Source organism: Thalassophryne amazonica, chromosome 8 (genome assembly GCF_902500255.1).
Source record: "Thalassophryne amazonica chromosome 8, fThaAma1.1, whole genome shotgun sequence".
In the NCBI taxonomy this organism is placed as follows: domain Eukaryota; kingdom Metazoa; phylum Chordata; class Actinopteri; order Batrachoidiformes; family Batrachoididae; genus Thalassophryne; species Thalassophryne amazonica.
In genome coordinates this window covers 111,423,865-111,568,043 of record NC_047110.1, presented here as the reverse complement: position 1 = coordinate 111,568,043, position 144,179 = coordinate 111,423,865, and the positions used below count along the sequence as shown (strand labels likewise).

Here is a 144,179-nt window from a genome sequence, read left to right as displayed (position 1 = left end):
GTTAACCAGTGAGTGATGTCAACTGAATATTTTAAACGTTTGGTTGTAATATTCGAGCTTTATGCATGATGATTAGCTTCACACTAAGAATGCATCAGGTCAGGTCTGGGAGCGTGTGCTGGTGCCGTGCATCGTCACATGCACCACACCGCAGAACCGTCCCAGGTCCTTGTTGGTCCAGTTGTTCTTCACCTCTCCAAAGGAACCATCTTTGTGCTGCAGCCAGTAGAATATGGGCGTGTCCTTGACCTTCTCCAGCCTCTGAGGCCCTCAAGGCTGAGGTACCTGTCTAGAGAACCGCACCACATGGACAAAACGTCATCGCTGCCATTCGCTCACAATGCCTCAGTCGAGTCTCCCAAACATTCACCGTTTGTTTAGAATTACTCAAGGATCCTCCTCAGACACCTGATACCAAGACATCCAGTCACCTTAGGTCACTGCTGAGAGTCCACGTCTCACAACCGTACAGTAAGACAGGAAGCACCAGGACCCTGAAGACTTGGACCTTCATTCTCCTACGAAGATATCAACATGTGACCTTTGACCTCACGAGTGAATAAGCTCCTCCCAGGCATCTTTAGATTTGAGCAGTCGAGGATCCAGAAATATGAACGCCACAATGACGGATCAAAAACCAGAAGATGTGTCTACATCACTAAGCTTTCCGCTTCTTCAAAACCACACAGATTAAATTAGCACTGCTGATCAATAACACGTCAACGGGCCCTCTCACACCTTGACTATTTAGCCAGCGTATGCTGACAGCCCCATTTCCACCGAGTGGTTTGGGTCAGTACTGCTTGGTGTGGTACGTCTTGGAACAGTTAGTCTGGCTTGGTTTGTGTTTCCACTGCCAGCACCCTTTTGTTTGGCAGGTGGAACACTTAAATACTGACGAGCATGCATATGCTGTCACATGGCCCTGCCCCCTCCACACGGAGGCAAAACAGAGTAATTTAACATTATTTTGTTTTTGTGTTGGTGGATCATGGGATTTCTTTTCATCGTGTGCAGAATGATGAAGAGTCATCTGATGTCTGTGATAAATGATGACATGAATGAATGAGGCGCTGTGACTCTTTCAACTTTTAAAAGAAATTAATTTCCTTGTTGTGGCACAAAGCACCGGTGTTCTCTGGTTCTGGCTGAGAAACACACAAAACACAGAGGGACTTCTTTTAAAACGGTACATTTCTTCAGCCACGACAAGGAATTAAAGTATTTTCAGACGTTGTTTTGTAAAATGAGGACGCTTTACGTGGATAAGTTTTCGTCAGGCTGTGATGATGAATCCAACTGAAAAGAATAAGTCAGATTAAGACTTTATATACGGAACGTATGAGTAACATGCTGGCATGTCGAAAATACTGTGCATGCATACTGTGCATGCTCAAAATTTTTTTGAGGTACTCGCCGTACTACGCTGTGTATCCGCGTGCTTCAATGTGCTCTTATACAAAACTCACCCATAACTTCTTAGACCTACGCCAGTGTTTTTAATACGTTCAGCATACGCTGGCTAAATCGTCATGGTGTGACAGGGGCGTACCATTCTGTAGTTTAAGTTCGCTCTGACAGAATTGTTGGTGTTGTTCTGGAATTTATACATCCAAATGGGCGACGCCCACGTGTGTTGGTGATACCAGCAATTTAAACCCATCTGAGGCTGAATCTCAGCAGTAACACAGATTCTGTACCGCTGTTGTTGCTGTATTTTACCGTTTCTCAGACATCTTGATGCACATCAAACAGCGCCACCTGGTGTTGCAATAAAAGTCTCATATTTGACTGTTGTCTTGCTGCTGGAGCGACAGAATGACCCTGATGTTTGGTTCAGGATTCTCTGCAGAGACTGCGTCCTCTCAGAAAGCATTTTGTCCTCTGAGTCCTTCTGAGGAGGTGACGCCTGAAACCACACAAAATGAGCAAACAAAAAACCAAAAACTTCCACATTTCATCCTCAGAAAAATGGCAATTTTTAAATGTTAATATTTCACATTTTTTGGGGGGGGGGGGGGGGGGGGGGCTGCCCTTGTCTGTACAAAATATCTTCTTTAACATTTTTACAATTAAATTACTGTCAAATCGAGGTTAAAAACACGATAATTACCAGCAGGAATTTGATCAGTTCAAATGATTTTTATTTGGAGGCTGTAGGATTTTTCCATTTAATTTTGTTGTCACTTACAAAAAACTAAACTCGATCACAGACTCTGTAATTTATAAGTTTAATTTACATTTTCTCCTTAAAACAATAACTAATATGGTTGACTTGAAATCTGTGCCATTAATTGTTATTATTATTGTGGACCAAGATAGTGGAATATATATATATATATATATATCTTGTCTAAACATGTTACTACTGAACCTTATTTACAGTGACCCTGAGATGCAAAACACAACATCTCAGATCAATTTAAAAAATAAATGCAGAAGCAGAAAACAACATTTTGGAAAATATTTGAACATTTCATAACATTTATGAAATCTTTCAAAAAACACAACAAACAGTTCTGTGTTTTATTGGTGTGCTGTTGCATACAGTATATTGTACATGTTTTTACCTGTTTTACTGATTTTCACCAAGTAGTGCAAAATGTAATGCAGCCTCAATTAAAACCGTGTTTTGTTATGGATCTGCACAAAAAGGGGAACCATAAGACATTTAAAGTTTTTTGTTTGTTTGTTTGTTTGTTTGTTTTTTAACTGTCTGAGCTGTAAACTTTGTTCTCTGAAGTATTTACTTTTCCCCCTTAACTCTACACACCATTCTAAAATTTGGTCTATCTTCTGGGCCGGCTCTGACTGGCTCCTCTTCCGCAGCCAACGATACGAGCGCTGTTGTCATAGCTGTAATTACAACAGCAACTGGTTGCAACAAACCATATAAAAAAAGAAAGGAGAAATTAAAAAAAAAAAATCGGGCCCCAATCTTTGAATTCTGCACCATCCTGCTACATGTTGATTTTTTTTTTTTCCATTTCAATTTATTTGTTGCTTCCCACATGTTGCTTTAAATTAATGTTTGCATATTTGAACTGTGTATAACACACTCCCCTCACTGTCATTAACTATTGTGGCTCACAGCATCTCATTACTTTTGCTAAAAACAACAACAACAACAAAAAAGATTAAAAAATAATTTAACCACATTAAGCATTGTTGGATTTAAAAAAAAATAATTTTTCAGTAAATAACGGGTTTAAATTAGTTTATTTTGTTTTAAAAATACACCATCAATGAGTTCATCACACTCTTTAACATAGTAAACATTATTAGACATAAAATTAATATTCCACCTCTTATATTAGCGGAGTAGTTTAATTTAGTTTTAAAAAAATAATTAGTTAAAAAAAAAAAACTTTGACAAAATGTACTGTAAGAAGACAAACTCAAATTAATTTTAAATTAATAATATAATGCTGATGTACCACAGTTCAAAGTATTTATTTGTTGAAATTATTAAATATGCTTCAAACTATTTTCACAGAAATGCTAATGTACTTAAACGTTAATTTTTTTTAATTTTTTTAATTTTTTGTAAAATATTGATTTTACGGTTGTTGTTTTTTTTTGTTTTTTTTTTACAATTTAACAGTTTGTTCTGTGCAGCGGCGGCTCTAATACTCCGCTGACATTTTGATAAAACACCTTGCAGAATGTGACGCGAGAACTTTGTTGAGTCGAACAAACGCTCAGGGTGCTTGTTGAACATGTTTGACTTGCTGTGCTGTCAGCGACCCCCCAAAGCCACATCACGCTCTGGGGACAGAGTTTATTTTCTACCGTCATGTCTGTCTTTGCCTTGCACGCACAGAATATGTACAAAAATCACTTAAAATAAATCAAAAGTTATGAACAGAGTGTAAATCCAAACCTATACTTGTTTGTTCATTATTAAAATGTTGAGTTGTCATGTTCTCCTCACTGGCTTTTATTTCCTGGAAACCTGACATGCATGTAGTTTTTTCACAACTGACCCCATTACAATATTATAGTTACTGGAGAGCTGAAACCATTATTGTGTTATCATGTCAAACTTCCTGATCTACAGGTGAGTCTGTTTTGATGGTGAATCAGGTCTCATTTGTATCCTGCTTTGGATTGGACGTTATAGCAAACTGTTGAAATGGTTTTGTTCCCTACAAGTTGTGATCAACACCAAATGGCCACCATACTGACTTACTGGATAATCTTCAGATATTGCCAGGAATATTGGCGCAAAGGTATAAAAACAACAATTACACTTTAATATTGTAAATAAATTTACTCCATCAATGAAAGCAAAACAAAAACTACTTGTAATTTAAACGTATTATTCAAATGTATGTGTGGATTTCCTTACAAGGAGTTGATGGAGAACACATCATTACATTTCAGTTTTATTACATGAAAAAAAAATTAATAATTGGCACTTAATTGATCATTAATACATTTGAACCATGGATTCAAATTATTTAAAAAAAAAAAAAAAAAAGCTCTTCCAGATCCATTACAGCAGACATTCCTACATTACTCTGACATTTGCAGTTTTTATTTTTTTGTATGGTCCTTGTTAGTGTGGTTAAAGGGGAAAGCCACGATTTTTCAACCCTCGCTGTGTTTTTTAGATTGTTTAAGTCAGGAAAAAAAAATGGTTTTAATGAGTCCAGAATTAATTTGGACCATAAACGGCATCATGGGCTAAACAACACATTGTAATGCTATGGGGCAAGCTAACAGGATTGCGAGTGAACAGGTGAAAATGTCATTAGAAGCATCTGCTAGCACAGAGTGGACCATTATGGAGGTAAACATCTACATGTTTACCTTACAAAACATAAACTTTTTAAAATGACAGATAAGACCAAGGGTGGGCAATTGCGCCACGAAGGGCCGAGACAACGCTGGTTTTGTTTACTACCAGTCACCTCAGCAGGTGACTTCATTAATGATCAGGTGTTTATCTTCAGGGAAGAAGCTCATCAGCAACCCACCTGCTGAGGTGATTGGTTTCAAAGAAAACCTGCAGTGTCTCGGCCCTCGTTGGCCATCCCTGGATTAGTTAGCCGCTTACCTAAGCCTCCTGACCATTAGGTGGCGATACTCTTTACTGCCGATTGTTAATGAGGGGGTCAAACAGGAAACAGCCCGTCAATGACAGGTGACTAGCAATGACTTAGTGGAGGGCAGTAAAGCCAAACTCCCTGGCAGTTAAGGTAAGAGGCAAACTGTCATCAAGTTTCTTTAGAATTGCCGAGGTAAACATGCACGTGTTTACCTCCAGAGATTTTAGCCACACTAACAAACTTATAACAACATTTTGACCTCTTCAGTGACGAAGGAAGTGGTTGACTGGTTTAACTTATGTAGCTATTTAACCCATGACATAGGTACACGCGTATGACCTAAATATGGCGTCCACTGCTTGGATGTATCAGGTGCTTCTGGCTTGCGACACTTTCCAGGCAGTAGTGCTGAGTTTGCACTTTGAGGAATGCATTTACTTTCTGACAATGGGGGATCTCTCTATTTAATACCATAGATGAAATCCCCTGCCGGCAACCTCGTTTTCAAACGGTATTCCTGTGATGAGTAGAAGTCATCAGAGCGCTGCAGCTTCTGGGACTTGTAGTCCTGATGTGACGACAGCTGTTTCTGACACTCTCTGGGTGCTGGATGGAAAACGTGGAGTGGATTTTAAGCTACTCAGGCCTATTCAAATATATCAGTCTGTCAAACCGACAGAAGTCTTCAGTTTGGGTCTCATTAGCATCAGATTACAGTCCTCAAAATCCCTGTTGATCAACGATCTAATTATGGATCATCACTTGGACATGATTGGGTTATGTGAAACCTGGCTCAAACCCACAGCTGTTCTTCCTCTGAATGAGGCCTGCCCACCAGGGTACACATTTAGTCACATGTCTCGTGGTGTGAAGCAAGGCGGGGGTGTTGCTTTTATTTATAAATCCAAGTTTACCTTATTGACTGTTGGGGGTCATAAATATAATTCGTTTGAGCATCTGACTCTCTGCTCTGCTCATGATGCTACATGTCAGGGTCAGAAGTATGGAAATCAGTCATGTTATTTTGTCATCGTTTATAGGCCTCCTAGCCAATATTCTGAATTCTTAGATGAATTTGGTGCATTCATCTCGAGCCTGTCAACTAGTGCGGACATTTCGATTATTGGTGACTTTAACATTCATATAAATAAACCCTCTGATCCCCTTTGCAAGTCATTTATGGAACTTGTGGATGCGTTGGGATTTCAGCAATGCATTCAGAATTCAACGCACATTCCCATGATGCACTGAGTGTTTCTTTCTCTTTTTGCTCTGTATGCACCACTCTGCATTTAATCATTAGTGATTGATCTCTGCTCTCTTCCACAGCTTGTCTTTTTCCTGGTTCTCTCCCTCAGCCCCAATCAGTCCCAGCAGAAGACTGCCCCTCCCTGAGCCTGGTTCTGCTGAAGGTTTCTTCCTGTTAAAAGGGAGTTTTTCCTTCCCACTGTCGCCAAGTGCTTGCTCATAGGGGGTCATTTTGACCGTTGGGGTTTTTCTGTAGTTATTGTATGGCCTTGCCTTACAATATAAAGCGCCTTGGGGCAACTGTTTGTTGTGATTTGGCGCTATATAAATAAACTTGATTTGATTTGATTTGGTCACTCATTTATTAGGTGTGCATTTATGTTGCCGCTTTTAGTGGACTGAAAGCCTTGTCTGTCTCTGCGGCGATGCATTAATCCCTCAACTATGACTGAACTCGAAGCTAGACTGCCTGAAATTTTGGCTTCAGGTTTGGAGAATGTTCAATCAGTGGATAGTCTTGCGGATGGCTTGAATTCAGCGCTCAAGGCTACACTGGATAAGGTTGCACCTCCTCTTTCAAGGCCATGCCTTCCCAAGGCGCAGTCGCCTTGGTTCAATGGTTACTTGCGTGACCTTAGGGAGAAGGCTCGAGGTTTGGAACGGAAATGGCGTAGTTCTAAATTAGAGGTGTTCCACCTTGCATGGCGTGATGCTGTCTTAGATTATAAGCAAGCACTACTGGCTACAAGGCGTGCCTATTATTCTGATTTGATCAATAAAAACAAGCATAACTCAAAGTTTTTGTTTGAAACTGTAGCATTTCTCATTCATGGACAGCCACCTGTTATTCACTCTCCCTTTTCAGCACAGGACTTCTTGGACTATTTCGAGAAGAAAATTGAGGATATTAGGTTGAGCATATCTCAGCAGGCTTTAGTCCAGCCACCGCATACTGCTATGGAGGTGGATGCGCCCGCTGAGGTGTTACCCAGACTTACAGATTTTGATTGTATCTCACTAGGTGCGATGACGAAGCTCATGCTGCTTATGTCATGTTATGCTTATGTGCTCACGAAGCACAACCTGTTTATTTGATCCTATACCAACAGAACTGTTTAAGGACCTGTGGCCCACTCTTGGACCAACTGTGCTGGAAATTATAAATCTCTCATTAACTTCTGGATCTGTTCTTAAATGTTTCAAGTCTGCAGTAATTAAACCATTACTTAAGAAATCCAATCTCGACCCTAGTGTATTGAAAAATTATAGACCGATATCAAATCTATCATTTTATTCTAAAATCCGGGGAAAAGTGGTTTCACGACAGCTCGTGGACTACCTCACTGAGAATAATATTTTTGAGCCACTGCAGTCTGCTTTTAGAAAATATCACTCCACAGAGACAGCACTTACTAAAGTAGTGAATGACCTTTTGCGAGCAATGGACTCAGATACCACTACAGTCTTGGTGCTGCTGGATCTTAGTGCTGCGTTTGATACTGTGGATCATCATATTTTACTCAGTAGGCTGGAGAATCACTTTGGGATTACTGGAACTGCTCTTGCATGGTTGACATCATACCTGTTCAGTCGTTCTTACTGTGTATTGTGTAATGGCACCTCCTCTGATCGTAGGGACATGAAGTTTGGGGTTCTGCAGGGATCCGTTTTTTGGCCCCCTGCTTTTTTCCCTTTATGTAGCACCCCTTGGGAATATACTGCGGCGCTTTGGGATTCCCTTTCATCGTTATGCTGATGACACTCAATTGTACATGCCAATGACTGCTGGTGATCTCATTGACATAAAATCTTTGGAAGATTGCCTTGCATCAGTAAGAAGTTGGATGTCTAGTAACTTCCTACTTTTAAATTCTGATAAGACTGAACTTATGGTTCTTGGTCCAGCGAGGTATCGGCATCAATTTGATCAGCTAGCGCTTAGCTTAGGTTTGTGTGTTATACATCATACGGATAAAGTGAGGAACCTTGGAGTAATTTTTGATCCTACGTTGTCCTTTGGCCTCCACATTAGACACATTACGAGGACTGCTTTCTTCCACTTGCGAAATATAGCGAAGATTTGTCCCATCCTGTCTATGGCTGATGCTGAGACTTTGATTCATGCATTTGTCTCTTCTAGATTGGACTATTGTAATGCTCTATTTTCTGGTTTACCGCAGTCCAGGATTAGGGGTCTTCAGCTGGTTCAAAACGCTGCTGCCAGACTTTTGACACAAAGCAGAAAGTTTGACCACATTATGCCCGTTTTGGCGTCCCTGCACTGGCTTCCAGTTGCTGAAAGATTGGATTTTAAAGTTCTGTTATTAGTTTATAAAATTGTTCATGGACTTGCACCTCCCTATCTGGCTGACCTGGTAAGCCCCTATGTACCAGCTCGGGCCCTGCGTTCTCAGGGTGCAGGACTTGTGTGTGTTCCCAGGGTGAGTAAAAATTCTGCTGGTCACAGAGCTTTCTCCTACCGTGCCCCAGCTCTGTGGAACAATCTCCCGGCACACATTCAGCAGTCGGATACTGTGGAGACTTTTAAGTCACGTTTAAAGACTCATTTGTTTTCCCTGTTTTATCATTAGTGTTATGATGTGCTTTTATTCTTGTATTCTTTTATGGTTTTGTTTTTTTATTGTTTTAAATTTTTAATTGTTTTTTTTTATGTTGTGTGAAGCGCCTTGAGATGATTTCATCGTAAAAGTGAGTAAGATCAGTTTCAAATAATATAGAACATTTAATTAATGTGATTATGTATTTTGCTGTGATGTTTGGTGACTGAAGCATTTGCGTGCATATTTTTATGATCTGCAACACCGATGTCAAGACGGCGGACATGGCGAAATAGCCCGGGTTTTTTTTTAGCTTGGCAACTACTGTCAGAAAAGTGTTTATATGGTGGGTCGTTGAAAATCACCTACTTAAATAAGATAATTAGGTTTGATGCAGTACCATCATTTTGAAACATAAACAATGAGACACCCGTCACAGCTTTTCCCTTAAGCACACAGATGAAAAATACCAAGATCTTCCAACCTTCAAATGCTCATACCTTTCATCATGTGACATAGAACAAATAAACACCATTGTGAAGGTCTCTATAGGCTCTTTCCAACCACACCATTTCTACTACAATTCCTTTAATTTTTTTTTATCACGTACCTATATGACACTTAGTTCTAAATTAGTAATGCACTAATTAAAACTGTTTTTGTCTGACTTAAAAGAACCAAAAAGCACTGAAAAAATAAGAGACTGAAAATACATTTCTGCCTTAAAACAAGGTTTATAACTTTGTAGAACAAAGTATCATCCGTCAAAAGTCAATTTGTTGTAATTATGTTAATTTGCCATACAAAGAATCCAAGATCGAATAGAACCACCACCCGAGAAAGTCAGTTATGAGGATAAGTGGAAAATCAGAAACTGACAAGTCTGAATAAAAAAAAAAAAAAAAAAAAAAACTTCAAAATGACAATTAGCCTATTAGCTCTAAATTACCACGTGAGCTCACAGTACAGCAAAAAGGAGTTAAACATTTTTTTTAAGAATGAAAAGAACCAGCTGAAGAAGGAAAACACATGCAGACATTCAATAATGCAGAAAACAAATAAATCCTCTTAAATCTCCAGTGCAATAAAACAAAAGCTCCAGTTTAAACTCAACAAATACGAGTGTAAGATTTCACTTTAAAGAAAGCTCAAAAGTTCTAAGCACTACTTTAAAAAAAAAAAAAAAAATCAGACCAAAAATGCAGTCATCACCCATCATCATGATAGCTGTTTTAGCTAAATGGTTTTAGCAATTAAAAGGGGGGGTGACCAATTTTATCTCAGAATTTAATATTTACTTCAATTTTTTTTTCATTTTTTCATGTTCAAGCTTTTTAGTTACACTCCACCAGGCAATTTCCACACAACTACTTAAAAATAAATAAATATCCTAGTTAGAGGTGTTGGTAAAATACAAGACTGAGGATGTTAAGATTTATCCAAATTTAACAATGCTAAATCAACTATAAACATTTGGGATGCTGATGTCAAATGTTTTTACTGATCAATTCAAGATTCATTTTTATCATACTTGATTAGAATTTATCATTTTTTTCCAAGCACCATAATCTTAATGTTGAACGAATCATGTAGACGTGAGCAGAATTACACACATCACAGTTCTCAGCAATTACTTTAATATAAAACTGGAAAAACAAACCATAAACACTGAAGCGTCATCAAATATTCCATATTTTAACAATCAACAGTGGCCAGTGAACATTTGAAATAATAAAAGAAGATACCAAGAAGTGAAGAATTTTAACATTTGGTGATTCAGTTAATAAATTACAGGGGTGGGGGTGTGGGAGAGGAGAAATATTTTACATTCTTATGCACATTTAATCTCAAAAACTAAAGATTTTATTTGGTCTGAACAATTATAAAGCTTCAAAGACCAGAAAATAATTTAGAATATATACAAATAAGTACACTTCCACACAAAACTGTATCAGTGACACAGTATTACACACCTCTGAAAAATTTAACATGAAAAAAATACTGTGATTCACAGTAAATGTAATAACAGAGAATAAAGACAGTGGATGTATAAGAGAAAGTCATGTGCAAAATGAGATTTTGAGTTTATAACACCAATAATATTCTTTAAATTATATTAGTCACAAAATACACTTTTTAAAAATTAAAATATAGCTTTTGTTAGAAGTTGATTTCTTCATCAGAAAACTCCCAAAATCTTCCTCAAAAAATTAATTTATCATAACCAAACCATAATGCTTTATGTAATCATTAGAAATGTTTTAATTTGAGAACTGTGATTATCACAAAAAATATTTTTTTTCTTAACAGAAATATGTAATGGTTGTAATAAACCCACATTTGACTCAATCAAAATGTAAAATTCTACAACACACAGAAGATCATATTTAAACAACTGTTTATAACCAGAAAAACAAGAAAAAGAAATGCCAAAATGTAACACTTACTATTTTATTTGATACTTTAAAGAAGTTTAATTCTGTAGGAACATGAGATCAATGAGGTACACTTGTAATTGTGCAAAAAAAACAAAAAAAAACAAAAACAAAAACACATTTTAAAGAGAATCATTACACTTAAAAATGTGATTCTCATAATAACAGACAGCTCTGTAAAATTTGAGGTGTTCAAATTTTGATTCTTGTGACTTTTTGGCTTATTTCCAATTATTTTAACACTTGACTCCTGTAAAAAAATATTTAAAATTCTTGCAGAATTGTTATATATATATATATATATATATATATATATATATACTGATCGGAAAAATGAGGAAAGGAAGCATGAGTGATGATGTGTTAAATAAGTCAGCCCTGAAGAATTAAATCCCACTTTGGATGTGACAAAATATAAAGTAAGGCCTCAATGGGAGGGAGGGGAAAAACTTGCATATGCGCATCATATCCTGTGCGAGTGCGATGACTGTATTTTTTTTTTTTTTGTGCAGTCTGTGTTTTGTTTTTTGAGACGAACACAGAACCCTGAGAAAAGTTCAAACCTGCTGCTTGACGTCACACAAAGAAAACAACAAAAAAAAAAAACCCGCTTTAAACACTTTCCCAGAGATCACGGCCTGATGACGTCACGCACATTTTCTGTCCTGAGTGGCGATCGTCTCTAGACTTTCTCTCAGGATTGCAGTGATTTATTTATTTTGTCCAGAGATCATGTTTCTTCGCACGGGGTGAAGCTTTCAGCTATCACCGCAGAGATGTCATGAGCTTCATACCGACGTGGAAGCTTGGGGGTGTCAGATCTAAGCGCTGCTAAAGCGTGGCGAGTATCCTGAGGAAGGAGATGATGAGGACACAGAAGGATTGTCCTACACCGAAAACCAGTGCCTCCAAGGAGATCATCCTTTTCCCTGCTGCCATGTAGACACCAGCTACGGCCGCACCTTCAACAAACAGGAAAACACGGAGCGACACAAAAAATGCTCTGTTCACATTTAAGCGACATCCAACAGAATTAGATTTTAAAAGATCTTGAATGAGTCCAGCGTCCGAGCAGCTCAGCCAAACCCTGGTTTAAGTGACAGCCTAGAAAAGACACTGATGCTCTATAACAGCTCGCCAAAGGTGGGCTGATAATGACAGACAGGCCGATAACATCATGATCCACCCACTACTTTTGTCAACTAATATTTTGTTAAACTTAGCCAGAAATGAACTCTCAAATCTAAAAAGCTCTGTTTTGTAACCAGATCACACTTCATGACCTCTTACAGAGACGTTAGCATGCTAACTAGCGGCACAGGAAGATCACTGAGATAAATCAATCAATCAATCAATCAATTTTTATAAATCAATCAAACTTTGGTTCTGTTAGTTGGTGAACACTGTCAGCTACATGCTAATATTACGCCAGTGTTTTTGAGCATCAGTCGTCTCTGTCACCTGTCCCTTAGTCCGTGAGTTTTTGCTGGAGTCAGTTGTCCATCGTCAGTCTACAAAATCTTGGTTTAAACAGTGTGGTTTGGTTGTTTTTCCATTCATTTAATCCACTTTAATTCTGTTTGGTGCATTTTTACCTTTAACTTTGAGGACAAGGATTTCTAACACTGAAGCTGAGAAGTCGGACACACACACACACACTTACTGGTGAGGACGCCTCCACACACTGGTCCCACTATTCCCATGAGGAGGATGGCGAGGGGCATAAAGCGTGCTATCTTGTGTTGTCGCAGGGTCGTGAGGGCGAGCAGCGCTGCAGGCAGGTGGAAGACCAGAGAGGAAACCGCCGCCCACATAAAGACTCCATACCACATCTCTGCACACACGTCAAGAACACACGTCTCACACACAGTGACGGACATACACAGTGTTCACGTTCAGCATACGCTGAGCCAACACCGACTGGCAAGACGTGTGGAAAACTCAAGAAGCTCATCATGCTGTGCAACATATTCAGCACGCGTTCGATTTTACGGCAGTGAGTATAAATCCAGCTCGATGCAAAAGAGCAAAATTTTGTCTGAGGTGAATGTAATGTAGTACTCACTCTTATAAAACATGTTTGTTGCTGGAGATGTGGTGTGCGACTGGTAAATCACAATATGTTTGTGAACGTGTGATGAATCTGACGACAGCCGCAGGGCACACGTACAGCAACCGACAACTAGTTAGTCTGGGTGGAATGATACATGGTGCATCACAATCATCTTATCGTGGAGCCTGGATCAAATCATCATCTCTTGGAGAAGAATCATACGATAGTAAAATATACAAATAGGAAACATAAAAATCAAGGATTAGCATTTAGCAGTAAATTAACTAGGGTTCCACATTTCTCTTCCACAAGACTGTTCATATGGCATCCAATAAGAAACTGCTGTGATTATCTCGAGATAAAGAGAGACATCATGATGTCAAAGCTATACAGGAGGCAACTGATGAATTTCAAGCTCAAAATTTCAGGTTAAAGTTAGTGTGTACTCACACCGACAACAGAATGAAATTATTTTCTGGTGGCAAATATCACTTAGCCCGTCGGTATCCGGTGGATTTGGGGCTCTGATGGATGGACAACATCACATCTTCACTGGCAACACAAAGAGCTGCATTCAGCCGTTGTATTTAATCCTCTGTAAGGTTTCTGTGTAACTTTTTGTCTCATTAAATAAAAAAAAAAAAAGTTGAATGTTGAACACTTCCTGGATCAACACTTCCTGGTTTGACAATGAAGGCCCCTTCACACATAGTGTAAGTATGTACAGCTCCAGGACAACACCCACTGGAGCAGCTGGTATGAACGCACCATGAAACATCGCGCCAACGGGCAGGCGTGCACGATGCTGGTGCATCGGTTCGTGCACGTGGGAACACAGCAGCTTTTCCCAAGCAGCTGCGCGATGTGGTTACTGCTGAAGAAAAAAATGTCACCCACGGGATTCGAACCCGCGCCTTCCAAAAGCTCTAATTGCCAGTCAGAAACTTTACCAAGTGAGCTACCATCGCCGTCCTGTAAAAGGTGCTGAACACTGCCTCATATCAGGAAGCACATGGACGTATTAAAAAAATAAAATAAAAATGACGCACCATATAAAAACATTGCATTGTATTAAATCCCTCTTATCAAGTGGGCAATACAAATATGATCCGCCTGTTCCTCTGTAGATGACCCGTGGTCACTGATGTACAGTCATGAAATGACACGAATAAGGTTCGGGCATCTGGTAAGGCTGCCTCCTGGGCACCTCCCAAGGGAGGTGTTCCAGGCATGTCCATCTGGGAGGAGACCCCGGGGAAGACCCAGGACTAGGTGGAGAGATTATATCTCCACACTGGCCTGGGAACGCCTCGGGATCCCCCAGTCAGAGGTAGTCAATGCGGCACGGGAAAGGGAAGTCTGGAGTCCCCTGCTGGAGCCATTGCCCCCGCGACCTGAACCCGGAAAAGCGGTTGAAGATGAGAGATGAGTGAAGCAGTTTGCTTGTCTCATTCATGTCCACATCTGCTGGCTCATCTCTAGCCGGCCCGCATGCGTGTCCTGCTGACACGCGTATCTTGTGGATGGCGCATCACAGGACACTGCGTCATGTGGAACAGAGCTCATGTGGGTGACGTGACAGTAAGATCACCTGCTGCGTGTTATGATGTGATGGTTCGTTTCAACCTGGGGCAGCCTGTCCATGTGCATGCTGTGCGCACATGCTCGCTTGCTGCAGCCCATCGCCACAGTGATATGTTTATATTTATGTCCACTTGATGACAGCAAACAGACACACGTTGTTAGTCCATGTCTGTTCAAACACAGTATTGTGCAGCTGAGATGTCCAGAATGACAGATCCCCACAGCCAATTCTGTCATAGCCACGCCTCCTGTCAGTTCAGCGCACACACCAAAGCCACACACGTGGGGCACTTTTCACTGCGAGTACGACAGTGATTGTCTGCAGTCTGTTGTCATGCTAAGAGTGCAAATGGCCATATATTTTCTAAGTGCCATGCGAGCGGTGTTAGATGTTCTGCATGTCACCTGGAATTTGGCCGACACCTGCCACGACAGAGATCAATGGGCTCACACAGCGCACACTCTGTCTTTCAGCCGCTGGTGTGTGCAAATAGTTGCAGCAACAGGTGTACGAGGCATTGGAACCAGCTACGAAATTACTCGGTTTGCATACGATTCCTGCTTCATGCGCACTTAATGCACAATTTGACAAAATTTGCACTATGTGTGAAGCGGCCCTAAACGAGATCTCATGGGATGTGACGGGAATCCAATGACAAGTTGAGACTGATACAGGAAGTGTTAAATTTTGAGTCCACAGTGAATCAGGAAATGTCAAATGTTGAACACTTCCTGGCATGGGTATAGCTGGGTTGCACTGGACTCCCCTGAAATGTGATTGGACACCCAGATGATTGACATGTCACGGCACCACACGTCTGGTTGAAAAGAGCCATTTTGAAATCAATGACACATATTGACTGCTAGATCCCTCCTGTACAGTTGCTGGCGCCGTGTTCCACAAAAAAGTTCTAATCCACCTCAGTAGAAGAAGAAAATCTTTAAGCCAGATTTGAACCTGAACACGTTGTCTGAACCACAGACTCCTAATGGCACCAAAGTTATATTGGTGAGTAAACGGCCGTATTTTATGCCAGAAATGAGGTCCAGGTTGTTAAAAGCAGCCCTTCTCCTTTACACCTGTTTGTCTGGTGATTTTAGATTAATAAAGTGAGCAAGCAGCAGCTGATTCATACTCTGTTTGCTTATTTGAGATGTAAGATGCTGCCCGAGTGTTTCTCAATTGCCCTCAAATGTATTGGACACTTGATATTTCACACAGTTTAATTTGTTGCCATTTAAAAAAAAAAAAAAAATCTAAAATTGTCTTCCTTAAACTCAGACTGAGAGGAAATCTCTACAACTTGGTATAAATTTAATGAAAATGATAAAATACAGCTTCCTGATGGAGTGGCACAAAGGAGGATTTTCATAAAACGATCTGAAAGTTCAGCTACTTTGACCATATTGTGCAGCCCTACTGTCAACAAGCTCAGAAGTTTGAATATGAATTTACATCTGCATTTAAAAAAAAAATGCTTAAAGTGGCAGGGAGTTAAGAGAGGTGTAGTTAGGTGCCCCCCCCCCCCCCCCCCCCCCCCCCCAAGAAGCTGAAGGTTTTAGCCATGGTAATGCTCCACAAAAGCATTTACTGAAAATAAAGTGTGAAGGACCTAAATGGCATGGTGAGGACTTTTTCCAGGCATGTGAGATGCAAATAAAGAAAATGCTTAAAATGGCGGGGGTTAAGAGGACCATAGTTGGGCGTGCGAGGGGGGAGCAAGACCCCCCAGAAGTTGAAGGCTTTTAGCCATGCTAATGCTCCACAAAGCATTTACTGAAAAAAGTCTGAAGGACCTAAATGACATGGTGAGATGCTGAAGAGCTTCTCTCGTTCATGTCCGCGACATATACATGTTAATAAACATTCATATTTATTTACAGTGTCTCTTTTCCTGGTTAAAATGCAGATATGAATAATCCACCAGACTTAAAAATATACACATTAATTTCCATGCTGTTTTATTTGTCTAAAAATAAATGTCCAAGGTTCCTTATAATGTTAATCAAGAAATCATCTCATTTGAAACAACAGGTAAGATGTGGTTTTAATTTACAGATGAAGTAAGGTTTCTAAAGAATATTTGATTTTTATTTTTTACTATTTTAATTACAAGTATTGTAATGCAAGAAAATTTTTATTACAGTAATCAGAATTAATTTTGAGGTTAAAAAAAATTTGCAAGGATTTTCTTAAAACTGCTGTGTATACACGAGAAGATCTGTGATATGTTTCTGCACTGTAGTTGTCCATGTTTTGGCCTGATGCCTCATTTCTGGTGGACAACGCGAAGCGATGTCACAGCGCACAGCTGCGAAAGTTGGACTGGGTTGAACTTTGACCACGGCAACTTGACGATAAGCAGAGCTGGACGATGGAAAAATGATCCTAAAATGATCGCGTGAAGTGTCTCACTGAAAATAATGTTTTTTTTAGTGATCCACGACGTGTCTAACACCCTCAATGCATGCAGTGTGAAAGTCCCTTAAGGCTAAGCTTAAAACTAGCAAACAACTAGCAAAACATCTAGGCATTGATCTGAATATAATACTGGATACCTCATTGGCCCACACACTCTGTACAAACCGTTGAAGCAAACTGGCGGCCATCTTACCACTCGCAACTTATGGAGACTGCACACAGAAGACTTATTAGAGCATCAACAGTTTGGAGTAATAACTGGGCTGATTCTCATTTATTTTTGTTCTCCAGATAATGTAAAATTCATGCCTCCTAATCTGTATCTGCCATGATTAGCTGTTTCATTTATTTCCTTTCTTTCTCTTAGTACTTTGACACATTCTCACCTTCTATTCTCAATTACTGAAATCCCACTGGAACAAATACTCCAGTCTAAAAATTATGATTCTTTAATCAAAGTTTATACAAGTCTTGTGTAATCATTATCAAGCTTATCGATATATGTACCATATCATGAACAAAAGTGGATGGATAATAAAAGTCATAATGGGTAACATAGCAATAGTGGATTTTTTTTTTTAAATACTTGCGCTGAAAGAATAAAACACCACTTAACTAACTACAGCAGAGTTAGTTTTCCCTGCAATGACAATATTTATTACACACAGCTGAGTTTCAGTCTAATATTAGTAATAAAGCTCACAGGAACAACACCTAAAGCTCCAAAACTATGCGCAAGTAATAAAGGTCTTAAAATAGTTCGTCCAACACAAAACTCTACATGTGGCTACACACAAGCCACCTATGATTATTATTATTACAACCCCTGGCAAAAATTATGGAATCACCGGCCTCGGAGGATGTTCATTCAGTTGTTTAATTTTGTAGAAAAAAAGCAGATCACAGACATGACACAAAACTAAAGTCATTTCAAATGGCAACTTTATGGCTTTAAGAAACACTATAAGAAATCAGGAAAAAAAATTGTGGCAGTCAGTAACGGTTACTTTTTTAGACCAAGCAGAGGAAAAAAATATGGAATCACTCAATTCTGAGGAAAAAAATTATGGAATCATGAAAAACAAAAGAACACTCCAACACATCACTAGTATTTTGCTGCACCACCTCTGGCTTTTATAACAGCTTGCAGTCTCTGAGGCATGGACTTAATGAGTGACAAACAGTACTCTTCATCAATCTGGCTCCAACTTTCTCTGATTGCTGTTACCAGATCAGCTTTGCTGACCATTTTCTTCAACTTCCACCAAAGATTTTCAATTGGATTAAGATCCGGACTATTTGCAGGCCATGACATTGACCCTATGTGTCTTTTTGCAAGGAATGTTTTCACAGTTTTTGCTCTATAGCAAGATGCATTATCATCTTGAGAAATCATTTCATCGTCCCAAAATATCCTTTCAATTGATGGGATAAGTGTCCAAAATATCAACATAAACTTGTGCATTTATTGATGATGTAATGACAGCCATCTCCCCAGTGCCTTTACCTGACATGCAGCCCCATATCAATGACTGTGGAAATTTACATGTTCTCTTCAGGCAGTCATCTTTATAAATCTCATTGGAACGGCACCAAACAAAAGTTCCAGCATCATCACCTTGCCCAATGCAGATTTGAGATTCATCACTGAATATGACTTTCATCCAGTCATCCACAGTCCACGATTGCTTTTCCTTAGCCCATTGTAACCTTGTTTTTTTCTGTTTAGGTGTTAGTGATGGCTTTCGTTTAACTTTTCTGTATGTAAATCCCATTTCCTTTAGGCGGTTTCTTACAGTTCGGTCACAGACGTTGACTCCAGTTTCCTCCCATTCGTTCATTTGTTTTGTTGTGCATTTTTGATTTTTGAGACATATTGCTTTAAGTTTTCTGTCTTGACGCTTTGATGTCTTCCTTGGTCTACCAGTATGTTTGCCTTTAACAACCTTCCCATGTTGTTTGTATTTGGTCCAGAGTTTAGACACAGCTGACTGTGAACAACCAACATCTTTTGCAACATTGTGTGATGATTTACCCTCTTTTAAGAGTTTGATAATCCTCTCCTTTGTTTCAATTGACATCTCTCGTGTTGGAGCCATGATTCATGTCAGTCCACTTGGTGCAACAGCTCTCCAAGGTGTGATCACTCCTTTTTAGAGGCAGACTAATGAGCAGGTCTGATTTGATGCAGGTTTTAGTTTTGGAGATGAAAATTTACAGGGTGATTCCATAATTTATTCCTCAGAATTGAGCGAGTCCATATTTTTTTCCCTCTGCTTGGTCTAAAAAAGTAACAGTTACTGACTGCCACAATTTTTTTTCTTGATTTCTTATAGTGTTTCCTAAAGCCAGAAAGTTGCCATTTGAAATGACTTTAGTTTTGTGTCATGTCTGTGATCTGCGTTTTTCTACAAAATTAAACAACTGAATGAACATCCTCCGAGGCCGGTGATTCCATCATTTTTCCCAGGGGTTGTATTATGCTGGAATAAGGGAGAGAACTCTTCAAATTATTGTTCATAACTTTCCATTTCAATCATACTTACAGGTGAAATGTTTGATCTGGCGATTTGCGCAGTTGATAGCTGTACATTACGGGGTTTTTTTTTTTTTTTTTTAAGTAAATCACAAAGAATAAAGCTGCGTGCGCCTCATTAAAAATAGAAAAGAGCGTTCAGGAGCGGAACATGGGAGTGGTAATATGGCGGCCGGTTTGCTTCAAAACCAATCAAGCGACCAGTCCAGCTACCTAGCGAGCTAACAGTGACAAAAGGTGAGAAAAACAAAGAAGATTTTGCACACACTAACACTTTATTTCTCGCCCGTGTTGTCCGAAAACGTCTCACACGGATATCGGTCCCGTTCTGTGACATGTCGGCTGACCTGAGAAGTCGCTGAGGTACGTGTCGTTTCCGCGGTGGGTTCCATTTTTCCTCGGCACGAAATTAAAATCGAGCATTTGTTTGACGAAGCCGGTCTCGCTGTAGTTTTCCTGCATGACTCACAGCGACAGCAGACCACACGTGGCGAGAATACGTAAATAAAACCTGGAAGGACTCGGAAAAACTCCGTTTAGGATGCAGCACGGCAGCTAGCATCAGGCTAGCAGACGTTAGCTGTCAACACAACTTGCTGTGACGTCACAGACGCGCTGTGCCCTGAGCGTGGACTGTCAGGTTGCAGATTTTTAATATAGCTCGCTCGGCGATGTGAGCAGGTTTCTTCACATCGATCTGAAGTTGCACCTTGAAGGGCATCCGGTGTAAATCTTGTGCCACATGCACTCCTGCATCCTTCTAACTGACTGACTCTGTTTAAGTCATCCCACACAGCATCCTTTTGATTGCATGCTGACAGATTTTTCCCTCAGAATGAACATTAAATCTGACCAGAGAAGGTACAACGTGTTCCCTGTGGTTTTAGGAAATGAAAGAGCTTTATTTTTAACCTTTAACAGAAAATCACCAACACATAAGCACAAATAATTGTGTTACTATAAAGAACTTGACACTGAGTGGAAGCTGTCTTATTTTACGAGCTTTTCTTGAAGGGGTCATATAATAAATTTTGTCTTAAATGATCATTTTGTGCAAAATAAACAAAATGGTAAATGGACTGCATTTATATATAGCACTTTCTCATCTGAAGCTCAAAGTGCTTTACAATGATGACTCACATTCACACACCAATGTCAGGGTGCTGCCATCCAAGGTGCTCACGACACACCGGGAGCAACTTGGGGATTAAGGACCTTGCCCGAGGGCCTTTTCTGATTTTTCTGGTCAGGCTGGGGTTTGAACAGACGATCCTCTGGTCTCAAGCCCAGCGCTTAACCACTAGACCATCACCTCCCTGAAACAAGAAAGGTGTAATAGTCAAATGTGACGACAATTTCATGTGAATCTTCTTCAAAGTTCCACATGTTTGTGTCTATGTGTAGATAATCATCATAATCAAAATACAGGCAAAAAAAAAAAAAAAACGTTTTAATGTCCATGTGGCAGAAGTGGACTCCTGCTCGATCTATTTGTCCACAGGGAGTGGGTGTGGCCAGCTCCTTCTCATTTAAAGCCATAGGAACAGAAACAAACAAGTAAATTCTGGGAGACTTGAAAAATTGGTTTCTTTTTATTGAGCATTGTGTCAGTTTCTGTGAAGTATTTTTGGAAACAAACTTTTAAAATGTGTTAGAAAAAGTCTCAGTCATCTTTAAATCTAAAAATGTTTGATATAAAAGTGAATTTACACAGTGACTCCTTTAGGATTTCAAATATGGACTCAAAGATCTAAAACATGCTTCATGGAGATTTATTGTTATTTATTAACATTATTGTCCATTTCAGCGCTTCTTTTGTCCACCTGCTTGAGAATTCTGATGCTCAGCTTTGTTTTTTCCTCAGGAGAGTCTGGAACATCTGAATAAACCTCCTGAAACCTTTGGGCTGCTCTCGATCTTTGGTCTTTTCACTCTTGTTCTGCTCCGGACCTCCCAGAAGCCTCCTGAGCTCTGAGGACACACTTTGGTCCAGGTAGTGGTGGGCCTTCTTGCCATTGTTGTCCCTCTGGTTGATGTCAGCGTCGTAATCTTGTACAAGCGCGACCATGACGTCAGCGTGACCGTGCATCGCTGCCACATGCAGGGGGGTGTGGCCTCCATGTGACCTGCTGCTGATGCTTTTTCTGCACGTGTCCATCAGCTTGTGGACCGCGGTGCAGTTGCCGTGCTTGGCCGCCCAGTGCAGCGCCGTGAAACCTGATGTAAAGTCTTTTCTCTGGACCAGGTCTTTGTCCTGCAGCAGCAAAGTGAAGACCTCCTCCCACTGTCCAGCAGCACATTTCACCAGCCACTCATGACCCAAGGGCCCCAGCGGCATCTTGGAACCTTCTCCTTGTCTCCTGGTTGTCTTACGTTTTAAACGGTAATGATCTACAGTGGACAGCCTGGACATTTTCAGTCCCTCAGTGATCAGTTCTTCTGGATGCTGGGTTGATGATGATGTGATAGCAAAAATTACATCCTGACCATCAAAGGTGTCATTTTGGATTTTGGTCACCATCGAGTCCTGCAGCCGATCCAAGTACACAATCTGTTCACAGCTTCTTAAACAGGTCTCTGTTGTCCTGCAGCTGATTCAAGTCCAGAATCTGTTCAGCGGCTCAGAGTTCTTCACTTTACCTCTGTGCTCCAGGAAAAAGACAGAATCTCTCCTTATGTCAGATAATTCTGCTTTGCTGTTCAGCCTGTGTTCTTTGGAGTCATCTGCAGCATGAAAACGACACAGTTCCATCACTTTGTGACGTTTGCGCAAAGCAGTTGTGACGTCACTCCTACCAGCGCTTTGCTGCGCTAAGTGACGCAGGTGCGGGAGGGGCACTTCAGTGACTCAAAGATCCACAACTCAACCCCACACAGGTCTCATAAGGTTACTGCAGCGCCATCTGGTGGAAGTGGTAATAAATCAAAACAACAATTCACAACCGGATCCTGCACACTTCTGGTGGTTTTTTGGTGTAACAGGAAGCACGTTTCTTTGTTTACGTTGTGTGAGAGGAGAAAAAAGCAGCAGTGACGAACTTTGGCCAGAAGTGAAACTGTGCAGTGGAGGTGACGTCACCAGAAGTGTAAACATTTTAAGGGGATCAAACATGAATCTGACACAGTGCAGTGTGTGTGTGTGCGCTTATTTTCTGTTGGTCAAAATTACAAAATTAAAGAAAGCATGACCGTCAGAGCAGCGCTCCCTCCTGACACCTAGTGGTTACTGAAAGTTACTGCACTAAATGATAAATTGAGCAACACACACACACGCACGCACGCCAACTTCGGTTTCCGGGACTGCTGCTGCGATACGAAACACCTTCTGCAGCACGTTCACAGTTTAAATCCAGATTGAACCACTTTACCATCAGATGTGTTCAGACTCAGAAGAGTTGTGTTTTGTGTTTCAAACAGTGAACCCGTCTAACAGGTCCAACTGGACTTTTGACCTGTGGAACTTGAGCGAGTTCACGCTGCTCGTTTGGAAAGCTGCAAACCTTCAGATAGTTTGAGGCTTCTTTGTGCTGAGTGGAAATCTGTCAATCATCACGTGACGTTCACATCGAGAGGTCAAGAAGGAAGTGAAAGAGGTCAGAGTGGCTCCAAAACAATCAGTATTGATCAGAATGAAATCAGTGACTGTTTGTGATCACAGCAGGAAAAGAGGCTGATTTTGTTCTCACTTCTGTTTGTGGAGAAAAAAGATACAAATTTATGGATAATGATCAGCAGATCAATTATGAGACTGTTTGTTTCTGACTGACTGATTGATTGATGGACAGCATTCTGTGTTCTAAAGTGTCAGCGTGGTGAGTGAATGATGTAAACGTTGTTTGTGTGAAGTTGTGAACTCTGCGGTGAACACGGACCCTCTGTCAGGACCAGGACTTCCAGACCAAAGGTCAAAGGTGAGATGAGGATCTTTAACTGTTGGTGACTGATGTCCATGTCAGAGTTCAGCTCTCACATCACTGCTCCGTGTGTGTGTGTGTGTGTGTGTGTGTGTGTGTGTGTGTGTGTGTGTGTGTGTGTGTGTGTGTGTGTGTGTGTTTTCAAGGTCACAGAACGACACAGCATGTGGGACCTGGACCTGGACCTGAGCCCAGCTATGTGTTGGTGAAGAGTGATGGTTCAAAACGAAGTCTCACTGATGTCAAACGCCGGTATTTGTGTGACAGTTATTGGGAGTAACTTTGGATAGAAGTGTCTCAAATATGTGAAATATTTTCAAATTCTCTCTGTCTGTCTGTCTGTCAGGATCCATCAGGAACCAGAATCCTCAGACCCTGAACCCAGCTGTGTGTCCAGGAGGACTGACCGGCCAAATGAATGTTTCACTGACAGGAAGAAGTGAGCGCTCACTGACTCTAAAATGTTCATGTTTTCTTCATCCTCTGAATGTTTCAGCATTAATGCTGAACAGGAAGTCCACATGATCATATTCATAAAAACACACCCATATTTACACATTGTTGTGTTTTCTGTCATGTCGTCTTGTTGGAGGTCAAAGTTCAGTTCAGCTAAAACAAAATCGGAGTAACCACAAGTCTCAGCTGACTGAAGCAGCTTGAGGTTCAAATGGATCATTTTCAGCAGATGCATGATGCTCCACATCCTTGTGGTAAAGGTGGAGGGACTTGAGTATATCTGGATTCTCTGTGGTGTCCAAATGGCTCTCACATTTTAGTCCTTGCAAAATCACCCTGTGCTTTGGGGAAACACTGAGCAGGGTATGTTTTCACTTCGGTTGTATAATGGACTTAATCGGAGACTCAAGCTTACTTGAGCAGGAAGTACTGATGCAAAGTTGGATGCTGAACACCAGAGGGCTGAGTTTACAGTACCACACTGTCAGAGCAGGTGTAAGTAGGATTTCTGGGTTATTAACGGATTAAGTTCACTCTGTCAGAGCAGTCAGCGGTCACCATTTTCAGTTCATTACGCGGGACAAAACCACCTCTGTGTTGGTCTCACAGGACGCCTTAAAGGTGAATTTCAGACGGCTGTCGGTTGCTTTTCAGTCGTGTGATTATCTGATTGTGATTGTGCATGAGGTGGACATGCCCCAACATGTCCTGGAAAGGCTTCATCACGGCGTTGCTTTGCGCCATGCACGGTGGAGCCGCTCCTCTTTCCATGACAAAAAATCCTGTAACAGTGGAATGTGCCGTTCATTTCTAAACTGGACGCTGTCTTGATCTGGTATGTCGTCTGACTAGCACAGGAATTGTGAAAAGATGTGGACATCAGCATTTTTTCGGCACATTGAGACAGACGTGCGGTGGAGCTGCATGGCGCAAAGCAACGCCGTGATGAAGCCTCACAGGACATGTTGGGGCATGTCCAGCTCATCCACAATCGCAATCGGATAATCACACGACTGAAAAGCAACCGGAATCCATCTGAAAGCCATCTCAAAGCCGTCCTGTGAGACCAACACGGAGGTGGTTTTGTCCCGCGTAATGAACAGCTCCGTGGCGCGTCCCTTCGCTTTTCTTTCCATGAAAAAAAGTCAGACGAGGTCCCGGATCAACAAAGCCTTCACGTTGGAAATGATCTGGTTGTTCCAGCGGGGTTGGAGCCTGTCGATGGGGGCTGGGAGCATGCTGCACTCTCAGCAGTTGTGGGCGGTCTTTAAACCGTCTGGATCACTCCTTAATGTGTGTAATCCCCATAAAATCGTCCCTGAAAGCCATATTAATTTTCCGAATGGTGTCCACCTGGAGGTCTCTCACAGTTTCTGGAAAAAAAATTGATGCAGCAAAGCTCCAAATCGTTCAGACATTTATTCGCAATAAAAAATGACGAGGGGGTGGACCAGTGCTCACACAAACCCTGCTCATAGGCGAATGATGCAACCGACAGGCGTGAAAAAACTCACGCATGCGCATGAAGGTTCAAGCTTGGCTGATGCAATCACACGTGATTCAAATCCATATGATTTTTGAAAAAATAAAAAGGTCGGATACTTTACTAACAGACCTCGTATATATTTTTTGTATATGATGATATGAGGGCGGGGTATGGTGGTGGGAGCATGAATTTTTGCTGTGGTGGTTGTAATATGCTGTCATATTACATTATTGGAGGTGATTGTTGATATGTGCAGGCAAAGTGTACGTGTGATGTAAAGCTCCTTGAATGTGAGGTGTGTCTGGCCTTTGTAATCTTGCATAATGCTGCACTTTGAACCTGGTTTTTGGTGGTCTGTGAAATCACTTTCAGGTGGTGATAACTGATGAATCAGTTCTGTGCCTGACCACACCTCCTTTTTAGACCAAGATGCTCACAGTAGCGCAAGTGTTTTGTTTTTTTTATTGCGTGGAGACGGGTGCTGGGAATACAAATGATGATCGCCTCAGTAGGAAACTCAAAATTACACTTAAAGTGTGGTTTGCATTACGTAACACGTAGTGTAAATTATTGCACGCCGTCCTAAAACCAGCTGTTGTCTGCTTCTGGGTTGCTCAGGCATCCTGATCATCATGTATTCATTACCTGTGTTGCTAAAGGAAATCTAGCTGCTCTGATTTTATTGTGGTATACTAAAGGGTGTCCATCCGGATGTACTTTTATTTCTTGGGATTTTTATTCAGTTTGTTGTATTGTAGGGAGTGTGCATTTTTTTCACTGTGGCTTTAAAGGACATAATTGTGGAAAATTTTATGTTTCATATTTTTTCACTTCTTAAAAAAAAATCTTGGGGCTGAGTCTAACAACGGGATTGGGTGTAGCACATATGTACACCACAGTGTGTGCTGTTACTTAACAGAAGGTCTGTTAAATTCCAAAAATAAACAAGATGCACAAATAAACATGTGTTGGACAACTTCTATGATGTTCTTTGGACAATAGAAAACATCAGACATAGATGTGAAGAGTGGATTTTTGCAGGAAGCCCTCAGCTTGTGGTGTGTGCCATAAGGACTGTAAAATTCTGAAAATAAACAAGCTGGACAAATAAAGGTGTCAGACAACATGTTTGATGGTACTTGATGCGGATGAACATGGATTGCTGACCAACGGTGTTAGAAACACTACAATAAAAACCTGAGTTCATCTGACCCCCCCCCCCCCCCCCCCCCCCCCCGGCTATTAAATTTGGGTTTTTGTGTGTGTGTTGTGCACATTTATTACTGCAGTTTCTTTTGTTTAGTGTGTTGATTACTGGCAACTCACCCCACACTTCTCTATCCTCGGCCAAGTCCTCTAACTCTGCCTGGACGATCCCAAGTCACCTCAGGATCCCTGATGATGATGATGATGATGATTGTTATTATTATTAATGACAATTTTTTTTTTTTTCTTTCGGTGTGTGTGTGTGTGTGTGTGTACACACACACACACCCACACACACACACACGTGTCCAGTGTGTGTAGAGAAAATTTGTGACAGAATATCAGTTGCAGGACCTCCAGACTAATAATAATAGTAATAAAAACCTGGATCTTATACGCTATCAAATCCAGGACATAACTCTGAATCCTTTTTTATGAAATTTAATTTCATTATAAAACTGACATGTGCAACCATGCAAGTTCCCAGAATTCCCAAATCTTCAAGCTTTATTAAATATTTTTAAACAAGATTACAAAGGTTCTGTGTTTATGTGACACGGCCGTGAAAGGATGAAGTACTGGTTGCTATGACAACTGCAGACTCTGTACTCTGAAATAAGAAACTTAAACTCGTGTCCAAATGGTGCCTTTAATGTGGTGCTTTGAATTAAAATGGCAAAATGACACGTTCTTCTCGGTGTGTTTCTATTGTTTCTCCTAAATAAATGGTAAATGGACTGCATTAATATAGCACTTTTCCATCTGCATCATACGCTCAAAGTGCTTTACAATAATGCCTCACATTCACCCCGATGTGAGGGTGCTGCCATACAAGGTGCTCACTAAACACTGGGAGCAACTAGGGGATTAAAGATCTTGCCCAAGGGTCCTTAGTGATTTTCAAGTCAGGCTGGGATTTGAACCGAGGATCTTCTGGTCTCAAGCCCAACACTTAACCACTAGACCATCACCTCCCCAAAACAAAATAGTGTTTTTAAAAATGTAAACATTTCCAGGGTATTTTTTAAAATTAAATACTTCAGATTCAAAATGTGGTTCTATTGCACTGAGTTTGTGAATCCTGGGGCTTCGGTGTGGTTATAACGGTTACAGCTGATAGCGCTCACGCAGCCGCGGTACACAGATGGTTTCTCTGGCAGCCTCACAACTCCAGATTCTCTTAAAGCTTTGATAATTGGCAGCAGCAGACAATCCTGGTCTGCACGTCCTGTGTTTAATTTAGAATTTGGCCGCTGCTGCTACATTCACACGCACGTCGTGTTGGTAAATAACGGCTGGCATTGTTCGCCATGCACTGCACCACTCACCGTGCACGAAACTTATGCATTGTCTTTGTAGAACATTCAACAATCATCTTGTAGCTTTTTGGAACTGGTCTCCTGAGGAATGAGAGAGAGACGGGGAGACAACAAAGACGACCGGACACTGGAAGATTTCCTGTAGAATAAACCTCAAACTCCGTTCATCTGTTTTTCCAGTAGTTTTCCAGGGCTGGGTCACAGTGGCAGCCGGTTCAGTCAGACAATGAAGGCACCTAAACCATATTCTCCACGGTTGTAGTCAAGTCCACCTCCCCCGAGGCAAAGTCCAAGTCACAACAACTCCCATTCCCATGGACTCATGCGCCATTTCAACCCACAGCTAAGTGAGTCGGACGCGGCCTTATACAATCTTTACTATTGTGACACAATATGTTGGAATCACAGACATTAATACGTTACCCCGCGAAGGAACATAATACTGCTCGGGTCGTGACCAGGCTGTTTTTACGTTTGTACTTACAGATGTAGCGTAGCAAGTGTGTGTGTAGTACTGTGGTGACTAGAAAACAATGCATTCAAGAGAATAGACTGTTGTATGCGTAAAGGCATTGTGACGGGCAAAAAATACATAAAAATGAGCAGCCTCGAACCAGCCGGACAATGCCGAAGCCAGACTGAGTTATTACATATAGTGCGGCAGAGGCATCAAAAATTGGGGCAGAGACCTCCAACACCAACATCATCAGTCTGTTTCTGGAAGATCCTGATCACAGGCCAGATAGACCACATAGTCCTTCAAATATGTTCTGAATTTCCTCGAGTCTCTTCTTGGGAAGCATGGGGAGAAAATTCTACAACCATGTCAGCAGGCTTCTTTATGGAAAACAAGCAGTTTTACTTTGAGCTCAATACAGATGCCAGAAGGTAAGTCTAACCACCCTGTTTCCTCTTCCATCCTGCTGATGTCTGCCTGTCAGTCTCCCTCTCAAATCTTCAATCACTTGAGAACAAGACCTCCAACACGGATGATCTCCTCAACTTGGGGCAGGAACTCAAGCCAGATGGCATTAAGGCATTCATTCTACTACTATAGTTTCCAGCAGAGGACCACGACATCATGAGTTGTTGAGTCCACAGACTGTCTGCTGCACTGTTATATGAAATTCACCCAGATGACCAATGGAGGTCATGGTCTGAAGAAGCCACCAACACTATCTCACCTGCAGAAAGCTGCCTTGAAATGAGACTTTAAATGCTCCTCAAACATCACATTTCAGAGAAATGTTGCTGCTTCCATGTTCTCTCTGGAACCATGGATCAAACCCTTGCTAAGATCCTGGAGGGATGGTTGGAGTTCATCCATTCATGTGCTTTGATGGCTTGGAGATGGTCTGTGATCTAGGTCTCTAGGTGTTTCTTCTGGCAGGTTGTGTGCTCGGGCTGCTTTCTGACAAGCTCATTAACATGTCAACATGAACGTTTCTTCCATTATTTCCCACCAAAGTGATGCATGTTTGAAAATGTAACAAACTGAGTCCTTCGGGATGTGAACCTTTCTGAATGATTGGTCGTCAGCAGATTGATATTAAGAAGTATTAAATATTACATTGATGTGGTGGTCTTTTGGCAGATCGAGTGGCGATATGCATTGGCATTTTTTTTCCACAAGTATCACACCAGATGTTCTTCCAGTTCTATAAGGACAAATGCCCACACCCAGCCCTGGCTATCCCAAACAGTCTCCCATCTCAGAACTAACGGGGACTGACCGCTTCACACCTGAGGTCTGATGGGATCTGCTGCGCGCACACACACACACACACACACACACACACACACACACACACACACACACACACACACACACACACACACACACACACACACGGAAGAAGGTGGTGCAAGTATGGCTCTTTGTATAATGGATTGTATAAGTTCTTCCTGGACCTTCTCACAGTTGTTTTGGTCAATGATTCCCAGTGTTTTCCTTTGAAACCTTCAGCTTATATCTGGGAGACTCATTGCCCCCCCTCGAAGTGTGCATGCACACCCCCACCCCCTAAAGAATAGTGTTTCTGACTTATCTTGGTCTCTAAAGGCCCCATGCGGCCTGCTCACTCTCTCAGTGGGCTGAAGTGAGTTTTGTTCTGTTTGGCCGTGGAGCAGATTGATTGCTGAAGGACCTTCTGCATGTGCTTGGCGACAGGCTGAGTGTAAAGCTCTAATCTGCTCCCAGATGGCAGCAGAAGGCCCCACTTAGAGCCTGCTCTCGGAGATTGGAGATGCTTCTCGCCTTCTGTGGTGCTTCTTCTGTCGGACAGATGTCCACACAGGTTCAGTCTCAGCTCGGTCACGTGGAGCTGAGGCTTCTTTTGTTTTAGATGATTAACGCCATCAAAAGCCTCTCGGATAGCTGCAGTTGTTCAGTCTCTCACATCCTGCATCTTCAGCAGAACAATTTAATTAGAAGTGCCTCCTCGCTGCGACCTCGCTGCTGATTTATTTTTTTGTTATATAATGGTGTGTTGAATGAAATTCTTCTCCCACAGCAGCACGTGCTTCCATCAGGGGTTTTGCAAGGTGCTGTCCACCATTTGAGAACATGATGACAACAGCTGAGTCATCTCCGGGCTGCTGAGCACTAATTAAATGTCTTCTTATGTCAGTCATCTGGCAGGGTGGTCTCCCCTGGACCTGGATCTGCCTCCACACTTTACCCTTTAACTGCATGATCAGCTCCAGCAGCTTCATTGTGGAGGACAACTGAGAAGACCTTCAACAAAACTCATCAAATCCAGGCTCGAGTCTCCCATGTGCCTTCTGGCAAACTGCAGTTGAAATGTAAAACCTCCTCTGTTCCAGCTGGATAACTGCTGATGCAGCATAGAAAAGTTGCATTTTGTACAATTTCTCCAACTACAGCCACAGAAGCCTGTAACCCCTTTGGAGATGTCTTGGTGGCTTCCCTCACTAGTCTCCCTCTTGTCTTCATTTTTTGTTTTTCAATGTGTCTCCTGCAGAGTTGGAAATGTTCCTGTATCCATCCTAAACTCCTCTCCTGTCCCTCCAGTTCTCCTCCAGAGACTTCGGGTCTCTGGTATTTATCGTCTGATGGTACCCAACACTTTGTGTCTAGTCCACGTGTTTGTGATATCCTTGGTTACCTGTTTTTACGTGCATGTGTTTTTTGGATTTTTGTCTTTGTTTATCTTGTTTCCTGATTTTGTACTAAACTGGTTCTGACTTGACTTCTGTTTTTGTTTTTTGATAACGAGATTACTGGATTTTGCAGTTTAGTGGAATAAGGAGGCCTGGGTTCAGTTCTTGGTCTTACTTCCTGTCTGTGTATTTGGACAAGATGCTTCATCTGCATCATCCAAGTCAAACCCAGCTCTCATGGCTGGGAAAGAAACCTGTGGCGGACTGGTGTCCCGTCCAGGGGGAGTTGTAAACTCTCATGAGATCCATCAGAGGACCTTAAAGAACTTGATTTAGAGCTTGTGGTCCATCAATAGGATTCACTCGCATGTACCAGAGCTGGATCTGCTGTGGTGACCCCGAGAAAAAACGGGACAAGCTAAAGTAGTTTTTTTTTCTTTCGTTTTTTTAATCTCTTGGAGTCCTTCCTCATTAAATTATTATGCAGCAAAATTTGCCATTGTTAAATTAACACTACAGTAGAAAGTGTTTAGATATGGCCACTCTTTTAAGTGCTAAATTAACACTTTTTCAAGTGTTAACCTTAACATGAACACCATTAACTTAACACTCAGTGTTAACACTAATTAACACTCATAGTGTCACATTCATACTTTTCTAACTTTACTTTTAACACTGACATTATTAATTTAACACTTAGTGGCAACCACTTTTCTGGAGTTACATTGAACAATGAAACATTAATTTAACACTTAGTGTGAAACACCTTTCTAGAGTTACATTGAACACTGACACATTAATTTAACACTCATAGTGTCAAACATTTTTCTGGAGTTACATTGAACACTGACACATTAACAGTGTTAGTGGCAAACACTTTTCTAGTGTTACCTTTAATGCTGACACATTAACACCCGTAGTGTTAATTTAACACTGACAACTTTGCAGTATACAGTTTTGGTCGTGTGCACTCTTCTTTTGCGGTGATGCATGTTTTATAAATATTGAATGTTGGTGATTAATTGATGTGGTTCTGCAGCAGCTGTGCCATCAGACGGAAGTCGTCTGCGAGTTGTGTTATTAAGGCGGGTTTAACAGCATGTCAACTCCATTCCAAACATTTTATATCACATCCTGTGGTTTGTTGTCTCATGAGGAGCAGGAACACGGAAAGCATCCTTCTTCCTTTTTCCTTTCTTCAGGATACAGCTGAAAACCACTGTATTTTGTTTCTGTATTGTCAGTTGAAAATAATGCAGTCAGGCTGAAAAGTAAAAGTTGCATTCACTATTTTACACTTAATTACAAAATGCACCTTTCATTACTTTCAGATAATTAGAGTGGATTTATTCACTGGGATTAGTCACTCCATGAACCAGTAGACAACGTGGATGTAATCAGCTGCAATCCAGCCTCTGTGTACTATGACCTACACTAAATGTATGGTGGCCATCCAGGGCGGTAACTGTAGGAAGGTAGGGGTCAGTGAAGAATTACACAGGGGTCAAAATAGAAAAATGCTCCAATGATATTGAAACGTATACCACATTATTTGTCTGATCATAGAGACTCCAGAATGGTATAGTTTGAGCTATCTGGCTAAATGTAAAAAGTTAAAGTTGCTGCAATACGGTAAAAAGTGGTGCAAATTATTGGTTAACTCATAGGATTAATAAACAGAATACTTCTGACTGTGTTGAATGTTTTGTTTCCAAAATAAGGGTCAAACAAGGTCGATGTACATTGGATTCTATGATATTACCCTGTAATTTGATAACTAAGCATAACAGATGGTCAAACTATGCATTTTTAGAACCCTATTAACTCAACCAGTAATTTGTATCACTTTTTACCAAAATTGGAGCACCTTTATTGATCCTCCACAAACTGAAATTAACTGTCACCATTTTTTGCTGTTTTTATCCCTTATTTCCATAGCATTTAGTCATAGATTGTTCAAACTATGTCTTTTTGGAATCTTTATGATCACACAAATCATGTAGTATATGTTTCAATATGCTTGGCATATTTTTAAATGTTGACCCCTGGGATGGCCACCATACATTTTGTGTTGTCCATGTTGTACTGAGGCTGGATTGTAAATGTTTCATCAAACCTACTTGGCTCATGAACTAACCCATGACAGATTGGGGATGACAGTTTTGGATAGAAAGAAGAGCTAAACTCCAACATTCTTATAAATTGAACTAAATGAATAGAAATTTCCTTTGACTTTTTCTGCTTATCTGCTTCAGATTGTTGGGAATAACTGAAGTATTTGTTAATTTCTTCATGATGTGACAAATTATAACTCAGGCTGGTGTTGGCTTCATCTTTTTTCTAAAGATGCATCAGTTCATTTGGGATGGAGAGAACTACAGTTGTTCTGCCTCATTTCATTCATCTTATCCAGAAACTCAGTTTGCATCAACGTGCAGAATCAGCAGCATCGCTCATTTCATTTTGCTGCTTTCAAAGCTGCAGAAGACTTCAACATAATTGCTATTTGTCAGTACAACAGACAGTCTTCGTTCCAGGACACCAGAAGGAAAAAGTGCAAGACTGTGAAAACTGTTTTTACTACTTTTTTAAATGTCAGTTGATTATTTTCCTGTAGCTGTGACATTTTCTAAAATTGCATTTTGTGTTTACTGACATTTTGCAGGTGCAGGAAATGTTAACAGAAGAAAATCTTTGATGGTTTAGTCCCAGTCACAATGCAAACTGTCTGCATATAAACAAGAAGTTGGAAGTGCAGCGTTCCGGGAACGAGGCCACGCTGCACCATTCTGACGCGCAGAATATTATCAGACCGCAAACACTCTGTCCAGACAGTAAAAGGACTCATTGAGACGCGGCCACTAGCGGCTAATGAAAATCACATTCATGCAATATGAGGATTTTATTTTAAGATGTTTTATTAATATTTTAATTGATAGTATCAGCCAAAAACAAACATTGTAAATCAAATGGTTTCATGGCAATGCTGCAGACATTTAGTGGAACAAGAAGGAAGCACAAATAGAGATAGAAAAACCAAGAATATCTGTTCCATCAGTCATTAAATTAGATACGTTTAACACAGTTACCTGCACTTCTGTTTGACTATATATATGTATAATATAGTAGCTAATGTGAAATTTACAGAGAGAAGGGATGGATTAAGGTCAAAGGTTGGGTGCTATCATTGCTTTGAAATGAGGGTTTTGGGTTTTTGAGCGGCAGGGACTGGGATCATAGATTTTTCTATAAATTAGAGGCACCAAGTCGGCAAATTGGCACGTGAACTGTGCCACCATCTTGTGAGGGACAAACCGCAGCAACAAACCATAGAATTGTGCAACAGTGTGTTGAACAAAACCCACCGAAATAATGGAAATTAAGTGTTAAAAGGTGTTGGATGGCCTGTGGCCTATTTATGAGTAGGTTTTGCTTTAGAGTAGATTAAGCTTTTAAATATTTAAACATATCTATTTGTATCTTTGGTAGATCAATAATTATTTTCATCCTCTGCAAACTTATTTTTTTGTGTTTGCTGATGTAACCTGTTTACCAAAAGTACAAACTGCACATAAAGTCAATTTTCAAAACAGATTTCTTAAATTTTCTATGCATTTCAAATGGGGGAAGATACAGGGGGTTTTGTTATTGTTGTTTTTTTGGAAAATTCTAACTGTGAATGACACATTGGAATGTAATTTAATCAAATGCACTTATGAATAAACTATTTAATTAAATTCAGTTGTGAATTGTTTTGAAATGACATTTTTGTTAGTTTTCTCTATTCTTTGTCTTAATTTGTAACACAAAGAAGTCCCTTGCAATATGGCCGCCAACGATTTGCGCATTAGCCAACATGGTGGGTGTAGATTTCGGGGGTGTGACCTATGGATTTGATCAGAAGGCTGGAGGTCTCAGGTGGATGATCAGGGTTGCGGTTGAGATGCCAGTTTTGTAAAAACTAGATGCTGAAAGCAGACGAGTGTTTTTGTGCTGATGGTGCACGTATTGTTCGTTCTGATGTGCTAACATTAAAGGGGGACACATGCACCTGGTATATTTTGCCAGGCAGCTGGCATTCATGGACTTGGGGTGGGTGGGGAGTTGTGGATCAGCAGGTCAGGACAAGCAGATAAAATCAGGATATGTAGCAAGACAGGAAGTAGAATCACGCCACCTGCTCCCTGCACAGGACCATCTTCAGCTCGCTGCTGTAGAGCTTCCCGCCGTCGGACAGCGCCATGATGCTCTGCATGTACGCTGTCAGCTTCTCCTGGTCCATGTCCTGAGCATGACAATGAGAAACCAGAATCCAGGAGACAAGAATCAATTTTAAAATCAATAAAAAGAGGTGGGCTCCTCCATTCTGCTGAATGTTTCACAATAAAATACCTTTATTTTGAAAGGGTAACATCAATAAATCATCCCAGTGTTCACAAAATGTATCTGTTATTCTAGTTAATTGTACAGACGATTATTATTTTTATCTCCACGGTGCAGCCAGGAAGTTAGATGTCACTGCGTGCACGAGTCAGTAGATCACTCGGTCAGTCAGTCATGTGACATTTCACTTGGGAGCAAAGTAACTTCAGTCGTACTGGTCCGATTGTCACCAAACTTGGTATATGAACTGCATATAGTAACTCCAAGAAGGCTATTGATCAAAAAGTCAAAGGTCAAGCTCTCCGGAGTGTACTTTTCAAAAATCTTGTGAGTGCAATAACTTCGTTCCTAGCTGTCTGGTTGGCACTGAACGTGGTATGTGTGTTAGACACGGCGATCCCAGCCAGCCTACTGATTTTGAGAGAGGTCAAAGTCACGATCACTGTACTGTACTGCAAAAATGTGCCATTTCTGAATGGAAACCTTATCAACGTTTGTCCAGAGCACTGTGGGTTCGTGCAGACAACAGAGTTGTTTCTGTCAGAAATGTGCCCAAGCCTCTTAATGCGCTACGATTCAATGTACATATGTTTGAAAGAAAGAAAGAAACATGGTTTTGACTGACTCTAAGACTGATACAGACATCATCTCACCTTCTTGTTTGTTTGATAAAGTTCTTGGAGCAGAGGTCCCAACTCCTGCTCATCGATGTACCCGTTCCTATCCTGAAAGAAAGAAACGCAAAACGTTTTTAATCTATGAAACAAAACAAAACCCCAAACGGGTCTCCCAGTTTCCCTCCATACTTTGAGCAATATACAGACTCAGTTTGAGAATTATTGACAGCACCATAATCCAAATGCTTAAACCACTTCCTACCACTAGGTGGGAGAATTCACTGAGAAAAAAGGGGAGGTCAGTGGTGTAACCTTTAGTATCCTAACAGCAGCAGCAGCCTGGAGTCTCTCTGTTAGTGGTCCGTTGTGTTGATGACAGTGATGATGATGATTGTTACTCTGGAGGAAGTGTGGAGAAGGTTCACCAGATCAGATGGTTGGAGCCACTTCATGTTGCCATGGAGACCAATGCATGAGTCACACACCCTCCCACAAATCAGGCGAGGTAGCCCTGATGTTTGGTAACGCTGGCGGTCGGTTGGAGTCGGTGGACGTGCATTTCAGTCTCTCTGTGTAGGAAGGTCTGAGGGTGCAGGCGACCTGCCAGTCTGATCCGTCATGTGTCAGAGGTTCCGATGGGTGGGGTTCCTGTTCCAGCCTGTTCTGCCTCACTGAGCTTCCTGCAGAGGTACTGCAGAGGTAGGCGGTGATCCAGCATGTGGATCGGAACCAGACAGGCGCAGAGTTTTCTGAAGCCATTGGATGCAGAAGGACTCCAAACGTGAGGAATCTTTCATGTGTCCACCCCACAGTGCAGACACAGAGTAACCTTCAGCTTTTTGTTTTCAAAACCTTTTTTTGCGAACTCGCTTGAAGGCTGCTGAGACTGTGTTGACACCAGTGTTTAAGGATCAGTTTGACTGTGGAGACAAGGAACATTATTTACATGGTGTACTTATCAAATATATACTTTAAAATCTTAATTTAACTGGGTTAGTCCCGTTGAGATTGAGATCTCCTTTACAAGGAGACCTGAACAATTTATTATTTTTTAAGTTTCCAATTCATCTAATTACAAATCATACTTAATGTATACTTTTACTGACAAGTACACCAAAAAAAAATTAAGTATGAGGGATAACTGAAAAGTTTTGAACCTGACACAGAAAAAGTAGGATGTGGTTCTCCAGGTTCTTCAAAACCTTCTATGAGAACGGAATAACTGCAGTGACACTGGAAAAAAGGACTTGCATGAAAAATAAAGCATTATATTAATTCAGGTGTGGTTTCTTCTTGGTTGAGCTCAAAACCTTTCACTCACCCTTCACATACTTAACTTGCACTGACACGACACAGGAAAGTGTAATTATACTTAAAGTGCTTTACTTTATGCCTCACATTCACCCATTCACACAAACACACGTCAGGGTGGTGCCATACAAGGCGCTCACTACACACTGAGAGCAACTCAGGGATTAAGGACCTTGCCCAAGGGCCCTTGGCAAGTTTCCGGACTGGCTGGGTTTTGAACAGAGGAGCCTTTGGACTCAAGCCCAACGCTTAACCACTAGACCATCACCTCCCCATCCAGTGTATCCACAAAGTTTTCACAGTGCTTCGCGTTTTCCACATTTTATGTTACTGCCTTATTCCAAAATACAGTAAATACTTTTTTTCCCTCAAAATTCTACTCACAACACCCCATAATGAAACATGAAAAGTTTTTTTTATACTTTTTTGTACTTTTATAAAGTAAAAATAGGCTAATATAGTCCTGAGAAGTATTGAAATAGTACTCTTACAAGTACATGTAGGAATTATCTGGCTGAGAATAGACTGATGGCTGAGTCGAAGAAAATATTGATCGCTTGGATCGTGGTCTTTATCTGGGACTCTTTCAAAGAGAAGAAATAAATGAAGGACAATTAAAAAGTAAACGATTTCCATTCACAGCTCAGTATAATGGAGCCATTTTCCTGAGTAATTAGCTCGATTCACAGCGATATTTTGAGTTCACGGCTTGAAAGTGCAAACTGTTTAACAAAAAAGCAATCTGCAAACAGACTCTCTGTTCCAGCATTTTTCTTTTTAATTCTCTTTGATGTTTAAGAATCTCCACTGAAGTGTCCCCAGTCGTTGGTTCTCTTCATTTTCCTTTTCGGGGCCTGAACTCTGCAGGTTTCTGCGCTCACATCAGTCAGTCTGTGTCATTGCTCTGCCATCGTACATTTCAGACACTGTTGCAGCTTCGCACAGTTTTGTGGTTTTGCCACCTGGAGCCGCGTTAGCCTTCAGCTGACTGGGCGCACTTTGCTTCCTCGCTATCTCTCAGCACCAGTGACATCAGCTGCCTGTGTGTCAGCTGCAGGGGCGAAATGATGGAGCTAATTACACACACAAACGCTCACTCTCCACATGCACGCCGTCTACATGAATGGACCGCCATCTATAATAGAACGTTCAGCTCTTCCCTCAGCAACCAGGCTTGATGGAGCACAAGACTTTAGTCTGACTCATGACATGACTGTGCACACAACCCCCCGTGCACGCCAGTTAGGGATTGCTCTGTTTGGACTGTTTGCTGTCTGCATGCTGATATATTCAATTAGACTGAAAAAATGACAACAACAGAGCCCTGATCCCTCCACGGGACTGCAGGTCAAAACACTGACCATCAAATGACATTGAAATATTAAGGAAACATCACTTCAGATTGTAGAGAAGCTTGAATCTTCGACTGGATGGGGTTGCTTGACGCAAGGACGTTTCGCTTCAAATCGCAGAAGCTTCCTCAGCTAAAATTGCTCTGTTTGTAACTGTGACTACTTTGCAATGTGGTGTATTCTATCAGATGCCAGGAAAACTGTAACGAACACTACATAGGTGAGACGAAGCAACTGTTACACAAAAGGCTATACCAGCACCGCAGAGAGGTCACCAGTGGACCTCAGTCTGCGGTTCATCTCCACCTTAAAGACACTAACCACACGTTTGAGGACAAGGAAGTTAAAATCTTAGCCAGAGAGAAGAAATGGTTTGAGAGAGTGGTCAAGGAGGCATTCTATGTGAAACAGTTGAAACCCAGCCTTAACCGGGGAGGGGGTCTGAGACATGGTTTGTCCCCTGTTTACAATGGGGTACTCAGATCAAAGCAGTTTCAGTCTTTTGTTCATGGTAATGAGTCATTCACGTCATCAGGAGAGGCATCAGTCCCATCATTAGGAGGGACAGCTACCCTGTCATTAGGAGGGTGCTAACAAGAGCACAATAGGTGCTAATTAAAGCAATTGTTTAGTCACTAGCCAACAGCAGTCTGCCTCTCAGTAGGAGGGGTCTGGTTAGGTTTAAAACTCCAGCTTTTGTGGCTTCTGTTTGTTCTTCTCTACAAGGGTAAGACAGAAGTCAGACCACCAGAGCAAGAATTTTAGCTGAGGAAGCTTCTGCGATTTGAAGCAAAACGTCCTCGCGTCAAGCAACCCAGTCCAGTCGAAGATTCAAGCTTCTCTACTATGGAAACCACCTGGACAACTGAAATTCAACAACCTACACAGAAATCACTTCAGATTGGAATTGTTACTCCAGTGTAACACAAATGCAACACTGTTGCAAGGTAACAAATGTTCCAAAGCCTCATTGCGTACTATCAGAATGTGGAGGAAACTCAAGGTTTCCGATGTGAATACCAGGATCTCCATTTTTTTTTAAATGGAGAAAAATGCAGTTTAAAATAATGACTTAAAGGAAAATCGATCCAGTGGCTTCGCATTTTGAAATATTGTAAATTCTCAAGGTGCGCGATGGACAATTTCTGGTTTTCTGGGACAACTGTTGTGTTCTTTGTGTGAATCTGTCATATGAGCTCTTGATCCCGTCGCTTCGTCCTTCCCAGATGACTTACTGCACAATAACTTCCTACATGAAACAGTTTCCTTCTTTTCAGACCAGTTAATTTGCAGTTATTGCATGCCATGTGCATTTATGGAAATGTGAAGCCACTGGATTAGAAAATGCACAGATTTCCATAAACATAACAAAAATGCTACCTTCATTACTTTTGCAGACTGGTGCACACTGGCCTTAAAACTCTGATTTTGGAGATGCTGGGTTTTTTTCCATGCTTCAACTGTGCTTTAAACATCTACAGAAACGCATGTTGCAAATCTCATTAAAACTATCTGTAACACTCAGACTAAACACAGTCACAGTAGGACAAGCAGCACGTCAGACTGATGTTCACAGGAAGTGCATCTTCTTGCATGTCTTCCAAAGAGATGTTCTGAAAACTCAAACTCTCAAAGGAGACAATTCTTTTGGCTGCTCCTGTTTCCCAAGTCTGTAACCTCGTGGAGGCAACAATGTGCTGCACCAGCACATGGTCCCTGTTTTTGATTTTCTTCTTCTCTCATATGTAACCAAATGACATATCACAGGGGTCACCAACACTGTTCCTGGAGAGCACCTGATAGAATTAACTGGGAGTAGAACAGAGACAGTTAGAAAACAGGGCAGGGCAGCTGCTCTCCAGGAACAGGGTTGGTGACCTCTGACTGCCTGACATATCGGTTGCAAATGAGCACCGGATGTCTTCCTCATGACGCTATCTACTAGCCAAACTAGCAGAAACGCATTTTAATCTGATTTCACATCGCTACACTCTGGGGTAACCACAGCAGATCTAAAAATAGGTTTGGAACAACGCTGAGCTAGTACCCAACTACTGGGATAATTCAGATCATTCTGCGTGGAGATCAAAAACACAGACAGGGCACTTTTACAGAGATTGTTTCACTGAGGGCAAGAGATCAAGCAGGAACCAGCAGGTGGCGCTGCCTTCACTGAAGGACTCCAGTCCAGCCACAAACACTGTCTTAATTCTTAATTAATGTGTAAATGCCATATTTTCAAGTCGTAGTTCTACAGTGTCTTTGTTTTTACAAATTAACATTAATTTGGAGTTTCACTACTTAGATTTTACCGCATTCATTTATTGTCAAGATTAATTGTTGACTAATAATCTCTTATTGAACAACAATATCAAAGACAAACCTGATGGAGAAAGATGAGGCTGGCTGCAGCAGGACAGTGGCAGTATGAACGCATGCATGCACGCATGCAAGTATACATGCACGTGAGCTGCAGCACGGCAACAATGTAGCCTTCCTACACATGCGCACGCATGCATACAAGTATACATGCACGTGAGCTGCAGCACGGCAACAATGTAGCCTTCCTACATATGCGCACGCATGCATACAAGTATACATGCACGTGAGCTGCAGCACGGCAACAATGTAGCCTTCCTACACATGCGCACGCATGCATACAAGTATACATGCACGTGAGCTGCAGCATGGCAACAATTCAACCTCATACACATGCACACGCATGCATGCAAGAATACATGCATGTGATTTGCAGCAATTCAGCAACACAGCAGTTGTGCACACACAGTCTGGTGTGCAACAGAAATCAAAATCAAGCACTTGGTCTGCGCCGGCTTTTTAACGGTGAGTAGCTCCAGAATGACACCGTTTATCTGTAGAGTGATGAAGATGTTGCGCACTCGTGTGCAAAAATGTAACAAAAAAACCCTGTAGTTAATAATGCTGCATGAAAATTAGGATTTTGTGTCCTCAAAGGTCAGTCTGGCTTCTTCCAGCCACAGAAAGCGTCTGTTCCCTAAAACTGATCCAAGGACTCCTTCACATATGGTGCGAATTTGGTCGAAGTGCGCATAAAGCAGGAATTGTATGCAATACGTGTAAAATTGTAGCTGCCTTGAATGCCTCGTACACCTGTTGCTACAACTATTTGCGCACACCCTCTCGCAGCAGGTGTTGGCCAAATTCCAGCTGACACATGAACATCCAACACCGCTCGTATGGCACTTAGAAAATTTGTGGTCATTCGTACTATTAACACGACAACAGTCAGCAGACAATCACTGTCGAGCTGGATGTGCATAACACTGTCGCGTGCACGACACCACTGCACCAGGATCGTGCACGCCTGGCCATCGGCTCGATGTTTTCATGGTTCGCTCATATGAGCTGTTCCGCCATGACTCGCCCACATTTGTACTTAAATCGTAGTATGTGTGAAGGGGCCCTAAATGAATACGACTGATCAGAACTGTAACATTCTGCACGCTCCTCTTCCTCGCCTCCTGCCGGGCGTCACCAGCGTTCGCTTTACCGACCTGCACATCTGGATATTGTGAGCATTATGTGAGAGGCTGCTTCAGCACTCTGAGCTGCTCACAGGTGTTCCGACCAAACATCATGTCCCTGTGCAGCAGAGACCACTTTGCATATTCAAGGTTTTTGAAAACAGAAACTAAAAACAAGTGATGAGTCACTCTGAGAAATCAGGTAAAAGTACTTTCAGCTTCTTCTCCTCACAAAACATCTCCATTCAGAAAATAGTTCTTGCAGCTTTATTTTGGTTCAGAAGGGTGTTAGAATCCAGAACCAGAACCAGGACCATCGTATGACATCACCACAATACAAGAAAGAAAACATCTCTGACTTGAACTTAGAGCAAATCCTCTGACTGAATGAGTGTGTTTAACATTTGTATCTGATGCAACTAGTCAAAGTACAAATCAACTTGATTTAACACTGTTAATGGGTTTATTTAACACTGTTTGGAGAGGGACCATGAGTGTTCACTACAAAGCCCATTTAACTCCACAGATTTTACTCTGTAATGAGTGCACTTGGTCCCATTCAAAAAGGTGTCAATTGAGTTCATCTTATCGTAGTATAAATGAACTCTATTAGAGTTGATCAACTTGATTTAACACTGTTATTGGGTTTATTTAACACTGTTTGGAGGGGGACCATGAGCGTTCACTTAAGAGCCCATTTAACTCTGCAGAATTTACTCTGAGTGCACATGGTCCCGTTCTAAAATGTGGCAGGGATTTGAACCCGGAACCTTCTGCACTGAAACCAAGCGCATTAACCACTTGGCCACCACCCCTGTCTAAATAGCTCTTTCATAGTCGAATGTAAATGAACGCTTAGAGTTGATCAACTTAATGTTACGCTATGAGAGTTGATTTGACACTGTATGGACTGGAACCATGTGCACTCAGTGCAGAGTCAGTTTTGCAGAATTACAGCTGAAGATTGACTCTGCAGTGACAGTGAGTGTTAATTCAACTCTGATATTGTAACATCACTCCAACATAGCGTTGCATAAATGAAACTACACTAGAGTTGAACAACTTCATTTAACACTGTCATAGAGTTGATTTAATAACATATTATTCATTTAACACTGTGAGAGTTTATTTAACACTGTATGAAATGGGACCACATGCACTCACTGCAGAGACTATTTTAGTCTACAGAGTGTATTTTGTATATTTTAATAATATACACACAAAAAAAACTCGACGAGGAAGGTTTATGGACAAAAGGAACTGTGACTTTTGTCTCTTTTTAAACGTTTGAGTCATGTGGTCATGTGACAAGATGTAGCCAGTGAGTAAAATAGCACAAACCTTGTCGTAGTACATGAAGATTTCGTTGAACTGCTCAGTGGTCAGCTTGACACCCTGAAAAAAGAACAATTGGCTCAAAACAAGGCTTCAAATTCCCAAATAACATAAAACAAAATTCGTCATCAACGCTTGTCTACCTGTATTTTGAGTAAGAAATTCTCCTGAACAGGGAGGAGCCTGTCAAAGACCAACACTTCATCAGTGAGCACATTACGTTATCTAAATTTGTTTTTAATATTTATGCAGTGATGTAATAAGGAGGGCTGAATAAAACCTGGCCATCTCTGACAGGCCCAGTTTTCCATCTCCATTCAGATCAAACATCTTCAGCTGCAAAGTGGAACAGAGGACAGACATGAGGCAGGAGGGGACTCGACCCCAAAATGAAAAAGGTGCTTTGTAGTGTAGTTTTTTTTTTTAAATCAAATATCCACAATAATTTTCTGATCATCTTCTCATATATCTGTGTTCTCCATCTGTACATCCATAAACCTCAAACTGCCTGACAGCTGCATCCTCAGCATCCGTCTCTCTATGTACCCTGTATCATTCCTCCTCAAAGCTACTACTCAACATTCTATATTAATCAAAACATGATTTTTTTAAAATGATGATGATTATTATTTGTAACCACCATAAACTATTTGATAACATCTGTTGGCTATTGTATTAAAATAAGATGAATTTTGAAAAAAAAAAAAAAACTCAAATATTTCATCCAAAACTGGTACGTAATTTTTTTTAATTAATACAGATTAAGTTGCCAAAAATCCAAATGCTAATTTTTCCTTTAATTGTTTTGTGTAGTATGGTTGCTTAACGGAAGTGCAATAAATGCATGCATCAATTTCTGACAAAATCCTTTTACCAGGGGCAGATCCAGGATATTGTAAAAGGAGGGTGGGGGGGGGGGGCATAGATTTGCAAATGAGTAAGGCATGATTCATACCCAGTGTGTTTGTGGGGAGCATCCCACCCAGACAGCCCCCCCCCAATTTTTTTTTAGAATTTTTAAGTGCAATTTCCTGCATTTTGACATATATTCTAATCCAATAACATTTTTTTCGGCAAATCTGATTGGTTAATCGTGTGAGATTTCAGACCATATAATATCGGGTGTACAGTTGCAAAATACTGGACCATTTCACTTTTGGATCTACTATTCCACGCCCTGGCTGCGTGCACTGTGATGCTTTCAGCTGAAAGTGACAGAAAGTGGGGTTGGGACAACGATGCCGAAATGGGTGAATTTAAGGTACCATATAAAAGTACTGATGTGGATTCTAATACAGAATTAGCGTGTCACAATTGGATTACCCCGCGCCCTGACCTTTGGTGGAGCGACGCTAAGATGCTGTTGCTAACTGTAAACCTTGCTGACCGAATTACCTACATAAAAATAAAATGTGCAAATGATGGAATTGGATTAGAATGGGAATAGCCCCCTTGTGTCTAATCAATCAATTCAATCAATTTTTTTTTATATAGCGCCAAATCACAACAAACAGTTGCCCCAAGGCACTTTATATTGTAAGGCAAGGCCATACAATAATTATGTAAAACCCCAACGGTCAAAACGACCCCCTGTGAGCAAGCACTTGGCTACAGTGGGAAGGAAAAACTCCCTTTTAACAGGAAGAAACCTCCAGCAGAACCAGGCTCAGGGAGGGGCAGTCTTCTGCTGGGACTGGTTGGGGCTGAGGGAGAGAACCGGGAAAAAGACATGCTGTGGAGGGGAGCAGAGATCGATCACTAATGATTAAATGCAGAGTGGTGCATACAGAGCAAAAAGAGAAAGAAACACTCAGTGCATCATGGGAACCCCCCAGCAGTCTACGTCTATAGCAGCATAACTAAGGGATGGTTCAGGGTCACCTGATCCAGCCCTAACTATAAGCTTTAGCAAAAAGGAAAGTTTTAAGCCTAATCTTAAAAGTAGAGAGGGTGTCTGTCTCCCTGATCTGAATTGGGAGCTGGTTCCACAGGAGAGGAGCCTGAAAGCTGAAAGCTCTGCCTCCCATTCTACTCTTACAAACCCTAGGAACTACAACTAAGCCTGCAGTCTGAGAGCGAAGCGCTCTATTGGGGTGATATGGTACTACGAGGTCCCTAAGATAAGATGGGACCTGATTATTCAAAACCTTATAAGTAAGAAGAAGAATTTTAAATTCTATTCTAGAATTAACAGGAAGCCAATGAAGAGAGGCCAATATGGGTGAGATATGCTCTCTCCTTCTAGTCCCCGTTAGTACTCTAGCTGCAGCATTTTGAATTAACTGAAGGCTTTTTAGGGAACTTTTAGGACAACCTGATAATAATGAATTACAATAGTCCAGCCTAGAGGAAATAAATGCATGAATTAGTTTTTCAGCATCACTCTGAGACAAGACCTTTCTGATTTTAGAGATATTGCGTAAATGCAAAAAAGCAGTCCTACATATTTGTTTAATATGCGCTTTGAATGACATATCCTGATCAAAAATGACTCCAAGATTCCATGTAAAACTGTAAAACCAGCTCGAGCGTCTGCAAATCATCAGACGCAACATGGTTATTCCCTCATTTTACCACAAAATATACCATCAATAAAAGAAACTTTATAATCTGTTTTTTTTTTGTTTTTGTTTTTTTAATTTGAATTTCTATTGTACAGTCTTGAATGTGATGTTATGATAATGAACGGAGAACATTTGAAATGTCTGTGGCTACAAAAGTGAACACCTTTGCTACACCTCGCTGAATGGTGGTCTGGTATGAATGTATCCATCTGAGTCACTTGTTATTGAATATAGGGTTCAGAAACAGCACTGGGCAGAAATTAAAATTTTTCTGGTCCATGAAGGGGGGGGGTATGCCCCCCCACGACACCCCCTTTGGATCTCCCCTGTCGTTAACAAAAGAATTCAAGAGAACTGAGAGATGACACATGGCAGCAACGCGTGTTCCCACATGTGACCTGATGACATTGTTTACGCCCCCCCCCCCCCCCCCCCCCACCCGTGTTCAGCACCGATCTTTGATGGACAAACATCTCAACATCAACACTCAAGAAGTGTAAATTAATAATTTACACTACAGTGATATTGTCAACATATTCCAGTTTTATTCATTTTTGTATTTGTTTATTTACCATTATGACTTCATATTTTCAAAATTTTGATATTCCATTTTTTTCCCTCCTGTAATTGTTAGACATGTCCATCAACGCTCTGAAGCAAACATAAGAAACACATTTCATTTTTAGTTTGTCCCTTTAATGTTAAGGGACATAGTGCATCAAATTATGTCAGGTGGTAAAAACAGATGTTTCACATGTGTGGAAGCGTGAAAGGTGATCAGCAGGACATGATGGGCTGCGATCATTCAGCCGCACACTGTTACAACAAAAATAATTACCTCCTCACGTTATCTACATTACTGCCATTTATTTCAATGTCTTGAAAAAAATTTTAAGGGTTTCCTCCTTTTAATTCTGTTTGGTTCATCCAAAGAAAATGATCTTTTTAATTAGCTTTGATTGTCAGCTTTTGATTGTCAGACAAGTTTTATTAACTTTTAATTTTGATAACCTCAGGCACCCGCTGTGACCTTTGGCAGCCCCTTAAGTAGGAGGAGGGGTCTCGGACCCCAGGTTGGGAACCAGGGCTCTGTGATGTGCTCAAGGTCTGATATCTCTTTAAAAGATGTTCTGCTTATCTTCTGCTGCTTTCAGGGGTGTTTCCATGATTATGGAATCCATGAAAAACACACAGTTTGAATGCAAGCAAACTTAAACTGACTTCAAACAAAAAAATTACAAAGTTTCAGAATAAGAGGGTGTTCGACTGTAGTGATGGAAAACAAATTTTAAACATCATTGTTATTACTCACAACTGTAAGCTGTTCTTGTAAAGAGACAGAGTTATAAAACTCAAGAACCATAAAACTGTCAAAACTGATTTTTTTTTACACATGATTACTGTGAGGATAAAGCTTTGAGTGCCAAAAAATAAAAATAAAGCCATGCATTTCTGACATTTAGAAATGCCTGTTTTTCTTTTTGCTGTATTTTGAGTTTCAAGAAGGAAATGTACGGAAACCCTGAAATGTTCACATCACCCACTAGATGGCAACAAAAGAGTCTCTAATGTGCAGCAAGGTCTCAACTGTTTATTTATTCATTAGAGAAGTTAACTTTTGGTGACAGCAAGACAGACTGACAGCCAAAAATCAACTTCAGTTGTGTCCCTGCCCTCAGTTGTTGCTGTGTGTGTGTGCATGTGTGCGTGTGCGTGTTAAAGCCTGAGGCCGTGTGTCGATGTGCTGATTCAGTGAGACTCACAATGGTCTGTGTGTACTCCTGCAGCTTCTGCTCATCATAGCGTCTGTTGGCCTTCTGCAGCAGGTCTGAGAGGAACCCCTGACAACAGACCAAATTAGATTAAAAACAAACAGGAAGCAGAGTTCTGGCTGCTTTAAAAGCATTTGATCTGCTGTAAAATATCAACTCATTAATACAGTCTCACAGTTTATGACAGGAAAACACAGTTGAAGAACAGCTCGGTGAAAGATTTTAATCTTCTCTGCTCACAATTCTTACAATGCAATGCTCAAAGAACAACAATAATAATAATAATAATAATAAGATAATAATTAATCATGTTTTATGCAGCTCTTTAGCACAAGGTATATCAGAATGAAACCATTCATTTCAGCAGACAAGTCTATTGAAGATAAATTATAATTTCAACAAATCTGGAAGTAATAAAGCCAAAATAATAGCAAACAAAAACACCTTTTAAAAATCAAACTCACATATTACATTTAACAGAGATAAACCTTTGATTTCTTTTTAAAACATTCATGAATTTGCATCCTAATAACTTATGGATTTCAAGTCGGGAAATGGTCCTCCTGCTGCTCCACATAATCAACATGTTTAAAGGCCCCTTCACACATAGCATGAATCAGGGACGAATGGGCAAAAGTTGAAAAGGTCTAGATGCAGTCAGGAGGGACAGACAGTCGCCCAGCCATGTACAACTGCTGTACAATTGCTGTCCGAATACCCAGAATGTGTGTGTTGAAGCCGCCCTGAATGATTCACACACATTTGGTGTGCAGCAGCTCCAGAATCCAGGTAGCCTGTGCCTGGAACACAGTACAAAACAGGAAGAAATACAAACAAAATAAAAAGGAACACAGCACGAAACACCACAATGCCATCAGAATGCAGCAGGAATATGCAGAATTTACCCCCAATGCCATACGTGCCACCCAAAGTCTGGGTGGACAACAGGGGATGGGTGTGCCAGGACGAGCACTGTAGCCCGCTTGTGCCGTGTCCCACATTACATGCCAGTACATGGGTTGGATGTCCCCCCCCCCACTGCATGCGCACCCTCTCTCTCTCTTTCCCCCCCTCTCTGGAAGTCAGTGTATGGGGTATGGCACAGCATGGTCTGCACTCTCCCTGCCAGATTCCGAATGACAACCAACCCATGACGTGATTACATGTCAGCCAGGGTCCCCTGACGAATGTATAACTTTAGTGGATGTGATCGTGTCAATATGGACATCACGTCACGACATGCACACCCACAGCCATTATTGCCAGTAAATCAGTTCATGGTGCATCACACACAGTCATCCCATAGTTCACATACATCAGTCCATATAGTGTATCAAAGACAAAGGCATCTAGGGTTCAGGTAAAGCAGATTCTGTAACTGTTATCAAAGCATCACACAGCAGCCGCGACCCACCCAAACACGCATGCACGCTCTCGCCCTCTCTCTCTCTCTCTCTCTCTCTCTTCTCTTTGTTTTTCATTTTACTCTGTTTTTCACCCCCTCTCTGTCTTTTCTTTGTTTCCTATGGTGCACCTTTTTTCACTTGTTCTCCCTCAGGCTCCAGGATATCAGCTGTCCAGCGGCCAGCGACACGCCCCTCTGTCCAGACCAGCAAAGCAATCACATGGATGAGCTCATAGCATTCCCATCTCCAGGCTGTAGGGCCAGTGAGCTGGCCACACTGTGGTACACACGTGTCCTGGCTGTCAGTTAATGCTCCACATGATGGACAGACTGTGTGGACATTGCGATTGTGTAGTACGTGCCGTGACACACAGTGGGCCATGTTCACGGTGCAGCACAGGCTGCTGTGTGGTTTGTGTTCGCCCAGCGCTGTGACATGCACCTGGAGGCGTTCCACAGATAGGTTTTTGCTTTTAATTTCTGCCTATGCTGTATATGTCATGATAACTGTATTCCAGGTATCACATCCCAGTCAGATGTGTTGTGTGGCAGCACACTGGGCCTGTGACACACATCGACTCACCATGGGCCAGCAGCACGCCGTGTGCACTTGCATGTTGTGTTACAGCTGTGATGATCATAATGTCTCACATACATTATGTAACCCACGGGAGGGGATGACACTGTATCTGTTAAATTATGGACATTATGGACATAACAGCCTGTCCAGATGTGTGCACTGCCTTGGACAGCAGTCGCACTGCTCTCCCACTGCCTTTCAAGCTTTTGCCACCTCGACTGCACCTCGACTATGGTGTCATGTGCACTATATTCGGGCTGACCGCATGAATGGGCCTGGCTGTTGTGAGTGCACTGTGACTGCTGTTGGAGGTCTTTGGATTGCATGTCGACTTTGGCCACATGTGGGCTGGATGGCCATTCGGCCGTCATTCACCCTCATTCGGCCTGTAGTGTGAAGGCTGGCTCGGTCAGGATATTTGGCCAGGATTTGACATGGCCCAACATTTTGTACACCTCCTCAACTGCAGTCCAAATGGTGAGACTTGCATTTGACTTGCCGTACGAATGTTGCATCTGCAGTCAGATAGCGGTACAGCTGCATTTCGACCGGCATTCGATTGGGTTTCCAGCACGAGCATGAGGTGATTGTGGTGTGCATGTGCTGTGGCTGAATGGATGTGCTGACTGCTGTGAGACTGCTGAATGAGACGTTGGAGTGCAGTTCATATTTGCACTGTCATGAAATCCTCCTTCGTGCACCATTCGGCCTCATTTGTGCTATGTGTGGAGGGGCCTAAATAAAGGTCATACGGAATATTGGATCAAGACAGAACATAAAATTAAAGGAATTTTGTAAGAAGGTGATGTCAGTATTTTTAAACATGTGACAAGAGTTTCAATCACTTCTCAAAGATACACAATGCAAGTACTTCTGGGGAAAAAAAATCAGTGAGTTTGGAAGAAGAAAATATTTCAGTGAGCTTTTGAAAACTAACTTAATTGTGCAGTTTCTACACCTTCTGTCTGATTCTAAACACTGCATATCTCTGCTTTTGGTTCCACGACATTTCATACGGTGAATGAAAATTGGCTGAGTGGATTAATATAAACATTCATGGGTGATTCTTAGACTATGGGCACTTATTATGTCCTTTGATCATATTGTATGAAATACAGAAAAAAGGGGACATTTCACACTTTTATAGTTATCTTTACAATGAAAGTGTGTTAAGAAATTTGTTCTAGTAGTCTATGATGACTTTTTCACCTTTTTTCAGCATCATTATATGCAAATATTGCAGTTTTGTGCTTGTCCCACACCCAGACTTTTGATCTTCAATGATAAAAATGAATGGTAAAGAAACGTTTTTTCTAATGTTTTAAAATATCTCTGAATAAAATATCAGTAAAATAATCAAAACATAATTGGGGTATTCAATGTCATACAACTGTTGTGATTTTTTTAAACAAAATGTAGTTGTCCCACACTACTGCCGTAATTTCCAACACAACACTGTAATGTCCCTAAACAGTTTGTATGAAAGATTGTTTGGGTAGTTTCTATGGAGATAAACAGTGACATCAGAGCACATGTATATAGCGCCAAATCACAACAAACAGTTGCCCCAAGGCGCTTTATATTGTAAGGCAATGGTGTGGTGGAAATTACATTTACAAGGCCAATAGTGCCCGTAGTTAAAGAATCACCCTCAATGCAGTGCTGGAGATTTCCACCCCATATAAAATAAGGCTGCGCCGAGCTGATATCTTGGATGTGCTTTTTTTCTCTCTTTGTGATACCATCACAAAATATTACATTTTTGTGAGGTCAACTTTCAATCACTATTTTTAACCATACCCCCCCCCCCCCCCCCCGTGTCACCCCAAATTTTGTGATACCATCAAAAAATATTTTCGTGACACCATCACGAACATCTACTCAGTTTTGTGATGTAACTACAACTACTATATTAAATCACTTTCCATGACTCCATCACATTTTTGGCGTGTGATCAGGTTAATTGGTCCGATGTTGGCCAGAATTACTGGATCAGGTATCAGAAGTAAAAATCAACACCAAACCCATTCCAAGTCTTCTGCTGCACATTTGAGTTGTATTTTCTTTTAGGGGAGTAGAATATTTGTTTTACATTCAATGGCTGGATTTGCAAAGCACATCCAGACAAACATATTTATTACCAAATGTTTTAAGACCTGGGGAAAAAGTATCTGATTGGTCTTGGCAGATATTGAAGCTTCCAGTATTGGTAGAGGTCCTTGAAATTAGAGACCTTTAGAGACCTTGCACAGCAAAGATGAGAAAGCACACATTTCTAAAATTCTTAGATCTGATGTCAGAATACAGTGTTAATTAATGATTTACTTCTTTCAGTTTTAGACTCCATGTACAGCTTGCAAGGTTGCAGGAATTCAGACCTAAAACAACACACACAGTATTTTGCTTAACAGAGTGTGGAACATTTACCTTTTTTCTATGATTTAAGGCCGATCCAAAAATTAGCTCCATCTTCTTAAATAAAAGAATAAAAGAAAGAAAAGATTGCATTCAGTGGAGAAATAATTCCAATATGAGAAGGAGGGTGGTTGCATGTTCTCCGTGTGGTTGCGTGGGTTCTCTCCAGGTGCTCTGGCTCCCTCCCACTTCCGAAGACATGCAGGTTAGGTGAAGTGGACACTTTAAATTGTAAAATTCATATATAAGTCACATTTTTTTCTATATTATCAGCTCTTTAATTTCGGATTTTTGTGCTTGTTGTAGATTTCTTGCTATTATTGGCATTTATTCTTTTATTATTAGTTTATTTTGTTTAGTGCTATGATTCCTGTGAAAGTCCAATTATAAATAGTCATTATAATATATAAGTCACACCAGAGTATTCCTCACAGGGCTTCCCAAACTAGTAAAAAAAAAAACAACTTAAACTCTGAAAAACACTGTATCTGTCAGAGACATGAATGTGACTGGATGTTTTGTCCATATTCTACTTTGTGTTCCAGTGGAACTCTGGGTTCTTATTTGCACCATGTCTGGGAATCATCATACATGATCTCTGCCATACTTTTATATTTTATAAGTTAACAAATACATATTTCTCTGCCAATGATGTTTGTAGTCTATTCAATAATGACACCAGGCTGCTATATCTGCTTTAATGGAGTGGACACGTTTAATACCCCACGAATGAGTACAAATGAGCCTGAATGCCATATGAATGAGAATATGAGCCACACTCGGGCAAATTTGAGCTGCATTTGAACTCCTCATACAGCAGTGGGCACATTTGTGTGGCCAGAGCACATGCACTCTACACCCGTGTTGCTCTCATGTTGGAAAACAATCGAACGGCGGTCAGAGTGCAGCCGTACCGCAATCTGACTGCAGTCGTAATCTTCGTATGGTCATTCGAAGTATTTGGAGAGTGTCTCAGGGGATGTCCGAATTGTTCGAGCACGTCGAATCCTAGCCGAAATTCTCGATCATGCCTGCATGCACCTCTCCATCACACTAGAACACATATTAGCCCGAATGGACATTTGAACTACAGTCGGGCAAATGCGAGCTGCATTCGAAATCCTTATGCAGCATTCTTGAGTGCATGCCACACAGTCAGGCACAATCACGTGACCAGCTTGAATGTAGTGCACATCCACACAGTTATCGAGCTGCATTTTAAGTGGAGAAAACTCGAGCAGCAGTCGGAGTGTGGTCTGATCACAGTGTGACTGCATGCTGATGACATGAAAACAGCATTCAAAAAAGTCTGAATGCGTTTGAGGGTAATTCGCCGTGGTCAGGCATGGCAAATCAAGTCGGCATGTCCTGATTGTGGCATGGATGAACCATATGTGCACCTGCACTGCATCCCGTTCAGGGAGTGCAAACAAAATATTGTTATGTGCAATGTCTGTGGCACACATTCATCTTGTGAACCAGACGTGGACGTGGTGCAGTGAAACCAAAAGCACTGTGTGTCACTGCGGGTCAATGCATCTCAAATTTCTACAGCTAGCCAGGCTCCTGTAGTCGGTGCGGACCAAGGTAGCTTAGCCGCCGTTAGTTTCTCTCTGGCAGATCCCGAGCAGCCGGGAAAGCAGGCCGACTGGGTGACTGTGAGGAGGAAGCATAGCCCTAAACAGAAGCCCCGTGTACACCGCCAACCCGTTCACATTTCTAACTGTTTTTCCCCACTCGGCAACAGACCCGCCAAGCATCAAACTCTGGTTATTGGCGACTCTGTTTTGAGAAATGTCAAGTTAGTGACACCAGCAACCATAGTCAATTGTCTTCCGGGGGCCAGAGCAGGCGACATTGAAGGAAATTTGAAACTGCTGGCTAAGGCTAAGCGTAAATTTGGTAAGATTGTAATTCACGTCGGCAGTAATGACACCCGGTTACGCCAATCGGAGGTCACTAAAATTAACACTGAATCGGTGTGTAACTTTGTAAAAACAATGTCGGACTCTGTAGTTTTCTCTGGGCCCCTCCCCAATCGGACCGGGAGTGACATGTTTAGCCGCATGTTCTCCTTGAATTGCTGGCTGTCTGAGTGGTGTCCAAAAAATGAGGTGGGCTTCATAGATAATTGGCAAAGCTTCTGGGGAAAACCTGGTCTTGTTAGGAGAGACGGCATCCATCCCACTTTGGATGGAGCAGCTCTCATTTCTAGAAATCTGGCCAATTTTCTTAAATCCTCCAAACCGTGACTATCCAGGGTTGGGACCAGGAAGCAGAGTTGTAGTCTTACACACCTCTCTGCAGCTTTTCTCCCCCTGCCATCCCCCCAATACGCCATCCCCGTAGAGATGGTGCCTGCTCCCAGACCACCAATAACCAGTAAAAATCCATTTAAGCATAAAAATTCAAAAAGAAAAAATAATATAGCACCTTCAACTGCACCACAGACTAAAACAGTTAAATGTGGTCTATTAAACATTAGGTCTCTCTCTTCTAAGTCCCTGTTAGTAAATGATATAATAATTGATCAACATATTGATTTATTCTGCCTTACAGAAACCTGGTTACAGCAGGATGAATATGTTAGTTTAAATGAGTCAACACCCCCGAGTCACACTAACTGCCAGAATGCTCATAGCACGGGCCGGGGCGGAGGATTAGCAGCAATCTTCCATTCCAGCTTATTAATTAATCAAAAACCCAGACAGAGCTTTAATTCATTTGAAAGCTTGACTCTTAGTCTTGTCCATCCAAATTGGAAGTCCCAAAAACCAGTTTTATTTGTTGTTATCTATCGTCCTCCTGGTCGTTACTGTGAGTTTCTCTGTGAATTTTCAGACCTTTTGTCTGACTTAGTGCTTAGTTCAGATAAGATAATTATAGTGGGCGATTTTAACATCCACACAGATGCTGAGAATGACAGCCTCAACACTGCATTTAATCTATTATTAGACTCAATTGGCTTTGCTCAAAATGTAAATGAGTCCACTCACCACTTTAATCATATCTTAGATCTTGTTCTGACTTATGGTATGGAAATTGAAGACTTAACAGTATTCCCTGAAAACTCCCTTCTGTCTGATCATTTCTTAATAACATTTACATTTACTCTGATGGACTACCCAGCAGTGGGGAATAAGTTTCATTACACTAGAAGTCTTTCAGAAAGCGCTGTAACTAGGTTTAAGGATATGATTCCTTCTTTATGTTCTCTAATGCCATATACCAACACAGTGCAGAGTAGCTACCTAAACTCTGTAAGTGAGATAGAGTATCTCGTCAATAGTTTTACATCCTCATTGAAGACAACTTTGGATGCTGTAGCTCCTCTGAAAAAGAGAGCTTTAAATCAGAAGTGCCTGACTCCGTGGTATAACTCACAAACTCGCAGCTTAAAGCAGATAACCCATAAGTTGGAGAGGAAATGGCGTCTCACTAATTTAGAAGATCTTCACTTAGCCTGGAAAAAGAGTCTGTTGCTCTATAAAAAAGCCCTCCGTAAAGCTAGGACATCTTACTACTCATCACTAATTGAAGAAAATAAGAACAACCCCAGGTTTCTTTTCAGCACTGTAGCCAGGCTGACAAAGAGTCAGAGCTCTATTGAGCCAAATATTCCATTAACTTTAACTAGTAATGACTTCATGACTTTCTTTGCTAACAAAATTTTAACTATTAGAGAAAAAATTACTCATAACCATCCGAAAGACGTATCGTTATCTTTGGCTGCTTTCAGTGATGCCGGTATTTGGTTAGACTCTTTCTCTCAGATTGTTCTGTCTGAGTTATTTTCATTAGTTACTTCATCCAAACCATCAACATGTTTATTAGACCCCATTCCTACCAGGCTGCTCAAGGAAGCCCTACCATTATTTAATGCTTCGATCTTAAATATGATCAATCTATCTTTGTTAGTTGGCTATGTACCACAGGCTTTTAAGGTGGCAGTAATTAAACCATTACTTAAAAAGCCATCACTTGACCCAGCTATCTTAGCTAATTATAGGCCAATCTCCAACCTTCCTTTTCTCTCAAAAATTCTTGAAAGGGTAGTTGTAAAACAGCTAACTGATCATCTGCAGAGGAATGGTCTATTTGAAGAGTTTCAGTCAGGTTTTAGAATTCATCATAGTACAGAAACAGCATTAGTGAAGGTTACAAATGATCTTCTTATGGCCTCGGACAGTGGACTCATCTCTGTGCTTGTTCTGTTAGACCTCAGTGCTGCTTTTGATACTGTTGACCATAAAATTTTATTACAGAGATTAGAGCATGCCATAGGTATTAAAGGCACTGCGCTGCGGTGGTTTGAATCATATTTGTCTAATAGAATACAATTTGTTCATGTAAATGGGGAATCTTCTTCACAGACTAAAGTTAATTATGGAGTTCCACAAGGTTCTGTGCTAGGACCAATTTTATTCACTTTATACATGCTTCCCTTAGGCAGTATTATTAGACGGTATTGCTTAAATTTTCATTGTTACGCAGATGATACCCAGCTTTATCTATCCATGAAGCCAGAGGACACACACCAATTAGCTAAACTGCAGGATTGTCTTACAGACATAAAGACATGGATGACCTCTAATTTCCTGCTTTTAAACTCAGATAAACTGAAGTTATTGTACTTGGCCCCACAAATCTTAGAAACATGGTGTCTAACCAGATCCTTACTCTGGATGGCATTACCCTGACCTCTAGTAATACTGTGAGAAATCTTGGAGTCATTTTTGATCAGGATATGTCATTCAAAGCGCATATTAAACAAATATGTAGGACTGCTTTTTTGCATTTACGCAATATCTCTAAAATCAGAAAGGTCTTGTCTCAGAGTGATGCTGAAAAACTAATTCATGCATTTATTTCCTCTAGGCTGGACTATTGTAATTCATTATTATCAGGTTGTCCTAAAAGTTCCCTAAAAAGCCTTCAGTTAATTCAAAATGCTGCAGCTAGAGTACTGACGCGGACTAGAAGGAGAGAGCATATCTCACCCATATTGGCCTCTCTTCATTGGCTTCCTGTTAATTCTAGAATAGAATTTAAAATTCTTCTTCTTACTTATAAGGTTTTGAATAATCAGGTCCCATCTTATCTTAGGGACCTCATAGTACCATATCACCCCAATAGATCGCTTCGCTCTCAGACTGCAGGCTTACTTGTAGTTCCTAGGGTTTGTAAGAGTAGAATGGGAGGCAGAGCCTTCAGCTTTCAGGCTCCTCTCCTGTGGAACCAGCTCCCAATTCAGATCAGGGAGACAGACACCCTCTCTACTTTTAAGATTAGGCTTAAAACTTTCCTTTTTGCTAAAGCTTATAGTTAGGGCTGGATCAGGTGACCCTGAACCATCCCTTAGCTATGCTGCTATAGACTTAGACTGCTGGGGGGTTCCCATGATGCACTGTTTCTTTCTCTTTTTACTCTGTATGCACCACTCTGCATTTAATCATTAGTGATTGATCTCTGCTCCCCTCCACAGCATGTCTTTTTCTTGGTTCTCTCCCTCAGCCCCAACCAGTCCCAGAAGAAGACTGCCCCTCCCTGAGCCTGGTTCTGCTGGAGGTTTCTTCCTGTTAAAAGGGAGTTTTTCCTTCCCACTGTCGCCAAGTGCTTGCTCACAGGAGGTCGTTTTGACCTTTGGGATTTTTACGTAATTATTGTATGGCCTTGCCTTACAATATAAAGCGCCTTGGGGCAACTGTTTGTTGTGATTTGGCGCTATATAAATAAAATTGATGATGATGATCAATCAATCAATCAATTTTTTTGAACTGATTAACTGATGATCTCAGTTAATCAGTTCATGGGTTGGATGTCATTCAACATCCAAAAGTGGGACACAGCAGTTCTTAAGAAGAGCGTACCACAATGCTTGCTCTGACATGCCCCTCCCCTTCCTTGCCTTCCACCCAGACCTTGGGTGGCACGTACGCCATTGGAGGTGCATTCTGCATATTGCTGTTGCATTCTGCCGGCATTGTGGGGTTTCATACTAGTTTTTTATTCTTTGTCTTTTTTCTTTTATTTGATTTTTATTTTGTTGTGTTTCGTGCTGTGTTGTCAGCATTCAACCTGCACTCTGGGTAGTCGACATGGATTTGGGAGCTGCTGCACTGCAAATGTGCACAAATCCTTCGACGCAGCTTCAGAACACATTCTGGGTATTTGTACGGCATTTATACATGTCTGTATGAATGTCTGTCCCTCATGAATGCGGCTAGAATTTTGGCTGTTTTTCCCATTCGGGCCGATTCGCGCTTCATTCATGCTAAGTGTGACGGGGCCCTTAAAGATGGTTGGAATCTCCATACAAGAAAATCAATATTAGGTACAAGAAACCCCCTCATGAGATATCATTCAATAAGCTTTCCAAATTTTATGTGATTTTGAACTTTGAGCTTTCTTCACTCATATTTGGCATACAGTGAAATTTTTGTCGAGGTTACCGGCTTGTTGGAACTTTTGCAAGGACGCTTTTAGCAGAGTACAGTGTGAGACTACAGTCCTTGTATTCGGGTTGCTGTGAGAGTAGGGGTAAATGGAAGGGAGGTTGAGCTGTCGGGATCCACCACTGGGATGTTGTTGGGTTTATAAAACAGTTGGATTTTAATGAAATCATACAGATGGTAACAAATTAAGAGAATATCCTGAATAAATGACTGAAGAAAGTGACAACACCCCATCCACAGGGCAGGAGGGGGCCACTGAATGGTTTGACTGTGCCGTGCCTCACTGCATCCACACAGTAAATTTTGCAGAGTAAAGTTACTCTGCTGGGATAACATTTGGTCCCAGCTTGAACAAAGTTAAATATACTCTATCACAGTGCTAAATCAACTCTATCACAGTGTAAAATCAACTCTTATTGGAGTAGAAACACTTGATTTGACAAGATTATAGAGCTGATTTCACTCTGTAATAGAGTGTATTTTACTCTATTTAGACTGGGACCAAATGTTATCCCAGCAAAGTAAATTTTACTCAGCATAGGTTACTGTGCACCGTACTACAGCAGTACCCTGGGTCCTGATTGGTCCACCCAGATAGACCACCAATCCATCCCCACCACCTGAAAGAAGCCATCTATCCACCACAGAAAGGCAAGCTTTTGGCTTCTCCTTTGCCTCTTCCAGTTGATGGGATGCTCAGCATAGACACACTTACACACTGGATCATGTTCAAATGTTCCTTTGCAAATCAACATATGTAAATGTGATGTTTGACAGTAATGTCAGTGGAAATGAACCATAATGAGACGTGTAATGCACTTTTACTACAATTTGGAAGCTGAAGTAGTACAAGCCCTGACAATAAATGAGCTTGTACTATTTAGTATCCAAATTGTATCAGCTGAAAACTTTGTGTGTAGCTGTGGAATATAGTGGAATGTTGTTAAACCTGAATGGAATTCATTCATGTTTAACAACATTCCACTATATTCACTATATTCCATGAATATAGTGACAAATGAAAAATGACTTTGTTGACCACATCCTTGTTTGTATTGTTCTGAATATAAGACCATGTTTGTTCTTCAAAAGAAATATGGCTGTCTGATGTTCAGAGTCTAGTCCTTTACATGTCATATACATAGTGCGCCCCAGGACTGAAGTGGCTGAACCTTTTAATTAGCTTACAGGTGCTGCATGGTGGTGGGAAACAGTGACCGGCTCAAATTTTGCTAGGTTAACCGTCAACAGGAAAAATGATGCTGCAAATTATGAGTTCATGGTGATAAATGCTGCAGAGTCATCAAGGGACTCTCAAGCAGCGAAGAAATTTGGTGTGACAGAATGTAATGTTGAAAAATGGTCAACCCAAAACAACTGTCTTAAAAATTCTGTCTTTTTTTCCCCAAAAATATGTCTTAGAAAAGGGGGTTGTCTTGTAATCAGGGTTGCGCTGTAGTATGTTGCTTTGCCCCAGTAAATTGTAGTTACAGTTGCTAGAAATGAGATATTAACAGAAGACTTCATTGCATGTTGATGGAATTGAGCCACATGACCACAATACTGTAGCTGATAGTCCTTCATGATGCAAGTAGTTTTCATCATCTGAGTCTCCTTAAGGACATGCTGCTTTGACACAAAGTCACAGCGATACCCAAGTATTCTCAGGAGAGAGCTAGTATTCAAGACCTCCGCTCACTGGTTGGTGTCCGGGTCTCACAACCATAGAGTGAGACGGGAAGCCTCAGGACTAAAGACTTTAACTTTCATTCTCTTGCAAGGATTTTGGCATCGTCAACCACCTGTCAAACTACCACAAAACTTCATAAGGGTCATCCCAGCTAAGATCAGTGAATCACAACAACTTTCAGTCATTGGTTCTTCGTGTTAATGTGGAAAAACCACAAACACTCGGAGTCCTCATCCAGCTTCTCAAGTGCAGCAAACAGCATCCACTGATCCAGCAAAGATCTCACAGGCATCCTCAGTGTTCGGGTCAGTGAAGGATCAGACTCAAATGCTCCTGCCTGTCACCAGATTGCAACCCAACTGGACACATATGGGAGATTTTGGACCAATGTTTGGGATGGCGCCAAAAGACCACATGAGGGAACAGCCTTTGGGAGAATTGAGTTTCATCTCTCAGTAGAGCCTTATAGAATCAATGTTAACCCCTTAACGCCCATCGTCGCATATATGCTACAATCTCTGACTCAAATATGCAACTTACCAAATTGACCTGTATACCCGTTGTCGCAAATTTGCAACATACCATCATTATTATTATAACATTATAACATAAAGTCATTACCAGAATACCCAATATTACTATCTAGTTTTTGTGCAAAAGTGAAATGAATAATCTCAACATTATTTACCATCTACTTAAAGGCAAAAACACACACAAAACATTTTTTTATATACAGCTATATAAATTCGGGCGTTAAGGGGTTAAGGTGTACTGAAGTTATTCAGGTGGCATGGGGTGGTTCAACACCTTACCAAGACGTTTTATGTCCATTTTTCCTTTCATTTGTCACCCGTCTGAACATTTGCTGTTGTTTTTCAATTTAAAAAACAAAAACAAAACCTATTTTCCACCTGTGCCCATAGTCGTGTGTTGGTCTTACATGTCTGCTTCCTCAGCTTTCATCTGCACTTTTTTTTTTTGAAATGCTTCTAAAAGGCCACACCCGAGTGAACTCAACTGCGTCCGGCCAACTGGAAAAAATGTGATTCCATTACAACACAAACTGTCTAATCGGTGAAACAGAATTACTGACCCCAGAAAAGCAGCGCTCTCCAATCAGGCGCACTTCTCCTCAGTCATTCTAACACAAAATTTCCAAAAAGAATTGAAGAATATAATATTTGTTTCATGGGGCTGAATCGACACATCAGAGATCAGGCTCGGACTGATAATCTGTGATTTTGGGCATTTGCCCGGTGGGCCGCTGCACGTTTAGACGTGCGTGGGCCGGCCTTCCCATATTTATAGAGATTATGGAAATATACAGTGTTCTCGAACCGCGGGATGCTGTCAACACGAGGAAAGTCCGTGATCGGTGAAGCTACAGCATTTAATCGGTGCAGCTGCAGAGCCACTTCCTGAATTTGTGTCAACATAAAAGTTCTGTAGTGTTTCATACACGGCGCAGTCTTATTCTAGGTTTCAGTTTTGTTTCCGTTTGATCACACAACGGAGACTTACATTGAGCACGATTGACATGACCAACAGCCAATGACAATGGAGAAGCATACAGGGTGGCCAATCAGATTGCAGGAAGAGCAGGCGGCCGCTCCCGCCCCTGTGAATGGATTGAGTCCTCAGCGCCTGGACTTCTCTCCGCTCTTCTACTGATACAAGGTTGGAATTGTTTCTTTTATCTTAATTAACTGTGCTTTACTTTTGTTAATCTTTAAATGCAACAGCTACGGACTTCAGCTCCTTAATTTGCTGCTGTGTGAATCCTAGCAGTGGTTACACATTACCTCTCTCTCTCTCACTTTGGAGACACAAAAACTTTTTTCCGCTTGTGTGCATTTGCTTCCATTTTGTCAGACCCGGCGCCAGAAAAAAAAATATTAAGAGACTGGCGCTTTGTTTGATCAAAATTTTTTCTAAACCTGTGAGACACATAGAAGTGGACACGGTTCGAAAAATTAAGTTGGTTTTCGGTGAAAATTTTAACGGCTGATGAGAGATTTTGAGGTGATACTGTTGCTTTAAGGACTTCCTGTTGTGGCTGGGGTGCCTGGCTGGCTTTTGTTTCTGTCTTCTGTTTTCTGTCTTTTGTTTTTCCTTCCAGGTGGCATGCGTTCAGGACTGAGTGGCTGTGTGGCTGAGTTATTAGGACCTCACCCTGATCACCTGAGGCTGGTCATGTGCAGCTCGTCAGGACTCACAGCTCTGGTGCATCTATATGGATTGGGGCATGGTTGCATTTAAGTCTGGAGTACACAGTGTGTATTGGCCAGAGACTCGACCTTGTGACCAGACGGGTGAGATCGACGTTTAGAGAACCATCTCATCATCATGGACGCAGAGACCGTACCAGGTTTGATGCCATGGTCTGTGAAAGAGGAGGGGGGTGAGGTCTCACGCTCGTCAGCACACTTCCTGAGGTACTTTAGGTTTTGTGACTAACATGAGTACAGTCAGTAAATGTGGTGTCCCTCACACCTTATTATATTGAGCTGTTATGTTAGTCGTTTAATCAGCTTCCACTGCAGTGGAGAGTTGAACTGGGTGTTCCATGCCTGCAGGGTGGGAAGCTGATTGGTGATTAAGCCAGGAAGTGTTTGCTGTTTATGTACACCTTTGAGCGGTCTCTCTGTGTGTGGAGTGGTGGACTCACATGATGGTTTCTTCTTTCACAGACTCGGTTGGTCACGGCCACCTGGGGAGTGTCGGCGGGGTCCTTGGGTCCGAACTGTTCTGGCTCCGGACCGTTTGTGTTGCTGGGAGCGCACCGTTCTTCCACCTCGCCAGACCGCGCACTTATTTGTTTAGCACTCACTGTTATGTCATTAAATTCTGTTATCCTTTGAACCGTGCTCTGTTTCCTTTATGCTGGGTCCTACTTCAAACGCTGGTCGGTTCTCCGACTGCGTCTGACACATAACACTTCCCACGGAACGGGACGTCGTGCAGCGCTCCCAGGCGCCGTCGTCAGCCTGTTTCAAGCTGAAAACCTTCACATTTCAGGCTCTATTGATCCAGGACGTCGTGAGAGAACAGAGAAGTTTCAGAAGAAGTCGGTTTCAGCATTTTATCCGGATATTCCACTGTTAAAGGAGATTTTATTAATGAAAGACGTGCGGACGGATTGCAGCGTCGGCTCGCAGCCGCTGCGACGCTCCGCCACAGGAAAAACACCTCTGTTGGAAGCCTTAAGGACAAGTTGGAACATGTCCAGCTGTTAAACAATTTCTCATATACTCACTCCACTGAAAGCCATCAAAAGCCGCCTGGATTTTACAAATGGTTATCAACACGGAGGTGTTTTTCCTGTGCCGCCGCACAAAATTAATCAAGTTTGAAACACATTCGTAACAGGAAAAAATAAGACAAACACAGTGGCTTAATTGTGGAATAAATCAACAGTGTGTGACGAGTCAACATCACAATGTACATGCTTTACAATTTTCTTATGAAAATATGTTATTTATATAACTGTATGTCACATTATTCATTTTTCTAAAGAGTTCTGATTATATTCAGACATATGGTTCGACTGACTAAGATAGGAGCAACTGAACATTTACAAATGAACAGAAATGGTTATCAGCTGGTTTGTGTTTCAAATTGCTTCCTCTGACAGCTTATCTGTTGCTAATGAAGAAGACAAACTGGTGCCGCGATAAAACCTGAATGCTACTGCTGTGATATCGGACACAAAATGTTAAAAGGTGTTTTATAGAACACAGACTCGGGCTATCGCAAGGGTTCAGAGAGGACAATGTAATCTTTCTTCTTTCTTTTTTCTTTTTTATCAGCTACAAACTTTGTGTGTAGCTGATGTTGTTAACTTGGAATGAACTCCATATAGCAATGAATAAAAAATGAAAGAAATCTGGCTGTCTGATGTTCAGAGTCTCTTGTCCTTTACATGCCATATACATCTGAAACTACCCCAGGACTGAAGAGGCTGAGCCTTTTCATTAGCTTACAGGTGCTGCATGGTGACTGTCCTTAAATAGTGTGTCTCAAAATTTGGTAAGTTAACCGTCAACAGGAAAATTTATGCTGCAAACTATGAGCTCATGGTGATAAATGCTGCTGAGTCATCGAGAGACTCTCAAGCAGCCAAGAAATTTGGTGTGATAGAATGTAATGTTGAAGCCCAAAACAACTGTCTTAAAAATTCTAGCAGACAGTAGAAGTGTCTCAGTACATGGACTGGACATAAAATATGCCTTTTTAATTATCATTATTTTCAAATGAACACACTGTCTTTATTTTTAAGTTTCTTTTTTTTTTTTACACAAATATGTCTTAGAAAAGGGGGCTGTCTTGTAATCAGGGTTGCACTATATTCAGAATAATATGGTATATGTTGCTTTGCCCCAGTAAACTGTAGTTACAGTTGCTAGAAATGAGGTATTAACAGAAGACGTCATTGCTAGAATTTCTGACAGGAGTGGTTTCTCATGACAACAGTGCAACGGGGACTTATTAACTTTACATTTATGAATAAATGAAATAATGCATCCATCTTTTTCTAGTTATTGTGATTTATTATTTGATAATTACAGTTGTTTATGTTTTCTGTTGGTGAGAGACGTAGAAACAAAAGACAACAAATAGAAAATAAGTACATGATACGAGCAGATCAATAAATACAGATTGTTTATAGTACTGATAACATTGCACTGCAGGTTATCCCAGTCTGGGGACGACCTGCAAAATGCAATTCTCAGAAATATCAGAGCAATTAATTTAAAACACAGTGTGTTAATACTTCTGCCAAGGAGGTTACCTTTTCACCCATGTTTTCATATGACCCCCCCCCCACACACACACACACACACACACACATTTCATCAGAAAAGAATTTTCATGATGAAACCTTCTGAAAAGTTGCCTAGAATAGAAATTTTAGATTATTTTCAAGTGACGCCACAAACATGGAAGTCAGACATGTTGGAGACACCCACGCTGATTATAGTGGGGTACTTTAGTTTACCGTTAGAAATCTGCTCTATTGTAATTCCGTTACTGTAGAATTACCCAGTAAATGAAATGGAACGGGGGGGACCACCGACCATGTTGACCTGTGTGCTCTGCCTGGTCACCAACCGCCACCCTGCTGATGATGGTGACAGATGGCTAGAATGAAAGGAAGGAAGTAATTCTGGATCCAGATGGAAGACCAGGGCTTGATTTATGAGTTCTGGATCACTAACATCCAGGGCCTTGGGTCATGGGCCTGGACCTGTTGACCTTCAGGCCCAGGTTAATGTGCTCAAGGTGAGTGTGATTATAGACACAGAGCCTGTGGTTCAGTTGTCCACTCACAGGACCTGAGACAGTGTAAGACCGGAGGAGCGGTAGAGCCTAGATAGTCGAGGCTGGAGGAGCTGCGCTCTCGAGGCATGGATCCAGTGCTCACCAACACCTCAACGAGACGGCCGAGGACGTCTGCAGCTTAAGACCTTTAAGACAGGACTAAAAAAATGTATCTTTTTAGAAAAGCTTACAGCTTACAGCTGAGGTGTATTTTTTATGATGTTCTTACAGTTATTTTTTGTCTCTGTAGCACTTTGAGATTTGGAATCAAATGTAAACTGCAATATAAATAAAATTTATTATTATTATTATTATTATTATTATTAAGTCAGTGAAACAGCAGTGGACTCTGTGCAGCAGGGCAACACCATAAAATGCCCCCCTGACGACTGCAGATATCTGTAGATTGAGATGAAGACAGTCGGCGGGCCAACTTAGTCCAACGTGCCGTTGATATTAGCTTTTCTATTCAAATAATTTTAGAATATTTAAAAAAAAAATCCCCCTATCTTTTAAAAAGGTACATATGAACCACCATAGGGGGGCGCACTATTTATATTTGCCTGAATTTTCCAGAGGTTTGCAACAAATGTATTTCTGGTTCTGCCTCCTTTACAACTTACAAATACATCTAAAAAAGATTGGATAACCACAAACAAAGTCGTAACAACTACATGCCCTGAAACACAAGTGTGTTCCGCTGGTCTTACTCCTCCCGTGTTCGCACACAACAGCCACGTACAATATGGTTCTGCTGTCTGGTGCTGCTCCGGTTTCTCACAGCTTCAGATGTAAACAGACTCCTCACCCCCACTCCGATACGTCCAAGTTCCACATGACGGTCAGCTGACAGCTGTCGTCATGTTTGTGTTACTTGATTCTTTCATTTGTCCGTCCACAGCAAAGAAGCAGGTTAGCATACACATCGCTAATGCAAATGACTGGTAGCAGTTTCAAGTCCCAAGTCCACATCACAGCTCCCCCACTGAGACTGTGAACACCGCCATCTGCCATCGTCACCTGTTGTTGCTTTCTCTCAGATTCTTCGTGGTCACACACCTCCAAAATCGGATAAACTTGTGCGTTTTTTTTCCACGAGACACACTGTTCCCGCCGTAGTTTTCCACTGAAGTGAACGGCCTTTACAGCAAGACTTTTTTTTATTTCAGCTGTGGGTCTGTCATATATTAATGAATTTTTTTTTTTTTTTTTTGCTCCTCCATAACAACAAACGTAGAGATAACAAGTAACAGTAAACAAACACTAGCAGTAATTACAAAATAAAGCATATTAGCTAGGCGCCATTAAGTGAAAATCATCACTGCTACTGGAAAGCATATTTACACGCAAAAAAAGAAAAAAAAAATAAAAGAAATAACATTGATGTTGACTATGCAATGCATTTGTGGTCCCCCCCCCTTAAGTCTTGAGTCGGGTTCTAAATTTACATCACAAGTGTCTCCGACATGTTGGAAATTTGGGTTTGCCGGTTCAGAATCCAAACAGTCTGTCAAATCGTGGGACTGATGCAACAATCCAGCATGTTAAAGGTTTTTGGTTCATATGTGCCATTTTACTAAAGAATAGAGTTTTCTGTAAGATGAGTTGTTTGGGGCCTTGGCAGAGGTACTCGCTCCGAGTGTCCTCACTGCAACGTACCTTGAGTTCGTTTGCTTCGATGTAGCCGCTGCGGTCTGTGTCATAGCTCCGCCATGCCTAAAAAAACAAAAAACAAAAAACAAAAAAAAAAAAAAGCATAAACCAGTCCAACATGTGCAAGTAGATTAAAGACATGTTCACACAAACACACAACACTCATCCTCAGAGATTAACATCTCCGCCCTCCATAAATCCTTTCTGATCAAACCCAAGCACGCTGCTTAAGTGCAGCCAGAGCAGAAATCCTGAAGCGTCACTGTAATCACACGCTTCTCAACACTGAGCCGCCACCAACAACCACAGAAAGTCTTTTTAATGAACGTTTTTAATCTAGCAGCTGTCCCTGTCCAAAGAAGGCCTTCTTATCAAAGATGGATATCCTCCCTCCTCCTCCTGCTCCTCCTCCTCGGAGGCCGTGCAGAGGAGTTACAGTGGTCTTATCCATTATATATGACTCTGAAAATAGACTCTTTCCTCCTTGTAATCCTTTAAGAACTCCTCTGCTCACTTCCTCTTCCCTGCACCTTTCAGCAGAAAAATGACACGTTTTTCTCCTCGTTTTTGCTTTTTGATTCAAACATTTTCTCTGTTTTTCATAGATCCTGCGTATTTGTGACATGTTCCATCTCTTTCTTATTTCAACCTTTCTCCTTTAATTTCACTACTCTTACTCTCGACAGTACGGCAATGAAGATGAGAAGAACCTCTCCTCCGCATAATTGGTTTGAAATTGGCTCCTCCGCCATTGTTCGAGGCAGAGATCTAACGGAAAATTTGACATTTTCTCATCTTCTGGGAGAGTTTTGGAGAATAAATTATACAATTTATACTGAAGTGTTTGTAGATCTAACTCCTCAGAATAGCTTGAGTTGCCGCTGCAATCATTCATTATTCACATGGCAGAAAATGTGGACACTTTGAAACATTCATTTACTAGAAGAATGTTCTTATTTTCATGCACAGAGTTTGTGTGTGTGTGTGTGTGCTGAGAATGGCTTTAAAATGTTTGTTTTATCCTATAATTATTGTCAAATTCCACTTTTCTTTAATTGTTCGATCTTCTTTAATGTTGAGCTGAACAAAGTATCTACAGAATGTTGACTCTTAACAGTTATCCTGAAATATTCATGCAGGCCGGCTAAAGCTTAGCAAAGTGCAACTTAACCCACTTGGTTAAGCTCCGAGAACGTAGCGGTTATGTAATAAAAATGTCAACCCTGATCAACTGAATTTAATGGAACACAAACTAGAAGGACAACTCTGGGATTTTTGAACCTGAACTCTATTTTTAGATGTTTTGGGTTCAACTTTTTGCTCGGAACAAAAACAGCTGTTCTATGTAAACATATGATGTTCAGTAAATTCCTCACACAAAACTGCGCCTTGTTGCCACTGAACAGACACACACGTCATTGTAACTGTCAGCACATAGATGATCTCTGTGTGTAAATGTGATGATTACCTCAGCAAATGTTCGCAAATGTATTAACGCTACGGTCACATTAGCTAAAAATGACAGTGACAAGCAGTTGGCACCTGTCGCTTAATGGGCGTGTGCGCTAACATCTCTGAAAGATGTCTTGTAAATCATTTCAGATGTGTTATCTTGTTACAAAACAGCACTTTTAGATTTAAAAGTGTTTATTTCTTGTTAATGTTTGCGATATATCAGAAACATGTTAGACTTAAAGAAAAATAAGCTGTTTCAGAGCATTTTCCACAATGTTAGATTATATTTGTCCAAGCAAACAACCACCTGACATCACGCTGCCTCGGACTGACAGTCACTGTGTTGCTTTGCTCACCATTTGTATGAAGTACACTTCTGGTCTATTTTGGCGCCACCTAGCTGGTGGCAGAGTGACCATTGTCTCTTGTCGCTGCAAAACACCTGCTCTGATTGAAAATGAATGGCAAGTCGACACTTAGCCTCTGTTGCTGTTACTTATAGCTGATGTGGTCGTAGGGTTAAACAACAGATTTTACAGGCAGTGACTTACTTACCTTAGCCTTTCTGTTTGGAGATGCAACTCTGCATTGTCTATAAAAAGCTATTGCCGAGTGGCGATGAGAGGTTTGATTTTTCTGCTACAGTCTATGAAAGTGCCAGCATTCTAACTCGATGCTAAACCGATTTGTAATCCTTGTTTTTCGTTAATGAAAGCTTGAACCAAAAAACATCTTTAAAATATCCCAGAGTTCCTCCTTAAGATGGAGCTATACTACAATATGAAATGGACAAAATGTAATGACCTAGAGCAAAATGGTCTGATAATTATGAAATGGGGGAGGAACGTAATGAAATGGAGTGAAACTGGGTGTGACAATTTACCCAGACTGACCCTGACTGACCCTGACTGACTCCAAATTTGAGAAAATTAAGTACTTTTATTTATTTTTTGGTGGTTCTTTGTGGCATTTTGGAAATGTGGAAATGCACTCCTTTCTCAAAACGGGCGGGTGTGCCATCTGGTGTTCAAGAGATGAAACTTCAGCCACTGACTCAACAACAGACCTGTTTATATGTACATAAAATGTCTTTACATTTCGTGGCCCCTTAAGTTGCAGTGAGGAAAACGTCTGCACCCTCATTTATTTTCCCCCTAAAAAACAAAACACTGTTTTCAATTTTGGCCAAACTGTGTGAAAACAATCTGTAGAAAAGCTGGTTGCAGTGAGTCCCATTAAAGAGTCAGTGGAACTGGTTAAAGGCGCAGAGACGAGATGATTTAAAAAGTAGACGCTGACGCTCTACTTTTAAGATTAGGCTTAAAACTTTCCTTTTTGCTAAAGCTTATAGTTAGGGCTGGATCAGGTGACCCTGAACCATCCCTTAGTTATGCTGCTATAGACGTAGACTGCTGGGGGGTTCCCATGATGCACTGTTTCTTTCTCTTTTTGCTCTGTATGCACCACTCTGCATTTAATCATTAGTGATTGATCTCTGCTCCCCTCCACAGCATGTCTTTTTCCTGGTTCTCTCCCTCAGCCCCAACCAGTCCCAGCAGAAGACTGCCCCTCCCTGAGCCTGGTTCTGCTGGAGGTTTCTTCCTGTTAAAAGGGAGTTTTTCCTTCCCACTGTAGCCAAGTGCTTGCTCACAGGGGGTCGTTTTGACCGTTGGGGTTTACATAATTATTGTATGGCCTTGCCTTACAATATAAAGCGCCTTGGGGCAACTGTTTATTGTGATTTGGCGCTATATAAAAAAAAAAAAATTGATTGATTGATTGGGCTCAGAGAGCACAGAGCTCCACTCGGGTGATAATGGCCAACATTCATCTCTGTCATGGCAGAAGACAAGAACACTAAAGAACGGCATAAACGGTTCAGAGGTGAAAATGTTCAGAGGTCAAAGCATGTGAGGATGATCACCAAAATATTTCTACTCTTCTTTTATCATAGAACTTTCTCTTCAAAAAAGTTTATCCTGGTCAGGGGCAGCCTCCAAAAACTGACGGGGAGACAAGAACGCAGACAGACGGGATACAAGAACGCAGACAGACGGGGAGACAAGAACGCAGACAGACGGGGAGACAAGAATGCAGACAGATGGGGAGACAAGAACGCAGACAGACGGGGAGACAAGAACGCAGACAGACGGGATACAAGAACACAGACAGACAGGGAGACACGAACGCAGACAGACGGGGAGACAAGAACGCAGACAGACGGGATACAAGAATGCAGACAGACGGGGAGACAAGAACGCAGACAGACGGGGAGACAAGAACACAGACAGACTGGGAGACACGAACGCAGACAGACGGGGAGACAAGAACGCAGACAGACGGGATACAAGAACGCAGACAGACGGGGAGACAAGAACGCAGACAGACGGGATACAAGAACGCAGACAGACGGGGAGACAAGAATGCAGACAGACGGGGAGACAAGAACGCAGACAGACGGGATACAAGAACGCAGACAGACGGGGAGACAAGAACGCAGACAGACTGGGAGACAAGAATGCAGACAGACTGGATACAAGAACGCAGACAGACGGGGAGACAAGAATGCAGACAGACGGGGAGACAAGAACGCAGACAGACTGGATACAAGAACGCAGACAGACGGGGAGACAAGAATGCAGACAGACGGGGAGACAAGAACGCAGACAGACAGGATACAAGAACGCAGACAGACGGGATACAAGAACACAGACAGACAGGGAGACGGGAACGCAGACAGACGAGATACAAGAACGCAGACAGATGGGATACAAGAAAGCAGACAGACTGGGAGACAAGAACGCAGACAGACGGGGAGACAAGAACGCAGAAAGACGGGATACAAGAACGCAGACAGACGGGATACAAGAACACAGACAGACAGGGAGACGGGAACACAGACAGATGGGATACAAGAACGCAGACAGATGGGATACAAGAAAGCAGACAGACTGGGAGACAAGAACGCAGACAGACGGGGAGACAAGAACGCAGACAGACGGGATACAAGAAAGCAGACAGACGGAATACAAGAACGCAGACAGACTGGGAGACAAGAACGCAGACAGACGGGATACAAGAACGCAGACAGACGGGGAGACGGGAACGCAGACAGACTGGGAGACAAGAACGCAGACAGACGGGAGACAAGAACGCAGAAAGACTGGGAGACAAGAACGCAGATAGATGGGATACAAGAACGCAGACAGACGGGGAGACGGGAACGCAAACAGACGGGATACAAGAACACAGACAGACGAGGAGACAAGAACACAGACAGACGGGAGACAAGAACGCAGACAGACGGGATACAAGAGCGCAGACAGACGGGGAGACAAGAGCGCAGACAGACGGGGAGATGGGAACGCAGACAGACGGGAGACAAGAACGCAGACAGACGGGGAGACAAGAATGCAGACAGACGGGAGACAAGAATGCAGACAGACGGGAGACAAGAACGCAGACAGACGGGATACAATAACGCAGACAGACAAGGAGACAAGAACACAGACAGACGGGAGACAAGAACGCAGACAGACGGGGAGACAAGAACGCAGACAGATGGGGAGACAAGAATGCAGACAGACAGGATACAAGAACGCAGACAGACAGGGAGACAAGAACGCAGACAGACGGGGATACAAGAACGCAGACAGAGACAAGAACGCAGACAGACTGGGAGACAAGAACGCAGACAGACGGGATACAAGAATGCAGACAGACGGGGATACACGAACGCAGACAGACAGGGAGACAAGAACGCAGACAGACGGGATACAAGAATGCAGACAGACGGGGAGACAAGAACGCAGACAGACAGATGTATTTTAAAAACTGATGGATCTTCTCTTTCCCACAGTTTATTTCATATGTACGAGGTCTATTAGAAAAGTATCTGACCTTATTATTTTTTTAAAAAACCATATGGATTTGAATCACGTGTAATTGCGTCAGACAAGCTAGAACCCTCGTGCGCATGCGTGAGTTTTTTCACGCCTGTCGGTTGCGTCATTCGCCTGTGAGCAGGCTTTGTGTGAGCACTGGTCCACCCTCTCGTCTGATTTTTATTGCGAATAAATGTCTGAATGATTTAGAGCTTTGCTGCATCAATTTTTTCCAGAAACTGTGAGAGACCTCCAGGTGGACGCCGTTTGAAAAATTAATATGGCTTTCAGGGACGATTTTATGGGGATTAAACAGATTTCAGGTGGATTTCAGACGGATTCCGGTTGCTTTCCAGTCGTGTGAATATCCGATTGTGATTGTGCATGAGCTGGACATGCCAGAACATGTCCTGTGAGGCTTCATCACGGCGTTGCTTTGCGCCGAGCGGCTGCACTGTGACACGCGGAACTCCTCCGCACGTCTGTCTTAATGTGCCGGAAAAGTGCTGATGTCCACGTCTTTTCACAATTCCTGTGCTAGTCAGATGACATACCGGATCAAGACAGTGTCCAGTTTAAAAATGAACGGCACATTTCACTGTTACAGGAGTTTTTGTCATGGACAGAGGAGTGGCTGCACCGCGACGCGCGGTGGAGCAGCAAAGCAAAGCAACGCCGTGATGAAGCCTCACGGGACATGTTCTGGCATGTCCAGCTCATGCACAATCACAATCGGATAATCACACGACTGGAAAGCAACCGGAATCCGTCTGAAATCCACCTGAAAGCCGTCCTGTGAGACCAACACCGAGGGGGTTTTGTCCCGCGTAATGAACGGCTCCGTGGCGCGTCCCTCCGCTTTTCTTTCCATGAAAAAAACTTCTGTAATGGTGGAATGTGCCGAAAAAGTGCTGATGTCCACGTCTTCTGCCTTTTTGTGAAAGTCCGACGACGTCCCGGATCAACAAAGCCTTCACGTTGGAAATGATCTGGTTGTTCCAGCGGGGTGTCAGCCTGTCGATGGGGGCTGGAAGCACGCTGCACTCTCAGCAGTTGTGGGCCGTCCTTAAAGTGGCAGTAACACCCCGTAATCTGTTTAATTCCCATAAAATTGTCCCTGAAAGCCATACTAATTTTTCGAACGGTTTCCACCTGGAGGTCTCTCACAGTTTCTGGAAAAAAAGTGATGCAGCAAAGCTCCAAATCATTCAGACATTTATTTGCAATAAAAATCCGCCGAGAGGGTGGACCACACCTCACTCAAAGCCTGCCCAAAGGCGAATGACGCAACCGACAGGCATGAAAAAACTCACACATGCGCACGAGGGTTCAAGCCTGTCTGATGCAATCACACGTGATTCAAATCCATATGGTTTTTTAAAAAAATAATAAGGTCGGTTACTTTTCTAATAGACCTCGTACCAGTGTTGATGTTAAGTTAACATGCAGTGGCTGACTTTGTCAGCTTAATAACTAATCAGGGTGCAGGAGTCATGGACCAGGTATGAGCTCAGAGTCTGCAGTTTATTTCATTAGGACTCGTTGAACCAGACAGAAGCACATAAACCGTGAAATGAGTTTGCTGGAATGAAGACTTGCAGGTTTTGGACTATGTGTGCTTGATTAACTAAGCCTGTCGTTCTTCCTCCACTTTTGTTTTTATGCAGCCCAAACAAATAAATGAGTCATATTAAAACAAAGGAAGTCGACAGGTTCAAATGGGGAAAACATTCAAACTTACAAACTTACCGCCATGAACTCGACACTGGAGTTGACAAACTGTCTGAAGCACAGCAAGAAGTTTTCTTCAGTTGGCAGAATTTGGGCGAGCTAGAGGGAGGAGAGAGAGTATGAAGTGATGATTTTGTCTTATGCCTGAAATGTCATCTAAAAAGTCTGGTGTAACTGACCCCCAACCTCCTTCCGGTATGGAAAAATGAAGCCAAACCAGAAGTGCCAAATCTTGCAGCTTCTTGAATGGCCACATGAGATGAGCTCCAAAAGTGAGGCAATCCCCATAGAAGCCCATTATTTCTCTCAAGTGAAAATTTAGTATTATTTATTTTATGTTGGCACCTTTAGCACTAATTAGCAGGTAGCTTGGTAACATGAGGCCCAGTGATGCTGCAGTGGTGACCGAGTCAATGTACCAGTCATACCCGTTAACAGCTGATCCCTGTCCATTCCACAAAAACACCCAAAAAAGTTAGCCTTAGCTTAGCTTCACTGGTTTGGCAACTGTAAGATGGGGGCGTGTTCGAGTTTTATTTCTGATGTGATCTTGCCCAAGCCAGGAGCTAAGCAGAGCCAGATACGGCTGAGATGGTAACATCGGGAACCTCCCCACTGAAGCGCCAAAGTCGCTCTTTGGAAAACATCTCAAAGTCAAACATTTCTGGAGCAAATTTTGACCCTAGAGCACCACAGTTAGATAAAATTGGTGTCTGTGGTCGAATCACAGACGATGCTGTCTAATGCAAAGCCAGCAGATTTTCAATCCAAAAAAAGAAGGAGAGTGGACTTCGTTTCTTACCTCTGACATCTCAATTCGTCCATCTTTATTCTTGTCAAACTTATGCATGAACTCCTTCATCTTTTCTCTGAATGTAGGATTTGAAGGGTCCTGGAAAAGAAATGTGTTCAACATATAAAATAAATCATTTAAACAGTAAACTTTAATCAACCATCAGCAGACGTACCACGCCGGCTCCTCTCCGGGCAATCTCCAACTCCCTGAAGAAGTTCTCCAGCTCCTTCCCCTCGATGTAGCCATTACCTTGGAGACACACAGACCGTAGCAGCACTTATAATCCGACATGCTGCAAAGCATATTCTTAATATGCACTTGTTGTCAGTCCTGAGTGTGGCCCATATGTTTTTCTCTGGTATTGATTCAAGTGTGAGCCTGAAGTAGTAACTCTCTATCTCCCCCTATGGATCAATAGATTAGGGTATTGACCGGTGGAATTCTAAAGGATCACTCCCCAAAGACTCCGGAGAAACAAAATGGAAGATTCCTTTACTAATATGAGCGTTAATGTTCCAAAGGCTCAGTCTCTGCTAATCAGTAGTGCCTTAAAAGTATAATGGCAAAGTCTTCAAATACACCTTCCAGTGCAGTGGGACCCGGAGTAATACCATCCAAGCTCACCCACCAACTCCAGCAGCCCTGTGCCATCCTCGGGGGCCCTCAAGTGTTACAAGGATGCACGCACATAAAACACCCACTAAGTCAAGAAGGGACATACCTACTGGAAAACAAACACAGGTGAGCCAGACAGATCGCAGACATTGAACCAACCTCATAATTGGCCTATTGATCTTGTAGGCTCCCCAAAAGATTGTGGTTTACAGTCTTTCACACCCAGCAGCAGACTTTTCCCTGCAGTTACTGGAACTTTCCCCCGAGTCGGTCTAAACACCAGGTTTTCAGATCTTCAAATCCAACTTGTAGTTCAGTCCGACCCACAGTAGAACAATCACAGCTCACTACCCACCAACTCCAGCAGCCCTGTGCCATCCTCAGGGACCCTCATGTGTTACAAGGACGCACGCACATAAACACCCATTAAGTCAACAAGGGACATACCTACTGGAAAATAAATCCAGGTGAGCTAGACAGATCCCACCCCAGACATTGAACCAACCTCATAATTGGCCTATTCATCTTGTAGGCCCCCAGAAAGATTGTGGTTTGCAGTCTTTCCCACCCATCAGCAGATTTTTCCCTGCAGTCACTGGAACTTTCCCCAGAGTCGGTCCAAACACCAGGTTTTCAGATCTTCAAATTCAACTTGTATTTCAGTCCGACCCACAGTAGAACAATCACAGCTCACTACCCACAAACTTCAGCAGCCCTGAACAACCCTGTGTGCCCCAACTAACTCGAAAGGGACACAGCTACTGGAAAGCACACCTAGGTAAGATAGAAAGATTCCACCCCAGATACTGCCCAGGTTCATAATTAGCCTGTTGGTCTGAGGTCCCCCGAAGTTTCTTGCGATCTTTCCCAAGTGTCAGTCAGACTTTTCCTGCAATCACTGGAATTCAGTCCAAAGACAGGGTTTTATAACGAGGATGGAGAACAGCACATGTGAGTGAGAGATCTGTTTGGAATATAATCAATATTAATAATAAATAATATTAGAAAAATTACAAAAAATAAAACTCTTAAAAATTTTTGGACACAGTTACAATCATAATTTAAGCTTTTCAAGACAAAACTGCAACATGATGCTTAGTGAAGGGTAACTGAATATTTCTGATTTTTGTAACAAATTTAAAAATTGGTTTTACGATGTATAATCAATCATTTTTATCAGAGCAGCTGTCAGTTTTTTTCGGTTTTTAGAATGACATTTCTGAAATGCTGTCCATTATGCTTTGTTGTATTTTACAACAAAACTTTCTATAATTTAATCAGGTAATATTAAATTCAACAAATGCCGTCCAGTCTTTTTCTGAATCTTAAGGGTCAGCGGGGGGTGGGGGGGTTATCCCAGTGGTCACTGGGTGAGAGGTTGAGCTCACCCTGGACAGACTGCTAGTCCATTCAGGACTAGCAGCAAATTCTACAACCAGGTGGGAATTGATCCTATGACCTTCTTGCTGTGAGGCAACAGTACTAACCATTAATCCACTGTGCTGCCCTCTACAAATCTCAGTGTTTTCATGTATTATTGAACAGAAATAAAAAAGAAATTGTAGTCTTATTGAGAGAAAATTGTGATATATCAAAATTACCAAGAACTAAAAGCTCAGTACAGGTGACTCAGTGGATAAGGAGCAGCCTGCCACTATGCAGACCTGAGTTTGAATCCTGCTCATGCTACCGGTTTGTGTTCTTGGATAAAACACTTGATCTGCATTGTCTCAGTCCACCCAACTGTCAATGGGTATCATTCTTGCCTAACTGCTCTACTGTCTCTTGATGTCAAAGACAGAGGACCTAAAGACATGAATGTCAGCAGAGACATAAGTCAATCTCTCTGCAAGTTCTCTGCAGGTAGCATTCAGTCACTGATAGTGTGGATCACAGTCTTGAGCCGAGACCATCACACACACTGACTTGTCACTCAACTCCTCAAGAGCTGCAATCAGGGTATCCATAAATTTCCCCACATATTACAGTATCATCTGCAAAGTCAAGGTCGGTAACCTTCGGCTGGTTTCCATAACCCTATCCAAAACCCAGCCCATGCAAAAATTAAATGATGCAGAAGCCAGAACATACCCCTGAGGAACTCCAGAACTCACTGAAAGAGGTAGGAGTTTCTGCTCTTGCTCTGTACAGCACACAGTACCCATGTTGGCATCAGTTGTAACATCCAACAAGTTGTTGGGGATTCCATAAATTCTCATTTTGTTTAAAAGAATTGCCCGATTTACTGAATCAAAGGTTTTGAAAACAGAATGACAATATAGTGCAGACCAGCATCATGAAAGCGCCCCCCCCACCCCACTACCATTCCATTCATGTTTTATATTTATTTAATTTCAACTTTTTTACTTTCAGTTTTGTTTTTTTGTTTGTTTGTTTTTTGCAGTTAGACATTTCTCTTTGCATCAATTAACTCTATGTCTCTATCTGAGCTGGGCTATTTTTCCTGGTGTGGTGGCCCATCAGTCTACTACTATAAGCAACAGGTTGGTCATGATCATTTCCCAAGGTTCTTGAAATGGAACAATATCTCCACCTGGTGGACATTTACCATTAATGCAGGTGTAATAGAATGAATGCAGGTACAACAGAATTTCACCAAGAGCTCTATTCAGAGGATATACTAAATTAGTGTTTGACGCTCACCCAGGTACACTGCATGACCTGTTACCAGTGTTTTATCAACCATTCTAACTAGTATTACCAGTATTCTACCAGCAATCTGATTTAACAGACAGCAATGACTTTACAAGCTGTCTCCATCCAAACAGCAACTTGGTGTCTTTGTTCTGGCCACAGAAATGTCATCTGGGCACTCGTGCGTTGTGACTGGTGAAGCTGGGCTGTTTGGGCTGAGGGTGATCCGCCTCACTGCTGTCGGGCCTCCGTCCTGTGTGTCTTCTTGACATTTAGCACACTGAGGACAAATGCCCTGCTTGATAATTAAACTGTAAGATGTGATTAACTTCAAGGCTGTTGGCATGAAATGACAATAAAACCAGATTTACAAACAGACTACTCAAACGAGCTGTCGTACGTTCATCAAACATGGTAATAAATCCGTCCAGGCTTTTATATTCATATACGTGTTTATAAGGGAGCGTTTGTGAGTATGTCGTGTTTATTTAAATATCACTGTGTTCTGCAAAAAGGGTGTAAATCACATGAAGGCACTTCATGGATCTGATGTCTTTAGATGATATTCTGCATGCCACTGCTGCTGATTTAAAGCGTGACTCTCAGACATGTTGCCCTAAACCATAAAAAACAGCTTCAAAATACAAACTCGCCATCCAGTTTGCAGTAAACGATGTAAACTTTGCATATATTAATTTATGTTAAATATGAAAGCTACTTGTCTGAGTGCTGATGATGTTTAATTGTAAAACATTGGCATTTAACGTGAAGCATCATTGCAGGATGATTTATTTCACTTCCAGGGCTTTCTGTTTTGTGCTTTCATACTTCTGCTAAAGGGTCTGATAATGTCCTGCCTCTGCCCTTTTTTAAACGAATCCACCCCAAAATATAATAGTGCTTATTCTACATTACATCATCGCACCAGTGACACGAAGTTTGGTGAAAGTGGTTCTTCTAATGTGGCAAGTTTCTCAGTCTTTCAGGACTGGTTTTAGAACAAGCTGCAGTACCCTTGGCGGTCACCAGGCTGAGGCTTTGGAAATGAAAGAAATTGTCAAAGGAGTTATTTTCAAACTACATGTAATGCTAACCACACTGTCTGCTAATCATCCATATTCTTAAAAACTGGAACCAGTAAGAATGTCAGATCCAGTGGAGGGGGGGTCGGAGTATTGCAGAGCACTAAGGTGTGATTAAAATATGGTCAATTTTTTTGTATAAACAAAGACTGATTGATGAATACTGCTGCATGCAAAATTTGAAGATTTCCAGTGTTTTAAATAAAAAGTCCTTGCTTTGCTTCCAGCATTGCCTTAGAATACAGGAACGAGTCTGTAGTTATTTTTTTTTCCTGGGATGTGCCATTGGACCCCCTTAACAGGGAGGTGTCTTCTGAAAACACAAACAAGTCACCCTGGCCCCTGATTACACTTCATAGTAATGCCTCAGACATCATCTTTCTTTCAAACCATCTGCTTAGAAACTTCACTGTCATCTCTTATGAACATTTTCTTGCCTACACTGGAATGTCATCTGGGCCAACTGGCTTTCCACTCTTCATCTCTACACTTCCTGATTTTCTCTCTCTCTCTCTCTCTCTCTCTCTCTCTCTCTCTCTCTCTCTCTCTCTCTCTCTCTCTCTCTCTCTCTCATTTTATTCATTCATCAGCTCCTCAAGATACACCCTCCACCTTCTCAGCACACACTCTCCTCACTTGTCAGCATCCTTTGTCACTCTAACTTACTACACATCATTTCCAGCTCGGCCCCTCTGTCTGGCCAACCACTACAAGTCCTTTCTCCTTTTTTGTACCGTTTCTGAAGCCTTTGCTTCATCTCTTTCCATCATACCCAACACCTCTTGTACTCCAGTCTATTTTATTACTCTGTGATCTCTTCCCAGGCATTTCTCTATCTCAAAGGATCCAGAGGATCTCTCTACAAGTTAAATACAAATACAGATCGACTACTGATGGCTGAATCTATGAAGTCATTGAAAACCAGAATCTCACATAATCACAAACCCAGACACTCCCAACTCCTTACTCAGCTTCTCGAGTTTTGCAGTCAGGGTTGAAGATCAAATAACTGTTTACAAAGCCAAGGTCAGTAAATCTTTCCTCACCAACAGAGGCACCAGAGTCTCTAACTCAGCACCCAGTCCATGCACTGTAAACTCAAATGTTCAAATTAATTAAAAAGATTAAGTAGTGTAAACTCAAAGTTTTAAGAAAATGTTCTACTTACTTAAATATTTCAAGTTTATGTAACATGGTCTTGCATTTTGAGTAAATGAAACTCAGAATTTTTGATTGACTTGAACTAATTGTATATTAAGTAAGTAAAAATTCAAAGCATAACTTAAGCACAACTTAAAAGAATTAAGTAACCATATATATTAAAATGTTTGCGTTGACTTAATGAACACTTTGGCAGGGGTGGTTACCAAGTGGTTAATGCGCTTGGTTTGGTGCCGTTGATTGAGGCAGTTGATTGCCTCTGTATTTTTGAGTTCTGCTGACTTGTTCGGGTTTACATTGTGCAAGTGCTGAACACAGAAGGAACCACATCACATCCCTGTTGAATTCCAGAATTCAGTGGGAGGAAGTCAGACTCTTGTCTCTGTACATCTACCTCACATTTTAACATACAAACTTCAGACCCAGACAAAATTTGATCAAGTTTTAAGAAAAATTACTTTTATCTTGTAAATATATGAGTCTTTTAAATATAAATCTGTATCTGCTCCTGTATCTGGATTGTGCACAAAAACGTAACCATGTAAACTCTTTTCAGGATGATTTTAACCTCTTAAATTTATAAAAGTTGGTTTTATTAACATAATTAATTATATTCCAGGTCAGGTCATTCTCATGAAGTTGACTGAAAAACCAGTTAACAGTTTCTGAGTAATCCAGCTGGCGAACCAACAAACAGATGGAAGCGAAAGCATCATTTTTTTTTTTGGTGGATGTACATGAATAATTCCTCTTTATATGTGGGAAATAAATTGCTTAACTTGCATTTATGTCATTCTGTACAATCCTGCAGGAGCACTTAAACTTGTAAAACAACTCTGCGAGATAAAAGGCTCGCAAAAACCACTTTGGCCCAAATCTGTCACTACTCCCAGGAGATGCTGGCGAACACCCCCTCAGGCTGGTTTGGATTTTAAATTCATTCCTGACATGAGAAAACTCTTTAAAGTGGGCAGCTGTGCCAGGTGAGTGCATGTTTATGAAAGCCTTTCAAATGGGTGTACAGCTGAGCCTCAGTTTCACCTGCAGTTGGGATCGGTGGGGGGGGTTCTTAATATTCAGGATTTCATATCTACTTTAAAGAAGTGGCAGTCAGTGATCTATAATTAGCAAAAGCACTGGAGTTCTTTCCTTTTATCGCTTTGAACTGATTGAACTGGAACGTGAGTCGAGTCTAATAGTACAGCAGATAACTGTAAGAATTATTCAAATTCCGGTTTATAAGCACCAAAGTTTGACTGTGTATACCTTTTGGTACATATTGTAGAAAAATAATGTTAGCCATTTGAATTTTCAATCGGGGCCAAGTAGGGGTCAATTGAAGAACTGCATAGGGGTCAAAAAAGTTCCAGTCATATTAAAAGCTCTACCACATTATGTGTCTGGTTACAAAGATTCCAAAAAGGTATAGTTTGGGCTATCTGTGACTGAATGTTCTGAAGTTACAGGGTAAAAACAGCCAGCAATGGTGACAAAGGTCAGTTTCAAAAGTTAAAAGTTGCTCTAGTTTTGGTAAAAATGTGGTGCAAATTACTGGGTGAACTAATAGGATTAACAAATGGAATAGTTCTGACGTGTTGAATGTTTGGTCTCCAAAGTAAAGGTCAAACAATGTCGGACATCCATTGATTCTATGACATGTACTATGTTACCCGTAACATGATAACTAAGCATGACACATGGTGCAAACTATTCCTTTTTAAAATCCTACTAACTCAACCAATAATTTGGCATCATGTTTAACCATAATTGGTGCAACTTTAACTTCTGACCCCTGTACCTTTGTACAGGATTCCTCTGCAAATATTCTGTTTTCTGCTGCACTATAAACGCTGACAGACGACAGGAAAATGAGAGGATCCACACAGCCGAGTGGCTTGAGAGAGCTGCAATCCAGGTGAGATTTGATTCTGGGCCATCAGGGGAATATGTGGTTTCATCATCCCTGTGAGCGTTGCCTTCTGAGTATTTTTATCTGCCAACTCTGAGCTGTACCAGACTCGACAAACAAATGAGCTTCCTTTCTTTCTGTGAAGCCAGACGACACTCCCAGTATGAGGGGAGAAACCTGCAGCCAAATCCGCTGATGCACGCTCCATTTGATTTGCAAATGTCTCTCTGTAAGGCGCAGTATGTAAATTATCGAAGAGGTTTCAAGCACCTGGATTGTAAAATGTAACACGACTTGAAGCAGGCTGAGATAAAGTCATAAAAATGGAGGACAGCTTTGTCATAACAGCTGACAGGAGTCTCTGCACTCCAACCCATCACTTCCTTCCACCTTGATTTCCCCGAGGAATACATTATAACACGGCACATGACTGAGCAGCAACTTCCCAGGAGTCGGGATGTACCGTAAAACAAGCACAGTGGGCGTCTCTGGACTTGTCCACAACATCCTGATCGACAGAAGGATGGCAGACCTCCACAGCACTGAGACTCTGAGCTCATAACGGGCTGTTAACCGCTGTCGGTTTTGATGTTAATTATGGTTCACAGCAAAGATCCAGCTGGTGGCCTCAAACTATGACAGTCACGTATAGGTCTCTGTCCAAAAGCCAGCAGAGGACACATTCTCATTGGAGGCTACTTTCTGATTGATCAGAGTGATCAGTAACTGTTCCCAGAATCACACTATAAAATACAGTAACTTGACTTAACTTAAAAATAGTAGACAAACTCCTTGCCTCAGAAAAATAAAGTAAACTTAATGTGTCGTGGTACAACAACTGGTTTATTGTGAGTGTGCGATACTTACATTAAGCAGAGCAACTAAGAAATGATTTAAGTTGATGTGATTTATAAGCAATGCATTTTGTGTGCGATTTTGCAACAGGGGGATGATTTAGCACTATTTTACACCGGATGCCCTTCCCGACATGACTTCAGACAGGTGGATCTCGAACCTCAGACCTTCATACTACGAGGCACAAGTGCTAACATCTGTGCCGCCCACCTAATGAAACCAAGTATAAATTTCACTGAACTGAGAAATTCTACTTTTATCAACTGCAAGAATATTGATGTACACTCATTTGCAAAAGTTTAATGCCATCCATGCAACTGGAGTTTCCCCCCACAAAATGGACCAATATATTATTACAACAAACAAAATTATTTTGGAAATCATTTTTTATTGAAATTCACCTGTACAGTTTTCTTTCGTATGGAGTGAAAATGGTCCATTCCTTTAGTATTTAGTGTGTCCGCCTTTTGCTTTGGATAAACGGCTTGGATGCGGCGAGGCCTGCTGTCTATCAGGGAAACACAATATTCGGGAGTCATTTCCTTCATTCCAAACCGCCTTAATTGCTGCCCTCAATGCTTCAGTATTAAGCTGGCTGCTTTTCTGCAACTTTATCTTTCATGCAGGTCCAAAGATTTTCTATATGATTAAGATTCGGGCTGTTGCCTGACCATTCCAGTGTCTGCACCCCATTTTTTCTGAGGAAGTCTGAAACGATCTTGGATCCATGGCAAGGTCCACCGTCATGCATGAAAATTTTAGTCTGATGCACTTCCATATGAAGTTTTAATTTCTCTTCTAACAGAGCTTTGTACCTGGGTCCATTCATTGTGGTGCCTGGGTCAAGAAAATTAAGTCCAGCTGTTCCCTTTTGCTCATTGCACCCCAAATCATTTGACTTGGAGGGTGTTTCATGATAGATATTGTGTACCTTTCATTGAACCTTTGTCCTACTGGTCTTTACACATGTCGCTTTCGGACAGCAAACTGCTGCAGCAGCGATTCATCAGAAAATAGGACTTTAGCCCAATCTTCTACTGTCCAATCTTTGTGTTTCTTTGCAAACGTAAGTCTTTTATTTTTCATGGTCAGTGTCAACTTCAGCTTAGCAGCAGGTTTATACGATTTTAATCTGAATTCTTGGCTCAAACAATGTGAAATGGTGCTGATGCTGACTTTAGTGCCATGATTTAGCAGATTGGCTCGAATCTTCTTGCAGGAACTACTCAGTGACCTGATTACTGACCTTCGAATAATGTGGTCCTCCCTTGGGGTGATTTTACAAGGTCTCCCAGAAGGGCGTTTGTCACCATAACGTTCATTGTTCTTGTATATTTCCATTGCACGGTGTACAGCAGGTCTGCTAACTGATAGTTTCTCAGCTATCTTTCGTTCAGAAAACCCTTCTGGTGCAGAACTGCAATTTTGTCCTGTTTTAACAGTTGACAATGATGAGTTTTTTTGCCCATAATTTGGATCGTCCAAAATTTAAACAATCAAAGAAATCTAGATGACTAGCTTGCCTAGTTCACTAGGTTAAAAGATGATGCAATTCCAATCATGGGATGATGCAATAGCTACTATAGGCTTCAAAATGGCTTTTCTGAAGGAGTGGCATTAAACTTTTGCAAATGACTGTACATTAAATATTCTTGCAGTTGTTGGACAGAACTGCTGATCAATAATAAAAAAAAGTCACTGTCACCATTATCTTAATTTGTAATAATAATATAATACCTGTAAATATTTGTCAATGACGTAGAGTAGAAATTAGCTTGAAAAAATAAATAAATAAGTAGGCTACTTCAGTCAGTACAACAGTAAATGAACTGTTTTGCTGCAACAGTTCCAATTACTTATTTTTCAAAATTAACCAGAGAAGAAAAGCCCTAAGAGATATATATATATATATTATATTGATATATATATATATAGATATATATAATATATATATATATATATTATAATATATATATATATAGATATATCTATAAATCTTTCCATAGGGGCGCTACAGAGAAAGTTTGGGAACTATTACTCAAAAAAAAACAAAAAAAGATTGCAATGTGACAGAATGTCATCAGTTTGCAGAATTTCTGGAAGCCAAACTGACCCTGCAAAACCTCCGCTGGTATGAAATCTGACTGATAAATGTCAAACGCATTCAGGCGGCAAAACAAAACGTGAACGAAAATCAAAAATACTGCTGGAGCATGTGTGTGCGCGTGCGTGTCATGGCGGTGCCTTCGAATATATTTATTCCACTGTATTATCACATTATTACCCCCTAAAATTCCTGTTTTTTTAAATCACGTTTATATATTATTGTTTGAGCGCAGCACTCATTCGTGCAACTGAAACAACGTTTTGATTTAAAAAATAATACAGCAAATAAATAAATAAAATAAAAAGTTTCCTACCGTCGGTGTCGAAATGTTTCCCAGATGTCCAGGAACTGGGAGGCGGTGACCTCGGCCAGGTGGAGGTGAGGAGGCTGCGCTTTTCTTTGCCAATGGTTACCGCTGAAGTCCGCTCGTGCGTCTCCGCTCTGCGCACCGCAACGTGTGAGCGCCGCGCGCCGCCCGCCGCTTTTTAAAACCGTCGGCGCGCCGCCGGCAGCTGCGCCGCGGCGCCCGCTGGGGGCGCACCGACACGCCGCTCCGACCACAGGCGGCACACGCGCGCGTGTGCACGAGAGGCTGTTGATCGGGGATGCAGCGGGCGCGTGCGAGAGATGATGTTGGCTGCTGCATTTATGGTTTGGCTCCCGCGCGCTGTCCCCGTGCAACAGTGCGTGCACCTCAGCGTGCACACTCTTAATTAGAATTCGCGCAGTAATGACTTTGCCCACAGAGGCTGCAGGCAGCTGTGATCAGGACATAATGAATGCAAATTCTGAATGGAGGAAAAAATAACTTTTTATTCATTAATGGCAGACAAAAACAAAACAACAACAAAAAAAAACATCACTCCTCCACTCAGTCACTGCTGAGGATGATGATGTTCAAGATGAAGTCACAAGCTGTAATAAGCAGCAGGGCAGGTATCCTCAAAGGCTTCACACTTTCACACTGCTGCGTGAACTCTCCTCCTCCAAAAAGAAGCTTTTCACAGTTAAGACAATTCATTAAAAAAATGAGGGGATCGGATCCGTTTCATGATCCATTTAGGCTGAACAGACAGTAAGACTCTCCTGATTTTCTCACTCATCCCAATAAGGTCAAGGTGAAGGTCAAGGTCAGGTTTATTTATAAGCACATTTACAGTCACACTGCCCCAAAGTGCTGTACAATAAAAGGAATTAAAATTATATCAAGTTAAATACAAGAACAAAATAAATCAACAAAACAATAAAAAAAAATGTGCAGTGTTCAGCTCATCTTGTATTAAAGCCAGTGCAAAAAGATATGTCTTTAAAAGAGTCTTAAAAGAGTCAATTGAAGGAGCCAGTCGGACATTCAATGGCAGAGAGTTCAACAAGAAGCAAGAAGGTTATGTCATATTATGCCAGGCCTGCACGTGGCGCTGTAAAGGCTCCACAAAAACCAGAGGAGACATGGAGCAGGTGCAGGCACAATCTAAGAGCATGTATCTTGTTGACCATGTTGCTGCTCCTTGTAGCAGATTTTGCTGTAATAGCTTAGGTACACAAACGCAAAACTGTAGTCTGCCATTGTTGTTGTTCTTCTACGGTACGTCCAGAAAGTATTCACAGCGCTTCACGTTTTCCACAATTTTTTAATGTTACAGCCTTATTCCAAAACGGAGCAATTTATTTTGTTCTTCAAAATTCTACCCACAACCACCCCATATGACATCATTTTATTTTCAAATTCATTAAAAATAAAAACCTTAAGCCCTGGGCTCACTGAATAATGAAGGATGAATAATAAGCCCACGTAGCATGCTTTTTGGGGGGTACAAGTCCCAGTTATTCAACAATCATGGGAGAATAGCGGCTCTGAGAGGCTCTTAGAGGCAGAAATTTTGGCTAACGAGGCTCATCTCTGAGCGTGGCGCTAATTTCAAGAAGTTAAAAATTAGCAACAACAGCGTGGGGCAGTTTGTGTATGGGGTACTATCAGGACAAATGAGGAGTATACACTCTAAGAAATAAAATGTTGAATTAATTAATGAAGTTAGGTAACTTTCTCCATATACATATTGGCAGTTAGAAGTGCAAACATTATTGTAGTTGAAATTAATTAAATCAAATGAAACTTATTACTTAAATCCCTCTCCAATTGTTCTGTCTGAGTTATTTTCATTAGTTACTTCATCCAAACCATCAACATGTCTATTAGACCCCATTCCTACCAGCTGCTCAAGGAAGCCCTACCATTATTTAATGCTTCGATCTTAAATATGATCAGCTATCTTTATTAGTTGGCTATGTACCACAGGTTTTTAAGGTGGCAGTAATTAAACCATTACTTAAAAAGCCATCACTTGACCCAGCTATCTAGCTAATTATAGGCCATCTCCACCTTCCTTTTCTCTCAAAAATTCTTGAAGGGTAGTTGTAAAACAGCTAACTGATCATCTGCAGAGGGAATGGTCTATTTGAAGAGTTTCAGTCAGGTTTTAGAATTCATCATAGTACAGAAACAGCATTAGTGAAGGTTACAAATGATCTCTTATGGCCTCAGACAGTGGACTCATCTCTGTGCTTGTTCTGTTAGACCTCAGTGCTGCTTTTGATACTGTTGACCATAAATTTTATTACAGAGATTAGAGCATGCCATAGCTATTAAAGGCACTGCGCCTACAGTGGTTTGAATCACATTTATCTAATAGATTACAATTTGTTCATGTAAATGGGGAGTCTTTTTCACAGACTAAGGTTAATTATGGAGTTCCACAAGGTTCTGTGCTAGGACCAATTTTATTCACTTTATACATGCTTCCCTTAGGCAGTATTATTAGACGGCATTGCTTAAATTTTCATTGTTACGCAGATGATACCCAGCTTTATCTATCCATGAAGCCAGAGGACACACACCAATTAGCTAAACTGCAGGATTGTCTTACAGACATAAAGACATGGATGAGTTATTGTACTTGGCCCCACAAATCTTAGAAACATGGTGTCTAACCAGATCCTTACTCTGGATGGCATTACCCTGACTTCTAGTAATACTGTTGAGAAATCTTGGAGTTATTTTTGATCAGGATATGTCATTCAAAGCGCATATTAAACAAATATGTAGGACCCGCCTTTTTGCATTTACGCAATATCTCTAAAATCAGAAAGGTCTTGTCTCAGAGTGATGCTGAAAAACTAATTCATGCATTATTTCCTCTAGGCTGGACTATTGTAATTCATTATTATCAGGGTTGTCCTAAAAGTTCCCTAAAAGCCTTCAGTTGTTCAGAATGCTGCAGCTAGAGTACTGACGGGGACTAGCAGGAGAGAGCATATCTCACCCGTGTTGGCCTCCCTTCATTGGCTTCCCGTTAATGCTAGAATAGAATTTAAAATTCTTCTTCTTACTTATAAGGTTTTGAATAATCAGGTCCCATCTTATCTTAGGGACCTCGTAGTACCATATTACCCATTAGAGCGCTTCGCTCTCAGACTGCGGGCTTACTTGTAGTTCCTAGGTTTGTAAGAGTAGAATGGGAGGCAGAGCCTTCAGCTTCAGGCTCCTCTCCTGTGGAACCAGCTCCCAATGCAGATCAGGGAGACAGATACCCTCTCTACTTTTAAGATTAGGCTTAAAACTTTCCTTTTCGCTAAGGCTTATAGTTAGGGCTGGATCGGGTGACCCTGGACCATCCCTTGGTTATGTTGCTTTAGACGTAGACTGTGGGGGGGTTTCCCATGATGCACTGTTTCTTTCTCTTTTGCTCCGTATGCATCACTCTGCATTTAATCATTAGTGATCGATCTCTTTTTCCTGGTTCTTTCCCTCAGCCCCAACCAGTCTCAGCAGAAGACTGCCCCTCCCTGAGCCTGGTTCTGCTGGAGGTTTCTTCCTGTTAAAAGGGAGTTTTTTCCTTCCCACTGTGGCCAAGTGCTTGCTCATAGGGGGTCGTTTTGACCGTTGGGGTTTTTCATAATTATTGTAAGGCCTTGCCTTGCAATGTGGAGCGCCTTGGGGCAACTGTTTGTTGTGATTTGGCGCTATATAAGAAAAAAGTTGATTGATTGATTGATAGTAATACTGTGAGAAATCTTGGAGTCATTTTTGATCAGGATATGTCATTCAATGTGCATATTAAACAATATGTAGGACTGCTTTTTTGCATTTGCGCAATATCTCTAAAATTAGAAGGTCTTGTCTTAGAGTGATGCTGAAAAACTAATTCATGCATTTATTCCTCTAGGCTGGACTATTGTAATTCATTATTATCAGGTTGTCCTAAAAGTTCCCCGAAAAGCCTTCAGTTAATTCAAATGCTGCAGCTAGAGTACTAGCGGGGACTAGAAGGAGAGAGCATATCTCACCCATATTGGCCTCTCTTCATTGCTTCCTGTTAATTCTAGAATAGAATTTAAAATTCTTCGTCTTACTTATAAGTTTGAAATAATCAGGTCCCATCTTATCTTAGGGACCTCATAGTACCATATCACCCCAATAGAGCGCTTCGCTCTCAGACTGCAGGCTTACTTGTAGTTCCTAGGGTTTGTAAGTGTTGTATGGCTGGGGGGCCTGGCTGCCTTTTTGTTTCTGTCTTTTGTTTTTCCTTCCAGGTGGCTTGCATTTGGGACTGAGTGGCTGTGTAGCTGAGTTTATCAGGACCTCACCCTGATCACCTGAGGCTGATCACCTGCGGCTCGTCAGGACTCACAGCTGTGGTGCATCTACATGGATTGGAACATGGTGGCATTTAAGAATGGAGTACACAGTGTGTATTTGCCAGAGACTCGACCTTGTGACCAGACGGGTGAGATCGTCGTCTCAAGAGCCATCTCATCATCAGTGGATGCAGAGAACGTCCAGGTTTGATGCATGGTCTGTGAAAGAGGAGGGGGTGAGGTCTCACGCTCGTCAGCACACTTCCTGAGGTACGTTAGATTTTGTGACTAACATTTATACAGTCAGTAAATGTGGTGTCCCTCACACCTTTATTATATTGAGCTGTATGTTGGTCGTTTAAATCAGCTTCCACTGCAGTGGAGTTTTGTGAACAGGGTGTTCTATGCCTGCAGGGTGGGAAGCTGATTTGCAATTAAGCCAGGAAGTGTTTGCTCTTTGTACACCTTTGAGTGGTCTCTCTGTGTGTTGAGTGTGGACTCACATAAGGATTCCTTCTTTCACAGACTCGGTTTGTCGCGGCCACCTGGGGGGTGTCGGCGGGGTCCTTGGGTCCGAACTGGTTCTGGCTCCGGACCGTTTTGTGCTGCTGGGAGCACACCACAAATCCGCCACGCCAGACCGCGCACTTATTTGTTTGTATTTTTTCACATCACTGTTATGTTTATTAAACTCTGTTATCCTTTGTACCGTGCTCTGCTTATTTTATACTGGGTCCTTCAAACGCTGGTCGGTTCTCCGGGCTGCGTCCGACACATAACAGTAAGAGTAGAATGGGAGGCAGAGACTTCAGCTTTCAGGCTTCTCTCCTGTGGAACCAGCTCCCAATTCAGATCAGGGAGACAGACACCCTCTCTACTTTTAAGATTAGGCTTCAAACTTTCCTTTTTGCTAAAGCTTATAGTTAGGGCTGGATCAGGTGACCCTGAACCATCCCTTATTTATGCTGCTATAGACTTAGACTGCTGGGGGGTTCCATGATGCACTGAGTGTTTCTTTCTCTTTTTTGCTCTGTATGCACCACTCTGCATTTAATCATTAGTGATGATTTCTGCTCCCCTCCACAGCATGTCTTTTCCTGGTTCTCTCGTCCCTCAGCCCCAACCAGTCCTAGCAGAAGACTGCCCCTCCCTGAGCCTGGTTCTGCTGGAGGTTTCTTCCTGTTAAAAGGGAGTTTTTCCTTCCCACTGTCGCCAAGTGCTTGCTCACAGGGGGTCGTTTTGACCGTTGGGGTTTTTACGTAATTATTGTATGGCCTTGCCTTACAATATAAAGCGCCTTGGGGCAACTGTTTGTTGTGATTTGGCGCTATATAAATAAAATTGATTGATTGATTGATCCCTAAAATAAACAATTCCAAGTATATTGAAAATAATAGTATTTATTACATTTACAACCCATGTGTTTCATTTCTTAGAGTGTAGAGGCATGTTTGTAGTGAGGACAAGGCTGTTAAAAGCCCATTATCCGAGCACATGGCGGGGGACAGGACAGGCTATTTTGGCTCAGCCCTCTTGCGCACAACAATCCCACCTGCTTTGTGCATCAGATGCTGTATATTAAATAATTATTTTGTAGCGGATTAATCATTTTCTGTCAGAGCTTAGCAGTTGAAAACACCCCTAATCACTTCTGGAATCACAGAGGACATTTGGAGCTTTTTTCCTGTCTCGGTCTCATGCGCCGAGGTGGAGAACGTATTTGGAACAGCCTAAAAGGTAAATATTTGTAATGCTTATATTGTAATAGCTTGGTAAAACAGTTGCATGTTCATTCCTTCTGTATAAACTGTAAAAGTATGTTACTATGCTTTTTACTCTTTTAAATTAATTTTATTAGTAAACGGGATGGGCCGCAGCCTCAACTTTATCTAAATTCTGGGTGTTTTAATGAAGCTTAAGTCTATTGGCTGGTCACCTTCATATTTCTTCTGCTTTTCTTGTTGCTTAATGCTAATAAATTATACTGCATTTGTTGTCTTTCCAGTGTCTGATACTGTTTTTTTCTCTCTGTTTGAGGTGGGGCTCCATCCGTTTCTGAAGCCCTCCTGTTCTGTGCACCAACAGCATTTCCTGTACATTTGTTTTGTAAATTGTTTTGTAATTTGTGTCTGTATCATGGCCCAAGCAGAGGGTCACCCCTTTGAGTCTGGTCTGCTTGAGGTTTCTTCCTCAAATCATCAGAGGGAGTTTTTTCTTACCATTGTTGCCTGTGTTCTTGCTCTGGGGGTTAGTAAGGTTAGACCTTATTTGTGTGAAGCACCTTGACGCAACTTTGTTGTGATATGGCGCTATATAAATGAAAATTAAATTGAAAAATTGAAACTGGATCACTGGTGAGCCACAGAAGAAATAAAGCCAGCAAGAAGAAGCGCATTCAATGACTCTGGAGCAGAGGTGAACTGCAGCCTGACGCACAGATGTGCACACAGGCTGGACTGTGCAGGAATGTCTTTGTTTGGACGGCATTTAACAAATGTGACATCTTGAATGCATGCTGTGAATTGAAAACTCACACTTTAAAGGGACCAAGTGTGGGGAGGGCTGGAGGTTTGGACCAAACCCATGCCTAAATGTGCACCAACGTCACATTACATGGCGCTACATGGATCATATGTGGATCATATGTGGCAACATGAGCCATTGGAGGCTGGATGGGGCTCAAATAACAGGTCGGTTGTGGCTGATTACAGGCTGATACCTGGCACATGTGAGGTACTTAGAGGCACATAGCAGATACATGATAGATTTTTATGTGGATCATTATTCAAATAATCACTGAAATTTCTGGCAAATCCATATGGGGCTCATTATTCATGGCTTTATTATTCATGAGACCAAGGCTTAAGAAATCACATGTACATAATATTCACAGCCTTTGCTCAGTACTTTGTTGATGTATCTTTGGCAGCAATTTCAGCCTCAAGTCTTCTTGAATATGATGCCACAAGCTTGGTGCACCTATCTTTGGGCAGTTTGATCCATTCCTCTTTGCAGCACCTCTCAAGCTCCATCAGGTTGGATGGGGAGTGTCGGTGCACAGATATTTTCAGATCTCTCCAGAGATGTTCAGTCAGATTCAGGTCTGGTCTCTGGCTGGACCACTCAAAGACATTCACAGAGTTGTCCTGAAGCCACTCCTTTGATATCTTGGCTGTGTGTTTAGGGTCATTGTTCTGCTGAAAGATGAACCGTCGCCCCAGTCTGAGGTCAAGAGCGCTCTGGAGCAGGTTTTCATCCAGGATGTCTCTGTACATTGCTGCATTCATCTTTCCCTCAATCCCGACTAGTGTCCCAGTTCCTGCTGCTGAAAAACATCCCCACAGCATGATGCTGCCACCACCATGCTTCACTGTAGGGATGGTGCCTGGTTTCCTCCAAACATAATGCCAAAGAGTTCAATCTTTGTCTCATCAGACCAGAGAATTTTGTTTCTCCTGTTCTTATCTTTCAGGTGCCATGTGTCTTTTACTAAGGAGTGGCTTCCGTCTGGCCACTCTACCATACAGGCCTGATTGGTGGCTTGCTGCAGAGATGGTTATCCTTCTGGAAGGTTCTCCTCTCTCCACAGAGGAATGCTGGAGCTCTGAAAGAGTGACCATCAGGTTCTTGTTCACCTCCCTGACTAAGGCCCTTCTCCCCCGATCGCTCAGTTTAGACGGGCAGCCAGCTCTAGGAAGAGTCCTAGTGGATCTGAACGTCTTCCATTTACAGATGATGGAGGCCACTGTGCTCAGAAATGTTTCTGTACCCTTCCCCAGATTTTTGCCTCAAGACAATCCTGTCTCTGAGGTCTACAAACAATTCCTTGACTTCATGCTTGGTTTGTGCTCTGACTGTCACCTGTGGGACATTATATGTAGCCAGGCATGTGTCTTTTTAAATCATGTCCAATCAACTGAATTTACCCCAGGTGGACTCCAGTTAAGCTGTAGAAACATCTCAAGGATGATCAGTGGAAACAGGAGACACCTGAGCTCAATTTAGAGCTTCATGCCAAAGACTGTGAATACTTATGTACATGTGATTTCTTAGTTATTTTTTTTATTTTTAACTTTCAATAACTTTGCAAAAATGTCATAAAAACTTTTTTCACATTGTCATTATGGGGTATTGTGTGTATAAGTTTGTTGGGAAAAAAAAAAATTTCATCCATTTTGGAATAATGCTGTAACAAAATATGGAAAAAGTGCAGCCCCGTGAATACTTTCCAGATGCACTGTATGTGACACCTTGCAGCCGGGGTTAAGGCTAAAGTTAGAGAGGAGAGGCAATGACATCATCAAATCACAAGAGTTGTGCATTGGTTGTAGATACAAAAAAGCTACAGCCTTGTTCTGAAATTTATACACTCTGGGAGCTGTTTTCAAAAATTTGTATTTTCGGGCTTGGAAAATGTTGGTTCCATGTGGACGAAACATTGATATGATACAAAATGTCTGTGCCTAAAGTCGTCTCTGAGTGGAAGCCTTCAGTCTGAGGCCAGCACTCAAAGCTCTTTTACATCACTTCCACCCATTCACTTGGACTCTGCCGTGCATGGTGCCCAGAAGTTTTGATTTGCCACATGAGATTGCCGAATTAGGGATTTCATGCCATTTTGAGATGTTCTGAATCTATTCCACCAACTTATCAATAATGCTACATCTAAATGTAATTATTTAGGTATTGTTATAAATCCAGCATAGACAAATGCCTTGGGTTGGATTTGACTCCACAATTTTCTGGTTTGAGAGGTAACCCCAATATCATCATCATCATCACTGAGAATCTCAACCTTAAACAAATGACACCTTCAGAGAGTTAAATTATACTTGCAGTGATTTGAATGATTAACTCTGAGAAACTGGTAAATACTTGACTCTGAGATTTTAACACTTCTCGTTTTGCTATGTAGGAATCAGGATTACTTGTGGCGAGGAAGATCGTCCTGAGTCCCTGACGGATGGTGGACGCAGAAAGAGCTCCATCTGTGGGTTGTTTGTTTAACATGGGAATGCTGTTGCACACAGACAAGCACACAGTCCTTGACAGATCTTGAACCTGGTCTGTTGGCTGGGAAATCCAAGACGATCAGGGTCTGAGGACCTCCCGCAGCCTCATCCACCTTCACAGTCGTTAAATTACGAGTCATCACCTCCTTCACCTGATCCACCATTGAGGACTTCTTGCTTCACCAGAGCCTGATAGCCCTCTCATGTTCAGAGTTCCAGTTGGGCCTTGATGGTTACCATGGTTACTACAGGACACACTTCACGGATGATGCTGTGATCTTCGTGGTACCAGCGAACGCCCTGACTGCAGCACTGGAGGAGGTGAGCGAGGATTCAGAGTTTCTGGGTTTGTGATTGTCCTGGGTTCAGTGACTTCTTCACTCAGTCATAGGAAGTGTGTCTGTGTGCGGTTAATGTGTTGAACTAGTGGACATTCACGTCTCTGGTCCTCGGCCTTTTAGATCTGTCCCCAGACAGAGATGATTAGTGATGATGATACATTTGGAGGAGAACAAAGGATCAGAGCTTTCAGGAGTCCTGGTTCTTACTGTATGGTTGGTGTGGGTGGTTGTCATCCAGGGGCCCAAGATGCTTCTGTCATGTGGTGGACGTTTGATACGTTTGATGCACGGAGAAGCAAGCTTTGAGTGTAAAATGATCTACGTGGGGGGTCATCATGTATGACTGAACCCATCTACAGAGGCGGAGCAGGAATCTTCCAGATCCACCGGTGTGCAGCGGTGACGTGCTGTCATAATCCGTCTGGAGTCAGAGGAGACTTTCCCTCACTGCCATTATCTTCTGCAGTTATAAAAGTCGTATTCACCACTGCCGCTTCTGTGTGTGTGTGTGTGTGTGTGTGTGTGTGTGTGTGAGTGTGAGAGAGTCTTTAGGAGTGTAAACTCAGCAGAGCTGCCCCCCCATTTCCTCAGCTCCTCTTTGCACCCTGTAATAATCGATCGAGGGCTCTGGACTCACTTGGCGCGGCGACAGCGGGCAGATCAACGTTACCTTCCTGTCGCCAGGCTGCAGGGCTGCAGAGTCCAACCCGCTCAGAGTCTCACCTGTCCTCTGTCTTCACCGGTCCTGACCTCCACCGGCCTTCACTTGCAGCAGGGAGCCTTCATTTGCATACCACATGAATATACTGTGAGCAGCGTCACTTTTCGCTGCCAGGCTGCATTGAAAAGGCTGTGTGTCAATGTGTGTGTGTGTCTGTAAGTCTGTAAACTTCAGCCCAGTTGGTGTTTGTGTTGTTTATTTTTATGAATATTTCAGCTCCATCTCAACAGCAGATGAATTATGTACCGCGACCTGATCACTGGGCAGCTGTTTCCACTTCAGCTCACATCGGTTTATCTGCCCCACCTGTCACTTAGTTATTTACTCAGAGCTGCATTTTATTACTGAATCAAACATGATAAAATTGGGTAACACATTGCAATAAGCGTTACTTATGTAGCGGTTGCACTTTGCGTTTTGTTATGACTCCGCCCATTCGCTCCCCTCGGGACGCAAACTCACGAGCTCTGGCATGGGAGTCGGACTCTCTAACCAGAAGGCTAAAACCCAGGGCTCTGTCCTTGTGACCAGAGAATCCTTTTGAGCTGTTGGGAGTGAGGTTTACTAACTACATCTGCACAGCAACACCTGCTGGCCTCCGTTACACTTAATGCAGTAGTAAGCATTAACTAACAGTGAATTAAGACATAACTGTGTTAGTAATTACTTATTTAGAGTGTTAATGTTAACTAAAGTATTAATTTATACATTATTTAAATATTAATTATACACACATCATTATAAAGTTACTAAACACATTAACTAACACTTAACTGTTAATTAACTGTTAGTTAATACTTTTTACTGCCTTAGCATGAACGGCATTAATAAATGATTGCTAAACACATTAGTTAAACACTTAACTGTTAGTTAATCCTTTTACTGCCTTAGCATGAACAGCATTAATAAAATTATTACTAAACACATTAGTTACACTTAATTAACTGTTAGTTAATCCTTTTTACTGCCTTAGCATGAACAGCATTAATAAATTATTACTAAACACATTAGTTAACACTTATTAACTGTTAGTTAATCCTTTTACTGCCTTAGCATGAACAAGCATTAATAAATTATTACTAAACACATTAGTTAACACTTAATTAACTGTTAGTTTAATCGTTTTACTGCCTTAGCATGAACAGCATTACTAATGATTACCTAAACACATTAGTTAACACTTATTTAACTGTTAGAACCCATGCTTTTGTCTGAAATGGAAATAAACACTGAACACATTCAGTGATTTATAGTTCTGACCCACTTCATTTTTTTTAGTGCATGTGTTCTGTTGGGGGTGGGAGGGAGTGTTCATTAACATATAGTACCTTGGTCCGGATTTAATTGCAACACAGACCCATTGTCGTCTGCGTCTTATTAATTTGGCTCAAACGTGTGTTCTGATCACCAAATATATTCTTGATATTCACCTTAGAAATACTTATGTCATATATAATTATTTCCAATGCTTTAGTAAGTCCCTTCGGCTGCTCCCTTGTTTGCACTTGGGGTCGCCACAGCAAATCCAAGGTGGATCTGCTTGTTGAATTGGCACAGGTTTTACGCCGGATGCCCTTCCTGACGCAACTCCACATTACATGGAGAAATGTGGCAGGGGTGGGATTTGAACCCGGAACCTTCTGAACTGAAACCAAGCGCATTAACCACTTGGCCACCACCCCTGCACAATTATTTCCAATGCTTTAACACATTTTAATACATTGTTATATTTCTGCTAAGGTTATATAAGGTTAGGTTTTACCATACCAGTAAGTCTGCACTGGGTCACTGCATTCTTGCTAAAATCTCTTATTTGCATGGGAAGGGTCACTGTGTTCTTGCTAAGGTCTTTTATCCGCTCATAAAGCACAACTTGTAACTGCCAGCATCTTCAGTTCTCTTGTTATTATGTGAAGGCATAACAATGGGTATAGTGGTTCACCAGTTGAGTTGCCAACCCAAGGTCCTGCTTTTGTGTCCTTCTGTTTGAACTAGTTTTAGCTACATGGTCTAACATAATCCATTTTTTGATCACGGGCTGTTCACGCAATATGGGTGGGTCACTCCTCTGTTGCTCTAAAGCCAATAGGAACCGGTTGTGAGAACAGGTCCACCCACTGTACTGGGGAAAAAACTCCCACTATAAAACATCACTGTACCATTGTTTGGGGTTTCTTCTGAACAAGTTCCTGCATGCGTTACGTTCATTAAGAACCCAGATCTGTCTGACTTTACATGAGATGTCTTTTTGTAAAGTACGGTGCCCTGGGTCATGTGTTCAGGACTGTTCCACTAAAGAGCCGGGTCTTTACAATATCAAGCACATTATCTTCTCTTAGTGTTTGAAGTGTGTCTGATACGAGCTTCCAGACACTCACAAAATAATGGAGGTGATGGTCTAGTGGTTAAGGTGTTGGACTTGAGTCCAGAAGATCATGGGTTCAAATCCCCACCTGACTGGAAAATCACTAAGGGCCCTTGGGCAAGGCCTTTAATCCCCTATTGCTCCCGGTGTGTAGTGAGCGCCTTGTATGGCAGCACCCTGACATCGGGGTGAATGTGAGGCATAATTGTAAAGCGCTTTGAGCGTCTGATGCAATTTAATTTATGTCGTTTGCACTTTAACTCTTAGTTTGTAATGCTAATTATGTCATTAACTAATGTCAATTTTAAAATATACTACATTGTAATTATAGTATATTACTGGGTTTGTATGAGTGTTTTGAATCCTTGAAAATGCTTTCATTTTAATGTTTTCAAGGTTTGAAATTACTCAAATGTTGTATAAAGTGCTTGAAAATGCTTGAAATTGTAGATGTATTTCTTTCACAAGAATTAGCTATCTGACTGAATAGTTTGTGCATTAGTTAGTTGTTTATTTGGTTGTTTATAGCGTAATACATTTTCTACCAAGGTTTTTAAAAGGGAAATAGTCATTTTGTGTATATATGTATTTGTCATTTACAGCAGCTCTAAGGTCCTGGAAAAGCTTAAAAATGAACCTTGAAAGTGCCAAATTAAAGACTGAAAGTTGAATTGACAAAATTGTCATGAGAACTGTGGCAGCGTCTGGCAGAAAACCGGGCCGTATCTTTGATGTGTTGTAAGGAACTGAGAGGGTAAAATCAAAGTTGCTGAGATGGAGAAGAAGAGCTGTTGTGTGTCTGTGTTATTTTCCTGTTTGCTGATTGTCACAGATGGTAGATAAAATCTGGATTATCCTTGAAACAAACTTTAATTCTCATATTTGGATTTCTCACACTGGAGTGGACCAGCACAGCACAAAGAAGCTCATGAAGGTGTTTACAGCAGAAACAGCCACTGAACAGTAACCGCCAGGTCTCAGAGGAGGTGCTGGTGCCGTGTGGTTGTACCCATCACAGAAACGTCCCGAGTCCTGGATGACAACCACCCAGGCAGACAACTGGTCCATCCCCACCTCTGGAACGTAGGGAGGTGGGGTCGGATGGACCAGACAAAACAGGGATATGGTACCAAAGGATCCTCCAAAGAGACCTGGTACCAAATACATCACCTTAGGTCACTGGTTAGAGTCCAGGTCTGACAACAAGACACTGTGTAGGTGTCACCAAACACCTCTGTCCAGCAACCTCATGAGTTTTTGTCAGTATCTCTCGATCTTGGAGACCGACGACCCAACAACCAACACCCAGGCCATGCAAGTGATCAACGGAATAGGACCCAGAACACATCCCTGAAGAACATCGTAACTCTTGGTGGAAAAAGCCCAGAGACTCCGCCTCCACTGCACATAACAGTCATCTTTATTTAAACAGAGCAAAAGCAGCAACGTCCGTCCGTCAAGAAAGTCAATAGTTTCATCAGCAGATACAGTTGTGCATTAGAATCAAGTTTTAACCTCAGATCTCAAGCAGTGGTTCCCAAATTGAGGGCATACACCCCTTACAGGTTACAAAACCCGTACAGGAAGTCCAGTCAAATGTACCGGATCAGGTTCATGTTGAGCAATTTGGGGGGGGGGGGGGCTGAAAGAATGTGAAAAAAAGTAGGAGTAAACCTCTGCAAAAGCAATGAAATCCTCCATGAGAATTTCAGATATGATTCATAAATATGAAAATCAGAAAATAAAACGATGGTGATTCTAAAATAGTTCTTCTGTTCATTCTTACAAGAACCCTTAAAGAATTCCTCTGGTCTTTAACCTTTTCAGCTTGAATGAATGATATGATGTGAACTTAATGAATGCAGCGCGACACATTTCAGCTGTTTTAAAGACGACAGCGTTATGATGCGTTGTGTGTAAATTTTGATCCAAATGTCATCTGTTACAGCAAAACCTTCAGCCAACATTACATTTGACATGATTTAAATTACTACTTTCTGATTATTGTGCTTTTTAAAAAGTGATTCATTACATTTATATAAATCCATTAACCTTTTATTTTACTCAAAATAAGAGCTCTGTATTATTCAGACACGGAGTCTATTTCTATATAGGTCTGACGAGGATTAACACCCGTTATTTAATCACATCACTTCATCAATAAATACATTCGACTTATCTAGTTTAACAATACACATCTTTGTTCATGGTGGAATGTGAATATACGCACTGATATAAAGCTAAGAATGTGAGTGCAACCACATGTTTACTGTGCAACAGACTAACAACCTGATTTGATGTTACATTTAACTTAACATCATGAATTTATTCACTGCAGCAATACTACATATGTCCAGCAGGTGGCAGGTATAGGGAGTAAACGTCATCAACGCATCAGACTATCAAAGTTAGCCAAAGCCTAATTAATTATTTTATCCTCATTACATATGCTTTTATTTTGCAGAATTACAAGATACGAGCATTTATTTTTTTGTGTTATTGTGTTAACAAACTCGAGGAGATGCACTTTATAAACCATCTATTCACTCTAGGTTTTTTATAGGCTACATACCTAGGTTTTTGGCCAAGCTTAGGAATATTACTCATATGTGGATGGTGCAGGTTGTGTTTATGTGACAGCTGTACATAGGGACCTGTCAAAAAATGTATTGTGAAGAGGGAAAAAAGTCACACCTTTTTTTCTGGATGTGGAACTCACTTTGTAACAAGTTGTTTCCTTGGGAGTGAGTTTAACAATGGACAGGCACATGTGCACACCACAGCCTGTACTGTTACTTAACATAAGGGTTGTGAAATTCCCAAAATAGATGATGAATAAATAAATGTGCCTTGTACAATAAATGAAATGGACATAGTGTCTGAACCATTAACAATAAAAATGTGAGTCCATTTATTTACTTATTTATTGTTCTTATTGGCTCTTTAATGTGGTATTTTTGTGCATTGTTGTAGTGTACTTTTATTGCTGGAGGTTTTGTTTATTGCTTTGATTCCCTTTAAACCCCCTGTAAATTTGTTGTTGTTGTTTCATTGCTCCCATTAGGGGGCACCATAGCAGATCAATCGTTTCCATCTCACCCTGTCCTTTGAATCCTTCTCTCTCTCTCCAATCACCTGCATGTCCTACTTCAGCACATCCATAAACCTCCTTTATGTCCTCCCTCTTCTCCTCCTCCCTCCCACTCTCCAGCCTCAGCATCCTTCTCCCTATATACCCTGGGTCCCTCCTCTGCACATGTCCAAACCATCTCAAGCTCGCCTCCTTGACTTTGTCTCCAAACCGTCCCACCTGAGATGATCGATTTGATCAGCTAGCACTCAGCTTAGGTTCGTATGTTATACATCATACGGATAAAGTGAGGAATCTTGCGGTAGTTTTCAATCCTACGTTTCTTTTGACCTCCACATTAGAGACATTACGAGGACTGCTTTCTTCCATTTGCAAAATACGAGGTCTGTGGGAAAAGTATCCGACCTTTTAATTTTTTTCAAAAACTATATAGATTTGAATCATGTGCGCTTGCATCAGACAAGCTTGAACCTTCGTGCGCATGTGTGAGTTTTTTCACGCCTGTCAGTTGCGTCATTCGCCTGTGGGCAGGCTTTGAGTGAGCACTGGTCCACCCCCCTCGTCGGATTTTTATTGTCAGTGAAATGGCTGAGAGGCTGCCGCTTTGCTCCATGAATTTTTTCAGAAACTGTTAGAGACAACCAGATAGAAACCATTCGAAAGATTCAGATGGATTTCGGTGAAGATTCTGTCGGTATCACACGGCTTAAGGACCATTAAAACTGGATTAAAAATGCCTCCCAGGCGGCGGAGGGCGCACGGCGCCCCGAGCGGCCATCGACAGGCTGGAACGAGCAGATCACTTCCAAATTTAAGGCTCTGTTGATGCAGGACATTGTGTGACTAGCAGAGAAGTTTCAGAAGAGGATGGGATCAGCACTTTATTGGCACATCAAAAGCCGTCTGAATCTTCTGAATGGTTTCCAACACAGAGGTGTTTTTTTGTTGAGCGCGTTGGCTCCGTGCCGACGCGCGAAATCCTCCAAACGTCTTTCATTACAAAATCTCCTGTAACACTGGAATGTGCCACAAAAGTGCTATGTCCAGCTCTCTTGCCATTTCTGTGGTAGTCACACGATGTCCCGTATCAACACAGCTTTCCGTTTAGAAATGATCTGGTCGTTCCAGCCTGTCAATGGCCGCTCGGTGCGCCGCGCGCCCTCCACCGCTGTGCGCCGTCTTTAAAAAGGTTTTAACAGTCCTTAATCCGTGTGACGCCGACAGAATCTTCACTGAAACAATATGTTGTTGGTGTGTAATAATTCATAAACGCTGGTCAATGATTGACATTGTCTACCCTAAAAGCCAAACAACAGCTTTATTTTTTTTACGCCGACAGAATCTTCACTGAAATCCATCTGAATCTTTCGAATGGTTTCCAACTGGCTGTCTCTAACAGTTTCTGAAAAAAAATTCATGGAGCAAAGCGGCAGCCTCTCAGCCATTTTACTGACAATAAAAATCCGACGAGGGGGGTGGACCAGTGCTCACTCAAAGCCTGCCCACAGGCGAATGACGCAACTGACAGGCATGAAAAAACTCACGCATACGCACGAAGGTTCAAGCTTGTCTGATGCAAGCACACGATTCAAATCCATATAGTTTTTGAAAAAAATTAAAAGGTCGGATAGTTTTCTCACAGACCTCGTATTGCGAAGATTCCTCCCATCCTGTCTACGGCTGATGCTGAGACTTTGATTCATGCATTTGTCTCTTCTAGATTGGACTACTGTAACGTTCTATTTTCTGGTTTACCGCAGTCCAGGATTAGGGGTCTTCAACTGGTTCAAAATGCTGCTGCCAGACTTTTGACCCAAAGTAGAACGTTTGACCACATCACGCCCATTTTGGCATCCATATACTGGCTTCCTGTTGCTGCAAGATCGGATTTTAAAGTTCTGTTATTGGTTAATAAAATTGTTCATGGCCTTGCACCTCCCTATCTGGCTGACCTGGTAAGGCCCTATGTACCAGCTCGAGCCCTGCGTTCGCAGGGTGCAGGACTTTTTTGTGTTCCCAGGGTGAATAAAAAGTCTGCCGGTCACAGAGCTTTCTCTTACCGTGCCCCAGCTCTGTGGAATGATCTCCTGGCACACATATGACAGTCGACTACTGTGGAGCTTTTAAATCGCATTTTAAGACTCATTTGTTTTCCTTGTTTTATCATTAGTTTTATTGTGTTATGATGTGTTTTTATTCTTTTGTTCTTTTATAGTTTTGTCTTGCTATTGTGTTTTAAATTTTTAATTCAGTTTTCTCTATTTTTATGCTGTATGAAGCACCTTGAGGCGATCTCATCGTGAATTGGCGCTATATAAATTTGAATTTGAATTTGAGATGTCCCTCTGATATGTTAATTGTTAATTCCTAATCCTGTCCATTCTCCTCACTCCCAAAAAGAATCGTAACATCTTCAGCTCTGCCTCCTGTCTTTTTGTTAGTGCTACTGTTTCTAAGCCGTCCAACATAGCTGGTCTCATCACTGTCTAGACTTTCCCTTTCACTCTTGTCCTGCCACCTCTCTCCACCCACTCCACCCTGCCTGCACTCTCTTCTTCACCCCTCTACCACACTCTCCATTACTTTGGACAGTTGACCCCAAGTATTTAAACTCATCTACTTTCACCACTTCTACTCCTTGTATCCACACTATTCCACTGAGCTCCCTCTCATTCACACACATACTCAGTCTTGCTCCTACTAACTTTCATTCACTCTCCAGACCATATCTCCACCTCTCCAGGCTAGTCTCAACCTGCTCTCTACTCTCACTACAGACCACAGTTATCTGCAAACACCATAGAGACTCGTGTCTGATCTCATCAATCTGTCCATCACCATGGTGAACAAGAGAAGACTCAGAGCTGATCCTTGATGTAATCTTACCTCCACCTTTAATGAGTGTGTCATTCCTGTGCATCTCGCTGCTGTCACACTATCCTTGTACATGTCCTGCACCACCCTCACATAATTCTCTGCCACCCCAGACTTCCTCATACAATACCAAAGGTCTTCTCTTGGCATCCTGTCATAAGCGTTCTCTGAATCCACAAACACACAGTAGAACTCTTTATGGCCTTCTCTATACTTCTCCATCAGCACTCTCAAAGCAAATATTGCATCAGTAGTGCTCTTTCTCGACATGAAACCATAATTATTGTTAATATTATTGAATGTGTGGCCACACTGGAATATAGGTTGCAGTTCCTTTCGAACTACAAAATAAAAAGAAAAGCCTGCAGCTTTTACTCTAGAAAACATGGTATGATGAACTATGGCTCAACAATCTGCAGGCAGACTTCTGGCACTGTCAAACAATCATTTAAATATTAGGCAGCCAGGCTGAAAGTCTATGAATAAGAGCAAGGATTTGGATGCTGCCACTAATAGATCTAATGGTTTCCAATAAAAAACCATTAGCATAAAGACATGGGGATATTACAGTAATAATGTGCTGGTCATAAAATTAGGCATGAAATTGATTCCAGCATTTTGTTAAGATGCACTCAAATAAGCATCTATTTTAAAAAAAGTTGTATTTGTTCTCTAGATACTCTGTTAAAGTCCTGAGCATCATATAGACCAGTGTTTCTCAAACTTTTTCAGACTTAACCAATAAAAAATAATGTCACCCAACTCCCCAAATACACTAAAACAATAACAAATTACATTTGAGTTGCGTTAATAGTGAGAATAATCCAGATATGATACTATCTATTCGACTCTGAAGCCGTTTTTAAACCGTTTGAGAAACAATTTTCACTTGGAATATATTAATTTAAAATGTTATATTCTACCAATACACTCTGCCTCTGATTCCAACATTTGTGGTTTTTAGGTTTCAACTTTCCTGTTTCATCAAAGGATTAATTTTAACCCTCTCAGGCTCAAATTAATTTGTAGTAACAGGAAAAATCAGATATTTAGCTGTTGCAAATCTGCAGTGCCTGCCTTGAGAGGCTTAAAGACTGGACAGCAACAGATGAATTGAAACAATCTCTAAACGATCAACAACAAAAGCTTAATTTCCTTTGCACTTAAGCACTTGTAGATTTTGTGGAGAAAAAGTTTTTTTTAAATGATTTTTGAAATATCCCCAGCAGTATTCCAAGTCAACCTGTTAAATTGTGTGTCTGCAAGCATGTCTCTGATGATGGTCCTAGATTTTGGGCACAAGGTTCCTGACGAGCCTCTGGAGATCCTGAGTCCGGCGTTGGGTCGTCTCCAGCACCTTTTCGTGGTTTCATATTCTGCCACCACTTTGTTGGTGATCAGACACAAACCAAGAACGCGTAAGCCGCAGTGACGAGCGACCACCACCTCAGGGGCCGTGCTCATACCTGGACACAGACACACAGTCGCACCTAGGGATGGGTATTGATAAGATTTTATCGATATCGATGCCATTGTCGATTCTGCTTATCGATCCGATTCCTTATCGATTCCCTTATCGATACCTCTTGTGAATTTTGTACTAAAAGTAGGCTTTACAGGTTTTCTATGTAATGTACCTGTAATGTACCTGTGGTCATTGAGTCTTAAATTAAATAAATATGAAACTGGTCACTGTATCCTTGATCTCTGGACATAAATAAAAATAAACAAAACGGTGTTTCGCTTTGAAGTTATTAATTCCGACTGGACTCTGTCATTCTAACTTGACTCGTCAGAGAGCCGCGCAGCGTTTGCAGCTGTGTGAACAGAACGGAGGACGATTCTTTTTTCTTTCTCGGACAGGAGTCCCAGTTAATGACTTTAATCCACACAAAAGTGACTCACGATTCACATATTCAGGGATGAAAGTGGTGAAAAACAAAAAAAGCTGAAACCAAAATTACCCCCCAACACCACGTGCACGAAAATGTTTGAATTCTTGAAGCTCTGAAATGCAATCTGGGACTATTCCAGACGATAAACTGCGGTGAGTGCAGCATCCATTTAGTTAGAAAAAAAACCCCAACTTTCCTTATTCAGATTAATTCCAGTAGTATTCTGCTCTTACTAGGATGCAGCAGTTTTCTAACTTGGCAGATAGTTCTGGAGGAAATCACTGAAGAAATTAACAAATTGAAAATGTGGTTTGACCAAAACAAATTGTCATTAAACTTAAATAAAACAGGGATGAAGTGGAGGTGTGAGAGTCACTAGGTGTTCACAGGAAACACTTATTTATTTCTATATGTATTTATTTATTTATGTATGTTCATTGTTAGTTGGTTTTCTGTTTTCTGTTGTGTTTTTATTCTGGTTCTTTTTGTCTCTTTCTCTAAAATTGTATATAATAACTAATCATTAGATTAGTTATTATTACTATTATTGTTGTGGTTGCTATTATTATTAATATATAAACAAAAATAAATTTTAAAAATATTACAATCTGTAATACATTTGACTCTTTTACGACAACAAATGCTTATTATACAGAAAACAAATTCACACAAAGGTGCTGACAGCTGCAACAGCATAATACTAACTTTAACATTGAGAATGCCATAGACATGCTAATGCATTAGCATCGGCCCCGTTTTTAAGTTATAAAATACATCTATCAACTGTTTTGAAAGACCATAACAGGTCGGTTTAACATAAAAAAACGTAAATAATACTCACAGACATATGCTCTTTAGGGTTTTAGCGTGGGAAAATTAAGATAAAGCGAAAGAAAAAAATGAATCAACAAAGCAATAGATTGAAGCACTGCCTCAATCTACGAATCACTGCTTCAATTGGTTCAAGGTTCAAAGCAAAGCTGCACTGCAGAAAAGTTGATTACAGACCCGCTGCAAGGTCTGTAATCAATGTAGAGAAATGATCGTTTTCCTGACAAACACCCCCAAAAACAACGGCCACTCTGAAGGACTGATGAGGGAATCGTTAAGCAAAAAGGTTATTGATGTGGGTGGATCGAATCATTTCTTAACGATACCCGAAAGGAATCGGTTCTTGATACCCATCTCTAGTCGCACCCCAACCCAAAGGTCAACAGATAATCCCCTGGTTTCTGTCAGGCAGCGATTACTGTCTGAATCCCACTGCGTTGGATGTGAGTCGACATACATCAGTGTTATAAATCCTTTATGAGATAATCTCTCAGAGATGATGAAAGAAGGAAAGCAGGTAAAGTGCAAAACCGAGATGAAATCAACAAATGTGGCTTTGGGATGTGAACTGTGATGGTGTCCTGTGTGGTTGACTTACCTATAGTGTCTGCGCCCAGTTTCTGCAAGAGTCTGCACTCTGCTACGGTCTCGTATGTTGGTCCGGCCACGATGCAATAAACCCCTTGTTGCAGAAAGTCACCGCAGCCCTGTTCATGTGCCGTTTCCCGAGCCAGAGTCCTCAGCTCGTGGTCATAAGCGTCTGACATACAAGGGAAGCGCGTGCCAAACCTGGTGAGATACATGATTGGCAAAGGATTCGAACTGTGTGTTTATTCTTGAAAAATTAAAATGTCCCCTGCCGGCCTTGAGGACCATTGGTGCTTGCATGCATCTCACTGTGTACTGCGTAAACAGCAAAAGTGGAGTTGGACACACCCCCAAATGCACTTGTACCATGCACATTAGACCATGTGCAGATAGGGCCCTGTGTGTTTTCTCAATGCCACTTTTGGGATGTTTCAGTTCAAACGAACATGTTGCCCGTGGTGATCCACGGGCTCTTGATTGGGTAGTGTAAAAAAAATAGGCAGCTGACATGTTTCATTGTTCATCCTTATCCCAAACTACATAAACATACCAAATGATAAATAGCGTGTCTGTTTAAGAAGCTGTTGCTGATGGGTTGTAATGTACCTGTGATCATTGTGTCCACACAGGGGGTTGTAATGTACCTGTGGTCATTGTGTCCACACAGGGGGTTGTAATGTACCTGTGATCATTGTGTCCACACAGGGGGTTGTACTGTACCTGTGGTCATTGTGTCCACACAGGGGGTTGTAATGTACCTGTGGTCATTGTGTCCACACAGGGGGTTGTACTGTACCTGTGGTCATTGTGTCCACACAGGGGGCTGTACTGTACCTGTGATCATTGTGTCCACACAGGGGATTGTACTGTACCTGTGATCATTGTGTCCACACAGGGGGTTGTAATGTACCTGTGGTCATTGTGTCCACACAGGGGGTTGTACTGTACCTGTGATCATTGTGTCCACACAGGGGGCTGTACTGTACCTGTGGTCATTGTGTCCACACAGGGGGTTGTAATGTACCTGTGGTCATTGTGTCCACACAGGGGGTTGTAATGTACCTGTGGTCATTGTGTCCACACAGGGGGCTGTACTGTACCTGTGGTCATTGTGTCCACACAGGGGGTTGTAATGTACCTGTGGTCATTGTGTCCACACAGGGGGCTGTACTGTACCTGTGGTCATTGTGTCCACACAGGGGGTTGTAATGTACCTGTGGTCATTGTGTCCACACAGGGGGCTGTACTGTACCTGTGGTCATTGTGTCCACACAGGGGGCTGTACTGTACCTGTGGTCATTGTGTCCACACAGGGGGCTGTACTGTACCTGTGGTCATTGTGTCCACACAGGGGGCTGTACTGTACCTGTGGTCATTGTGTCCACACAGGGGGTTGTAATGTACCTGTGGTCATTGTGTCCACACAGGGGGCTGTACTGTACCTGTGGTCATTGTGTCCACACAGGGGGTTGTACTGTACCTGTGGTCATTGTGTCCACACAGGGGGTTGTAATGTACCTGTGGTCATTGTGTCCACACAGGGGGTTGTAATGTACAGGTGGTCATTGTGTCCACACAGGGGGCTGTACTGTACCTGTGGTCATTGTGTCCACACAGGGGGTTGTACTGTACCTGTGATCATTGTGTCCACACAGGGGGTTGTACTGTACCTGTGGTCATTGTGTCCACACAGGGGGTTGTAATGTACAGGTGGTCATTGTGTCCACACAGGGGGCTGTACTGTACCTGTGGTCATTGTGTCCACACAGGGGGTTGTACTGTACCTGTGATCATTGTGTCCACACAGGGGGTTGTACTGTACCTGTGATCATTGTGTCCACACAGGGGGTTGTACTGTACCTGTGGTCATTGTGTCCACACAGGGGGTTGTAATGTACCTGTGGTCATTGTGTCCACACAGGGGGTTGTAATGTACAGGTGGTCATTGTGTCCACACAGGGGGCTGTACTGTACCTGTGGTCATTGTGTCCACACAGGGGGTTGTACTGTACCTGTGATCATTGTGTCCACACAGGGGGTTGTAATGTACAGGTGGTCATTGTGTCCACACAGGGGGTTGTACTGTACCTGTGGTCATTGTGTCCACACAGGGGGTTGTAATGTACCTGTGGTCATTGTGTCCACACAGGGGGTTGTACTGTACCTGTGATCATTGTGTCCACACAGGGGGTTGTAATGTACAGGTGGTCATTGTGTCCACACAGGGGGCTGTACTGTACCTGTGGTCATTGTGTCCACACAGGGGGTTGTACTGTACCTGTGGTCATTGTGTCCACACAGGGGGTTGTAATGTACAGGTGGTCATTGTGTCCACACAGGGGGTTGTAATGTACAGGTGGTCATTGTGTCCACACAGGGGGTTGTAATGTACAGGTGGTCATTGTGTCCACACAGGGGGTTGTACTGTACCTGTGATCATTGTGTCCACACAGGGGGTTGTAATGTACAGGTGGTCATTGTGTCCACACAGGGGGCTGTACTGTACCTGTGGTCATTGTGTCCACACAGGGGGTTGTAATGTACAGGTGGTCATTGTGTCCACACAGGGGGTTGTAATGTACCTGTGATCATTGTGTCCACACAGGGGGTTGTAATGTACAGGTGGTCATTGTGTCCACACAGGGGGTTGTACTGTACCTGTGATCATTGTGTCCACACAGGGGGTTGTAATGTACAGGTGGTCATTGTGTCCACACAGGGGGCTGTACTGTACCTGTGGTCATTGTGTCCACACAGGGGGTTGTACTGTACCTGTGGTCATTGTGTCCACACAGGGGGTTGTAATGTACCTGTGATCATTGTGTCCACACAGGGGGTTGTAATGTACCTGTGGTCATTGTGTCCACACAGGGGGTTGTACTGTACCTGTGGTCATTGTGTCCACACAGGGGGTTGTAATGTACCTGTGGTCATTGTGTCCACACAGGGGGTTGTACTGTACCTGTGGTCATTGTGTCCACACAGGGGGTTGTACTGTACCTGTGGTCATTGTGTCCACACAGGGGGTTGTAATGTACCTGTGATCATTGTGTCCACACAGGGGGTTGTACTGTACCTGTGGTCATTGTGTCCACACAGGGGGTTGTAATGTACCTGTGATCATTGTGTCCACACAGGGGGTTGTACTGTACCTGTGGTCATTGTGTCCACACAGGGGGTTGTAATGTACCTGTGATCATTGTGTCCACACAGGGAGTTGTAATGTACCTGTGATCATTGTGTCCACACAGGGGGTTGTAATGTACCTGTGATCATTGTGTCCACACAGGGGGTTGTAATGTACCTGTGATCATTGTGTCCACACAGGGGGTTGTTCCCGGCGAATCCTGGCAGGTTGATGTGATCTTTAATGATCATTATGTCACCGACACCGTAGCTGTCATTGAGTCCGCCTGCTGCGTTTGTCACGATCAGAGTCTGCATGCCCAGCAGGGAGAAGACCCTCACCAGGTACGTCACCTACACACACAAACACGTGAAGCAGGACCGGATCCAGGTACCAGTGGGCAAAGGAGAGTTACTGATCAGTTACATTTTGTGCGTTCTGTAAGTTCTGAGGTTTGTCTCCTGTAAAATATTTGACTGGAGACTGTTGAACTGCATTGAACTGAACCTATTTAACCAGAATATTTGGAAACATATTTTTCTCCACATTGTGTCTGTGGAGGTATTTTGCTAATTAGAGCGAGTGCTGCTGCCACCTGTGAAGTCAGTTTGAAGTCACTTTGGACTTTGAAATTCTTGAAAAGTATCCATTGACTTTGTTGCTAGAAATTTTCACCTGAAATACCTGCCAGAAATAACATTTCTGTTGCTCATTTTATTGCAGAATCCGATTTTTATTTTAATTTTTAATTTTATTTTATTCATTTATTTATTTAGGGGAGGTGATGGTCTAGTGATTAAGGTGTTGGGCTTGAGACCAGAAGATCCTCGGTTCAAATCCCAGCCTGACTGGAAAATCACTAAGGGCCCTTGGGTAAGGTCTTTAATCCCCTAGTTGCTCCCGGTGTGTAGTGAGTACCTTGTATGGCGGCAGCCTCACATCAGGATGAATGTGAGGCATTACTGTAAAGCACTTTGAGCATCTGATGCAGATGGAAAAGCGCTATATAAATGCAGTCCATTTACCATTTATTGTACAGAAAGTCCCATTTAAAATATCCCAGCATTCCTTTCCCCTGCTGGCACAGGAAAGGTGTGTAAAATATAGGAAAGTTATCGCTTAAAAGAAATTATTTCCAGCATTCAAATTAAAAATAAAAACTAATGATTCAGCATTTAGCTTCCCAGATCATCAATTTTACAGTAAAATTGTACAAATGTGGATACAAGCACCAAATGTGACACAGTGTGTTATGCCCAGCCCTGATCTAGAAGTTGATCCATATTTTGCCCCTTCCTTTTACTCACCGTCAGCTTCTGCTTGGATTTATTAGTTGTTTATTTTCATTATCCTGGGTTCTATTTTACTTTGCTACTTTTTCTGTGTCACTTTCTACACTTCAGCCATGGTTCAGTTCTAGTCTAAGTTTTACTGCCGGTTTGTTTTCATTGTCTGTTATTTAGTTATCATTTGTTTATTTCTGCTGTTCTCAATGGTTTTGTTCCGTCACCTTGTTTCTTTGTCACTGGATTCTTTAGCCATCTTTCCAGTTTTCTCCAGCCAGTTTGTGTTTGCTTTATCGATGATTAGTTTATCACTTGTATCACTTGAGTCGGGTCCCTTAAGCCCCCGTCACACATAGCAAGAATGTGCAAGAACCAGCCCAAAACAGCAAATATTGCCATCATCGGACACAGTTGGGAGGAAAAGAGGCGTGGCCAGCAGTGTCAGAACGCATCCAGATTACCTCGTCCACACCTGCACGATGGCATCCAAAGTGCATGTAGACAACAGTTTAGATGACACAGACTGCTATCAGACGGCCATAAAAAGCTCTGCAGACTGCCCGATGTCCAAACGTCTGGATGGCAAACATGGGACCAGAGTGGGAGGGAGCGCTGTGTTCCTCTAGTCCCTGCCGGTACTGAACATCGGAATACAACCAACGTATGGACCGGACTCATGCCACATGTGTCAAAGCCGGCATAGTGCAGTCACTCACTCACCCATGCAATCACATCTGCGCTCGTCCTCCCCTTCACAGCACTACTGACCTCATGTGTGTGTGCGTGTGTAGAGTAAGTGCTGGACTGATGACATGATCGCTGGGTGTGTGTGTGTGTGTGTGTGTGTGTGTGTGCGTGTGTGTGTTCATAATGGCTGAATGAACAGTTACGCGTGTGTGTGTAGAGTAGGTGCTGGACTGATGACATGAACGCTGGGTGTTTGTGTGTGTGTATGTGTTCATAATGGCCGAATAAACAGTTACGCGTGTGTGCGGGGGGCGCACATGCATGCCGTTGCCAGCTACTGGACACTGCTGGCAGTGGGCCATGCTGTCCCATGCATCAGATGCAGCCTTTCCAGGGAACTTTAATTTCTTTTTTGTGTGTGTTTTGGCTTACTTCAGCAGCACAACGCAACTCTGGACACCGCAATGGTTGGATTGTCACATGGAATTTATTTTTGCGTGGTTGATTCCAGCACACAGTAGCCGGGTGAGAGGATTTTAACCACAGGCTGCAGTCCTGGCTCCACGTCCACCCTGTGCTGTGAAACACTCCTGGGCCATTGTTGGAGGTGAGATTCATGTTTATTAATGCTGTCATGGCCTGGCACCACGTTACATCTCCTACAGAGTTAGAAGGTGATCAGGTAATAATTTGTCTATTACAGCGGTGAAATCCATTCAGCTACAAGCCTGATGCGTGCAATGACGCGTTACTGTGCATGAGACCACGGAGAGGCACAGCTGCCCATGGTATATGGAGATATGATGGAGACAATAATTCATATTATTTACATCACTCATGGGAAGGAATGGACAAATATCTGTACTGTAAGGTGTATTGTGGATATAACAGCCTGTTCAGATTAGCGGTGGTGTGCGCGCAAATCCTATGTGCTCCCGGGGGGAGGGGGGTACATTGGAGGTGGACATTATTATATGTGGCACGTGCAAGTCATCCCGGCAGGCTTTGACGTGCCAGAGCCATCTCGAGGTTCCCTCGTACGTACTCAAATCATTTTGGATCCTGTTTTGCTGCCATTAGAATATGTAAATTGCGGTCAGATGGTCCTCAGACTGCACATGGACCACTGTCGGATAGTTGTCCCATCTCGATGGCGCCCAGAGGGTTTTGAACATGTGCAACACATTTGTGGCCTCTGGCCGATTGGGACCGACTGTGTGGACTCTCGCAGATGGCTGTCAGAACATTTTCGAACTGCAACTCCACACGTTTTGGATGTGGGCCAAATTGTCATTTTTGATGCCATTCAGCCTCAATCTGGCTATGTGTGATGGCGGGTATTAGGAAAAACGTGGGTGTTTTTCTGACTCCAATAACTTTCAGGGTTCTGGCCCGTTTTTGACCCAATTTAGGCATGTACCTGGCAACACCCCACCAAACCCATGTCCCAAATTTGGCTTATCTGGGTCCCATAAGAAAAAAGTGGATACTATTCTGACTCCAGTAACTTTCATAGTTCCAGCCTGATTGTGTCAATAATCATGAATCATATCCATTACTCCACCCCCAGCTGAAACTGCATGCCAGGTTTGAAACAGATCGGCCCAGTGACCGCTGAGAGGTAGTCCAGAAACCTCTGCATGACAGACAGACACACAGATATGTACCAGCAATTATAATAAGATTTAAGAAAATATATCTGCTGATGATGTGTAAAAGGAAAACTTGATGTAATAGTTTTCATTACAGTATTTGTGCACATACAGTAGACATAAAAATACACTGATAAAATGTCCTGCACAAAAAAGAACAAAAAAAAACAAAACAAACAAACAATGAAGTTTAACTGCGTCTTCAGACAATCTGTCTGTCGAACAGATGTTTTGTTTATAGACAAAACAATGATAGCGGAGCAGCAAACCGCCGCCTGGCATTCTCTGTTACAGAGGCCAGTGACGGCTCTGGAGAATCATCTCTTTGTCTGCAGATGGACCCCGGGCCGTGTGTGGGATTGTCTCATATTTAGGGTGAGACACGCGTGTTATCATCCCGAGGTCAGGACGTCTCGTATAAATAAATGGTCAATGTTCATTTGCTCATCTGCTGGTGTTGTGCACCGCATGAGAGTGCTTCCATTAGGACGGCGGGACAACCGTGTCACATAATTTAAAAAGAGAGAGAGGAAATTCTGGATTTAACCAAGATGAGATCTCAGAGGTCTCCTGACCAGATCCAAATGCCTGCGAGTCAGCGGGAAAACACAAATATAAACCTGAATAAAAGGTGTTGCCACTATCTGCCCATTAATTGCCAGATTAAGGGTCACAGGGGTCGCTGGAGTTCACTTAACCTGCATGTCTTTAAGCCGGAGCACCTGGAGGGACCTCACACAAACACGGGGAGAACACGCCAACACCACAGCAAAAGAACCAGGCAGGAAGAGAACCCGGAACCTTCTTGCTGTGAGGCAACAGTGCAAACCCCTAATCCACACCAGCCGCCTCATATTTCTTCATTCATTCATTCATTATTTTGCTGCTTATCCGGGTCTAGATCATGGATGTGATGTCCAACCTCTGAGCTAAACGTCCTCTTTTTGTTTCCTGTCTGCATTCCTTTTGTTCATAGTTGCAGAACCATTTTGAACCAGAACAGCAGGTTCACTGCGGAACATTTGAACAGTCTCCTGTAATCTGCAGCAACAGGAGAGTTAACTCACTTTGGTGGAGTTCTTGTAGCTCCGCCCATCCCAAAGACTCCCCCATTTTTTTCATTTATTTTAATCTTTTAGAGCATTTTCAGGGTCATCAAAGCACTTTGTGATGTTCTCGTGTCCTCGGGATGTGGGCGGCAGAGCAGGTGGTCAGGTGGACTGCCAGTATGTAGACTTGGATTTGGTTCCTTCCTGTCCGCCTCCTTGGACAAGACACTTTGTCTGCATTGTCCCAGTCCACCCACCCTCACAAACAGTTGGACCTGCTGATGCCTCGTCCGTCCGTCCCCGCCTGCTCTAATGTAACACTTGGTGAACGTCTACTTCACTGGATCAGTAATGATTGATCTTGTCTCGTTGTATTGATGGAAGCAGCGGTACCGAAGTGACGCTTTACTGGACATTAATTGTTAAACTGCAGCAAACTTGAGCTCTGCTCTAGCATGCTGTCTGACACTCTGAGCTTCACCTTTGTCCTCACACAGATATTTTGTTGAGAAAGAAGGTCATATGTACATATGAGCACATTACATCTGTAAGTGTTCAGGTTTATACTTTAATACCTCACCTGTCTGTGGAGAAAAAAAAACCCTGAAAATATGTATTTTAGGAAATGTATTAAAGTATATGATATTTCCCAAATAATATCTGTTTTTGTAGGTTTCTTTAGTCATAGTATGGGATTTACAATATGAGTTCATAAAATATACTTTATTATGATCACAGCCAATAAAGGCGCTGAGATTGCACCTAATGTTAGCATAAGCTGAGCAACGGGATTTATAACGTCTTTAAAAAGGAGCTGAGGACCTGAGCGACTGGAGCACCTTAAAGTAGGAGTTTACCCTGAATTTAGTTGTTCACGTCTTGAGAACGTGCTAGCATCACATAATGTCATGCTAACAGGCTAAAGTTACCATGAAAATTCACTAGTGTCATATAAAGTGATGTTAACAGGCCTCAAGCTGGCATGAAATGTTAGCATGCTAATGGGATAAATCCTATAATGCGATATGACATGGGTAGTGTCATATAAAGACATAACTGGCTAATGTTAGCATGAAAATATTAGCATGGTGACAGGTTCATGTTAACATGCTAACTCGCTAGTGTCATACTATAGTGTGATGCTAACAGGCTAATGCTAGCATGAGCTGAGTGCCTCCATTGTCAGCAATGGGATTTCTAATGTGATTAAAAAATACTTAGTAAAATCTTACTTCATATCCTTTGGTAATTTTACATGTTGCCTGAAAAAAATTACAGACTGTGTGTGCATTTTATTTTTTACTTTTTTACCAGACAGACAGACTAGATAACGAAGAGATTTGGGCCTACGGGACTATGGGATAGAATCATGGCAGACATGACGTTACTGTCATTACTTAAGACTGTTATTACATTTTTTTGTTTTTTGTTTTTGTTTTGTTTTTTACTTTGTGCACTGGCAAAGAGGTGGGGAAAGGTACTGTGCGGTTGTGTGTGTGTGTGTGTGTGTGTGTGTGTGTGTGTGTGTGTGTGTGTGTGTGTGTGTGTGTGTGTGTGTGTGAACAACATGATAAATAAATCCAAGAAGACTGGATGGATTTCCACCAAACCTGGTGGGAATATTACTTGGACAGATATCTCGAGATGATGAACTTTTGGAGAGGATCAGGTCAAAGTCAACAAAAACATTGTGCAAAAAACATATTTTCTCAGCAACCAGTAGAGCTTGAGAGATGATCTTAAGTTTAGATTGATCAGCAACATATTTATGATTGGTTATTATAAGGGGTGTCATGATGAAGTCATGCTGATTCAGAGTGAGCAGGGTTTGCATCACACCTCTGATGCCTTTGATTTTGTTTGAAATTGACACTTAAAGCAGAACTAAACTCTTCTGATGCTTTTTCAGGGAAAATTACTACTCAGTGGATGACGCACATCGACAGACATAAATGCAGAGAAACAGCAAGTGTGGTGCTAGAGGCAGATGGTGGCTGTTAACGCTGACTTTATCTGTGCAAATACAATGAACAGACTTTGTTTTAAGCCACCAATAAAATAATTTAAAATAAATGAAGCCATTTATAAGATATTTCCTTCCAGCATATTTTGGCTGTGTCAAACCATATCACACATTCCTCCTCCAAGTTCCATCAGTTTGTTGATCCATCCTTTACTGAGTGCATGTGCACAAACTAATACAGACACCGGATCTGCACCTTGCAAAAACTTGCTTTGCACTGCATCATTTGAATAAAACTACAGGTCTGTGCCACCCACCTCTGCATGGTTACAAAACTCCCAGAATTCCTGAAAAATGCTAATTGGTACCTGTAACTATGATTGTTGGTGCACATCCACAAAACAATATTGATTTGTGTTTCTTAATACATTCCTGTCAGTCGGTACACATACTGACAGTAATCACTTGTGACTAGCTTACGGTATGCATGTTGTATCCCTCGTAGAAGCGGAATCATCCCTGCATGCAAACACACTTGCAGCCCTCCAATTTGCCAAACACCAGCTGACCCGCGTGGCCTGGAACTGGAACATAGCACATTCAGAGTTTGAGCAGCTGTTAGAATGTGTACATTTAAAGGGGTCATAATGGCACAGCATCTGAATACTCAGCTAGGAAGTATGGGGTACCTCAAGGTTCTGTTCTAGGTCCGCTGTTATTTTCTCTGTACTATATGTTGGGCCACTTGGTCAGATTATTCACAGCTGTGGGACTGACTCTCACTGTTGTGTTGATGCTGTTGACCTGCAGATGTACATGCCTGTTAATGTTGGTAATGTCTCAGATTGCAAAACTGGATGTTTGCCTGGTTGCCGTGGAAAACTGTGGCTATCATCTGATGTCCTACTTTTGAATGTGGGAAGACTGCAGTGGCTGATATTGGCCCTGCTGTGCAGAGACTTCCAGATGATGAATTACTGCTGTCACCAGGGGACTGTGTGATTCATCACAGCGAAAATGTTAGAAATCTTGGTGCGACATTTGATCCATCATCATGTTTTGATCTCCATAATAGAGAGGAGGTGAAGACTGCCCATTTTTATTCACAAAACACTGCAGTGACTAGAGCTAATCTGTCTGTGGCAGATGACAAAATCTGGCACGGCACTCAGAAATCTGATGTCTGGATTAACACATAAGAGTACAGTATGTACAGGTGATTCAGAATATGGCTGTTAGAAGTTGTTTGAATAAACCAGGAGATTTGGTCACTACCAGTGAAGGACAACCCTTCACTGGTAGTGACCATGAGTGGGTTTAGAAAGTGGATGGACAGATTTGGTCAGATCAGATCCGATTTATCTTCCCTTCACAGGCTTCCTGTGACTTTAAGTGCAGATTCTAAGATTTTAATGTTGAATTTATGGTTCTAAGTGGTCATGCCCCCATCTACCATGCAGAACGTACTGAGCCTTACGTGCCTTCTTGTATCCTGCAGTCTCAGCATAGAGGCTTACTTGTCATGTCCCGAGGCTGTAGAAGATGTCAGAGGGCTTTAGAGCCTTTGCTTATCATGTTCCTACTTTGTGGAAAAAAATAGTGTGCTAAAAAGGGCCTCATCATGTCATCTGCTTTAAAAACATTTTACAGTGTTCAACTTGATTTGCCCCTCTGGTGGCAAAACACAACAAAACACAAATGAGTGAATACCTGCAATCCTAGCATAGTCTGTAAATACACTAACTTATATGTTGCCTGTAAGAGTAAAGACTTGTGAATAAATACAATACTGCACCATACTGCTTCACCTCAGGGAGCTTTGGTGCAGTTAAGTCACCAAAAAACCTCTTGCTTTAGTCTACCATCTAAATGACATCACATCAGCTTCCAGTGTACCTGGCTCTGTAAGGGAAGGATGGATGACCATTTGATTGGTTTAATTTATGTTTTGCCTGAAACACGTGGCTGCGACAGACAGATGGTTATTCCAGAGAAGTGGGGATGGAGCTGTTGTGTGTCTAGGTGGTTTTTATCCAGGGCCCAACCCGGTTCTGTAGTGTGAAAGATGCAAACAAATGATGTACCAGTTGTGTCCATACCTGACCTGACCAAAACATGCCTATGACGAATTGACTAACTGCTACCCCTTTGTATCCTGTAGGGATGGGGACAGACCTCATATATGGAGTCTGAGTTGAGACAAAAACCTTAAAAGGTTGAGTGTGGGTTGAGAACAAGACTTTGGGATTTTGGAGTGGCCAAAACCAAGACTATGAATTTAAGTAGACTTAACATCACCCCTGTTAATATTCAAAACTGATATTTCTGTACAGGAAACAGGTTCAGCAGCAGGTCAACCTGAACCCTATGAGGTCAAATGGTCAAAAAAAATACCTAAACTGATGTTGCAAAGTCTTTGAGAGAGATTTTGAGCTCATTTGATGGCTCACATTAGAATGTGTTAAGGGTCTATTCACAATATGATGAGAAGCAGCTGATGCCGGCCGACGTAGCATTCACAGAAATCTCTGTGAAATGCACCCTGCTTTCCTTGCACTTTCCGCTTTAACACTTTACGCACTTTACTTAATAACTAAAAGCAGTTGGACAAGCCCCAAATGCACCAATGCTATGTGCTTCAGTCCGTACGCTACAGACAGTAAAGGTGGGGCCTTAACGTTTTAAGCCAGAAATACCTCAGACACTAATGTGTTTCATTTATAAAAGAAAAAGATAATAATTTCTTAAAAACAGTCTTTTCTGTGCCTGTTGCATTAAATGTAAATGAGCTACTGTTTGCCACGTCCCTTTAAGAAGGAGCATTTCCAGCTTTCTTAAATCCAGTGAGACATTCTGATCGCTGTACTTTACCCTCTTGTCTAAGACATCAAATAGAAATTGAGATATGAACAAATGGAGGTATGAGATGTCTCACATGAAACACCAAACATACTTAACCATAAAAGGTAAATGAAAACAGATTTTTTTTTCATAATATGACCCCTTTAATAATGTATGAACACTGCTTTGTCCTAAAAACTTGATATCACACCAGTGCTCATGGGGAATCCTGGTATATCCTTATAGGGGAAAACAGTCTTGTTGTCCAGCAGGTCGGCCAGACCTCCAAGTCCCGAACCACAGATGATGGCAACTTTTGGATGCAGGTCCGTGTGGGCCAACAGCCAGTCTGCCCTCTCCTTGTACTCCTCATAGCTGAAAATCAAAAGTAAAGAATGAGTGTTCAATGTCAAATTTCTCATTATCATTAATGCATTTATGATAATGACCACAATTCTCATTCTCATCGAGGAACACCAAAATCCATTGGCCTCAAAGCTCATTGGATTTAATGATTTTGCAACTGCATTTACACACACACACACACACACACACACACACACACACACACACACACACACACACACACACACACACACACACACACACACACACACACACACACACACACACACACACATCTTCAACCGCTTAGTCCAATCAAGGGTCGCGGGACTGCATTTATACTGACTCATAAATACCGCATTCTGAAAGTACTCCATGTTCTCCTGGTTAGTATTTGAAAATGTGTTTTAGTACAATGGATTCCAGTAAACCTCTATTTCACAGCTTAAAGGCAGAATGGAATTCATTTCTCAGAAAGCTACATATTTTTACTGAAAGAAAAATTTGGCACTATGCAAAGTTGTCCCGACTTCCTGGAGTGACTCCTTTTGTTAAAGGGTCAAATGTTTCGTCTGAGGAGAAAGTGGCTTCATACATGATTGTCGTGTACGTGGTGGATTTCTGTTCTTGATGTACAACTACCTAATGTTACAGATGACAGGTCTGTGGCATATAAAATGGTTTGGATTAAGGTAATGTTATTTTTTTGAGAGAAATTTTGTATGTGAGGTAGGTAGATAGGTGTCTATATAGACTACTTGTCAAAAGTTTGGACACACTCTCCCATTCAACTGACTAGAGTGGTATTCAAGTGTTTGGCTCCATGGCCTCTGAGTCCAACTGGAGTCATGAGGTCACTGGACAGAGGTGTTTCTCAATGCCAAGAACATTGCAGGGGAACAAAGGTCCAAGTCTTTAGGTTCCTGGTACTTCCTGTCTTACTTTATGGTTGTGAGTCTTGGATGCAACCAGTGACTTAAAGCGATGACTGGATGTCTTTGTACCACTGGAATGACTTTCTGCCAAACAAGTGGTTACTTAGGGAGACTAAGATGAGGAGGATCGCTTGCGTGAGGGAGTAGGGATGGGTATCAAGAACCGGTTCCTTTAAGGGTACCGTTAAGAAATGATTTGATCCATTGACATCAATAAGCTTTTTGCTTAACGATTCTGTTATCGGTCCTTCAGAGTGGCCGTTATTTTGGGGTCGTGTTTGTCGGGAAAATTATAATTTCTCTACATTGATTACAGACCCTGCAGCGGGTCCGTAATCAACTTTTCTGCAGCGCTGCTTTGCTTTGAACCTTGAACCAATCGAAGCAGTGGTTCACAGATTGAAGCAGTGCTTCGATCTATTGCTTCGTTTATTTTTTCTTTCTTTCTGAAACAGTCGATAGATGTATTTTATAAGTTAAAAACAGGAGCGATGCTAATGCGTTAGCATGTCTATGGCATTTTCAATGTTAAAAGTTAGCATTAAGCAGTTGCAGCTGTCACGTTCGGGTGCATTTGTTTTCAAATTGTAATATTTTTCAAATTTATTTTTGTTTATATATTAATAATCGAATGATTATTATATACAATATATACTGATTATATACAATTTTAGAGAAAGAGACAAAAAGAACCTGAATAGAAACACAACAGAAAAATATAAAACCAACTAACAATGAACATACATAAATAAATAAATAAATACATACATACATACAGAAATAAATAAGTGTTTCCTGTGAACACCTAGTGACTCTTACACCTCTATTTCATCTCTGTCTTATTTAAGTTTAATGACAGTTTGTTTCAGTCAAACCATATTTTCAATTTGTTAATTTCTTCAGTGATTTCCTCCAGAACTATCTGCCAAACTAGAAAACTGCTGCATCCTATTAAGAGCAGAATACTACTGGAATGAATTTGAATAAGGAAAGTTGGTTTTTTTTTCTCACCTAAATGGATGCTGCACTCACTCCAGTTTATTCTCTGGAATAGTCCCAGATTGCATTTCAGAGCTTCTAGAATTCAAACATTTTTTGTGCATGTGGTGTTGGGGGGTAATTTTGGATTTCAGCTTTTTTGTTTTTCACCACTTTCATCCCTGAATACACGTATGTCAATTGTGAGTCACTTGTGTGCGGATTAAAGTTACTAACTGGGACTCCTGTCTTGTTGCGAGAAGGAAACGAGAATCATCCTCCGTTCTGTTCACACAGCTCCAAACACTGCGCAGCTCTCTGACGAGTCAAGTTAGAATGACAGAGTCCAGTCGGAATTAATAACTTCAAAGCGAAACAACGTTTTGTTTATTTTTATTTATGTCCAGAGATCAAGGATACAGTGACCAGTTTCATATTTATTTACTTTAAGACTCAATGAAATACATAGACAACCTGTAAAGCCTACTTTTAGTACAAAATTCACGAGGTATCGATAAGGGAATTGATAAGGAATCGGATCGATAAGCAGAATCGGTAATGGCATTGATATCGATAAAATCTTATCAATACCCATCCCTATGAGGGAGTGTCAGCTTCAACATTGTTGTCGTGTGGTGCGTTTCACAGGTTACACGGGTGCCTGAGTATTGAGGACTCCAGCGGTTGGGGAAGGCTATTGGGACACCCATGTTTCACCTGGCTGTAGCACAGATGGTTACTTCTGAGAGGTGTGGTGGACCAGTTGTCTGCCTGCTTGTTTACTATCTAGGACTGAGGCCGGTTCTGTGGTGTTTTGTATGTTGCCATGTGGGACACAGCACATGGTCCCAGATGTGACTTTAAGCGCAGTAGCCGAAGTATTATTTTGAAATATCGATGTGACTGGGAATGCCTTAAGGAACGTGATTATACAAAGTGTGAAGCAGTCTGTACGTCTGGTTATAAATCTGACTCTAGCCTAGTTAATGTTGCCTTCAGGCTGCACCCATCTGCAGCAACACAGCATCTGATGGGTTTTACCCCATTTTAGAGCTGACGTCTAAGATGATTGCTTCATCAAAGTTGCCTTCCAGCTGCAATGTTCCCCCTCTTTGGTTATTTATTTCCACAAAACCAGAGGTCATTTCATGCTTTCTGCAGTGATTGGCTGTCTGCTCCAGACATGTGATGGGTTTTCATGACAGAATTTTCTTTACAGTTGAAGAACTCTCCTGCTCATTAATTGTTAACATGGCAATAACAAATAGGAAACAGAATAGTCTGGGACCATGCTGAGACATGTATGCACATCATTTAGGAGAGGATAACTCAAACTGTTCTAGACTAATATGACCCAATGAACAACTTGGGATATGTGCCAAAATTTCTATCCAGAACGAACAGCCCGAAAATGACCACGCCCTTTTAAAAAATGACCATGCTCTTTTAATTAGAAATGTTACACTCTTTTATCACCCTTCCAAACATGTACTGGTCATTCTGAACATTTTGAATACCTTGGAAAAGCTATAGCTGCTGTAGTTTTGAAAATACAGCTGTATTTGAAGTAGCACTAGTAGTGGCAGGACTAGTAGTAGGACGAAAAAAGGGCGTGATCATTCTCGGACTGTTCACCCCGGATAGAGATTTTGGCACATATCCCAAGTTGTTCATTGGAGTCATATTAGTCTAGAACAGTTGAGTTATCTTCTCCTAAATGATGTGCATACATGTCTCAGCATGGTCCTCTACTAGAAGAAGTAAATCCTACATAGACCTTGAGGCCCATTGATGGCAGTTCTGATCTCCGGATTCCATAGTGTCAAGTGGATGAGAGTCTCTGACTCCCCCTGGATGGGACGCCAGTCCAATGCATGTTACTTGCCCAGCCAAAGCCAGTGTTGCGACCAAACGGTCCCCTCTAAAAATGGGTCCGCCCTGCTTTCACTACACATGCGTCATTGCTGTGCATCACCGATTATCACCTCGTTTCTGCTTCAAACTGCACTCCAATCATCATCTAACTCAGCGACAGATATCTGAAGCTTTTGTAAAACAACCATTTCCACATAAAATCAGCATTATTTCATAATAAAACACAAAGGAAGTGGTCAGAGCGCAGCAGCATGAGGTGCTGGTGCTGCATGAGGTGCTGGTGCTGCATGAGGTGCTGGTGCTGCATTCACTGCGCCTCTGTCATTTCACAGCATCAGTAGTGACTCACTGATTATCGCCTCGTTTCTGCTTAAAACTGACTTTAGAATGATTTAAGAGGTTTTACTTTGACATCTGATGGTGTATAATCACATTATTCCCTTTGTTAACTTTAGGTGTAGAGAGTCAGACTCAGATGTGCTGCTGTGGTCCCAAATGATGGATGTGCAGTGAAGGCAGGGTGGACCCATTTTTAGGGGGAGACCGTTCGGGCTGCGAAACCAGTACCTTTTTTACAGCAGGGAGAACTGTTGAGACAATGTAGATTAAGTGTTCTGTCCAAGGACACAGACCAGTAGCATGAGCAGGCTATAGTGGACAGGAACTCAAAAGTTACGAAGCATTATTATAATATTCTAGAAATCAGCAGAAGTCCCCATCACAGAATGTAGACATATTTTGACACTCAGAATGTCAGTTACAGACACACACCAGACAGAACTTCAATATGTTGTTGGTGTGTAATAATTCATAAACGCTGGTCAATGACTGACATTGTCTACCCTAAAAGCCAAACAACAGCTTTATTTTTTTTACGCCGACAGAATCTTCACCGAAATCCATCTGAATCTTTCGAATGGTTTCCAACTGGCTGTCTCTAACAGTTTCTGACAAAAATTTCATGGAGCAAACCGGCAGCCTCTCAGCCATTTCCCTGACAATAAAAATCTGACAAGGGGGGTGAACCAGTGCTCAATCAAAGCCTGCCCACAGGCGAATGATGCAACCGACAGGCGTGAAAAAACTCACGTATGCTTCAAGCTTGTCTGATGCAAGCACACATGATTCAAATCCATATAGTTTTTGAAAAAAATAAAAAGGTCGGATACTTTTCTAACAGACCTCGTATGTTATTATCATATAAACTGGATATTCGCGCTCACAAAAGCAAAAGTCACAATATATATACAACCCCTGGCAAAAATTATGGAATCACCGGCCTCGGAGGATGTTCATTCAGTTGTTTAATTTTGTAGAAAAAAAGCAGATCACAGACATGACACAAAACTAAAGCCATTTCAAATGGCAACTTTCTGGCTTTAAGAAACACTATAAGAAATCAAGAAAAAAGATTGTGGCAGTCAGTAATGGTTACTTTTTAGACCAAGCAAAGGAAAAAAATATGGAATCACTCAATTCTGAGGAAAAAATTATGGAATCACCCTGTAAATTTTCATCCCCAAAACTAACACCTGCATCATATCAGATCTGCTCGTTAGTCTGCATCTAAAAAGGAGTGAACACACCTTGGAGAGCTGTTGCACCAAGTGGACTGACATGAATCATGGCTCCAACACGAGAGATGTCAATTGAAACAAAGGAGAGGATTATCAAACTCTTAAAAGAGAGTAAATCATCACGCAATGTTGCAAAAGATGTTGGTTGTTCACAGTCAGCTGTGTCTAAACTCTGGACCAAATACAAACAACATGAGAAGGTTGTTAAAGGCAAACATACTGGTAGACCAAGGAAGACATCAAAGCGTCAAGACAGAAAACTTAAAGCAATATGTCTCAAAAATCGAAAAATGCACAACAAAACAAATGAGGAACGAATGGGAGGAAACTGGAGTCAACGTCTGTGACCGAACTGTAAGAAACCGCCTAAAGGAAATTGGATTTACATACAGAAAAGCTAAATGAAAGCCATCATTAACACCTAAACAGAAAAAAACAAGGTTACAATGGGCTAAGGAAAAGCAATTGTGGACTGTGGATGACTGGATGAAAGTCATATTCAGTGATGAATCTCGAATCTGCATTGGGCAAGGTGATGATGCTGGAACTTTTGTTTGGTGCCGTTCCAGTGAGATTTATAAAGATGACTGCCTGAAGAGAACATGTAAATTTCCACAGTCATTGATGATATGGGGCTGCATGTCAGGTAAAGGCACTGGGGAGATGGCTGTCATTACATCATCAATAAATGCACAAGTTTACGTTGATATTTTGGACAATTGAAAGGATATTTGGGGATGATGAAATCATTTTTCAAGATGATAATGCATCTTGCCATAGAGCAAAAACTGCGAAAACATTCCTTGCAAGAAGACACATAGGGTCAATGTCATGGCATAGGGTCAATGTCAATGAGCAGATCTGATTTGATGCAGGTGTTAGTTCTGAGGATGAAAATTTACAGGGTGATTCCATAATTTTTTCCTCAGAATTGAGTGATTCCATATTTTTTTCCTCTGCTTGGTCTAAAAAAGTAACCGTTACTGACTGCCATAATATTTTTTTTCTTGATTTTTTCTTGAGGCTCTTGCTTGCCTCTACTGGTGGTTGGCTCTCACTGCGGTATTGTATCACTTCCTGTTCCGGAGCACAGCGGTGTTTTGTTGTATCTGTTAGCTGTTTAATCTGCGCAGTTAGATTGATCTAGTTATCTAGATAACGATTTGTTTCCCAGTGTAATCTTTACGTGCCTTAACTAAAGCACTCCTTCTGCTGAATCACCTCTAAATTATTTACACATTATTCACTTTGCGTGTTTTTAGGAATCCGCTAGCTTAGCGCAGCTACTAGCTCTTAGCCGATTTAGCATGGCGGCTTCTCCTGTCTCTCCCACACTTTTCTGCTCTGGGTGTGAAATGTTTAGTTATTCCTCGGCCTCCTTTAGCAGTAACGGTACTTGTAATAAGTGTAGCTTATTCATAGCTTTGGAGGCCAGGCTGGGCGAATTGGAGACTCGGCTCTGCACCGTGGAAAATTCTACAGCTAGCCAGGCCCCTGTAGTCGGTGCGGACCAACGTAGCTTAGCCGCCGTTAGTTCCCCTCTGGCAGATCCCGAGCAGCCGGGAAAGCAGGCCGACTGGGTGACTGTGAGGAGGAAGCGTAGCCCTAAACAGAAGCCCCATGTACACCGCCAACCCGTTCACATTTCTAACCATTTTTCCCCACTCGACGACACACCCGCCGAGGATCAAACTCTGGTTATTGGCGACTCTGTTTTGAGAAACGTGAAGTTAGCGACACCAGCAACCATAGTCAATTGTCTTCCGGGGGCCAGAGCAGGCGACATTGAAGGAAATTTGAAACTGCTGGCTAAGGCTAAGCGTAAATTTGGTAAGATTGTAATTCACGTCGGCAGTAATGACACCCGGTTACGCCAATCGGAGGTCACTAAAATTAACATTGAATCGGTGTGTAACTTTGCAAAAACAATGTCGGACTCTGTAGTTTTCTCTGGGCTCCTCCCCAATCGGACTGGGAGTGACATGTTTAGCCGCATGTTCTCCTTGAATTGCTGGCTGTCTGAGTGGTGTCCAAAAAATGAGGTGGGCTTCATAGATAATTGGCAAAGCTTCTGGGGAAAACCTGGTCTTGTTAGGAGAGACGGCATCCATCCCACTTTGGATGGAGCAGCTCTCATTTCTAGAAATCTGGCCAATTTTCTTAAATCCTCCAAACCGTGACTATCCAGGGTTGGGACCAGGAAGCAGAGTTGTAGTCTTACACACCTCTCTGCAGCTTCTCTCCCCCTGCCATCCCCTCATTACCCCATCCCCGTAGAGACGGTGCCTGCTCCCAGACCACCAATAACCAGCAAAAATCTATTTAAGCATAAAAATTCAAAAAGAAAAAATAATATGGCACCTTCAACTGCACCACAGACTAAAACAGTTAAATGTGGTCTATTAAACATTAGGTCTCTCTCTTCTAAGTCCCTGTTGGTAAATGATATAATAATTGATCAACATATTGATTTATTCTGCCTTACAGAAACCTGGTTACAGCAGGATGAATATGCACCACTCTGCATTTAATCATTAGTGATCGATCTCTGCTCCCCTCCACAGCATGTCTTTTTCCTGGTTCTCTCCCTCAGCCCCAACCAGTCCCAGCAGAAGACTGCCCCTCCCTGAGCCTGGTTCTGCTGGAGGTTTCTTCCTGTTAAAAGGGAGTTTTTCCTTCCCACTGTAGCCAAGTGCTTGCTCACAGGGGGTCGTTTTGACCGTTGGGGTTTTACATAATTATTGTATGGCCTTGCCTTACAATATAAAGCGCTTTGGGGCAACTGTTTGTTGTGATTTGGCACTATATAAAAAAAATTGATTGATTGATTGAAATGAGTCAACACCCCCGAGTCACACTAACTGTCAGAATGCTCGTAGCACGGGCCGAGGCGGAGGATTAGCAGCAATCTTCCATTCCAGCTTATTAATTAATCAAAAACCCAGACAGAGCTTTAATTCATTTGAAAGCTTGACTCTTAGTCTTGTCCATCCAAATTGGAAGTCCCAAAAAACAGTTTATTTGTTATTATCTATCGTCCACCTGGTCGTTACTGTGAGTTTCTCTGTGAATTTTCAGACCTTTTGTCTGACTTAGTGCTTAGCTCAGATAAGATAATTATAGTGGGCGATTTTAACATCCACACAGATGCTGAGAATGACAGCCTCAACACTGCATTTAATCTATTATTAGACTCTATTGGCTTTGCTCAAAATGTAAATGAGTCCACCCACCACTTTAATCATATCTTAGATCTTGTTCTGACTTATGGTATGGAAATAGAAGACTTAACAGTATTCCCTGAAAACTCCCTTCTGTCTGATCATTTCTTAATAACATTTACATTTACTCTGATGGACTACCCAGCAGTGGGGAATAAGTTTCATTACACTAGAAGTCTTTCAGAAAGCGCTGTAACTAGGTTTAAGGATATGATTCCTTCTTTATGTTCTCTAATGCCATATACCAACACAGTGCAGAGTAGCTACCTAAACTCTGTAAGTGAGATAGAGTATCTCGTCAATAGTTTTACATCCTCATTGAAGACAACTTGGATGCTGTAGCTCCTCTGAAAAAGAGAGCTTTAAATCAGAAGTGCCTGACTCCGTGGTATAACTCACAAACTCGTAGCTTAAAGCAGATAACCCGTAAGTTGGAGAGGAAATGGCGTCTCACTAATTTAGAAGATCTTCACTTAGCCTGGAAAAAGAGTCTGTTGCTCTATAAAAAGCCCTCCGTAAAGCTAGGACATCTTTCTACTCATCACTAATTGAAGAAAATAAGAACAACCCCAGGTTTCTTTTCAGCACTGTAGCCAGGCTGACAAAGAGTCAGAGCTCTATTGAGCGGAGTATTCCATTAACTTTAACTAGTAATGACTTCATGACTTTCTTTGCTAACAAAATTTTAACTATTAGAGAAAAAATTACTCATAACCATCCCAAAGACGTATCGTTATCTTTGGCTGCTTTCAGTGATGCCGGTATTTGGTTAGACTCTTTCTCTCCGATTGTTCTGTCTGAGTTATTTTCATTAGTTACTTCATCCAACCATCAACATGTCTATTAGGACCCCATTCCTACCAGGCTGCTCAAGGAAGCCTACCATTATTTAATGCTTCGATCTTAAATATGATCAATCTATCTTTGTTAGTTGGCTATGTACCACAGGCTTTTAAGGTGGCAGTAATTAAACCATTACTTAAAAAGCCATCACTTGACCCAGCTATCTTAGCTAATTATAGGCCAATCTCCAACCTTCCTTTTCTCTCAAAAATTCTTGAAAGGGTAGTTGTAAAACAGCTAACTGATCATCTGCAGAGGAATGGTCTATTTGAAGAGTTTCAGTCAGGTTTTAGAATTCATCATAGTACAGAAACAGCATTAGTGAAGGTTACAAATGATCTTCTTATGGCCTCGGACAGTGGACTCATCTCTGTGCTTGTTCTGTTAGACCTCAGTGCTGCTTTTGATACTGTTGACCATAAAATTTTATTACAGAGATTAGAGCATGCCATAGGTATTAAAGGCACTGCGCTGCGGTGGTTTGAATCATATTTGTCTAATAGATTACAATTTGTTCATGTAAATGGGGAATCTTCTTCACAGACTAAAGTTAATTATGGAGTTCCACAAGGTTCTGTGCTAGGACCAATTTTATTCACTTTATACATGCTTCCCTTAGGCAGTATTATTAGACGGTATTGCTTAAATTTTCATTGTTACGCAGATGATACCTAGCTTTATCTATCCATGAAGCCAGAGGACACACACCAATTACCTAAACTGCAGGATTGTCTTACAGACATAAAGACATGGATGACCTCTAATTTCCTGCTTTTAAACTCAGATAAAACTGAAGTTATTGTACTTGGCCCCACAAATCTTCGAAACATGGTGTCTAACCAGATCCTTACTCTGGATGGCATTACCCTGACCTCTAGTAATACTGTGAGAAATCTTGGAGTCATTTTTGATCAGGATATGTCATTCAAAGCGCATATTAAACAAATATGTAGGACTGCTTTTTTGCATTTACGCAATATCTCTAAAATTAGAAAGGTCTTGTCTCAGAGTGATGCTGAAAGCTAATTCATGCATTTATTTCCTCTAGGCTGGACTATTGTAATTCATTATTATCAGGTTGTCCTAAAAGTTCCCTAAAAAGCCTTCAGTTAATTCAAAATGCTGCAGCTAGAGCACTAACGGGGACTAGAAGGAGAGAGCATATCTCACCCATATTGGCCTCTCTTCATTGGCTTCCTGTTAATTCTAGAATAGAATGTAAAATTCTCCTTCTTACTTATAAGGTTTTGAATAATCAGGTCCCATCTTATCTTAGGGACCTCATAGTACCATATCACCCCAATAGAGCGCTTCGCTCTCAGACTGCAGGCTTACTTGTAGTTCCTAGGGTTTGTAAGAGTAGAATGGGAGGCAGAGCCTTCAGCTTTCAGGCTCCTCTCCTGTGGAACCAGCTCCAAATTCAGATCAGGGAGACAGACACCCTCTCTACTTTTAAGATTAGGCTTAAAACTTTCCTTTTTGCTAAAGCTTATAGTTAGGGCTGGATCAGGTGACCCTGAACCATCCCTTAGTTATGCTGCTATAGACATAGACTGCTGGGGGGTTCCCATGATGCACTGTTTCTTTCTCTTTTTGCTCTGTATGCACCACTCTGCATTTAATCATTAGTGATCGATCTCTGCTCCCCTCCACAGCATGTCTTTTTCCTGGTTCTCTCCCTCAGCCCCAACCAGTCCCAGCAGAAGACTGCCCCTCCCTGAGCCTGGTTCTGCTGGAGGTTTCTTCCTGTTAAAAGGGAGTTTTTCCTTCCCACTGTAGCCAAGTGCTTGCTCACAGGGGGTCGTTTTGACCGTTGGGTTTTACATAATTATTGTATGGCCTTGCCTTACAATATAAAGCGCCTTGGGGCAACTGTTTGTTGTGATTTGGCGCTATATAAAAAAAAAAAATTGAATTGAATTGAAAATTGAATTGATTTCTTATAGTGTTTCTTAAAGCCAGAAAGTTGCCATTTGAAATGACTTTAGTTTTGTGTCATGTCTGTGATCTGCTTTTTTTCTACAAAATTAAACAACTGAATGAACATCCTCCGAGGCCGGTGATTCTATAATTTTTGCCAGGGGTTGTATATACACACACACACACACACACACACACACACACACACACACACACACACACACACACACACACACACACACACACACACACACACACACACACACACACACACACACACACACACACACAGTAAAACTCACATATGATGGATTCAGGTGGACCAGCAAATTTTGTCCGTTATAATCAAAATACATTATTCTTATAAATTTATTTATTATATTTATATCCATTATACACATAAAACTGACAAAATCTGTTATATCTATGTAACGGATTAGTTACAGTCAGGAGACGCAGAATGATCTACAGGGAATCCCAAGCACCAATTAGGCTTATGTATTTCCTTGATTAAACGCCTGACCTTGAATTGGGACCTGCTTCGTTTAATGACCAGGTCAAAACTTCGTCTGCAAAAAAATAAACGTCTGCCTTAAATAAGCGCCGGGCACTATGTACGTTAAAAAGATTACATTTGGTCGAGTCCACTGCGGAGTGGTACCTTAAAATCCTAAAGCCTGATTTATGCTTTTGCAACTCTGGAACTCTGTGGCCACGCAATGACGTCTAAAGATATTTGGTTCATCACACCTAGGGATATGTGTGAAACTTAACACCATATTACAGTGCAGGCAGCAAGCAGAATTTTGTTAATAATCACTGGCCTTGAATTACGCCCTGCATAGTTAAAGTCCTGTGTCTGATCACGGTTTGAAAAAATAAACAGCCGGTCTTTTAATCAAGGAAATACGACCCCACTTTCCTCAAATCAGCAAGTGTCAGTGCTGAACTTCATTTCGTACCTCTGTTACTGGGCACGTCAAAACTGCTTTACGCCGAGGCTTTTATGCAAGGATTACGATGGAGTGGAACATTTTGTCCTATGTGAGTGAAAATCCGCTATGTAAAACTTGTTGTATATGGTGTTTATTGCATAGAAAACCATACAAAAGCATTATGACTTTTGCTTTTGTGAGCGCGAATATCCAGTTTATACGATAATAACATACGAGGTCTGTTAGAAAAGTATCCGACCTTTTTATTTTTTTCAAAAACTATATGGATTTGAATCATGTGCGCTTGCATCAGCCAAGCTTGAACCTTTGTGCGCATGCGTGAGTTTTTTCACGCCTGTCGGTTGCGTCATTCACCTGTGGGTGTAACGGAGGCCAGCAGGTGTCGCTGTGCAGATGTAGTTAGTAAACCTTACTCCCAACAGCTCAAAAGGATTCTCTGGTCACAAGGCCAGAGCCCTGGGTTTTAGCCTTCTGGTTAGAGAGTCCGACTCCCATGCCGGAGCTCGTGAGTTCACGTCCCGAGGGGAGTGAATGGGCGGAGTTATAACAGCACAATGCAGAGTGCAGCCGCTACATGGGCAGGCTTTGATTGAGCACTTATTGAGCAACATACAAATAAATTATGAAAAAAATCATACATTGTGATTTCTGGATTTTTATTTTTTTTTTTAGATTATGTCTCTCACACTTACGGAAGCTCTGAGCTGCCAAGCCCTATATATATTTGGCTCAGTATCATGATGTTTTCACGTTATAATGTAAAAATATCATGAAATAACGTGATAAATGTTTATCACAAAATAACATGATAATTTCATAATTCGAAATAACGTGATAATTTCCTATTATGAAATAACGTGATAGATTCATATCTCGGAATAACGTGATAATTTCTTATCACAAAATAACATGATAATTTCACATATAAAACATGAAAATACCATATCATGAAATAACATGATAGTTGTGCATCACGAAATAACGTGATAGATATCACGTTATAACATGAAACCTTTCATGTTATTACATGTTACTGAGTCAAATTATATTTATATGGCTGGCCATAATGACAATGTGAAAAAAGTTTTTTTGTTTTGTGTTTTTTTTTTTTTTTTTAGATTTTTGCTAATTTATTAAAAATGGGGAAAAACCCCTAAGAAATCACATGTACATACAGTGAGAAAAATAAGTATTTGAACACCCTGCGATTTGGCAAGTTCTCCCACTTAGAAATCATGGAGGGGTCTGAAATTTTCATCTTAGGTGCATGTCCACTGTGAGAGACATAATCCAAAAAAACAAAAAATCTGGAAATCACAATGTATGATTTTTTAATAATTTATTTGCATGTTACTGTTGCAAATAAGTATTTCAACACCTGCCAGCACCAGCTGGAAATGCTCCTTCTTAAAGGGACGTGGCAAACAGTAGCTCATTTACATTTAATGCAACAGGCACAGAAAAGACTGTTTTTAAGAAATTATTATCTTTTTCTTTTATAAATGAAACACATTAGTGTCTGAGGTATTTCTGGCTTAAAACGTTAAGGCCCCCACCTTTACTGTCTGTAGCGTACGGACTGAAGCACATAGCATTGGTGCATTTGGGGCTTGTCCAACTGCTTTTAGTTATTAAGTAAAGTGCGTAAAGTGTTAAAGCGGAAAGTGCGAGGAAAGCAGGGTGCATTTCACAGAGATTTCTGTGAATGCTACGTCGGCCGGCATCAGCTGCTTCTCATCATATTGTGAATAGACCCTTAACACATTCTAATGTGAGCCATCAAATGAGCTCAAAATCTCTCTCAAAGACTTTGCAACATCAGTTTAGGTATTTTTTTTGACCATTTGACCTCATAGGGTTCAGGTTGACCTGCTGCTGAACCTGTTTCCTGTACAGAAATATCAGTTTTGAATATTAACAGGGGTGATGTTAAGTCTACTTAAACTCACAGTCTTGGTTTTGGCCACTCCAAAATCCCAAAGTCTTGTTCTCAACCCACACTCAACCTTTTAAGGTTTTTGTCTCAACTCAGACTCCATATATGAGGTCTGTCCCCATCCCTACAGGATACAAAGGGGTAGCAGTTAGTCAATTCGTCATAGGCATGTTTTGGTCAGGTCAGGTCTGGACACAACTGGTACATCATTTGTTTGCATCTTTCACACTACAGAGCCGGGTTGGGCCCTGGATAAAAACCACCTAGACACACAACAGCTCCATCCCCACTTCTCTGGAATAACCATCTGTCTGTCGCAGCCACGTGTTTCAGGCAAAACATAAATTAAACCAATCAAATGGTCATCCATCCTTCCCTTACAGAGCCAGGTACACTGGAAGCTGATGTGATGTCATTTACTGTAAGTATTCACAGCCTTTACCCTGAAGTTCAAAATTGAGCACAGGTGCCTCTTGTTTATACAGATCATCCTTGAGATGCTTCTACAGCTTAATTGGAGTCCACCTGGAGTAAATTCAGTTGACTGGACATGATTTGGAAAGACACTACCTGTGTTGTGAAAGTGTAGGAACACGGACCCACAACAGGGGGCGCAAATGAACGGACAATGGAGGAGTCAAATAACACTGTTTTTACTGTTGTGAAACAGGCACAACAAACACAACCGATTACAATATTGAGACTGAGTTCAATTACAACGGTGTCGTGTGGGCAGGCTCGACGATAGCAGACGTCTGTCCAAGTCGAACCGGAACCAACCCGATTTCCTCTGCCACCGAACCCCGGGAATACTGGAGCCGCCAAGTCCCGAATTCCCAGGTGGCCACTGCCTCCGCTCGTCGGATCCGGTACTGCTGGCAAGGAACAGAAACAGTCAGGTGTGGATGCGGCTGCACCCAGCAACACGGAGGGTGGAGAGTCCACCTCTACCTCTCGTCAACAACAATCAAGAAGTGTAGGAAGGTGAGTACTTATCCAAATGTTGTCCGGTAGTCAGCTGTCCTACAAATAATCAACAAGAATTACAACTATAGTCACACGTATGTTTGGGCGGAGATTGTTACCTCTTTGATAAGGCGATATCTCGGCAAATGAGGTGGAGATGCCATCCTGCTGATATACCTCCCTGTTGATTGGAATCAGCTGTCTCCAGTGATGGGTGACAGCTGTCATCCTGGCTGCTCCTGTAAGGCGGCAGCACCCTCCGGTGCCTGGAGCCCGCACTCCAGGCAGGGCACCCTCTAGTGGTGGTGGGCCAGCAGTACCTCCTCTTCAGCGGCCCACACAACAGGACCCCCCCCTCAACGGGCGCCTCCTGGCGCACGACCGGGTTTGTCTGGGTGGCGACGGTAGAAGTCGGCCAGGAGGGCCGGGTCCAGGATGAAGCCTTTCTTCACCCAGGAGCATTCTTCGGGGCCGTACCCTTCCCAGTCCACCAGATACTGAAAACCCCGGCCCATCCGTCGGACGTCGAGGAGCCGGCGCACGGTCCAAGCCGGCTCTCCGTCGATGATCCGGGCAGGAGGTGGTGCCGGACCCGGAGTGCAGAGGGGTGAGGTGTGATGAGGTTTGATCCTGGAGACGTGGAATACTGGATGAATCCGCAGTGAGGCCGGAAGCTGGAGCCTCACTGCGGCGGGATTGATGACCTTGAGAATCTTGTACGGACCAATGTATCGTTCTTGTAGTTTTGGGGAGTCCACTTGTAGGGGAATGTCCTTGGTGGACAACCACACTTCCTGCCCAGGACGATACGTGGGAGCTGGGGCCCGCCGCCGGTCTGCATGGTTCTTCGCCCTCATCCGGGCCCTTAACAAAGCAGAACGGGCAGCACGCCACACCCGACGGCACTTCCGCAGGTGGGCCTGGACCGAGGGCACACCGACCTCTCCCTCAACCACCGGAAACAACGGGGGTTGATACCCCAAGCACACCTCAAAAGGGGAGAGGCCGGTGGCTGATGACACTTGACTGTTGTGGGCGTACTCGATCCAGGCCAGGTGGGTACTCCAGGCCGTCGGGTGCGCGGCTGTCACACAGCGTAGGGTCTGCTCCATTTCTTGGTTGGCCCGTTCTGCTTGTCCGTTGGTCTGGGGGTGATACCCGGACGAGAGACTGACCGTGGCCCCCAGTTCCCGGCAAAAGCTCCTCCAAACGTGCGAGGAGAACTGGGGACCGCGATCGGAGACGAGGACCAGGGGCGATGAGGAACGGGCAGCGGCTGTAGCAAACCCGAGGTTTTGCGGTGATCGGCCTTGCCCCTGGCGCAGGTGGTACAGGCCTGGATGTAACCCCGGACGTCGGCCTCTAGGGACGCCCACCAGAAGCGCTGCCGGACGACTGCCACGGTCCTACGCACCCCAGGATGGCAGGAGAGCTTAGAACCGTGACAGAAGTCCAGGACTGCAGCCCTAGCTTCTGGTGGGACGTAGAGTTTGTTCTTCGGTCCGGTTCCGGGGTCCGGGTCTCGTGTCAGGGCCTCCCGGACGGTCTTCTCCACGTCCCAGGTGAGGGCGGCCACGATAGCGGACTCCGGGATGATGGGATCCGGGGGATCCGACGACTCCGTTTTGACCTCATCTTCATGTACCCGGGACAAAGCATCCGATCTTTGATTTTTGGTCCCGGGACGGTAGGTGATCCGGAAGTCAAAACGGCCGAAGAACAGTGACCAGCGGGCTTGCCTGGGATTCAGCCGCTTGGCGGTCCTGATATACTCCAGGTTCCGGTGGTCAGTGAAAACCGTGAATGGCACGGACGTTCCCTCCAACAGATGTCTCCACTCCTCAAGAGCCTCTTTCATCGCAAGGAGCTCTCGATTGCCGACGTCATAGTTCCGTTCGGCTGGGGTCAACCTGCGGGAAAAATAGGCACACAGGTGAAGGACCTTATCGGTCTTCCCGCTCTGGGACAGCACGGCTCCTATCCCTGAGTCCGAGGCGTCCACTTCAACCACTAACTGGCGACTAGGATTGGGCTGCACCAAGACAGGTGCAGACGAGAAGCGCCGTTTCAACTCCTTGAACGCGGCTTCGCAACGACCCGACCAGGTGAAGGGGACTTTTGGTGAGGTCAGGGCTGTCAGGGGGCTAACTACCTGGCTATAGCCCTTAATGAACCTCCTGTAGAAATTAGCAAAGCCTAGGAACTGTTGCAACTTCCTACGGCTTGTGGGTTGGGGCCAGTCTCTCACCGCCGCAACCTTGGCCGGATCAGGAGCGACGGAGTTGGAGGAGATAATGAACCCCAAGAAGGACAAAGATGTGCGGTGGAACTCACACTTCTCGCCCTTCACAAACAGCTGGTTCTCCAACAACCGCTGCAGGACCTGACGTACATGCTGGACATGGGTCTCAGGGTCCGGAGAAAAGATGAGTATATCGTCTAGATATACGAAGACGAACCGGTGCAGGAAATCCCGCAAGACATCATTAACCAACGCTTGGAATGTTGCGGGAGCGTTTGTGAGACCAAACGGCATGACCAGGTACTCAAAGTGACCTAAGGGGGTGTTAAATGCCGTCTTCCACTCGTCTCCCTTCCGGATCCGAACCAGGTGGTACGCATTTCTAAGATCGAGCTTGGTGAAAACTTGGGCTCCATGCAGGGGTGTGAACACTGAATCCAACAGGGGTAACGGGTATCGGTTGCGAACCGTGATCTCGTTCAGCCCCCTATAATCAATGCATGGACGAAGTCCGCCGTCTTTTTTACCCACAAAAAAGAAACTTGCGCCCATCGGGGAGGTGGAATTCCGGATCAACCCGGCAGCTAACGAGTCCCGGATGTAGGTCTCCATTGATTCGCGCTCAGGCCGTGAGAGGTTGTACAGCCTACTGGACGGGAACTCACTGCCCGGAACCAAATCAATGGCACAATCATACGGACGGTGGGGGGGAAGAGTGAGAGCCAGATCCTTGCTGAGCACGTCAACAAGGTCGTGGTACTCCACCGGCACCGTCCCCAGATTGGGCGGGACTCTGACCTCCTCCTTAGCTCGGGAGCCGGGAGGAACCGAGGAACCTAGACACACCCGATGGCAGGTCTCGCTCCACTGCACCACTACCCTGGACGGCCTATCAATCCGGGGATTGTGCTTCAACATCCAGGGAAATCCTAAAACCACATGGGAGGTGGCCTGGGTCACAAAAAACTCGATCACCTCCCGGTGATTTCCTGACACCACCAGAGTTACAGGTGGTGTCTTATGCGTGATCGGAGGGAGTAGGGAGCCATCTAGTGCCCGAACCTGAACAGGCGAGGTAAGCGCCACCAGGGGGAGCCCTATCTCCCTGGCCCATCTGCTGTCCAACAAATTCCCCTCAGAGCCCGTGTCCACCAGTGCTGGGGCCTTCAGGGTTGAGTCCTCATAAAGGATCGTAACTGGGAGTCGTGTGGCAATGTGGGTGTGTCCCACGTGAATGTCTCGGCCCACCCCTAGCCCAGTCTCTAGGGGCGGGCGTTGGTGTTTAACCGCTCGGGGCAGTCTCTCATATGGTGCTCTGTGGCACCACAAACAAAACAAGCTCCGTGGGCCCGTCTCCTTTGTGCATCTGGTGCCCTAAATGTTGCCCTACTCGTGTCCTTAGCTTCGTCAGCAGGGGGAGCTGTGGTCCCACGGAGCGCAGGGGCCGTGGAGCGTGGGGAAGGCGGAGCGCGGTCGGAACCGGAAGGGAGAGGGACGGCGCGTGCCCGGCCACGCCCTTCGTCTCGTTCCCGCCGACGTTCTTCTAACCGGTTGTCTAACCGTATGACAAGATCGATGAGCCCATCTAAATCCCGCGGTTCGTTCTTAGCCACCAGGTGCTCCTTAAGAACCAAAGACAGTCCGTTTACAAAGGCGGCGCGGAGCGCAGTGCTATTCCAGCCGGACCTCGCAGCCGCGATGCAGAAGTCGACTGCATAGGCAGCTGCGTTCCGACGCCCCTGTCTCATTGACAGTAGCACGGTTGAAGCGGTTTCGCCTCTATTAGGGTGATCGAACACGGTTCTGAGCTCCCTTACAAACCCATCATATGTCAGAAGGAGCCGTGAATTCTGCTCCCAGAGCGCTGTAGCCCAAGCGCGTGCCTCACCGCGAAGCAGGTTTATTACATAAGCTACTTTGCTAGCATCAGTCACGTACATGACGGGACGCTGTGCGAAGACGAGCGAGCACTGCATAAGAAAATCTGCGCACGTCTCCACACAGCCTCCGTACGGCTCTGGGGGGCTTATGTAAGCTTCAGGGGAAGGTGGGTGGGGTCGTTGAACGACCAGTGGAACATCGCTGTTACGCACAGGGTCGACGGGAGGGAGAGCCGCAGCGGCGCCCGGGGGGCGCGCTTCCACTTGTGCGGCGAGAGCCTCCACCCTGCGGTTCAGGAGGACGTTCTGCTCGGTCATGAAATCCATCCGAGTCGTGAAAGCGGTGAGGATCCGCTGCAACTCACCGATCACCCCTCCCGAGGACGCCTGCGCGTCCTGGTCTTCCATTGGCCGTTCAACAGCCGGTTGACACCCCTCGGGATCCATGACGTTGGCCGAGATATCCTGTTGTGAAAGTGTAGGAACACGGACCCACAACATGGGGCGCAAATGAACGGACAATGGAGGAGTCAAATAACACTGTTTTTACTGTTGTGAAACAGGCACAACAAACACAACCGATTACAATATTGAGACTGAGTTCAATTACAACGGTGTCGTGTGGGCAGGCTCGACGATAGGAGACGTCTGTCCAAGTCGAACCGGAACCAACCCGATTTCCTCTGCCACCGAACCCCGGGAATACTGGAGCCGCCAAGTCCCGAATTCCCAGGTGGCCACTGCCTCCGCTCGTCGGATCCGGTACTGCTGGCAAGGAACAGAAACAGTCAGGTGTGGATGCGGCTGCACCCAGCAACACGGAGGGTGGAGAGTCCACCTCCACCTCTCGTCAACAACAATCAAGAAGTGTAGGAAGGTGAGTACTTATCCAAATGTTGTCCGGTAGTCAGCTGTCCTACAAATAATCAACAAGAATTACAACTATAGTCACACGTATGTTTGGGCGGAGATTGTTACCTCTTTGATAAGGCGATATCTCGGCAAATGAGGTGGAGATGCCGTCCTGCTGATATACCTCCCTGTTGATTGGAATCAGCTGTCTCCAGTGATGGGTAACAGCTGTCATCCTGGCTGCTCCTGTAAGGCGGCAGCGCCCTCCGGTGCCTGGAGCCCGCACTCCAGGCAGGGCGCCCTCTAGTGGTGGTGGGCCAGCAGTACCTCCTCTTCAGCGGCCCACACAACAACCTGTCTTACATATAAGGTCCCACAGCTGACAGTGCATGTCAGAGCTCAAACCAAGCATGAAGTCTTAGGAATTATCTGTAAACCTCTGAGACAGGATTGTCTTGAGGCACAAATCTGGGGAAGGGTACAGAAACAATTCTGCTGCTTTGAAGGTCCTAATGAGCACAGTGGCCTCCATCATCCATAAATGGAAGAAGTTCAGATCCACCACTGGACACTTCTTGGCAAGGCTGCCCCTCTAAACTGAGCAATCAGGAGAGAAGGGCCTTCAGTACACCCAACCAAGTCACACACCCCCCTGAACCCCCCCTAGTTCCGCCCCTGAACAATAGCATAATATAACGAAGCAAACAATAATGTTGGGAAAGTGTAAGTACACGGACCCACAACAGGGGGCGCAAATGAACGGACAATGGAATAGGTCAAATAACAACACTTTACTGTTGCGAACGTGCACAACAAACACAACAGATTACACAATAGATCAGAGGTCAAATTACAAGGTGTCGTGTGGGCAGGCTCGAAGATAGGAGACGCCTGTCCAAAGCAGAACCGGAACCACACGATTTCCTCCGCCACCAGACCCCGGGAATACTGGAGCCGCCAAGTCCCGAACTCCCAGGTGGCCACTGCCTCCGTGTGTCGGACCTGGTACTGCTGGCGAGGAACAAAAACACAATTAAACGTGGGTGCGTCTGCACCCAGCAATCTGCACGGCAGGGAAGCTACCTCCACCTCTCGTTGGAGAAAAAGTCTGTTATCACTCACAAAAATCACAAAAAGGGCTTTCTATCAAGCAGTCAGGCTGAGGATATTACCTTTCAGGTAGAACGATATCTCGGCAAAGAGGTGGAGATGACGTCTTGCTGATATACCGATGCAGATCAGATGAGTGGTGACAGCTGTCACAGGTGATGAGTGTCAGCTGTCACCCCGGCTGCTCCTGTGAGGCGGCAGCGCCCTCTGGTGCCTGGAGCCCGCACTCCAGGCAGGGTGCCCTCTGGTGGTGGTGGGCCAGCAGTACCTCCTCTTCAGCGGCCCACACAACAAATAATGTCTAATACTGTATGATATCAATGAAGTGATAATTTTCTATTATTATTATTTATGGTCATTGTCATTGTCATCTTCATCTTTTGTCAGAGGCTCAGTATATCATCATATTTCATCTTTAATTTCAATCACAGTAGCATGCTTCAGAAATATATCTTGTAATGGTAAATGGCTTTTCCATCTGCATCAGACGCTCAAAGCGCTTTACAATTATGCCTCACATTCACCCCAGTGTCAGGGTGCTGCCATACAAGGCGCTCACTACACACCGGGAGCAATAGGGGATTAAAGGCCTTGCCCAAGGGCAGTGATTAGTGATTTTCCAGTCAGGCGGGGATTTGAACCCATGATCTTCTGGTCTCAAGCCCAACACCTTAACCACTAGACCATCATCCTTGATGCCTGATGTAATATTTGATTTATTAGTTTTTTGTTGTTTGTTTTTAACTGAATTCGTTAGGACACATATGATATATTTTTGTCTTCTTAAAATTTATCATTGATTAAACACACTTTCTGCTGTACATCTGTTTGTTTGTTTTTTTCAGGTGACCTGCAGCTTTTCTTTAGCCATTTTTTACAGACATATCAAACAACAAACATGGCTATATTTGAACACAATTTAGTAATAATGAAACAACATAAGGGAGCACTTAGAATAATACAACAGCTACAAGAAGAAAGGGTGGAAAAAGAAAAATTTCATGCAAGGGGATCCCCACATTGTGTATTCACCATGAATCAACAGGAATGTCATTCATAATAAGAGAATAGTTTTGTCCTTTAGGTGTTTTCATAAATTTTAAAGTTTTTTTATATAATTCAAAATAAATTTAAAGAAAGTAAAAGTGGGGGACATCTTTGCTTTCTATTTTTTTTGTGTGTGTATGAAGAACTAGGGTAAGCATAAAATGACATTGACACAGAATTCATGTTTTTTTTTTTTAATTAAACCAAATGTTGTGATATCTCTTGCTAGAATGATGATGGAAATTTTGCTTTCAACCATTTTTGAATATCAACCCAGAAACAATGAACTTTCACACATGAGAAAAATACATGGTCAGTGATTTCAATCTCATTTTTTTCTTCAGTCAAGTTCAAAGAAAGCGGGTTTCGTTAGCCCGACAACCGGCCCTGATTCATAGCCGGGTGGTTGTCGGGCTAGTTGTCGGGCTAGTTTTCGGCCTGGGGTTTCCTGGTTTCCTCTGACGTTTTTATCTCTTCACCTCATTGGTCAGCGTCTTGCAGCCGCTCACCATTCAGAAGACAGGCGCGTTACCG

General features: G+C 42.3%; 3 protein-coding genes and 1 long non-coding RNA gene across 5 annotated transcripts in view; 1 reads left to right on the top strand and 3 right to left on the bottom strand.

The window, feature by feature from the left end:
• LOC117516326 overlaps nt 1–6,568 on the top strand; it is a 7,208-nt gene extending 640 nt beyond the window's left edge. The window contains exons 1-3 of the long non-coding RNA XR_004562365.1: nt 1–1,879; nt 6,384–6,398; nt 6,559–6,568. The exon at nt 1–1,879 is cut by the window's left edge and continues 640 nt beyond it. This is a non-coding gene — a long non-coding RNA (uncharacterized LOC117516326). The remainder of the gene's footprint in view (nt 1,880–6,383; nt 6,399–6,558) is intronic.
• Nucleotides 6,569–11,146: 4,578 nt separating this feature from the next.
• tmem170a (transmembrane protein 170A) lies at nt 11,147–20,512 on the bottom strand. 2 transcript variants are annotated; one of them, XM_034177272.1, is made up of 4 exons: nt 20,238–20,512; nt 12,959–13,129; nt 12,090–12,257; nt 11,147–12,057 (listed from the first exon to the last, which is right to left on the bottom strand). In XM_034177272.1, exons 1-3 carry the CDS (start codon nt 20,350–20,352, stop codon nt 12,127–12,129), a joined length of 417 nt encoding a protein of 138 aa, XP_034033163.1. In that variant the 5' UTR covers nt 20,353–20,512; the 3' UTR covers nt 11,147–12,057; nt 12,090–12,126. The 2 variants fall into 2 exon arrangements, with proteins under 2 accessions (XP_034033163.1, XP_034033162.1); XM_034177271.1 differs by having other exon boundaries at nt 11,147–12,257.
• Nucleotides 20,513–34,294: 13,782 nt separating this feature from the next.
• On the bottom strand, nt 34,295–100,571 carry calb2a (calbindin 2a). Its single transcript, XM_034177270.1, is given in 13 exon segments — nt 34,295–35,679; nt 36,431–36,502; nt 43,905–43,958; nt 44,042–44,081; nt 44,179–44,234; nt 48,226–48,303; nt 67,761–67,817; nt 74,843–74,923; nt 75,627–75,716; nt 75,793–75,869; nt 86,318–86,336; nt 86,338–86,429; nt 100,526–100,571. Coding segments are annotated over 13 exon segments (864 nt in total). The 5' UTR covers nt 100,557–100,571; the 3' UTR covers nt 34,295–35,562.
• Nucleotides 100,572–106,328: 5,757 nt separating this feature from the next.
• On the bottom strand, nt 106,329–121,384 carry pnp6 (purine nucleoside phosphorylase 6). The gene is given in 6 exon segments (XM_034175549.1): nt 106,329–106,414; nt 106,417–106,509; nt 108,368–108,558; nt 111,662–111,837; nt 118,602–118,705; nt 121,174–121,384. Coding segments are annotated over 6 exon segments (861 nt in total).
• Between the last annotated feature and the right edge of the window lie 22,795 nt (nt 121,385–144,179).

What these genes read in the sequence shown, in the direction of transcription:
- tmem170a (XM_034177271.1), bottom strand. Translation starts at nt 20,352, where the DNA reads ATGCAGGAAAACTACAGCGAGACCGGCTTCGTCAAACAAATGCTCGAT. An exon ending in GTACCTCAGCGACTTCTCAG is followed by an intron (nt 13,130 to 20,237) that starts GTCAGCCGACAT and finishes ACGTGTGTGCAG; the next exon opens with AGATGTGGTATGGAGTCTTT. An exon ending in GTGTGGAGGCGTCCTCACCA is followed by an intron (nt 12,258 to 12,958) that starts GTAAGTGTGTGT and finishes TGTTTGTTGAAG; the next exon opens with GTGCGGCCGTAGCTGGTGTC.